Source organism: Phyllostomus discolor, chromosome 1 (genome assembly GCF_004126475.2).
Source record: "Phyllostomus discolor isolate MPI-MPIP mPhyDis1 chromosome 1, mPhyDis1.pri.v3, whole genome shotgun sequence".
Lineage (NCBI taxonomy): Eukaryota > Metazoa > Chordata > Mammalia > Chiroptera > Phyllostomidae > Phyllostomus > Phyllostomus discolor.
The window spans coordinates 205,381,825-205,526,003 of NC_040903.2; the positions used below are offsets into that span (position 1 = coordinate 205,381,825).

Consider the following 144,179-nt stretch of genomic DNA (forward strand, 5'->3'; position numbering starts at 1 on the left):
ATTGCTGTGAGAAGAGATTTGTTGATTTCCTGTGAACCAGAATGACTCAGAAGCCGAGCACATATGGGAACAGTTGAGCCTCTGGATCCACAAATCAGTTTTTCATTTCTGATAAGTTATTATTTTCCTACCTGCGTGTGATTCTCGCTCAGATAACAAACAATCTGTGCAGGATGGAAAATAAAAAAGGGACAATTTGGATCTATTGAGACAGTCTCTCCCAAGTGTCATGTGATGAACTCAGGGCTTTGAGAGAGCTGAAGCTGCATTAGCTTGTGGCAAGTGCGAATTCTCATCTTTCTATGTCAAGTTCTCATCTTTTGATAGCCTAGTGGACAATATGTAGTTAGAGTATTTATCGTGGCACTTGACCAACTCTGAAAGAAAACTCTAATACCCTGAGGGACAGCTTCCATTACCAAGATAATATCCAGTACCCATCTTGCCCTAAATGCAACCTCGAAAGATAAAGTCCTATTTAAATAATCAATTCTAATCACCCCACCCAGCAATGACTGGAAATGACTCCAAAGAAAAGAGGAACAGGATAATCAGCTTTGAAAGAAATCCCTTTTCATCTTAAATTAGAAAGTATGTCTTTCTTTCTTTCTTTTTTAAAAATTTTATTTTAATCATTGTTCCAGTACAGTTTTCTGTCTTTTACTTGCATCCCAGCCCACCCGCCCATCCCTCCTCACCTCCCTCCCATTTCTACCCCGCCTAGTTTTTGCCCATGTGTCCTTTATATTTGTTCCTGTAAACCCTTCCCATTCGCCCCTGAAATTCCCTCCTCTCTCCCCTCTGGTCTCTGTCAGCCTGTTCTCTATTTCAGTGTCTTGGCTATATTTTACTTGTTTGTTTGTTTTGATGTTTAGGTTCCTGTTAAAGGTGAGATCATATGGTATTTGTCTTTCACTGCCTGGCTTATTTCGCTTAGCATAATGCTTTCCAGTTGCATCCATGCTGTCACAAAGGGTAGGAGCTCCTTCTTTCTTTCTGCTGCATAGAATTCCATTGTGTAAATGTACCATAGTTTTTTGATCCACTCTTTTACTGATGGGCACCTAGGTTGCTTCCAGCACTTGGCTATTGTAAATTGTGCTGCTATTAACATTGGGGTGCATAAACACTTCAAAAATTTATATGGAACTATAAAGGACCCTAAATAGCTGCTCAATTTTGAGAAAGAAGAGTAAAGTAGGAGGGATCACAATACATAATACTAATTTGTATTACAAGGCCACTGTAATCAAAACAGCCTGGTATTGGCATAAAAACAGGCACATGGACCAACAAAACAGAACAGAGAGCCCAGAAATAAACCCAAGTCTCTATGGTCAATTCATATTTGACAAAGCGGGCAGCAACATAAAATGGAGTAAAAATAGCCTATTTACCAAATTAGAAAGTAGTTTTTTATCACTTTCATTATTTGTGTTTGGCCAGTACATACTATCAATGGACATGCATATCAGCACATACCACTCACTGAGCTTGTGGATGATAGCAAGTCCTCTACGCAAGACTGGTATTTGTTTAGCAAAGAGAAACAAAAAAGAAAAATAAATTAAGGAGCATTGCATTACTGAAAGTGATATATAATGTAGTTTAACATCTGTGATTACATTGTTAATGAAATCAGTTTTGCATTGAAAGGTGAGCAGGTTAAAGTATGTTCTCATTTTTGGACATAGGTCATAGTGCAAATTGACTCATGGTGTTAGAAGGTTTAACATGAGAAAAGAGTTTGGGAAGTTAACTCTTTATCCTGACATTGCAAAAAGCCAAACAAGTCTGCATTGGGAATGAAATAAACACTGCAAAAGATCTGGAAGAACTCCATTTTATGACGAGATGTGAATTACCTGTTTGTTATTCTTTTTTGATCAAGAAACTCGGTGGTAAAGGAATTCTACTTCACTATGGGGCTATGTAGAGAAAACGACAGCCAGAGCAACAACAAAGGAATAATCCCAGGTTATAACAATTCTAATCTTTTTCTTTTTCCTTTTTCAATGTTGTTCTATTACAGTTTTCCCAATGTTTCCCCAACTGCTCTCCCCTGACGCACCCCTGAGCTCCCACATTTAATCCCCACCCATGGGTCCATGCCCATGGGTCATTTATACCTGTTCCTTGACTAGACCCTTCCCCTTCTTTCTCCCCTTATATCCCCCCACCTCCTCTGGTTGCTGTCAGTTTGTTCCTTGTTTCCATGCCTCTGGTTCTATTTTACTCATTTGTTTGTTTTCCTCATTAAGTTTCTCTTATAGATGAGATCATATGGTATTTGTCTTGTGCTGCCTGGCTTATTTCACTAAGCATAATGCTCTCCAGTTCCATCCATGCCGTTGCAAAAGGTAGGTTCTTTTGAACTGGTGTTTCAGGATTCTTAGAGTATAGTCCCAGCAGGGGAATTGCTGTATCAAAAGGATCAGGTTCATTTTTAGTTTTTTTAGGAAATTCCATACTGTTTTCCACAGTGGATGCATCAGTCTGGTTCCCACCAACAGTGCACTAGGATTCTTTTTTCTCTTAATGACACTTTGCCCTCTATTCTTTCCATCGATCCTTATACAAACCACGTGGTTTTGGCAAAACCCACTGAGGGTCTTTTAGTGCTTCACAGAAAGACTATTTTTCCTAAGTTACATAGTTACATATGACTTCCATGTTGAAATAGTATCACTCCAAAGAGTATTCGAATCATAGTCAGGAAATACTGGTGGATCCGAATCTGTGTCTCCTTGAATTCTATGTCAACATATCCTACTGGCATGGCTTTTCCCGAAAGACTGCATCGATGTCTGGTTTTGGGTTCTGTGGTTTAGTATTAGGTCTTGGGGCAATATTCCTCCCTTCAAAATACAGTCACCTTTCGAATAGGGCTAATGTCTTCTCTGTCCCTCCAGGGCTGGCTTCCAGCACCCACAGGGCTCCTCTTGGCTTGATATCATCCACCTCCTTTTCTAATGTTCTGCTGGAAGGATGCATGAAGGACACACTCCCTGAGGCACTTGGGAAGTTTCATTGTATTTTTGTAATGTAGTTTCTTATGGAAGAAGCGAAACTTTTTCAAAAGGTAATGATGTTAAGTAAAGCACAAGATAAATTTGAGTAACTGTTTTTGATCATTATATTATAACTATTTCATTACATGATTTGCAGTGTCATTGTCGGTGCTTTCCTGTTCACCAGTGATGCGTGAGATTCTTTATTTACATGGGTTCTGTTTGGTCCGGCTTGCACAATGAGACCAAAATTCAATTGTTATTCTCTCCTCCTGGTTAATCAAATAAATTAGTGTTTTTGGCCTTGGTAATTCCATGGGGGGTGGGAGTAAGGGGAAGGTATTTACTTATTTTCTGTTGCAAACATCGGGTCACCTACTGGCCTGGTAGAGTTGACATACAAAATTAACCATCTCTGGGGTGAGAGGTAGCTATGGTCAGGGCTAAGGCCTTATAAAATGGTTTATATTAGCTTTCTTCTAGGTCACTTCTCTCTCGAAGACCCATGTTTATTGCTATGAAAAGTGATTTGTCTCAGATCAATTCAATTCACCACACATTTGCTCTGCCTCCTGTACAAGATGTTTAATGCAATGCTAAACTGTATGAGCAAATCAAGGAGTAAACACCTTACAATTTTATAATCTGGTATTGAGAGATATAGGTCTCTTAATTGCACTGAAAGGAAAAAATATAATGTGACACCAGGTGTAAAGTACTTCTAAGACAAAAGAAGGAAGAAATTACTTCTACTAAATCAAGGGATATATTAAGGTAAGGTCTGCATTGCCTGTGTTGTGAAGGAAAAAAAATGAGAGCTTAAAAATGATTAATTTTATATTTTAATAACTAATCCACTTTAAAATAAATTTGTACCCAAGTACAGAAAATTCCTTGTTGAGTCAAGTGGAATGGTGGCAGAAAGGGATCACCAACCCCGTCATGGATTTGGATTGGGACGTTTTGGGGCACTGAAATATTTTGATGGAGTCCTCAAAGAATTCCCTGAACAGGTGAGCCATAGTGAGGTGATTTCTCATCTCCCCCTCAGCTTCCACCAAAACGATATGGTCATTCAGAGGTCAAGGTACTCACTGAATGCCATTGACCAAGGAAAGAATGTAAATCCATGAGGAGTCTTAAAATATAAAAATTATTTATTCTCTATAAAGTGTTTTCTGTACTCTACAGAACTAATGTCATCCTCTGAAGTATTGGACCTGGAGCAATGACGGTATAAGGAGCATCTTGGCTGCAACATGCATCTGTGGCAAGTAAGAAAACATTTATCCAGGAAACATAATTTTATGATAGCTTCCATATTAAGTGGAAGATTCTTGTACAGACATTCTTTCTATTTTGAAGATTGTCGTAGAAAGTAAGAAGTGTAGCAGTCAACACTTCTGTAGTATCTAATAATTTATTTTTATTGATTCTGCCTCATAATTGTGATCCTTTGTGATTCATGGCCATGGAATATGTGTGCAAGATGGTGGCAGGGCGAGAGAGAGCAGATGGATTTTTATTCGGGTAATAAAGAAGGACAGGAATAAACGCATGATGGGTGTTCTTTACTGCAAATGAAGGGTAAGCGGGGAAGACATTTTTCTACTAGAATGTTAAACAATGACATGTGCCATTTACGAGGGGGGAACCAAAAAAAAGTGGGGTTTATTTTTTGAAATTGTGTATTTTTTCTTACACGTTTAAACTTTGGTCACCTTCAAAGTACTCTCCATTTGATGCAACACACCTATTGAGACATTTACTACACTGCTCAAAACAGTTTTTGAACTTGTGAATTTTGATGCCTTTTAGTGTTTCTGTCGTTTCTTATTTCACTTCTTCCACACTGGCAGAATGTTTCCCTTTGAGGACTTCTTTCAAACCAGGGAAACCAAAAAAAAGTTGCTGGGGGCAAGATCAGGTGAATGGGGAGGGTGGAGCATGGGGGTGATGCCATTTTTGGTCAGAAACTTCTGAGCACTCAGTGCAATGTGGGCAGGTGTGCTTGTAAATCACTCATTTTGAAATGAGCAAACATTTTGAAAGAATCTTCTAAAAAAAATTCACTGAGGCCGAATACAGCTTCTCAGGACAACACTAGTTGGCACAGTGCTGTCGATGGGTTCTTAGACCTTTCACCTAGGGAGGGAAGCCTGTACTGCTAGGACTCCACCCTCCAGAAGATAATTCCATTTGGGGGGTCCCCTCTCATATATAGTAGATATTGTATATTATATTCTGTGATAGGCACCCCAATATTAGGGGATACAATATTATTTACCACTTTTTATGGGGAAGAATCTGAAATTGGGACTAAATTAATAGCTTTTTCACTATATATATATATATATATATAGTAAGTGGTAGAGGTGAGATTCAAATGCAAGTTCAATCTTACTTCACAATTTCCAAAGCTCATATCCTTTTCCATATACATTGGTCTCAGAGAGTACAGCTAACACCCATCATATATTTTATCATTGAGATATATTTTGTGTTCATTCTCTCTTTGGATATATACTTTCTCTGTCCTGGCTTTGGGCTGAACTGATTTTCTCCTGATTCTTCTCTTGATTTTTCTTACTCATCTTTTCCATCTGTGCCAGTTATCAATGTATTGCTTTTTACTTCAAATCCACCTTTGCTTGCCCTGCTTTGTGAATTGATAGCTGGACCTGCCTACAGGCAGAAAATTAGGCACCGTCAATAGAAGGCCCTGGATGGACCCCATGAGGGTACAGCAGAGGAAAGGGCTCATTTTACTTAATATGGTGCTTTTTTTTCAATCCCACTAACTAAGCAATACTTGACACATAATGAACACTCAAAATAAATGGATGTATGTCATACAGGGGGATTGGAGCTGTTCCCTGGATCCTGAAGGGTAGACACATTTATTTCAAGAGCCACAAAGAAATCAACTGTATCTTCATATAAATAATAGCCCTGGCTGCTGTGGCTCAGTGGATTGAGCACTGGCCTGTGAACCAAAGAGTGGATGGTTCGATTCCCAGTCAGGGCACATGCCTGGTTTATGGGTCAGGTCCCCAGTAGGGGGTGTGTGAGAGGCAACTACACAGTGATGTTTCTCTCCTTCTCTTTCTCCCTTCTTTCACCTCCATTTAAAAATAAATAAATAAAGTATTTTCAAAAGAGAAATGAGAATTTAAAATATCTTTAAAAATATATAAATACATTATAATTTCATTATAATAGAGATATCTCAACAGGAAACCAGTTATTTGTATATGTAAGTAATTCCTTACAGTATAGTGTTTCTTGATAATATATTAAAACTTTCTAGAGAAGAAATCAGAGTAAGTCAGAGTGAATATTAAATGAACACATGTTGCAAAGCAATTCATCTTCCAGGTGAGGGGTTTGGTGGTGATACCTGTTCAGATCCTTTGAAGACTTAGATGTTATGTTTTAGTTCATAAAAACAATTGATCGGATCAACATTTACTGCCTGCCTTCTTAAATACCCAATTTTTGTCAAGTACCCTGCCCTTATTACTATGCTCTTTTTCTTGTAATAATACCATTGATGCTACACCTCTCATACAATAGTTTATGTATCTGCAGTGAATCAGGATGCAAGTTTCTGCTTCTCATTTTCAGTCTTAATCACCAGAAAATATATGGCTACTTGATAGAGAATACTGGAGTTTAATATGAATATCGTAATCTCAACCCTTCAGTGTTCTTTCATTTTCCTGTTTCCCTAACAAAGTCTATACCCATTCTCCAACAGACAGTAGAGCATTGTTGTGGTTTGCTTGATAGTCATATTGGATGGCATGTATTCCCTCTAAAGTTTCAGAAATTGGGCTAAATACTCAGGTGTATATATTTGACTACTGAAATCCAGATCAGTCTTAAAATACATGATATAGAAAACAAACAGCAACAAAAACTCTTTGGGAAAAAATATATGGTTAAAATCACTAGTAAAGTGAGAACGCACTCCCCAGGCCATATAGCGTTTCTTTCCTCTACTTTGCAGCACACCTTCCTTTTCAGCAGCAGAAATCTGCCTCCCCTGGTCAACGGGATGATTTCATTTTTAGAGAGCAGAGGAAGTCCTGTTGGATTTTAGAATCTGAAAAGTTATGTGAATTCCAAGTAGGAATTTATGCACCAGAACTGGCCAATGGTCCATCCAGTTGAACACCCCGCTTTCTGCTGTGCCTAATGATGAGCGTTTTAGGAGAAAGCATCAACTCACCAGGATTCACCTACCAGAGAAAGACAGCATTGCCAAAGAAACGTCTTCTTAATTCTGGTAGCTGATTAGTTTATTCCATGGTGCAAGAGACCTGATAACTATTTATCTCTCTACTACAGTTAGAGAGAAACTCCTGTTTTCCTTAAGAACACACTCCTAAATTTCTCATAAGCATCTAATCTTTAATTGAATCTCATTAACATTTTCTGAGCAATAGCTCACTGTGTAGAGTGGAGTAATCACATTCCACTTTTTAACTTTGCTTAAAAACTTCTAGTCAAATGTGCATAAAGTAGATGTATCTCTCTGCATTATGGGTTTCCTAATATAGTACCTCTTTAAAAAATAACCTACTGGAAGTAACCATAAAAAATACTCTGTAATTAGGAATAGAGTGTATTGTTTGGTTATTAAGATACAAGGAGAGAAAGTTCAATGCGTGACCTGTGAATATTTCAAGTGCCCTCAGGATTATTTACTTAAACCTTTCAAGAACCTCATATTTCTTTACTAGGAGAAAATTGCCACTGAGCTAGCTATATTAATATGAAATATGTTTAACAGTGTCCTTGCTTGGAAACTACTAACAACTGTGGACAGTGTATTTTATATTTTTTGACAACAGAGCTGCAAACCACATTATGCAACTCTGTGTAACACAAGTTGTTGGTGGAAGGACTTTAAGTAAACAATCTATGTCATCAAAAGACTCAGCGCATTGTCATCACCTATTAGAAGCAATGCGGGCAAAGTCAAAATCTTGCATTAGAACTCTGCTTCTTGGGTTAACTGCTACTCAGGCTTGGAGAACAGGCATTTATATTTGTTGGCAGACTAATTAAGGCAAAAGATATGCCAGAAGAGGTCTTCCCTCATCATTTTTTATACTTGCACTTATTCATGGCTATGCTTGGTTTAGTGGTGAGAGGGTCTAGAAGAAAACACTAAATTCCCCAGTGATTCTCTGATTTTGTTTTGCAAACACAGTAGAATTTATCACCTGTTTTGAGTGAGAAGCCATGAGCAATTTCCCTAGTACAGCATTCAGTCAAATGCTACAGGTTGTTATTCTAAATGGACACACGTCACGTCACCAATCAAACATTTTGTCTATAAATACATCCAGTGCAAGGAGAACCTATAAAAACCATATTATCTTCTGGAGGGTGGGACCCCTGTAGTACAGGCTTCCTCAGCTAGGTGAGTGTTCTTGGGACCCACCTGTATCATCAGCTGGCATTGTTGTGAGAGGCTGTGATTGGCTTCAGTGAATTTTTTTACAGACTCGTTCAAGGAATGTTTGCCCATATGAAGATGGGTGACTTATGAATGTACCTGACCACACCGCACTGTGTTTAGCAATTTTTAACCAAACTGGCATGACCCATGTGCCCCACCCTCCCTATTCACCTGATCTCAGTCCAAGTGACGGTTGGGAGCCATCCTGCTTGTTTCAGGAGTTGTAGCCTTTTGTCCCAGGGTGGAAAGTCCTTGGGGACATTAGCCACTTAAAAGAGAGGACATTACCTCCTGGCAGGAACGCAGCCCCTGCCTCCCTCGCCTCCCCCTGCTTGGCCCCGGGCAGCGGAGAGGTTAGCCAGTGAGTCACAAAGGGTCTGTTGATCAGCCCAACAACAAGTTTAGGACTAGTATTAAACACAGAACTCCTCATACGCATATTCTCATGTTCTTCAGTCCTGCTTCAAGGGGAAAAAATGAACTGTCACAAAAGAAAATAGTTTGTAGATAGCCTTTTTTGAAATCTCAGATTTACTAGGAGAAAAAAGTATTGCCAACTGCAATTAAATCCATTGAATTAACTTTATTTTGCTTTTATCTTTTGTCCATAGTTTTCTCATCTGCATCCTTTATTGTTCTCGCCCTCTGTGTTTTGCACACAAAGCACACCTTTTCTTTTCCAACCCAGTTACCCAACATCTATACAAAGGAGAAATCTTGTTTCTGAGACAATAGGAATTACCTTGAAATAATGGGGGCAATAATGCTAAAGGAGATAACCGCTGATATTTCAGGTTGATCATTTTAGGATTACACTTGCCATAGTTTACCAGTGGCATGTCAGCTCAAAAACATCAGGGATTTGGGGGGTCCTGATCACTGATCCCATCTTAGTATCTGAAATTTGCCTTTAGGTATTCAGTGAATATTCACAGAATATCTTTGAGTAAGTCTAAAATCCTCCAAACAATGCAGCAATAAAGATATTATTAAATTTTATCTCAATTTTGCTGCTTGGGAACTGCATCTCACATGGGTTTCATATTTTTCCAAAGTTATAGGAGAGCCTTCAGCCTGCTATTTGGCTCTGCTGAGCTATGCTTCTGGAAAATTACCTCCATTCGATCCAGTCTTATAAATGCACAGGTGTTTGTAATAGCATTTTGTACCAATAACTTATTCACAGTGAGGAAGTGAGCAAATAGATTAATTAGGGCTGGGGGAAAGGAGGCTATATAATAGGATCCAGAAATCAAACCCAAGTCTGATTATAGCTATATGTTTCCCTTTCATCCATACTGCTTGGCATGGGAAAAATGGGATGGTGTTGAGATGTAAATTCTGTATGTAACCTAATCTTAGTTTGCAGTACAACTGTGTGTATGTAATGTGGGCAGGTGAGCCTGAGTGTATGAGGGAAAGTGTGTTTGGGGACTGCATTGAGATACATACTTCACATTCTTTTCTCGTGGATAATTTCATCTGTTAGAATTATAGTAATTTATCCCCGTAGGAAAACTAGCTTAAATGCATACCTTTCATAGTGTATTTATTACTATTTATCAGATAAACTTGGTTTCTCACATATTTTTGCACATACACAACACGGCAAATATCTCTATTTCTTTTAATCACAATATAAGGTATTCAATGAACTTATTTCCAAGGGGAGATCCGTGTCTTATTGTATATGTACCAGAAACATTGTCAAGTCTCAGCGAGTGTGTGCTGAATTAAATTGTGGCAGATATAACAACTGCTTTAATTACGGAACAGTAACAGCTAACATTGAGCAAACGCTGTACGCCTGGTTCTGATCCAGGTGCTTCATATATAGATAGAACTCCATCTAATCCCCACTATAATTCCCGCCAAATCGATCCTATTTTTGTTAGTATTATTACCTTTCTTACTTTTCTGATGATGGAATTAGGGCATATACCCAAGATTGTACAGCTAGTCAGAACTGAGATTTGAAATAAGACTCAATTCTCATCAGTTTTTCTGGTGAAAAATGAGGCCCACCTCTTACCCCCCGTGTAGGGTATTAAGTGCCTCGTAATGAACGTAAGAGCAGTGATCTGTGCTATGCTGCTCATTAGTTCAAGAGCCAAAAGTAGGACCAGCTCTCAGGATGGCCAAGATAATGGTATCTATACTACTTCACTGAGCTCTTGCTCACTGCAGATGAAATTACATCTGTCTTGTTAAAAGTTGTATCCCAGGGCTTGGTAATATAGGACCTCTCATATGTCACATGCTAAATAAATATTTGTGTATTGCATTAGTGATTGGAAACAACAACAAAACATTTCCTTGAATTTCTATAATAATTTGTTCTTAAGGTGGAAAGGTAGCCATTACAGAGTTGCAAGGGGAAGGCCTCTGTTTCTATAAGAGCACATTCTTTATTGTTTTGTAAACTGATACTCATTCATGACTTGCATATATTATTTTGAATATCAAGTATTAATAATAAACTGAGCTAGGTTTTATAATGATGCTAATTCATATGTGTATCCTGAGCAACCCCCAGAGACTTGGTAAAATCTGAATTTAGACACCCCATGATTCATCACTTAGCTAGGCATCTGTGTCATGATAGCTGGTATTCAGCCACAAGTTGGTGAGAGATATTTGGAAATGTCAGAGCAAGCAAAGAAAATGTTATCTACAATTGGCAACTCATCCAGAGGTTTCAGTGAGGCTACCTCTTCCAAGATCTGCAAGGGGCATCGTGTCAAGTCCAAGCAATGTCTCAGCAATCAGACACACACGTCTGCATGTGACAGTGACCAATGACAGACGGTCTGTGGAGGCCTGCCCAGAAATGAGGCTGGGTTAGCAGAGACTGGGCGTTTTCTTCTGCTCTGTGCAGGGGGAGAATTTCTGTTTAGTTTCTCAGACAGATGTACTTCCTTGTAACACTGGTAAGTAGCCACAGTTGGGTCTGTTTGTTCCACATTCTTATTAATTTTTCTAAGGTGTGATCATTCCCATAGGCCATATTTGGAATACTAAGACACACAGTGCTAAATCTGGGAAGCCATGACTAAAGGCTAAATACGCCTTATTGCCATGTAAGAAATCATTATCAAGGCCTTAATGCTAGGATTTTCCTTTTTCTTTTTCACTTTGTTTTCTTTGGCTAACCATAAAAATAGGACAAGACAAAGAATCAGCTGCCATTCTAGCCAGAGCTCTGAGGTTACCCAGCTAGGTGCTCTCTGCCCTGTACGTGGGTTTATTCTTCAGTAATATGAGAAATGAAATGATCTCTACAGGTCAATTTTCTCTTCCATAATTCAATAGTAATTTCTTATTTGAAATATCATTCAGTTTCTCTCAAAAGGTTACCCAGCACAGTCAACACAATAATAGCATTATGGAAAAAGAAATCTATACTATCTAGAATCCCTTTTTTTTGGTGCTATGTGGATAAGTTCTTGGATTTAAGTGCTTTTATGTATTTTAAATATCTGCTATACAATAGATATCCTTCAAATGTTAGATCTCTTATCTGTTTCCTTCTTTCTCCCTCTCCTTTTCTTATGTAACTTCAGCACAGTGATGTAAATAAGTAAAAAGTATTAGCTCTCACTGGTGTAGCTCAGTGGATTGAGCGCGGGCTGTGAACCAAAGTGTCGCAGGTTCGATTCCCAGTCAGGGTACATGCCTGGGTTGCAGGCCATGACCCCCAGCAACCGCACATTGATGTTTCTCTCTCTCTCTCTATCTCCCTCTCTTCCTTCTCTAAATAAATAAATAAATAAAATCTTTTTTTAAAAAGTAAAAAGTATTAATTTTTTTAACATGTACTGTAAAATTAAGAACAATTTATTTGAAACTTCTTTATTAGGCTATAATGATTAGAATCACAGCTATGGATTATCCAATCATTAAAAAGGAAGAATATTTACAACAAAACCACATTTAGGTATAGCATACCAAAATTGCTGAAAGCTAAAGAGAAAATTCTAAAGCTGAGACACAGAGCCTTGAAAGAAGCAATAAGATGGATGGCTAGCTTTTTAGTAGAAATAAAATCATTGTTTTTAACCTTAATTACATGGCCAGATTAAAGCAAAAACAGAAATCACATGCTTTTTTATTGTTGACACTTTTAATGTTACTAATTTCCCTGATGTACCCCCCTCTACCCGCCTCCACCCAGCCTCCGCCACCCCCCTAGCCTTCACTGCATGGTTGTCTGTGTCCATGGGCTATGCAGGTATGCACGTATGTTCTTCGGCAAATCTCTTTTTACAACAAAAACACAGGTTAAAATGTAAAGAAAAAAAGACACACCATGAAAGCACTCTCAAAAGAAGCAATAAAAAGCTCCCCCAAACCTTTATATTTTCTATAAATACAAGATGAAATAAGCTTGGGCTTTAGCGTGTATTAAAAAATATAAATTTTATAAAAGTAAAATGGTCAGTATACTAGAATAATTTAACACACACACCCCCAAAATATAGGTGCCTAATAATGTAGACTCAATAATAAAAGCTAACACAACACTGATAGAAATAAAAGTAGAAATATATATATATATATATATATATATATATATATATTCACAATCATAATGAGAGATTTTTTAAACATCTTACTTTATTTTATTATTTTTTAAGATTTTATTTATTTATTTCTAGAGAGGAGAAGGGAGGGAGAAAGAGAGGGAGAGAAACATCAATGTATGGTTTCCTTTTTCATGCCCCGAATGGGGACCTGGCCTGCAACCCAGGCATGTGCCCTGACTGGGAATTGAACTAGTGACCCTTTGGTTCACAGGCTGGCACTCAATCTACTGAGCCACACCAGCCAGGGCTAAAACATCATACTTTAATACTAATAGATCAAGTGGACAAATATTCTGGAAGGATATACATAATAAACTAGGTAGACTTGGTTGACATATAGAACTCTGAATCCCCAAACTACACAACACATTTTTTTTCAAGTGCACATGAAACACAGTATTCATAGCATATTGGGCTATGAAGTAAGTCTCTAGAAATTTGAACAAACTGCTCATTCAACTTGACAAAAATCATTGGTCTTCAGTTTGAATGTAAATCAAAATTACAAGATGCAATAGCCTTTATCCACCACCAAGTTTATTTAGTTTTAGAAAAAGATACAAGACTTACAATACATCATGAACGGTAGGAGCAGAGCAGGAATCTCAGGCACAGTACACGTATCTCCCTCCATGTCTCCCGGGATATTCTTGGTCAAGAGAGATGGGGCAGCGTGTTTGGAACCACTTCAGCACAGAGAAGCTAGCGTCTTTGGAGGAGGATGTTTCTTCTAGTTGTATATTGAGCTGGTTACACAGTCCCCTCTCAGGTACAACCTTAATTCTCATTATTGTGAGTAGCTTCATCTCATTAATTACAGGTTACTCGATAAACATTCTTAACAATACTGTGCATGTGCTTAGTCAAAACAAAACACTTATTATGGATCCGTTTGCTCCTATAAATTTCTTGACATTATTATAAGAGGATTCTGGCAAGCATCAATATCAGTTCTTTCTGGGGCTAGAGAAAAGGATGCAGGTAAACTGTTAATGAACCTTCCATGTAGGAAACCATTAACACGAACATAATTAAAACACATGCAAATATTAGATAATTAAGCAGTGAATTTCTAACTAAGCCATGGTCTAAGAAAGAACCAAAAGAGGACAAAAAGAAAAACTTGTTGGATGTAGATAATGTTTGTTTAGAAAAAAATTTAGAACAATATTAGCAAATTAAACCCAATGAACATAGGAAGAAGAAAAAATGATATATAGCAAATTGCACAATAGAAATTATAAGTCAAACCAAATTTACTTCTTTGAAAATTAAAGTTGCTGGAAAAGCATCAATAAAATAAGTGTACACAAATTAACAGTTTGCAAAATTCCAAAATGGACATTATATCAAATTTTATACATTAAGCCCTGGCTGGCATAGCTCAGTGGATTGAGTGCAGGCTGTGAACCAAAGTGTCACAGGTTCGATTCCCAGTAAGGGCACATGCCTGGGTTGCAGGCCATGGCCCCCAGCAACCGCACATTGATGTCTCTCTCTCTCTCTCTTTCTCCTTCCCTTCCCTCTCTAAAAAATAAATAAATAAAATCTTTAAAAAAAAGCACTATCACCAAAGGCAGTAAAGACCATCTTTAAAAAAAAATTTATACATTAAAAATACTGCCGTGACATTATGAACATATGTATGCTATATGTTTAAAAATCTACAGAAAATGAACAAATTCCTTGAAATACTGTATCTACTAAACAATCAGATGTTTAATTAAAATACTTTCCACAAAGAACTCCAGGCCCAGAGGAATTCATTAGCAAGTTCTTCCTACATTTTAAGAAAGAACATTAATATTACACAAAATATTGCAAAGAATTAATAAAATGTGGATATAGTTCCCAAAGTGCTTTGTAAAGTCAAGAAAACTTTCATACCACTATAAAGAGATATCACAGGCCCATCTTTCCAACAAACGCAGATGAAAATTCCTAATAAAGTGTTAATAAAACCCAGTAGTGCACTTAAGGATAATACAGTGTGATTATTTCTGTATTTTTTCCCAAATGCAAGGTTTACCTAACATCTCAAACTCAACCAGTGCAATTCACTATTTTAAGAGAAAAGGGATAAAATTTTATGATATTGCTTATGTCAATAGAAAAATAAATACATTTAATAAAATTCAATAACTGTGGATGATAGAAAGAAAAAAAATCTACCTTAACAAAAATATTTGTGCATTCAAGAACATGAAATTAGCTTTATATAAATGGTAAATGTTGAAAAGTTTTCCTTTGTTATTAGACACAGAACAATTATCTTTAATTGCAACATAGTATCGAGATCCCAGCTATTGTAATGAAGTGAGACAAAACAAAATTAAATGTGTAAGGAGTGGGGAAAGAGTAGTGAAACTTTATTTGTATATGTATTTTTTACATACACACAGCTATATACGTAGAAAAGTTAATATGATTAGAAAAAAGATTGTTAGAAATATTTTGAGAATTCAACAAGGTTGTTGATAAATACATTTTAGTTTTATAAACTCATAAAGAGAGATTAGAAAATGGAATTGAAATACATTGTCATTTGCAATAGAATCAAAATAAAATACTCAATAATACATTTAATAAAAATTGTGTGAAGTCTGTACACAGAGATTTACATAATGTTCTTGAGTCTAATTGAAAAGACCTAAATAAAAGAAGTGATTTACTAGTCTCCACGAGAAAGTTCAAAATTGTATAGATGTCAATTTTCAATCAATCTATGCAATTCCAGTCAACATTTCAATGTAACAATTTCCCTTGACAAGCTGATTCTGGATGTTAATCAAAACACCTATGAGGCTGAAAGCTTTACTGAAAAAAGGTTTTATTGAGCCATATGCTAGCCAGGTCCCCGCACTTGCATTCCAAACCACCAGCAGCAGCTGAGCCAGATGAAGTAAGCCTACCTGGGGCTGAGGTAACTCCTCTATACAATGTGTTTGCAGAAGAAAGATGTAAGTGGTTTTGAAAGAATTTACATTAGCAATTGATAAAGGGGTGGAGGAAGGTGAAGCTGGTGAGCTCTGGAATAGGAGGACAGTCTGTAGGAAGGCATGCTTGCTGCTTCTGGATTCATTGTGGGTACAATGTGGAAAGTTCATGCTGAAGCAGGATACTTGGAGTCTTGTATCCCATAGCTGAGGTCAGCTATCCCATTTTAGATAAAAGCTGAACTAGCCATCTAGAAGTTGATGCAAAATCTCAGCATGCATTTAGCAATGTCAGGAATGTTTGCAACCTTTTGTTGATTTCTGGCCCAGCTGTGTTAACTGATTAACTTCTCCCCTTTATTTTGCATCTTCTGGCCTGCTGTGATTCAGTTTAGGCATCTCAGGATTTTTCTCTTGTCACAAAAATTATACGGAAATATCAATCACCACTCTAGAAAGAAAAAGTTAGAGAATTTACATACCAAGTATCAAGACTTGTAAAGTGACTGAAATTGAAGTGATAAGGTATTGATTGGCACATGGATAGAAATAGACCAATGGATCTCAATACAGATTTTAGGGAAACAAGCGACACACACACACACACACACACACACACACACACTTGATATGTGACAGAGGTGCCAGTTCATTTCAATTAAGAAAGAATGGGCTGTTTAATAAATTGTGCTGGATAGCCAAATAGTTGATAATTTACACCATTCACAAGTCAATTGCAGGTGGCTCTTTAACTTAAATGTGAAAGGTAAAACAGGAAGAACAAAAAGAAATACAAAGATGACACTCAGCTCCCAGAAGATGACATAAGATAATGTGTTTATGACTCTCAGGAGGTAAATCATTATTGAACTGGACATGAAAGAACTGACTAAGAAAATGATTGGAAAATTTGACTATTTTAAAATCAAGAACTTCTGTTTATCAAAGAACAAAAGTAAAAATATCAGATGACAAGCCGTAATGTAGGAGAACGTATTGTAATGCACGTATTTGTGTAAACATGTGCATTTATAAGTATCTGGTTAAAGTCATTAAGGAAAAGAAAAAGCTCAATTTAAAAAAAAATCTGGGAAAATGAGTAAAGGACTGAAGAGTGTATTAAAATAGGAAATTCGTATTTGGATGTGTTCAACTTCATTGGGTATTTGACAAAAGTAAATGAAAAGCACAAAGATATGTTATCACATAAACCCACTGTAATAAAATAGCAAAATAAAATACTCAAAAACACCATGTGTTGGTGAGAGTGTGGTACAACTGGAGCTGTCATAAAATGTTGCCCATCAGTAAACAAGTGGAGCAAGAAACTGTGGTACATTTACACAATGGAATACTATGCAGCAGGGAAAAAGAAACTCCTACCCTTTGTGACAGCATGGACGGAACTGGAGAGCATTATGCTAAGTGAAATAAGCCAGGCAGTGAAAGACAAACACCATATGATCTCACCTGTAAGTGCAACCTAATCAACAAAACAAATAAGCGAGCAAAATACAACCAGAGACATTGAAAAAAAGGACAAACTGACAGTAGCCAGAGAGAACTGGGGAGAGGGATAATGGGGAAAAATAGGGTAAGCATCTTCAAGGAACATGTATAAAAGACACATGGACAAAGCCAAAGTGAGTAGGATCTCAAGGGTGGGAGGTGGGGGTGGGTGGGGTGGGAGGTAGTGGTGGGGGGTTAATGGAGACCACTGTATTTGAAAAACAATAAAAAAAGTTGTCACCTGGTGCAACCATTTTGATAAGTTATATTGTTTTCTAAATTTCAGTATGTGCATATCAACAAGTATACTTATATATATATATATATATATATATATGTTCAATGTAAGTGTATAAATACATATATGTGCCAGTGGATATGTATAAAGCAGTATTATTCATCATAGACCAAAAGGAAAATAATGCAAATTATCATCAAGAATAGAAAAAGGCCCTGGTTTGCTTAGAACATTGTCCCATATGCCAAGGTTCAAGGGTACACACAAGAAGCAACCAATGAATGCATAAATCAGTGGAAAAACAAAACCACTCCCTTTCTCTCTTCAATCAATAAAAAAGAACAGAAAGGAAGATATAATTTATAGTATACCATCCTATATATGAATAATATCAAATAAAACTTAAACATCAATTTCAGACAAATTTGAGTAATGAAAACCAGACATGAGGAGTACATCCTCTGATATTTCTGTCTTGAAAAAAGAAAATGGAGTAAACTCCCCTGACTGGTGTAGCTCAGTACGTTGAATGCCAACCTGCACACCAAAGGGTTGCTGGTTCGATTTCCACTCAGGGCACATGCCCGGGTTGTGGGCCAGGTCCCCAGCAAGGGGAGCACAAGAGGCAGGCATACACTGATGTTTCTCTCTCTCTCTCTTTCTCCCTCCCTTCCACTCTCTCTAAAAATAAATAAACTCTTTAAAAAAATAAAAGAAAGTGGACTAAAGTAGTTGATGATTATAGACATCAGAGTAATGCTTATGTTCTGGGGAATGAGGTCTGGGCTAGGCCTGAGGCAGTCTTCTTGCCAAGCTGGTAATGTTCTACTTCTCAATCTGCTAGTAGTTACACAGATGTGTTTACTCTTCAATAATTATCAAACTGTGCTATTACGATTTCTGTACTGTTCTCTCTCTACGCTATATTTTAAAATAAAAACACAAAAGCAAATATCCTTCCTGGAGCACAGAGATCATGCTATGAAGAGCCATCAGAGTTGTTCTTTGTAAGCTGGAGGAGCAGTGATGATATCAGGCACTTCTCATCCCAAGGGAGCAGTTAAAAGTGGAAAATTGTCTAGTTGTGCTTCCGAGTTAATTTGTGGATAACAAGAGGATTGGAATTGAACTAATGTTCTGAAAAATTACGACAGTTTGGCAGACGAGAGTCAGCCTTAGGGAGGTTCAATGGCTTTGCCAAAAATTTAAATAAGATATTCAATCATTTTAGCTCTGGTTGTATAAGTAGTTCAGGGAGACTTAGGACATTTATACGGAGAAAAGGGTAGAAATAAACAATAAGTAAAAGAAATCACACTGCCACCAAGATAATGGCCTACAATCAAATTGGAGTTATATCCATCTTGCCTCCTGGGTGTAAGGATAGAACAGGAGGTAAAAACACACCTATTGACATTCATAAATTTAAATCAGAAACCAGTGGATATGTGATGGCCCTGACTATACTTGACTTTTAACCTACTCAGAAAAACAGGAAACACACACAGCCTCACTCTTACCTGAGTAGTCTCAACAAATGTTGTATAATAATCCTGCTTCACTAATTCATTCATCAGTTATATGACCCATTCACTTATTGACGTAGAGTTGAGAGCCAGAGAATGAATAACAGTAGGTCTTAAACTAGAGAGATGTCAGCAGTAAAGTTCATTTGCCCACACATGAATCTGTAGGAAATGAATCTAACACATTAGATTCTGAATCTGGACTCTCAATCCAACACGTGTCCTTTGATTCTTTAAGTCTTTTGATGATCTTCTTTCCATGAAATCGCAACACCAGGACTGGGTGATGGTCTAGAATGTAGTATTTTTGTGTGTGCAGTAACTTGATTTCAGACACTGATTCGGGGACTCAGTCATCCTATTTGATATGAGGGAGTTTGGGTCTTTTGTCACTTCTGTCCTTCTTCACAGTCCCTGGGAACATAACTCTTACTACGCTCTCTATCATTCAGCGGTAGCGACAAATTCCTTCCCAGCTCTTATCTCATCTTGCTCCCTGCCGAGGAGAAAGAAGAGCTGTCCTTGGATCTTGTGGGAGGACCCTCTAAAGCAGGTGCATCTTTCCACAGGGGAAAAGATGAATCAAGTGTTATTGATCCTGGCTTGGCGGGAAGGGACATTGAAAGTGCTGGATTGAGCCCTGGCTGGTGTAGCTCAGTGTACTGAGTGCGGGCTGCGAACCAAAGCATTGCAGGTTGGATTCCCAGTCAGGGCACATGCCTGGGTTGCAGGCCATGGCCCCCAGCAACCGCACAGTGATGTTTCTCTCTCTCTCTCTCTCTTTCTCCCTCTTTTCCCTCTTTAAAAATAAATTAATAAAACCTTAAAAAATACTTAAAAAAAAGAAAGTGCTGGATGGAAGAACTTCTCAAAAGCAGTGGTTTTGAGAGAGCCAGTCAGCAAAGAAAAGTGAGCATTGCAGGAGCCTGTTCACTAGAGGGCTTTAAGGAGCTAACGTGGAGAGGAGGCAAGACGGGTAGGAACTGAAGGAGAACAACGCAGGGAACCAGTAGTAGCCTATACCGTCTATTAAATGGAGTATGCTTGTTCAACATGCATAGTTTAGGAAACATGTGTTTTCATTGTAATTTTGAAATATTCATACATTTTTATATTAGGACTATCTTTTCCATTGAATTTGCTTCATGAATAATATGTATTAGGACATGTATATAACATACTTTATAAATATATCACAATATTTCTATAAATCCAAAGATAAAACATCAATATTTGGTGTTATATAAAATACATACATATGTATGTATGTGTGTGTGTATATATGTATATATATATACAATTGATACATGAAATAGATGGGTGGATGACTCTTCATCTGTTATGCTAAAAGATACAACATATTCATAGCAAAAAAGTGGAAATAGAAGTTAGGTGGAGGCAGGTTCATCAGAGGCAGTGAAAAGTGACAGTGAATCTGACAGTGATAAAAAGAGAAGGAAAATATGTCTAAAGGAAATACAAGAAATAACATGAAGCCATCCACTTAAGGGCAAACATGGTCCCCTGTGGACCTCTCAACCAGAATCCAGAACAATTTTGACATTCATACTGATAACCCTGAGAAGCAGGAAAACTATTTACTGCATTTGTTTTTTAAAAGCAGGCTCCCAGTGCTATAGTTCTGGGTTTATACGCATAGCTGGGTTTCACATATGTCAAGGAAATGTGCTTTATAAAGTGATTTTTAATATTTAAAAAAATGCACTTACCTATGTTGCTCTTTTAAAACCATCCCCTGGTAGAAGTTCATTGAGCTTTTCTATTTCAATAGAAGAAGATGCCTTTTGTTAAGGCAGTTTTGTTAATTGCACATTTAATGAATCTCCGCAGGAAACCCACCTTCAAAGATGCAGGATTATATTCCTTAAGGAAATTGTACTAATTGGACTAAGGCTTCTACTGATAGGTGTCCCCAGATGAACCTTTCCTGTTTCCACCAAAGCTCTAACCATGTGGAGACTTGGAGGAATTCAACGCGGGTTTGTGTCTCTCTGTTTAGAGATATTAATGTAATAGAAATTTATGAAATTGATGCATTGATACTTAGTATCAATTAAGGGAGACTTTATGAAGTATAAAAATAGCACTAATTCTATTTCTCAGTTTAAAATATTATAAACACTATTATAAACTATTATATTTTCTTAAGGGATGGCACTCTGAGGATATCTATTGGTTGGAGAAGCATAATTATTGGGCCAGTTAAATGACAGGCTTCATACACACTCATTAAATAAGCCTGTAACCAGGCAGATTACAATATTATCTGAAAAGAATGGAAATTGATCAACACATGTATTATTAATATAGCTATTTTGGAGCTTAGTTTAACATATAATTGCAACACTGTTAATGAAGATATAGGAAGTAACATCTAACACATTTTTATTAACTGGGGGAGCCGACCAGTAAGAGTTAGCAACATATATGGATTATGTAATGCACATATTAATAGCTTCTTTGGTCCATTATAACATGAGCAGTTACTCAAAATTGACATTATAAAGCAAAAATATTGGGAGTTACTTTAATGAAAATGACTAGCTTATAATTACCACATCTTTAATTATGACTCCTACCGTGTTTAACATTGATCTTTTTCCTTCAGCATATTAAACATACGGACTGAAAATGTCCTTAAACTAATAATTTCCTTGCTAATATTCTCCTCATATAAAAAGAAAAAAAATAGTGTATTCTAGCCAAGCCAATGTCCACAGATATTAAATTTCAATTAGTGGAGCCCTGAGGTGTGCATTTTCCCCTCAAGAAAAGTACTTATCTAGAGTTTCCGTCTGGGAAGATAAAAGTATTCTGAAAATAGTGGAGATGGCTGTACAGTAACGTGAGTGCACTGCATGACACTGAATTGTGCACTTAAAAGTTGATTTATATGCTTAAAAATGTAAATAAATAATACAACCTCCCCCCAAAAGTTCTTAAAGATAGTAAAAAAATCAGAGGTAGAACTGTTAAACTTACCCAACAATCCCATAAGGTGGTAATGACTGGGGAGTGAGCAGAGGCTAGGTAAGCATCCTCTGTGGTGCTTCTGGGATGCAGAACTGCTGGGGAGACGTCTTGTGAAATGCCGGTCAAGAAAGGAGGGCCATACTCCTTTCTGTAGGAACCCCCTGATTTTTAAGACCTGATAGTTACTGTTTACTCTGTGCTCACTTTTCTCCAACTTATTCACACAGTTTATTCCAAACAAAACTAAAACTGAACAGAGATACAAGGCTGTATCTATTCACAGGTAAATTTCAGGTTGGTTCCCTCTCTAGATACCTAAGGCAGCAGCTCTATGGGTGGGAACCGTGTGCGTGAACTTGGCAGGCAGAGTGAGCTGAGAGGCAGAGGCTACCCAGGAAGCACATGTTGTCAGTAGTTACAGCCAAAGTTTAAAGAGATGTCGAGAATGCTGATGCCAATAGCAACATGGCCTCAGCTCATATCTTTATAGTTTCGTGACAACTTAAATTATGTTATGATTACTTTATTAGAGTACTGCTTTGGGGTCTCCTATATTCACAGGGTATTTTATCATTCAGGTTTTATTTCTATCATTGTTTAGACACTACCAAACCATACACTTGAGATCCCCCTTTTTCTCATTTTGAATTTTACTTGCATATATAACAGCTGCTTAGCTCAGAGCAGCAAACAAACTATTAAGACTTTCCTGATAATAGAAGCCTCATGATTTTTATTTACATGTTTCAAAATCTAAAATATGCATACTCAGAACACACATGTTAAAGGCTTAATATTCTTCAACATTTATCACTGCCAGTAATTTGCCTTTTCATTTATTGTCTTATGCTTCAAGAGAAGTATTAGTGTCATGAGGAAGTTGGTAGGATGAGTTCCTTAGAAAGAGATTCTGGGAGGCAGACTGACTTAATTTATTTTGCCGGTTTTTTTTTTTTTTTTTTTTTTTTGAGCAATTCACCACTGAAGATGTTAGCAAGGCAGGACAGAACACAGGGAAAAGCTGACTTGGAACACAGTTGCAACGGAGATTTAGCTGATCCTATAAGCTCTGGAGCTGAGATGACCTTGCAGAGAGGTTGATCCCGGTGGGGGTGGAGTAGAGAGTGAGGAGAAGAGCGAGTAATCTTGGGTAAAGCGGTTCCTGTTGCCAACAGCAATTCCCAAGGATGGGTGCAGTGGTGAGCTAGCAGCATCTGACGTTCCCCACAACTAGGGCACAGCTGTGTCATACTTGACATTTTTCATCCACTGTCATACCCTGACAGTTTTTACTACAGGGTGCTTTGGTTTTATTTGCTTTGTTCGTTCCTGTATCTCTAAAACATAAAAGGTACCTAGCAGATAGCATGTACTCAATAAGTAACTGCTGAAAGAAGATAAATTATCAAAATATTGTAACTCACAGCTTATTAGATCTATAAAATCCTGACAAAATTAGCTATAAATTGCAGTGCACATAAAGAAGAAAAACTGTCCTGTGTTCTCTCTATTTAAATAAAGCACAGGTGTAATGTCATGTTCAATGTAAAACAGTCGCTGTTAGAGAGGGGTCAGTGATTTTTTCCCAGCATACACTGCTTTCAGTAGATAATGGAGAAATACTTCAGGAAATTGCAGCACTATGTCCAAGGAGCTCTCGTTATTAAAGGGGAAAAGAAGGGACTTACTGTATAGGTGAGGCTAATTGAAAATGTACAAATTTCAATAAATATCTCTAAATCTTGTCACTTTGGTAATAGATATGCCAGTTTATACTAACAAATTTCAAATAAAAGTGTTTTAGGGAGCTTGAGTTTATAAACCAATCAGATATTACATTTTTAACTAGTATCCTAATTCATTGGTTAGGGGAGTATGATGCCTTTAGTTTGAAAAGTCTTATTTCATGTATTTGAATTGAAAGCCTCAAAATATCTTTCTGTAAGCTCAATGATTTTAACCATTCTAATAAAGATGAAATCTGTTCATAAGCTATTTGAGTACTCATTTTTATAGATACATGTCAGAATTGGAGTGATAGACAAAAGAATATTATGGTTTCAGGGAAGCATAGAATGCATATGTGTGAAGTATTATATGCGTATCATTTATACAGGGACAAAAATATGAGGTTGGCCAGATTTCTCCTGGCAACAAAGTCGTATGAGAATAGAGCACCATTGATCAAAATATTCAGGAGAAAATTGTGTCAGCCATGGAATAGTCAGCCAAGCTTTCCTGCAACTATCAAACCTACAGAGAACTCTGCACCTGTTAAAAATCAGGGGACACTTTTCCCATGATCCCTTTTGAGTACATTGCTTAAAAAATAAACTAAAGCCAATGAAGGGACGTCTGGGAAAACTACACATACGACTCCTATTGGACCTTTTAAAAATGATTTAGTGTAAAACTAATACTAAAACAAATGTGGGATTAGGATGCAAAGCAGAATGTAATTGTAGATGCTCTGATGATGTAAAAATAACACAGAAATACTTAAGAGGAAAAGGGGTAAAGAAAGTAAGAGAGAGTAAGTTATGTATTTGCCTCTTCTTCACTAGCTGACAAGTGAAGTGATAGAGTCATAGTATTGAAAAGTACTTACAAGATAAATAGTGAGAATATGGGTCGATGAGGATGGGGAACTGAGGGAGGAGAAAGAAGAATGTTAATTTATCAGTTTTCATATGAGGTAAATATTAGGTTCTCTAAAGAAATAGAGAAATTAGTTTTTGTGCAGCAAATTTTTATAATATAATTGTATTGAATATAACTTTAAAAGCACAAAATCAACACAAACATTCCTATATACTGGTGGGCTTATGGGCCTGCTCACACAGCCATAGCAATGAAGGTTGACCACAAATAGAGGATTGTGTTAAAACTATAAAAAAGGAAATTTCAATAAAAAACCTGCCACCGAACTGATAAAAAATACATCTTCTATACAATAAATTTAAACTGATTTGGGTCCCATTAGAAGAAATGATTTATTAAGTGGGACACAAAATGAACCCTGAGTCTAGGTTATAAGTTTAGGATAGCAAAGAGACAAGACAGTGATTTAGGAAGTTTGAAAATCAAAGAAGCATATCAGGCCAACGCAAACACCAAGGAAGTCTGCAATTCAGTGTTGTCCCTGACTTTTGCACACCTCCGTACTAGATAACACGTAAGTGTTCATAAAGAAAATATTAAAGGTAAACTTCGTAATTCAGTCTTCAGTAACAGGAGATTTTACATCTCTCTTAGTCCATCAGACACTGTGAAAGTAAGAAAATAAAATGTAATAATAAAATAATTCATACTGATTTTAACTAATTCTAAATATAACTAATTCTGAAGACTGTAAAAATAGAAAATATTTTCCAGATATCCACAGAGAATCCATTAATTTTTAATCATATTAGCTTGTAACCAACTAATCATAATGTCAAATAAAATTTTGTAAATTACTTACAAAACCAGGAACAAACGGGTTTTCCTACAGAAATTAATATACTAATATACTCTATTAAACTACTCTTGATTAAAAGAAAAAATACAAGTATAAATAGTAGAAATTCAGGAGAATCAAAATAATAGATTAAAAATATGATTATTCAGAGCAAATGGGACCATGAAAAATTAGTTGTCTAAGGAAAATTTATGTTTTTAATGAGAAGGAAAATAAATATAATTGATTAATCATATTGATTAAAATATAAAGAAAAGAAATTAATAAAACTCTCCATACAACAAAAATTAGAATAAAAACCTAAAGAGGATATGAAGGAAGGAATTAATATAATAAATATAAGAGAAATTCATTCTTTTAAAAATCAATAGAGTTGTAAATAATTACAAATGCTCACTCTTCAAGTAAAAATAACAAAATAGAAACATAAAACTTAAATTAGAAAATATTTTGAAGTCCAAAATAATAAAAAATAAAGAGAAAAAAGTCCGGAGTCAATTAAGACAATAAGAAAGCTATATTATGCAACACAAATAAACTGGAAAATTGAGATAAAAATGGATACATTTTCAGAAAAATATATATTATTAAAATTGACAATATGAGGAATAAAAGAACTCTATAAAGAATGATTGCTACAGTGGAATAAAAAACATATTATACAATGATTAGAGAAAATAATTTAGGATATACAAACAAACTTAAGGGTTTCATGAAGAAGACAGTCTCTTTTCTGAAAACTGGAAACTGGGGGAGAAAGCATGAGGCTTTTATAGGATAAAGGATAAAGAACAGGAAGAAATAAAAAGAAAATATCTGACTGAGGCCATGTAATCAACCTGATTTGGGGTGAGAACGTCCAGAGTTGGCTTGATGCTTGGGGATTGGCTGACTGGATGTACTACATTTCTAGCCAATGGAACATCATCGCTATAGGGACAGAAAAGTCCCTTAAGTTTTGGTTTGCTGACATGGCTCCCTGGGCAGGAATGACTCCATCTTGGGCCTAGAAATTTGTTCCATCGGGTATCATAAAAGAACTGTTCTCAACAAAATACCACTACAGCCAATGTTTTTAGAGGGAGATTTTATTTAATATTTAAAGAGTGAAGATTTCTAGGCTATTTCAACTATTTCAAAGCATAAAATTAAAAAAAAACTTGCAAACTCCTTATATCTAGCAAGTATAACATTGATTCTAACATTTAGGGCACAAAAAGTAAAAGAAGTTTCATTTATTACTATTACTAAAAATTGTAAATGAAGTATAAAAATCCCATAGAATATGAAAATAAAAGCACATGACTAAGTACGGTTTATTTCAAGAATGCTAGTGTATATCCATGTTAGAAAATCTATTCAGAAACCAATGAAATGGCAAAGGTTAAAATGCAATAAACTTAATTGAAAAATAATTAGTCTATAAATAGGAATAGACAGATATTGGTTAACATGACAAAAATCAACTATCTCAAACTAAAACTAAGCATATGTTTAATGGAGACAGAAAACATTATGAAGTCCTACTTTACAAGGGTATGCTTAATGGAAACAAAAACCATGAAGTTCTACTAATGTCAAGAGTAAGAGGTGGATGGCTACACTGACAGCTAGTATTTAAAAGTTATGACGGGTATATCAGACAGGAAAAAGAAAAATGTATAAAAATTGAAAAGGATGAGACAACACTATATTTGCAGATGATATGATTATATAATAAGATAATTTAACTGTCAAGGGTATAAAATTAATATGCAGAATCTAATGGAATATATTTATTAAAACAAGTTGGAAGATACAATAAGGAAATCCATTTATAATACAGTAAGTAATTGAAAAATAAGGAAATATTTAGAAATAAATTTAATATGTATGGACTCTTTTACAAATTCTACTGAAGGCAAAATAACAAGAAAAAGAAAAGAAATAGGTAACAAATTCTGGCTTTAAAACACTCAAAATCATACAAACGGCAATGTTATTTTGTATAAAGAGATTCAAATAAAAATAATAACTTTGTTATATGGAAAAGCCAGCTCTGAAACTCAAATGAAAAATTAAAAGCCTACAACTTCTGATGTCTGCTCCAGTATGTAAAGAGCTTAGAAGGAACCAAAAATTAAAGAAAGAAGAGAGAAGGAAAGCATGCATATGGTGAGAAGAATCTTTACTTTTGTGTTTCAGACTCGCTATACCCTACAGATTTGCAACTGAAGATATTATTTTCAAAGGTCATTAAAATATTTGCTTGTTTTGCCCTGGCTGGCATAGCTCAGTGGATTGAGCATGGGCTGCGAACCAAAGTGTCGCAGGTTCGATTCCCAGTCAGGGTACATGCCTGGGTTGCAGGCCATGACCTCCAGCAACCACACATTGATGTTTCTCTCTCTCTCTCTAGCTCCCTTTCTTCCCTCTCTAAAAATAAATAAATAAAATCTTTTAAAAAATATTTGCTTGTTTTAGTTGTGGAGATCATCATAGTAACTTTCTAAAATTTGGAAAAAAGTGAAATTTATGAAACTTTATTGCTTGTTCTGAATACTTACATGGACTGCAATTAATACCATTGTATAATAACGGTTTATGTTTTTGGCCTAATTAGTTGATTTAGCTACTTCTTCTGGTAGTCCTGTCTTTCAAGATTATAAAATAGTAGCTCAAGCTAGCATATTATCCGTGACACTATCTTATGTTTTTTCCTGCTTAATGTACTGATCTGACTCTGTGATCAGTGATACATCATTCTACCCCCGCACACTTTTATATAACAGCATAGCTGTTTTTTCTACATTCAGAATTCAGTTTTTTGAATTTGTCCTCTACTTTGAATTACTGACTATCCTTTTAGGGGTTACTTATTTCAGAACATGAATAAAGAGATTGTAACTGTCTGAGTTTTTCTGAGGACAGATAAGACTTTTATAGGTTTTTGGAACTACATGATAAATCCTTGCGTATATACACGATGTTATCACACCACAGACAATGGAGAACAAGCGTTGATAAATCAGTACTTCCTTCAATGGACCCACAGCTTTCTCACTCAGGTTTGGATTTAATCCAAATTGATCTTTGCATACTTTTTATCAACTCAACTAGACAAGTTCATAGTAAACAAAGAGAAGCAAAGATATAATGAAGACGAAGGGGTTTCTCATGCCTGGCCTAACCTTGGGCAATGTCACTCTTAATAATGACAGATGGTGTTACTTGTTCTGAAGTCCTGTTTGCTGATGTTATACACAGCTAAAAACTGGGAGTTTTCATGAAAGACTGACAAGGCTACGCTAGGTCATCTCGCAAGATGGCCTTAACTTGCATTCCTGGTCACTAACAAAGGCCGTGTACTCTTGTCTCATTATAATTGTACTGTATTGCGTATAATCCAGTATCAAGGCATATTTCAAGTATATCTGAAGAGCAATAGGAAATTAGCACTAACCAAACCGTAAAAGATCACCATATCCACAAGAGGGAGAGTCACTGATAAGTACTTTTATCTGTATGAACTAAAACATAATTTTTAAAAATTTCAGTAACAGAAAGATCAAGAATTATAAAGTGGGATTCACAAAGGAAAATCTCAACAGGCCTGGCCAAACTTTCTAGCAGCCATTTACTTGGGTCCGTTGGTTTCTGGTTTGGGAAGTTAATGGGACGCAAGGAGGACAGCTGAGGCTGACTGAGCGCAGAAGGGGCATCCCCCCATCCTCCCTCGGTCAGGTGTCAGGTTTACAAAGGTCTCTTCTTGAGCCCTGGCTGGGACAGCTGTCAGATGTCAGTCATATCAAATGCCTTACTTACAGCATGTCAGAACTCAGGGATAATTTCTAATAAAGAACTATAATAATATAAATATGGCTAGATATATTTACATATAGCTATATATAACCGTATGTATAAATAATACATAACATAATAATGAACAAATGGAATGACAGAGCAGATGGATAGAATTCTCCAGATACTGCTATATACCCTTGTGTACCACTAGATAAGTTAATAGCGAAGTATACCTAAAACTTAAATTTTTTTATTCTTAGTTGAGCATTTTTTTCAACTCTATTCCTATTTCTAACAGTATGGTGATAACCAGAGGAAACGGGGTGTGGGTGGAGGTGGACAGGGCAGAAGGGGATGACTGGGGACAAAAAGAGACTTTGCCTTGGGTGACGGGAACACAATGCAGGATGTAGGCAATGTGCTGTTGTTGCACACGTTTGAAACCAGTATGGTTCTGTGAACCGATGTCACCCAGATAATCTCAATAGGAAAGTAATTGTAATACTAATAATAGTGATTGTTAGTATTTTAATGGTAATAACCTCAATGAAAAACAGTTATTGTAATACTAGTAATAGTGATTGCTAGTATTTTAATGGTAACACCAGAACTTGAATTTGGCAAATTCTTTAATATGCATTGTCTCATCAACAAACTTCTGAGGACTTAATGATTACCTGCTTCCACAAAAATCCCAATGATGCTGATTAAGAAAATGAAGATGGAAAAATGTATGTACAAAATATATAACATGTATATATCACATGTGAGAGGTATTATATACAAAGCTTTATGTAATTTTATCACATTTTCATAATAGTCCTGAATTTAAGTTTTTGCGTATTTTATGCATACAGGTAACACGGTACAGAGGAGAAAAGTAACTTATCCAACTCACACAACAAGAGATAAATTTGAATTTGATTCCACATTATTGTTAACTTTCTATCTGAGCAAGCACATAATCGGTCCAAGGTTGAACAGTTAGCGTTAGAATGTATCTTCAAAGACAGGATTCAGACTCTGTATCACTTGCATTTTCCACAGCATTGCACTTTAGAATTCTTCCAGAGTTCTTCAGCATATTGTATGAAGATAAACTATTTTTCAATTTCTGAAGCCTTGAAGTTCTGGGTGAGGTACACTTCTTTCCGGTATGGAAGTAGCGATAGTCTTACATCTGGGAATTTGGCAGCACTATTCAACATGAATGTCTACCTGATATAGTATGCAGATCTCCTTTAAAGATTTTTATCACTTGGTTAAGAATTTTTATTATATGTTATTGTGTATATTAGATGACTTGCAAATATAGTCTATCTTCTACCTATCTGCCTACCTGTTTATCTGTCTACCGATCATCAATTTCATTCTTTTGGGTTGACATAGGATAGTATAAGTATAGGCATATTTGCTCTATCCTCGTTAAAATAAATGGTATGAACAAACATCTGTTATCTTCTGTAGCATATGGTTATTTCCCTAAGAATTAATACTCAAATTGTTCATATATAATATTTTATAATTTATCTGTAAGAGGCAAATGCCCATTAAAATTTCTAAGCTCACAACTTAAATTATATTATTCAAGATGAAACAGTTACTAAATTTTGAGAAAGATACTGAAGGGTGAAAAAGTTACTAAGTTTTGAGAGAAAGGGTATATGCCAGGATCCCAGCCATAGGAGCTAAGTGATACTTATGTTTTGGTAAAGAAAAGTAAAAATAACCAAAAACATGGTAACATTGACATTGACAAAATTTTGCCAGGAAGTGAAATTTAGGTATAATCATAGGAAACCAACAAATTATTGCCCAATGAGCATCCACAACGAATAATCAGGTAAAGGCAGCCCAAGATATGGAAAGAAATACAGTTTTGAAATTGAAGAAGGATAAAAATTTTGTAAGCTCTTTATTGCGATTCAAAAATGATTTACATGAACATAAGATGGACCTAGAAGACAAAAATAAGTTTAACTTTTGATATGCTTAATTTATGATGATAAAAATGATTAAAAATACAGTTACAGATTTAGCTGTATTTTTAAAGGATGCATATTTTATCAGGGACAGCTAATTCACTCTTTCCATTGTGTTTGTCACGAATAGACATTTTATATCAAAGTGTGTATGATTTAACAAGGTGTAGTATGGTTTAACAAGCACCTTGCAGTGACTGCACCACAGAGGAAGCAGTTGAGTTTCTATTAAGAAATTGAGTGCAAATTGCCAGTTCCAAAAGTAGTCGTGGGGGTGTTAAATACAGCAAAGGGAACACAGTCAATACGATTGTAATAACTCTGCATGGTGTCAGTGAGTATAAGACTTATTGGGCTGATCACTTCATAAGGTATACACATGTCTAATCACTATATCTGAAACTAATGTAATATTGTATGTTAACTGTACTTGAAAAATAAATTTTAAAAAAGAAAGGAATGTTTGGGTTAGAAATGCCTCGATTAACTTTTTATCTTTTTTATGCTTCTTAGCAGAGTAATTCAACTCTGTAAGAATTGTCGACTATAATTTCAAATTTTAAAAATGTACTTCATTGCATTATTTGAATGATAAAATGAAGTAATACATGAAATGACTATGGCATAGTACCTGGAATATTAAAATTTTTCAAAAATGTTAATTATGTTATCAGCAACAATCTTAAAATAATTTTCCTAGTGAAAATTAATATCTCTACAAGTCACATTTTTCTTTTTCTTGCCTAACATATATTTCTTCTTTGAACTCTATTTCTTTTGGCTATAGCCTTTCAGTGACTCCCAGTAACTACAGCTTGGTGATGCTGACATACTCGTGCCTTTTTCCTTGTAGGTGGACCATGACACAGACCTCACAAATAGGTATATCCCTTCTTCTAGGCCATGGCCATTGTTTGAAGAATCTATGGAATAAGTTTAGCCCAAAGAGGTTCACTCAGAGAATTAATGGGAAAAGAAGCTCCCTGCCCCCCTCCCTCTGCTTGTTATGTCACTGATTTGGGAGACATAAGCATAAAGATTTTGGTGAGAATGAGCTAATAAAAAAAAAACCTACCTGAAAGCAATTCAACATGCATCTAGGTTTGCCCGATTTAAAAAAACAACAACAAGCAAACAAAAATCAAAACACAAAATAAACATAGCACATCTCACGCAATGTTTTGGACACACTAATGGTTAAAATTATTTATTGTTTATCTGAATTTCAAATAAAAGTGAACTTTACTTATCTGGCAATTTTAAATACAGGAAAACTAACCTGAGAGTTAGAGGTAGAAAAATAATCCAGTGACATCTGATTTGCATAACTTACATCACCAAAAGTCAAATGAAACTTGTATGTTAAATTGTGTGAGTCAAGAAATAATTTCTGTCACTGGCACCGTAAGGAGTTGTGCCTGAGATGGTGATCCAAAAAGTAAGTAAAAATAATCCTTTTACTTGAAATTGCTTGAAGCACTAATATAAATAGAAAACATAAGAGCTTGTACTCCTTGGTAAATAATGTAAAAGAATAGGAGGACTTACATAATATGTTAGAGTTGGCAAAAGTGGAATATGAGATCTCTTCTAGCTCTAAAATTTTTCTATGTTGAGACTGCATTCACAATAAAAAGATCAAGGTTATTTGGTGTGAGGAAGGATTAAGCAGTCTACAGAGAAGAGACTATAGCATTATATATATATATAAAAGGAGTCCAAACTAAAAATGTACTGCATATTTCATATCAAAATTCAATGAAAACACAGGATAATAATTAATGTCAATAATCATATTAAATGCAGAGAGAAAAGTGCTAAAGGAAAATATGTGGAAATAGTAATGAAACCATTTCCCATTATCCTGCCCACAATAATCCTTCCCTTCTCTGTCTATACTGCTTATTCACAGAATTATTTACCACTCATTACTGACCACTATGCAATGTTGTCTCATATTACAACATTCATCCACTCTTTCTTATCAGAGTTTAATTTCCATAAGGGCAGTATCAACAGGAAACTTTATAAAGTGAGAAATGTTCATTATCTTGATAGCAGTGACTGTGCAATGGCTATTTAAATATATCAACACTCATATTGAACGAGTTAAACATGTGTGGTGTATTGAACTTCAATTATACATGAAAGCATTTTAAAGATGTTGACTTGGCCTAAAGTTACTCGGTGACCCTCATCCCAGGCTGAGAACTGGAGGACAGCTGAATAAGTTAGGGTCCACCTGAGTGAGGGAGCAAGCGCTGCTGCAGTGGTTGCTTTCTTGAAAACGATAACCAATAAATAGTCCCAAACATAAGGCACCCTCTATGTGCGCTCCAGAATTAACGGGACCACATCAGGACATGGCAGAAGAAGCCTTCAGGCAGTAATAATTCTTATTGTCAGGTGAAGCAGTAGCTCATGAAGTAAGGGAAAAAACAGAGAGTGGTTTTGAGCTATTTATGAACTAGAAAGTGGACACTATCAAATGCTGTTGACAGATCACTAAAACTAGGGTAGGTAGAGTTGGAACTCATCCTTGGCATATTGTATTCTGAATAGGAGAAGACAAGATTGATCCTATATCTCACCTACTGCTGAGGATGAAATTATTTAATCTACTGCCAGACTTGGGTATGTTTGGCTTAGTGGTTGGATGGAAATTATAACTAATACCTTTGAAGGTGGGAAAGGTTTGGACAGAGGAAGGTTCAGAGGGAGAGACATTCCTTCTATGCCCTCAAACTTCTGGCGGAATGTTATTGTCAAAGCAGGCACCTGATTAGTGTTTGTTAACTCATTGTCACATCGATAGGAGCAAAGGTTTTCTATATGAGAATAGAGTATAATATTTCATATTACTTCTTTGGAAAAATTAAGGGTAAAAGATGTGATTAAAGTCTATGAGATTTTGAAGGATCTGAACTAAGTGAATGCAAAAGTTCTCATTAAATGTTTGATTATTAGTGTGCTGAGTGTCTCTTTAAACTTAAAAGAGAAAATTGTGAATGAATTAAGGTAATAAGATTAATGATAAAAAGGTTAATACTTTTGGATCAAAGGTGGCAGGATGAGCTGGATGTACAGGTAAGCTTGAAAAGAATTAGGGAAATTTAATACATAATAATCCAGTGTAGAAATTTAATATAATTTAATTCCATAAAGAGTTAGGGATAACTCTAGATCCATTTAATGTTAACAATATGGAACAAAACAATATCCTTTTATAAACTCCTTCTTATCCCCACCTTTAAGAACACGGTGATTTGAATTGTCAGAGGTTCTATCATTTCTCATGAATTTTCAATAAAGGATAACTATTTAGAATGAGAGTACAACTACTCAAAGACCTTGTAGCAAAGGATGTTTCTCCTCTGTTTAGATAGATTGCCTTTAGAATTAAAGAGACAGGTTTGGAGTGTACTTGACACCAAGACAAACCAGACTTTGAAGTGATTGAGTAAAGGATACTGCAGCCAAGTAATTTTCACGCACAAATATAGGATACAGATTGTCCTATGGCTGAATTGTTTGAATTCCATGTATAAAGGCATTTTATGAAGAAAAGAGAGAGCTAGTTTTTTGTTGAAGATGCTAAATTTGAGTCTAACTTATGTAATCAAAGTATATGCCTATAAAATTCAGTTTATGTTGACATTGTTGTATACTAAAAATATCTCATAATCTGTTGGACATAGTAGGGGGTCTGTCTGGAAAAAGTCCAACCATTGTTAGTATAGCAAGAACAGTTTGTGTGGCATTAATGTAACCTAGCAGCCAATGAGAGTGGACTGGAATGTGCATGTGTGAACAATGATGACTTCACTGTACTAGTCAGTGGGGGTGGTAGATGCTGTAGAGTGAGCATGTGTATTGTGTGGCCATCACATTCAAAATGACTGAGCAAGTAGAGCAGCAAACCTGTGCCAGATTTTGAATTAAGTTTTAATATTTCTCCACGGAAACTATTCAGATGATTAGGAAGCCCGCAGCTATGTGCAACTGGTGATTGACAGCTTCATCACTACAATGTGCCTGCTCATGCGTCACCGTCTTATGCAGAGTTTTTGGTGAACCATCAAGTCACTCAGGTGACTCAGCCTCCCTGCTACCCAGACTTGGTGCCCTGTGACTTCTGGTTTTTCCCAAAACTACAATCACCTTTGGTAGATAGAGAAGGGATTTCAGATCATCCATGAGATTCAGGAGAATATAACAGAGCAGCTGATGGCTATTGGGAAAACCATGTGAGGTCCCAAGATGGCTGCTTTGAAGGAGAGACGTTTCATTGTCCTATGTACAATGTTTGTTGTGTCTTGTACCTTCTTCAGTCCATGTCTCTATTTTTCATATTACATGGCTGGATATCTTCTGGACAGACTGTGTCATACTTTAATGAGCTGAAGATTCTCTTTAGACACAAATGATCCAATATCATATTAAATTGTCATTTCCAGCCAGTGACATTAAGTACCATTTCATATTTTTGCTTAGTATTTTATTTCAGTAAAATATAATATCTATATCTTTACCTCGTAAATGCTAAATAATGGTAGACCCTAGGTTCCAAATATCTTTAAAAGTGATTTATGTATACATTTTACATAGACAATTTAGAGTATGTAATTTTTTATATTAAATATGAAACAAGAATAGCTGAATAGTTATAAGCCATGTTTATATCAACCATCACTCTTGATAAAATCACTTTATGTCAGAATTGTTTTCTCCAAATCTACATTTGGAGTCCAAGTACTTTTATAAAAAACGAATTAAAATGCACAGACTTCAGTTGGCCTACAATTCCAAAAATATTTTCTAAGAATGTTATTTTTGAGCCAATACGTGTGAATAACTTCTCTTCTATAACAACTATCTACAGAAATAGGTTCTGGAAAAGAGGGCTAATTGCTAGTGTTTCATTTGACCTAACAGGACAGCCAATGTTTTCCACATTCCAGTGTCAATGTGCCAGCACCCCCTGGTGGGCATTGCTAAAAATAATATTTAATTCTACTAATAAGAAAGGTTAAAGGTGTTCACTTGCCTTCTTTATTGTGCTGGGATACATTTGCACCATGTAGAGCTGCATGTAAAAAAGTCTACATCTACATTAACTTATGTACACGTGTTTTTTATGTGTACAAAGTAACGTAAGTTCTTCATTATTTGTATTTGTTTGACACCTTTTTAAAAAGTTTTTGCTATGTATACTTGCAATTATAGACAAGGTTTTGTCTCCTATCTGGGGTAATTATAGTATAGAAAAAGCACCACTTTCTGCATGAGACTGATTTCATTTGAACTCCGATTGCCCCATCAGCATTCTGATGTAGAGCGAATTATTTCCCCCATCTGAATCTAATTTGTTTCCTCTGTAAAACAAGAGTAAACATGTGCACCAGTTATGACAAAGTAAAAATGATCAACTCCCTCCAAATTGTTTAGGCCATTTTTTTTCTCCTGGAGTTCTGTGACATCTGTGCTACACAACACAAAGATTTAAAATGCATGAACATGTACACATTTTTATTGCTGAACACCACGAATAATGTAAGGAATTCTAAGCATCAAAAAGCCTTATGGATTATGCTTTGGGCTGACATAAACACAAAGTAAACAACTGGATATTTGTCTTGACAGAAATAAATGATGTGCTTGGTCTCTATTATCCAAGGTTAGTTATTGAGAAATTGCAACAAGTGCTTATCCATTGATTAGTAGGACGTACAGAAGCTCTAAAAATAGCCAAATCAAGTGTTAGAGCTTATTAATGAAATCACATTAAACTTTATAGAGTTTATTTACATAAATGCTGTTTTGTGTGACAGTGTGTAGATGAGGAAGAAAATCCCTTTACAATTCATTCCCAAGACATTAGGCTATCTCTCTGCATATAACTAGTTCTGCAAATTTTGTCTGAATGAAGAGGCCATTTAAAAGGATAAAATAAAATGTTACTTTGATAAATGAAGAAATTTCAAAATATCGGGCTAGTTTCCTCATAGCAAGGTTTGCGTAGGATTGCTGAATGGCTGAACAGCAGAAATAGGATTGCGAGGCACTCTATACTCAGAGTGCAGTGGTGAAGGAGGAAATGAAAAGTCAACTGCGTTTGCATTTCTGCTCTGTGCTGTCTGCAAGCTGTCCGGGACCATTGTGTTGGTGACGGCACTTCAGAATTTCTTGGTTTCATGCTTTTAGAAGCACTCTGGTTTATGGTTCATTGAACAAAGTACATCCTCTCCGACCACAATGGTCTGTGGTAAAGCCTTTCTCCAGTGGAGTCTCCTGTTCATTTGCATTGGCTAATCCCTTTAATTTACCATCTGTTACGTGTTCTATTTACATATCTTTTAAAGCTTCTCTATTTTCCTCACTGCTGGATGGGAATTTCCTCTGGCTATCTACATTCTTTTTCTTTTTAGTGCCGCATATTACAGATTACCACGTTAGAGTTTCCAGTAAGTGTGCAGAGGTTATAATGCAGAGTCTCCCAAACACTTGTGGTCAAAGGACCACCTGGAGTGATGTGAAAATGCAGATTATTTGAATTTGTTCCAGAGACCTGAGTCAAAATTTTCCTTGGGAAGTGATTGGAAATCTATGTTTATAAGACACAACCAAATTTGTTCCTATGGTGATTTAAAGATGAGGTTTATTTAGTTGATTCAATTCCGAACAAATGTCCATAAAGAATGTGAGCACAGAGTTCAGTGGATACATTAAAAAATACTAAAGGTTAATATTGTTCATCCTTGGGAATGGAGTAACAGAATGAACTTTTCTTTCAAATTGTGGTAGATTTTAAAAAGAAATGACCAACAGATAACATAATAATTCACCTTTTAAATTGTATTTTATTTCTTATGAGAGAACACTTCTTGTTAGAGTGAGAAATCGCCAAGTTGTCAACAGCTCTGAATTTGTTAACTAGATATCCAGGTTTTATAAAAAAGGGTGAAAGATGTAAGATTCATCAGTTAGCAACTATGTTAGCTTTCTAAATTCTGGTGGCTCAAAATTATAAGATTTTTATCATCTCACAAATTACCTGCATCAGAAGTTCAGTGTATTTTAACTGGGTGCTTCACTCAGAGTCGTAGAAAGCTGGATCCAAGTCGTCAGGCATTGGACTACTCATCTGGAATCCTGACTTGGGAATCACACATTTCCCAGCTCCCTCAAGTTGTCTGCAAAATTTGCTTCCCTGCGGTCAGAGACTACGGTCCCTTTTGCCTTGCTGGCTATGAGCTAGGGAATGCTCTCAACTCTTAAAGGCTATGCACAAGTGCCTGCTCTGTGGTCTGTCTCAACAACAGAGAATTTCCTTCAGGCCCAATCCTTTTTGCACTTCAAATCTCTCTGATTCCCTTGTGCTACCATCCCAAGAAAACTACTTTTAAAGGGCTCTTGTGATTATATCACTCCCACCCACATAATCCCACTCGTTTAAAGGCAATCAATTTGGGACTTCACACCTGCGAAATTCTGTCACATCGTTATCCAGAGTAGTATTTGACATCTTGGGATGTCATCTTAAATTTCTGTCTACCACAAATGTTCATACAGTGAAGCATTTTTCCCGCATGCAATGATTTCAAAATATATCGCAAAGTTTGGCTCCAAATTCATACTGGACTTCCACAGTTTGTGCAAGAGTCAAAAGGAAGGGAACAATAGCTCCTAAGAATATCCAAGGACCAATGTATGATTTTAGATGAAGTGTTTCTACATTGACATCATAAAGTTTTCTGGTCAATAATCCCTTTGAGAATCTTATGGAAGATTGGAATCTATCCCCCACTTTCCCCAAATGTATACATACATTCCAGGGCTTTCTGGAATTCCAAATTTAGGGGTTTTGATGTAGGTACAAGAGAAAAAAATGAAATGAATCAATATCTGTGTGTGCCTCTGATAAATGATCAAAACAGAAGTTGTGCAGAAAAGAGTAATTGTAGAAGAATAAAAAAATAGAAGAAAAAAATGAAAATGGGAAGAAAATACAAAAGATAGGGATATTAATAGCCCTTTAAAGAGTGGTTTCAGTCACCAATTCATGATCTACTACCAGACATTGCATTTCACTGCTTCAGTACAGAATAGGATTTCAACATGAGATAGTTTAATATGTGTAGCTGGAAGGATGTTGGTAACATAGTATTTTGTCTGTTATAATATGATATAATGAGATATTTTGTTATTATATATCACAATGTCCTAGGGCTTTCAAGTCTAGTTTTGAGTTCATTTTTCTGTATATTAAAAAAAAAGCTCTGTAAAAAGACTGCATCAAAACCTAAATGGCCCATTTTGTAGTGCTTTTTGAGGGTTAGGAGAATGGCTTCCCGAGCACACGATATTAAAGCCTGGACAACCTCCGTTCAGACAACTATTCCATCATGTTTTGCCTGCATGACCTCAGGCAGTTTAAGTCTACTTTCTCTGTGCCTCACTCTTCTTATCCAAAAATTGAGATCTACTTTCAGAGCCTCCTGTGATAACTGAATGATTAAATGTCCAGTATGCTGTCTGGCTCATCGGAGGTGCTTTGAAAATGTGTCTTGTCTTTGATTTTCTCAAGAGGATGACAGCTAGTTAGTCCTGGAATTTTAATAATTTCCACAGAGCTTGCTCTGAGTTTGATGCATGATATATACAAACTTGCTAATTAAATATCTCAAAGTTGTATCCAACTAATGTACCAATAATAACTCACACCTTGTTTTGAAGGAGTTTCTTTAAATTCCTTTAAGAGCTAGGAAGAAGTAGAAAAGTTTATATGTGCGACTAGGTAAAGGAGAAAGAGGAAGCTGTGACAAAGAATTCAGGCTAGGGAAACTTGTGGGACGCTGGCAGTGGGCCACCTGGCTGGATTGGAAGGAAGGTCACTGAGGGCATGTAGAGGTAGCTCATCATTGAGCCCAGGGCCTTCCCTACTTGCTTTGGTCTAAATGCAATTACGTGTATGACTTACTCCTTTTCTCAGTTATACTTTGAATATTTTTAACAATTCCAAAGTGCATTTTTACTATGCCTTCTATTGTAAAAAAAGAAAAAAACAACAACAAAAATAAATAGGCGAAAGAAATGAAGCTATATCTTCAGAATCAGGGTTTAGAAAACGTTGAACAATTTAAAGTTAAGGCTGAATTCACTGGAGACACTATTTGTAGTTAAACATATATTTTAATCTAGCTCTCTTAGAGAACTTTCTTTTGGCAATAATGCAAATAATTTCCCTAAAACAAAAAAAAAATATTGGCATACAGAAGACTACTAGAATCTATCTGGTAGTCTCCAACAACTATGACACCCCTTGTGGTAGATATTATACCCAGCTAAATCTGTTATTCACAAATACTTTTGAAAAGAGGAAACAAATGACTGAATTAAGTCTGACTAACAAGACACCAGTTATTAAGGGAGAAAAATGAATTAAATCTTTCTTTGTTTGCAAACAGGTTTATGTATCCATTGGAAGAATCCCATTCTCTGCTGTCCCTACCTCACCAGTTCATGTGTAGCTGTGATTCAGCACACCCTCATGACCCAGAGGAATTAGGACACTTTGAAAAGTACCTGAACTAGACCTGAAAGACAGTTTATTCATCTGACAGAATCCCGGGATCTGATTTTGTTAGTAAAACACTTAGGTTCTAAGGGCTAAATTTTCTCATTATGACCAAATGAAATAAAATAAAACAGAATACCATGTGGAATAAAAGCAGGGTAATTTTGCTGGAGAAATAGATAAGATATCCCCAGCATATGGCTACTGGCTGTCACCTTTAAGGTTTTTTAAAGGAAGATTTTATTTCTTTCTTTCGAAACTCAAAGTGGTTAAGTTCAGGATGTGTGTTGATGAGTAACAGTGATTATCTTAGTTCATTGCTCTGCAAAAAAAAAAATGCATGCCTGGTGTGCAGAAAGTTTAAAATTAAATACAGACATCAGAAGGATAGGGCAAAAGGGATTTGTGAGGTGTTTTCACTGAGATGTTAAAAGAACTCCCATTAAGTTACATGTTGCAATAATTAAAACGTCGTTTTGCTTTGAATTGGTTTCAAAACTTAAGCAGATCCAGAGAAACTAGAGAGAGAATTAAGAACTAATTACATTAAAGTACTAAAGATCAATTTTTCATGGATTGGTAGCTTCATGTTATTGTTTCTTTAAAACAGTGAAGGTGAGTATTATAAGGAACCACCGAGGGATGATTGTCCAGGGCTCTGCATTACTCATCAGTATTATGTAGCTTTATAATAGACTTTGGGTTAACTTTATTTTAGTGATGCATGTGGTACCCACTCTGAAGTTTGCTGCCCTTCTTAGCAACAACAGCAATGACATGCCCAAAGAGATTTACTTACTTATTTCTTAAAATGTCAGTCTGGAATGCTGAAAGTCTGGATGTCAAACCAGTATTTTTTCCAGCTCTGAACTGATGGTATTCATATATGATCTGAACAATATAATGAAATCTACTCAGCGTTATTTTATTCTTTTCTTTCTTTTTCTAGAGAGTAACACTGGCATTGATTAGATCAACCATGCAGTGAACCCCATGCTTCCAAATGAACAGGACTTTCCGTCAATTTCCTTGTGCTTCCTGGTCAGTTCAGTGGCCTCTTGCATTCTCTCACACTGGGAACGGTGAGGGCATGAGTGGGAGCGGGCTCATCCCCACGTGGAGTGTCCGTTACCATTCATTTTGCGACATTATTTCATGGCTTTGTCATGCTACAGAATTCTTCTATCCTGTTGGTCTCAATGCTTCCCCTAAAAGATCTATCCTACTTGGTTACGTATGAAAGTAAGGGCAAAGGGTTTTCTAGAACGTGCTGTGGCAACCGTGAGAATGCATCCTGAAGGCTGTCAGACAAAATGTATGTGATGGACGGAGGGTACCAGCTGCATCTACATTGAACAAAAAATTCATTGTCACATTGAACAGAGTCATTTTATATGCTGATATTTTTATAAGGCAGAGAGGAAAGAATCGAAGTGTTTTCAGAATTTTTTTATAGAATCTCAGAATATTTACAGTATTTCATATCCGAACAAACCAAACTGGACCTAATGATGAGCGTGAGACTGAGAGCACTTGGTTCCATCTTCGAGTGCCAGGTCCCTGTTGTAACAGCAAATTTTAAATTATGAAAGTGTTTCTTCTCTACTTACTGGATTTTATTACACTGTATCTTTTAGGTTAAATAAACATACCTTTTAGTGTGTGTAATGAAGTATTGAATTTAAAGTGTGTATCTTAGTTTACAGAAAGGGAACAGATGAGTTGAGTTCTATTACATGTTCAGTTTACGACAGCTGTTACATGATGTGACTTTTCTTTTCGCTTATCTTCAGCTCATCAGCCAATCCTCACCAAACTGAAGGCAACAGAAGCCACTGAAATGAAGATGCAACCGTCCCTAACCTAATGCGCTGTACCGACACCCCTCTCTTCTTCATTCCGGAAGTGCTTCTTCAGGGTTATGCTGAAAACGTATGTTCTCCTGCTACATGCTATGTGAAATGGTTGGAAGAAGGAAAAAAAATAAACTTATTTTAAGAACAGAGCCCCATTTACAAATAAACTTCATAATTTTAACTCTCAACAGTTGTTTAAGTAAACTGACATACATATTAGATAATTCAAACTGACAAAGAGACTTTCTATTCTATTTGTTAATGGAAAGTTTAGTAAATTAAGTTCAATATTTGGTGGATATACATATAATTTTGGTATATCTTACTTTTGTATGATTTCTAATTATGTTGTGTTTAAATTATACAAAATTTAGTTATGGTTAAGTTATACTTGAATCAAATTTTAGTGGAATCCTGATGTCTACATGTTGAAACAAGGACATCAGAGTTTGAAATCCAAAGAATATAAATTATCCTTTTGTTATATGCAAATATAACACACACATATAAAACTTTTATAGATAACAAATGTTTATGATTGCTTATTACAAATGTCCTTGAATACTTATTTTGGAGAAATGTGCTTAAGAATGTGCTTCCAAAAAGAAAAATAAAGCCTAAACTTAATTAAAATGGGAACTGGGATGAAGCACAATAATTCAAAGAGATGTTTTGCGTATATTTTTTCCAAACAAATTATCTCTAGATTAAATTATCATTGCATATTTATTATATGCATGTAAATGCTAAATTAAAATTTGCTAAATCTTACCTATCTCACTGAATTAACTCAATTTCACAGAATTGTGGAAACAGTTCTGACTCTGTTTTAGTACTTTTCCAAGTGGTGTCTTTTCAGGCTGGGTCACTTCGCTTCGAAAAGAGACTGCAGAGGGTCACAGTGACCTCCCTAATTGCATACATCTTTAACTAGTACAATTACCTTCGGTATTTAACATTTATTTAGATATAGAGTTTGATACCCAGCATACACACACGTGTGAGTGTGCATGCCCGTGGTCTTTAGTTCCAAAGACAGTGCTACAACAGTGGGTTTGATCAATATGTGGCTGTGGCCGGGAGAGTGTATGCATCACTAACAATGCTTCCCACACTGAACATGCTGCATTTGTAGCTTTAGGAGCTATTTGAAAAGCCTGTTGTGATTTGCTCTTGTCTTTCTCTGATTGGTGGGAAATCTTCCCCCAGAAAGAGCAAATCTATATTAAGGCCAAGGCTACCTCTAATAAGAAATTCTGTCCTCTTACGATGTAGGGCCTGTGAGCTGCAGGAGATACAGAGACAGCTGGCAGAGCTGTTCTGTCACTGTTGATCCTGATGCACCACTTAGAGTGTAGCAGGATTTACTGGTAGAATGGATAACTCCATGCACACAAATGTTGCTGACGTATATCGCACGGGCAGACAGAAGTGGACATTGGTTGGAAGGGGAAAGAGAGCATGGTGCCCTCACTCTTTGTGGAAATGAAATATAGTAACAACTCACAATTCTTGAGTGATTAAACTATGTGTCCAGTGAACGCACAATAAACATCAGATGCAGTGTTGATGTCGTGTTGCATGGATTCCATTTTGGAGTCTCTCGAATTTCCTAGTCAATAGTGAGGGACAGTGAAAATGCTGCTATTTAGTAGGGAAATGACTTTTTGGGAATGACTTGAAGCTGCTTCCACCTTCTCAGCCCTCACAACTACACTGTGAAGATTTACATTTATAACAAGCATGGAGCCCTGGAGGGAGGGTTGTAGCTATGAAATTTACCTCTTAGCATATCTTTGGCAAGGAAATAAGTGACATTAGATTTCCCCCCAAACTCTCCTCACCTTTGAGAAAAATAATGTTCTTAATTCTACCAAAGCACTAGAAATGCTAGGACCAAGCCAAGAATCTGCCAAGAGGGAAAACTACCAGGTGTTTAAATGGCAAACATCCATGGGATACAGTTGAATGAATAAAGATGAATGGGGATGCAACATTTAGTTTGAAATGAATTCAAGTGAAAATTAAGCCAGACTATGACTGAAATATAATTTAATCTGTTCATTTTGCTCTAGTTAACCCCCCCCACACACAAATATGCGCTGAGAAAACAGGAACATGGTATAATATATATTGTAAAAACATATGGTAAGTATCCAAAGAGAAGTGTCAACCTCAAAACCAAGCAAACATAGTGCTCCCCCTGGACACAAATTAAACCCGGGAAGCCTGTTAAGTGCATAGCTAGGAAAAAAAATATGACATACATAATAGGAAATGGGAGAGATAAAGCAAACAGGGAAAGATAGAACATAAAGCTGCCAAACCCCACCAGACATTTTACCAGCGTGGGCCCCGTTCTTCCACAGATAGGTAATCACATTTGTAATGGAAAACTACAAACTAGGGATTGGCACGGTGAACGGACTCTTTAGTTTTCATTCCTTTGCCATTTGTAAGAAAACAAACTATTAATAGAAACATAATTGGAAGTGAGATGGGATAAAGGATGGTGGTCATGGCAGTAGAGACATTTTTCCTTTGTTCCTAGTGGAACCTTCAGGTGCTGTTTATCTTGGATTTTCTGAGAGTTCTAATTGCAAATATTGTCCTCTGTTTTAGACCGTGTGTCAGAGTTTAAGTTCAGTACAGTAGAAAAATCGGTTTATTTTATTCACTGAGAGATTGTATATTAGTTAGGGTTCTCCAGTGCAATAGCACCGGTAAGAGGTATGTGTTTGTGTATTATTTACATATACGTATGTAACCTAGATAAGATGTATATCTGTATATATTTAGAGGAGTAAAAAAAGAGAAAGAGAGAGAGAGAGAATGGGGGTTAGTTTTTGAATAATTGGTTTTGGCAAGAATTGATTTAAAGTCTTAAGTTGAAGGAAGGCTGATAGCAGAATCCCTTTCTCTTTAGGGGAACTCAATCTTTTCTTCGAAGGCTTCCAAAATTGTCTGGATGAAATCCACACACATAATGGAGAAAATCGATTTATTCGAAGTCTACCAATTTCAGTGTTATATCTAACATACTCCTTCACAGTAACATCTAGGCTGGTGTTTGACCAAATAACTGGGTACCGTAGCCCAACCAAAGGGATACATAAAGTTGACCATCATAGTTAGATAAGAATCAGATTTAACACTGTAAACGGGCATCACTTGGAAAACTAACCACCACTGTGATCTTGGCACACTAAGGCCAGAGCATAGAGGTAGAAAGAACAGGTTATTTGGCAGGAAGAATTAATATTTGGCAAATATCTATTTTCTCCTTGTGATTCTAAGTTTCCCAGACAGTTAGGTTGGGACAGGCTACTGATACTGGCCAATAGATTGTATGTTTGTCACCTCTAGACTGAAAGTATTAAGAGCTGGTGCATATTCTTCTGTTTTGCTATTACGAGATGGAGGATGGGGTGTCAGACCTGCAGTGGAAATTACATAAGAGAAAGGAAACCTGTATTTTTTATAAGCCACACAGACATCAGGAGTTTTCTGTTATGTCCTGGTTAACATAGCAGCATATATTTTGTATCAAAACTCATTCATCTCATTAAAAAAGAGATATCTTTTGTTGAAATTAAAATATATATATATATATATAAAGAAGAAAATTAAAATTAGATGAGCATCACTTATACCTTATAGCACTTTCTTCCGACATTTGGGTCAATGTACTAAATTAAAAATTCAGTTGTTCTTAACTGTGAATCACAACCAGACACACATATGCAATAAACACACACACACGTCTTGTCCTTACATTCAAAGACATAGCATACCGTGTTTGATTTCTTGTATTACAATTCTTCAAATGTAATTCAATTATCATGCGAGATATTCTTTTAAAAAGTATGGATATAAAATCTAATTATTTTACATTTACGTGGTTTCCAACATTATTCTAATTGTAAAATTATCTGAAGTAATCATGCACATCATGACAAGATTGTATGACAAGTCACCCTCTAAATAATCGGGATGTTACCAGAGCTTGGCTCATGTTAGCCAGTTTCCTAACTTTATCTGAATGATTGTGTGTATGTGTACTCCACAAATGGAAAACTGATAAATGAGTTCCACATGTTTATTACTATTTAATGGTTTTTAATATGTTTTATGACGGAATGGCTTAAAAGCAATGTTTTAAAGTTTAAGGTTATTCATATTCTTCTTAAAGACTGAAACGTGAGGATTTATTTCATATTAATAGCCAGGTTTCCTGCAGTTGTTAAGATCCACGTAACAATGTTTTGGTCATAATGGAGCAAATATATAATGGTGGTACCTTGAGGTGATAATACAGCTGAAAATTCGCTATCACCGGGTGACACTGCAGTCGCTGTAATGTCCCAGGGCAAGGCGTTACTCATGTGTTTCTGGAGATGCTGCTGTAAACAGACCTGCTCTGCTCCCTGTAGCGTAAAAGTAGAGCGTATACAACCCTGTAGAGTACATGCTACTTGCTAATGATAATACATCATTATGTTACTGACTTATGTATTTACTATATATTGATTCTATTCTAAGTTATTTTTGAAGGTAGTCTATCTATTAGTAAAAAAATGTTTGCTGTAAAACAGTGTGCCGTTATCCTGCCAGCAGCCTCAGGCACTTTCATGCTTACCATGTTTGGGATTGCATCGTTTTCCCTTGGGCTTGATTTCATTTCATGTTTGTTCATCGTGGCCCCTAGGCATACAGAATCCACTGCTAATGTTGCCAGTAAAAAGCCACTTAGAATAAGGACCTGGAAAGAAATTGAGTCATTAAAGACTACAAAGGTGGAAAATCAGCGATGGTTATGGCTCACCAATCAGGCATGGCCCATTCCACCACAGCTGTGATCTGGAAGAACAAGAGAACAACAATGAAAGTGCTCAAAGGATCTGCTTTGGTGAAAGCAACGAGACCAATGAACATTTTGGAAGGGACTATGTCAGACATGGAGAAATTTCTAACGGCCTGGATTAGGGACCAGACCCAGAAGCATGTCTCTGTCAGCACCATGATGATTGTGACCAAAGCAAAAAGCTTGTTTGCAAAGTTGAAAGAAAAGACTGGTCCCAACTGCAATGTCAAAGTTGCTGCTAGCTCTTGGTAATTGATTCAAGGATCATTATTCATTCATTACCTAATGTTAAAGTGAGTGGTGAGCCTGCAAGTGCTGATGTGAAGGCAGCTGAATAATTTTGGGAAATTATGTGCCAGAACAAATATTCAGTATTGATGAAACCTCTCTATCCTGGAAATGGATGCCTGAGAGAACTTTTACCCATAAGGAGGCCAAGTCAATGCTAACTTTAAAAACTCTCAGGACAGAATAACCGTCTTGCTTGGAGGTGATGTTGCAGCTACAAATGTGAAACCCTTTGTGATCTAGCGCAGAGAGAATCTCAAGGCCTCAAGCACATCGCCAAGTACACACCACCAGTGTACCACAAGAGCAATAAAAGCCATGGAGGCCCCGGGTCCTTTCCCAAGATGCTCTCCTGAACTGTTACATCAGTGAAATGAAGAAGTACTGTTTGGAGAATAACAAATCTTTCAAGACTTTGTTTGATGACTGTAGGGGGCAGAGGAGGTAGGTGGAGGTAGAAGATGTTTTGAGAGATAAATGGTAATGAATAAAAAACAATAAAATTTTTAAAAAAAATTGTTCATTTTTGACAAGGCTCCCATACATCTTCCTTTCATTGATGATTATTCCACTATTAAACTGGTGTTTCTACCTGTAAATATCATCTTTTTGATCCAGTGCATATGTCAAATAGTTACAGAAGCTTTTAAAGACTACTCCCTGAGAAGGACTTCTGCTCAGACTGTTGCTGAAACCAAGGAAGACACTGAGAAACACGGGTGCGGCTCTGGAGGGATTACAGCTTCTATCTCTACATCAAGAACCTTGCTTGGAAAAGGCTGATGTCACCGAGGAGTGTACGAATGGTATCTGGAAGAAGACACTTGAGAGTTTGGGCCAGGACTTAAAAAGATTCAACAAGGATGAGAAGTTTGCAAAAATCAATAAGGCCACTGTTGAGATGGCAAACAACTTCAACCCCGCGAGGATGAGGATGGCAATGAGGAACTTCTAGAAGTGGTGACTGAACAACTGACTAAGGACATGTAGTTAGAACTGGAACAGGAACAGGAACACACAGCTAGAGAAAACATAAAGGAATTGGAAAGTGAAGGAGGAGAGCAAAAAGAACCCCTAAGTAAACCCACAGTAAAGTATTTAGCAGAAGCTTTTGCAGACCTCAACACACTCTTTAAAAAGTTTGGAAACAGGGACCCCACCCCAGAAGGTTTCTATTAATAAAGTAGAATGTTCATGGTTAATTATCTGCTTACAAGGAAATCCGAGATGAATAAAAGGGACAAACAGAACAAACTATCCTGCACATACTTCGGAAAAGAGTGACACCTCCTTAAGAGGAGCCTCAGGCTGGTCCTGCAGGAGGTGTTCTGGAAGGAGGCATTGTTTCCATAGGAGGTGGCAGTCCCAGGTGTGTTGCTGACCCTGAAGACCCTCCAGTGGGACAAGGTGTGGAGTGGAAGATGGTGATACTGGTGATCCTGACCTTGTGTAGACCTAGGCTAATGCATGTTTGTATCTTAGTTTTTTAATGAGGTTTAAAAAGTAAAAAAAAAAAAAAGAAAGAAAAAATTAAAAATAGGAAAAAGCTGATTAAATATAAAGAAAATAGTTTTGCACAGCTGTACATGTGTTTGTGTTTTAAGCTGTGTTAATGCAGAGAGCTGAAAATTAAAAAAAATAAAGTTTAAAACAAAATATTTATAGTAGGCTAAGGTTAAATTTATTATTAAAGAAAGAATACATTTTGATATATCTTAGTATAGCCTAAAGGTACAGTTTTGTAAAGTCTCTAATAGTGTATGACAATGTCCCAGGCCACGCACACCGCTCATGCACTGACTCACCCAGAGCAATTTCTAGTTCTGCAAGCTCCACTCATGTCAACATGTGATACCAGTTTACCTTGTATATGACAAAATTGCACACAACTTGATTCACAGCTGATGGATTGTCATATCTGCTTCAGGTTTAATCATTTTGATTTCACATGTGTAGTATATGTCAAATGCGGTATATGTAGTATATGCAAGTTGGTTGCAAATATAATAACAGAATTATCATTTGATACATCTTATGTTTTTCTCTTATAGGGAGTAATTTAAGATTTGTTTACATTATAAAATTACTAAAATTAAAAAGCTCCCTTAATATTCTATACATCAGTAATTTTAGAATTTATTTATAGATAGATTACCAAAGTAATTTAAATGAACTATTTAAATTACTATTAACTATTAGGTAAACTATTAGGTAAAAAAATAATTTCAGCCGGACATATATTTGCCCCCCACATTGAATCTCCAGTATAATGAGCTCTGTTACTGTCACGTGGCTCCTACTCTCCCTTAGGCCTTGGATACGGCGTTTCAGCCTCCATCAGCCACGGAAGGAATCATCTTGCCCTTTCTGATTTTTAACTTTAAGTTGAAATAACCCGCTTATTCTGACGTTTCTCCTTCTATAGACTTCTTCTCACCCCCGAATGGGTATGACTTTGACTTAGGAACACATATACTAGAAGTCTCTTAATTATTTGATTCAGATGAAAAGCAGGGAGATTTCAGGTGAAACATTGGTGAACAGATTTCAAAATGACCACCAGGCAGACCTTTGGACCATAAATAATACTCACACCAAGAACTCGTGCCTCTAAATCTCAAGTGTCCTTTCTCAGAGCAACATGCGATGGCATCTCTTTAAAACTGCTGTGATTTGTGCAGTCACTGACACTAAAAATTTGATATACAGAATTTTGGGGAGTACTTTCATTTATCATTTCATTTTTTTCATTGCAGTGTATATTCAATATTAGATAGCCAATTTTGTACATAATTAGGTATCTACTGTCCCTGACTATCGACTAATAAAGCACAGGCATCTTACACTGTTACAAGTAAGGACACTTTGAAGGTCACTCCTTTAGCCTTGTGTCATGGAGATGCTGAGTATGTACACCCCTGTACAGGTGGTGAAAATACACGTATGTAATTTTCCAAGAATAGGCTATTGAAGTAACTTACATTTTACTAGGTGAGAGACATGAAACACTGTATAAGTAGATGAATAGATATGTAGCGAAGTGCATATAATATATATAGAGAGAGATGTTCAGTAAATGGACTCAGAAAAGAATACCTCATCTGTATGCCAGCTCTACCATTCTTAACTAATCTTTTTATAAAAATGGGACTGTAAAACTTATGAGATTATGGATGCAAACGTAATCTAATACTGCTAAATCAAATGGCACATCCTTGTTTAAATAACGCTAATGCAGTCTGGCACATCCTTTAAAACAAATGGACTCCCGGTTGTAGCAATAAGGGATTTGTCTATTCCTCTATCTTTTCTTAAGATAAAAAACTGAATTTAACCCACCCTTCTGAATAGTCGTTCTAATATTTTAATGCATCTTTTACGTGTATTTTTCTTTAAAGGGTTATATTCTTCTCTTGAAGCTTTAGAAGCATTATCAAAAGAGCTCTGAAACTGGAGAAGGAAAATCCAGGTTTGCGAGTCCCCATTCTAACACTTCTCAGCTGCCTGCTTTTGGGCAAGTCTATGACATTGAGTTTCCTCACCTCCCAATTTTGTTGTAAAGACAAAACAAGGCAATATATGTGATAGCTGCATGGGACTGTAAGCTCTATTCGAGTATGAATTGTTTTCATCATGTTCTTATAAAAATATTTTAATTGTGTAATATATTTTTAATTAACAAATTGTGAATTATATTACAATGTATACTAGCCTTTGGCCATTCTGTGTGGGTTTTTCTTTTCCCTAATCAACCAGTAACTGTCATGTGAGAGGTTGAGGGGGAAAAGAAACCTACATTTTTACAGTTAAGAGGTAAGAATTGTTTCAGGTCCTAGTGTCCTTGGCTTTTCACAGTATAATGTACTTTCTTTTAAGCTTTGCATCATGGAGAGTGTTATCGATCTTAACACATTGTTTTGCTTCTTATATGAAACTGATCTATGACATAAAGAGCTGCTTTGATAATAAAAAGAAACAAAGAAAAAAGAGACAAAGGAAGGAATGAAAAACAAAGAAAAGGTAAAGTGTCGAACCTTAAACCCTGATCCTTGACCCTATACTAGAAAAGAAACATAAAATAAGAATCAAGCAATGCTGTTGTTACTTCTGCCTGTGCACTGCTGTAAGGTCCAGCAAACGGAAGCATAGAAATGACCGACATATAAACAACCACAACACACACACATCTACACATTGCACAGGCCATGACTGAGAGAGAAAAACAACTCCCAAACAGATGTTTCTTTTTCCCCTTTTGAACAAACATTTTATTGAAATTCTTCACACCAGACTTTACTAATTAATCTGGAAGAAGGAGTGACGGGTGCTGCTGATGCTAATCACAGGAAACAGACAGCAAACTGCAGTCCATTTGTCCCGTCCCTGACAGCAGCATCTGGCTGCTTGGCAGGCTCTGTCAACCTTCGCGTTGACGTCCTAGGAGCTGCCTTGGGTCTGTCAGGTTCCTGGGTTGTTGCCGCTGGGCTGAGGCTCACCACAATCATTTTATTTCATTGTTGGTCACACCAGGTCTCGGAAAGTGTTCTCCCTTCTGTTTCTGCAATCACAGAAATAGTATAGACAAAGTCAACCCAACAGTATTTTTCTGTCATCCTGAAAAATCCACATAAGTGTTTTACTCTTTTTTTTTTAAGATTTTATTTATTTATTTTTAGAGAGGGAAGGGAGGGAGAAAGAGAGAGAAAGAAACATCAGTGTGCAGTTGCTGGGCGCCGTGGCCTGCAACCCAAGCATGTGCCCTGACTGGGAATCGAACCTGCGACACTTTGGTTCGCAGCCTGAGCTCAATCCACTGAGCTACGCCAGCCAGGTGGTGTTTTCCTCTTTAAGGTTGAATTGCATCTGAGATGTGCTTTGAATTCAGCCCAGAAGGAATGGCCAAATGGAGGAGAGTCAAACATTTCTTAAAGGAAATCAAGGAATTATTTAGAGGACCTTAGGAGCTTATCGTGACAACACTGATACAAAACCAAGCCAAGGAAGATTAGAAGGAAATGGAGGAAGTACCCCCAGGTTGAGTCTTATTGCTGGATGGTTTTGTTTAGAAAGAAAAGGAAAACCCAAAACAAATCAGACAATCAATCGAGAATTAAAAATCTAGTACAGAGGAGAAATGGGAACACAGAGGGATTTCTCTTCTCAATTTCAAACTTTATGAATTATAATTACATTTAATGTAATTGTGTAATCATGGAATACGCCAAGTGGAAAGCTTTGTGTCTCAAGTTAGGCTGCAAGATATTAGTAGCAATCATCTTGAGAGGCTTGTGTTTGTTGTGTATTTTATATCATATATTTAATTTCCATAACTTATTTAATGATTACAGCCCTGCTGGGGCTTTCTGGTAAGAAAAACAGCATGATTTAAAGGAAAACCAGTTACTTAAAATCTGAATATTCTTACTTCAAAATGTGGAAATGCTTATAAAAGAGATTATTTTAGCCTTTTTAACAGTAAAATGCATATGTTTTACATTATAAAATATTTAAACTGAATAGAAAAAATCAAAATAAAGTATCCACATAATCTTGTCATCACACAGTCGTCTCTGAAGAGATGTCCCTATTAGAGAGCTTGACAGTCCTTTCTATGCATCTGCATGGCTGTGTTTTACATAAATAACTTTAAAAAACATACATTGGATCGTGTTTTGTGTGTTCTAAGGCTTATTTTATATTGAACAATATGTTCTGGACACATTTTAATGTCAATTCATATACTTCATTATTTTAATGGTTACATCATATTTCATATTATGAAGATTTTACTTATTTTCTTTGTTTTTTAAGCATTTTATTTTATTTTATTTTAAGATTTTATTTATTTATTTTTAGAGGGGGAAGGGAGGGAGAAAGAGAGAGAGAGATATCAATGTGTGGTTGCTGGGAGCCGTGGCCTGCAACCCAGGCATGTGCCCTGACTGGGAATCAAACCTGCGATGCTTTGGTTCGCAGCCCATGCTCAATCCACTGAGCTATGCCAGCCAGGGCATATTATGAAGATTTTAAAATATATAATATAAAATTCCCCTTTTGATGAGCATTTAGGTTATCTCCAATGTGTCATAATTATGAGACCATATTATAATAAATCTTTTATTTATATATTTTTACATGTGAAAACAGTAATGAAGATAGTATCGTAGAGGTGAAAACTCTGCATTTAAGAATAGAGCCATTTAAATGTTGGGTGTATATACCAAATTGGCTCATTAACTTTTGCTAATATACAGTCATCAACAGTGAAGGGGAATTCTCATTCTCCAACACCATTTTTCAACTCTTTAAAAGTTTTATCCATCTAATGCACTATCTCCCTTTGGTTTTTAATATGCATTTCTCTGATAAATCTTATATGCATTTTCTGTTGGAGCATATATAATTTCTGAGTTATATATGTATTATATATTCTGTACATTATTTATTAAATACAGTACAGATGTTTTTCAAAGTGTAATTTATATTGTATTTATTTTAATAGCATTAACACAATGAAAATTTAAATTTGACAAGTTCAAATTTGTAGGCGTGTCTTTCATGGCTTTTGGTTTTGGCTCTTTCTAGGTAAAATTTACATAATTCAAAGTGACCAAAACTTTTATTTGATATTTTTAAAATATTTTGGTTTTTAGTTCTTTAAACTATTACATGTTTATTGTTGTGTGTGACATGGAATACGATCATAACCCAATTTTTTTCTTTCATTATAGACAATTTCCCACTAATTATTGACTAAGCAATCATTTTCAAAATTATTTAAAATTCTCCATTCTCTTAAATCCCTTTAAACATGGTGATTGTTTTATTTCATTCTAGTTCATTTGTTGGTTTTCATATTGCTCCACCCAAAAATGATAAATACTATAATTTTGTAATGGTACCTGGAGTTCAAATGATTTAAATAAAATATTGTTCTTTCATAATTAACTATTCATTTAACTTTGTATTAAATTAAAATGAAAAGAAAAATAACTAGCTTGTAAAATACCCTATATTTTTAAACCTTTGAACAAATCCGCTGTCTTGAGAGTAGTGCCATGTTTTTAACCAAGATGGGGAAACTAGAGATGGTATAGTAGATACGGAAAAACTCAAATCAGATACAGAAAAACTTAGTGATCCTTTCTTTATCACTAAGCTGAGTAATGTCTACCATGCCCAGAGAAGTAGGGTTACGTCCTGAGTTAGCCTGTTGGCTTTCCGGCATTTTCTGTTCAAGTGGACAGATTTCCTCAATTATTATATTTAAAGCTAAGTACACGAAACAGTTTATTGTTTTTTTTGTGAGTGATTTACAAATTACCTCTACAGTCAGAAAACTACTGTCATTCCATCAGTGATGGAATTTTTTATAGGATCACTCTTGGCTGAGAAGAAACTTTAGTGGATGTTGACCACGCCAGAGAGAGATCCAGAATACATTCTCACTTGCCCCTCTTCATTAATAGTGAAACGAGCACACAGACCATTTAGAACAATTGCCTTATGTTTTTTAGTGTACTCTTTTGCAATAATATGTATGTATTGGGGTGATTTTGTTATATTAGTCAAAACTAAGTAGGACTAGTCATGGCAGGGAGAATTGCATTCTTGTTTGTTTGTTTTTTTTTCATTCATTGATGCATTCTTTTGAAACACATTAACTGAACATCTAACAGGAGTGATAATGTATTCAGGCAGTTGCAAGAATGAACAGACACCTGAGCAAATCAAATCTTCAGGGAGAAGAAAAACTCATAATTAGGTCACTACTGAGTAGTATGTTTCTTAGGGACTAGGAGGAACTTGGGATGCTTAAACTTTCAACATAAGTGTCTGCTCTAAAACCCAAGGGAAATCCTAAAAAAAATTACAGGATATGAAGAGATCTGCTCAGAGGACATAGGGCATTTTCTATACCTAGCACGATAATTTTATGTATTTTAGAAGTACATTTAAAGATAAGCAGTTTGGTATGCCTCTGTGTACGTTGCAGTAAAAATAACTTCAAATGTAGTGACTTAAACACACATATTTATTATCTTACAATTCCAGATTTCAGGAGTGTAAAATGGGGCTTATTTGGCCAAAATCATGTCTTCTGGTGGATCTGAGGCAGAATCTGTTTTCCTTCCTTTTCCAGCTTCTAGAAGCTGCTTGTGTTCCTTGGAGCAGGGCTCCTTCCTCCATCCCCAAGGTCAGCAATTGTATCATTCTGACCAGAGCTTTCATCCTCACCCCTCCTCTCCCCATCTGCTTCTTTCATCATGCCTCCTTCTCTAATTCCCACCTTTTTGCCTTTTTCTGTCCTGCCCAGGACCCTGGTGATTACATTGGGTTCCCTTGCCTAATCCAGAATAATCTCCCCATTCAAATCTCAAAATCCTTAATTTACATCTGCAAAGTCCCTTTAGCCATGTAAATTAACATATTCCCAGATTCTGAGGATTGAGGGTTTGGACATCTCCGGAGGGCCAGTATTCTGCCTGCCAAACCCACCTACTTTGTTGTTACAGCACCCAAGGCCAGATTCAGTGGTTTGCAATCCAGAACAGTAATGGAAACAGTGGATTCTCAAAAGTGTGCTCAATATCCCCAAAGACTGTCCCAGAAGTACTGAGGAGGATTGTTTAAAAGTGGGCCAGTGAATCTACCTTTTTTACCCAAATAATTTAGATGCAAAATAAGTATCTAAATCCACTATTTTAATGTTTCATTTACATAAGAATAGATATTAGTCCTCTTCTCTTTCAAAAATGTGTCTACAATTTGTATTCCCAGTTTAAAGCAGAAGAGTTTAGGAGGCAGTGTGGTTTTTAAAAAGCCTGGGCTTTGGGACTAGACTTCGGTTTGAATTTGGGGTCTCCTTCTTTTGGGCCATAATCCTTCTCAGCTCCATGCATTCACACTTAAGATTGATAGACTCCCTTTTCCTCGACAGTAGTTTCCACAAACACAATATGGGGCGCTATGATCGCTCAATAGACTAATATAATGGTAAAATACGAAATTTATATAATGAATAATGTGGGGCTAGAACATGATAGGTATACCAAAAAAAGTTTCTTATCAAAACAGCATATGCGTATATCCATAAAAGAATAATTTCCGCACTAACTTATACTCTCCTTAATATTTCTTTCACCTTTCCCAGACTTCTGTATTTCTGACTTCCCCTGAGTCAGCACCGAGCTGTGGGGATTATTTCAACCCCTCCTTCCCGTCCAGATGTCCTTTCTCTCCACATTCTTCCTCCAACAACTTCCGGATGCAACCTCTGCTGCCTGTTGACTTTTGTTCAGGGTTTTTGATTGAGGGTTTGTGGCATGTTAATCTGTAAAATGCATTTCTCTGTGGATTTTTCCAGTCAGCCCCTCTTTCATCTGGACCTCCTTTAGCCTTCAAAGGCGCCATTCAGGGCCAAATCTGAGGTTTAAGGGCTGGAATAAATCACATTGGGAGGCCCCTTCCTTCCTGGTTAAAGGGAGAAAATAGAGGTGATAAGACATGAAGGGAAGGGGTCCCTCAGCTTGAGAAGCATGACGGCAAAAGCAGCGATGTTCCAGGTGCCTGGCTCCTGGACTCTTTATAATCTGGGAGATGCTTGTATGTATTTGCTGTTGGATTCCCTGAAATTCGGAACTGTGACATTGTCAAATATTTCAGTAAATAACCAATTATTATAGTAGGTTTTCTAATTGTATTTCTAGAAAACTCTCAGTACTTTTCATATTTTTCCTGTAAAACATTTTATAGTAAATTCTAAATTATTAGCACTACTAAAAAAGTGACATACACTTTGTGGAGGCATGAGATGAGCTTGTTTTTATCAAGAGTAACTGAATTATATTAGCACTGAAGAAGAGACTCAACCACAGTGCAAGGATAAATCCAGCAAAATAAATAAAACATCTGGTCAAACAGCTGTATTTTGATACATGTAATCCATGAAATTCAGTTGACTAATTTTTATGAATGATTTTTCTTCCTCTGCTTAAAAATATTGATCACAACTCTGTTTGCTTCAGAAAAGATATTTTCTATTTTCTATGGAATCTAGTGCATATGGATTTCAACTTCTGGGTCTGATGGAGGGAATGAGGCTAAGGACACGCCAGCAGGTGGGTCGCTCCAGTGCTCTGCTGATGGTTTCAGGTATCAGATATATCACAGAAAATGAACTCACCCTATACTTTTTATAAAAAACTTAATAATTCATTTGAATGATACCTAGTCAAAGTTAACCTCTCTGTTGCTCTAAAAATAAGTAATCAAAACGAACTTCTAAAAAATTAGGCTACCCTCATTCCCTTAAATATTGCCCAGTTAGAATTAGTAGATGCTCTTATTGGTCAGCATTGATAACATGTCAATTTTACATTGTCTAATTAACTATCAATTTCTTCTATCATTATATAGAGCTGAAATACTCACAAAGCAATACCAATCATTTTAAACTTCGTTCCTCAGTGTCTTGCTTTGTGGAAATATGAAACAAATTGTTAGTTTCTTCTTAAAAGAAGGCACCTCTTACATATTCTTCCTAAGACCTTTCTAAAAACTGAAAACAGAGCTATTAAACAAATGTAAGCAGATATTAAAATATACGAGCTCCTTTCTCCCCCCCCATCTTTCTAAAATGTAAGGGAGTTAAGGCATTTCCTTAAAAAAAAACAATAAATTTTCTCCTCATCTGATATAATTTTGCTTCCTCTGAACTTATTAAATATTAAGCACCTTGCTTATGTCCAAGGTAGTATGGGAGACACACACACAAAGTCATAAACAATTCTCTTGCTCTTGGAAAAATACAAAGTAACAACAAACTGACTACTTTCCTTCCTTCTGGTAGGCATTGACTGCTGTGAAATCACTGGGTAATCATCCCTAGAACAGGCACAAGGAGCTCATTTCAGACAGAAGAGAGGGGAGTCACTGTTCCTCTTTTCTTACATGTGACACCTCCGAGGGCTGTCACATCCTGTAATTTGCTATTTTCTTGAAACTAATTTTAATCCTGCGCTCCCAGACAAGGTTAGGAAAGATTCACTTTGCTAGCGAATATGAGCAAGAGGGTATGATGTGAGTGATGTCAGTTAGAGGGGAAAAAAAGGGTTTAGAGAAAAAGAAAAAGGGCCTTTAAGGGAAAAACTGTCTCTCCCTTTGTGTTTCACTAAACTGAAACAGGCAGAAATAAGGGGGATGGGTATTTGCCATATCCTTTCCCGCTAGAGCTGAAACAAAGGCAGTGCATGAAGCACCATCCTCACGTCGGAGGAGAAACATATTAAAGAGGAAGTTGGGACCATCGGCCGAGCTGCAGCTGGTTCACTGATTTGGAGTGAAGGTAGCAGATGTGGGCAGCTCCGCTGGACTGGCGAGGGGCTGAAGGGTAGCGAACTGCAGAGTGACAGGCCTCAGGGGAGGGGGCTGAGCAAGAGGAAGGTCTGACAACAAAGATATCAGGGAGAAGACATCTGCATCTCATATGTTTCTGTGTTCTCGGTGCTGCTGCCTTCGAGAGGGATGCGTGCACTTGAAGTGGGAGAGTCGCATGTAATTTTATTTCAGACTGCAGGATAGGGTATCCATGAATTTGAGTTTGCACAGATGTCAAGGGTCTATTGTACTAAGTTCTATGCCTATCTTTCAAACAGCTTTGATAGGTAGGGACACTCACCCATCAAATAGATTTCTCAGTCTTATTAAAATGCAACCTGTCATTCTTATTACTTTGTAAGATTTATGCAGACACATGCATTTACACTTTTTTTCTGCCACAATCTCAACTGTAGGACACAGAAACGAATTTGCCAACACTTTCTGAGTGAAAAAAATGAATACGAAATGCATTGCTCATAACACAATAATGAAAAGGAAGTGTGAAGGGAAAGGCGGAATAGGAAAGGATGTTGTAACCGCAGCTGACAAAGAAAAAGATTAAAATGTTGGAAGAGTCACAGCATACTCCAGATTTGATATCTAAGTGATGAATCCTGCGTTTCCAAGTAGAGGGAACTGTCTTTGTACGAGCAGCAAATAACTGGGCTTTTGGCGATTTTGTTGAACAAATCACTGGGAACGGAGAAATCAGAGGCATGCAAAATCATCTCACAGTTGTTCTGCAAAGTTCAGTGCACAGAGTGGGGTGAAAGCTGTGCCTGGCAAGGAATGAGAGAAATTCAGCAGGTTAAAAAAAGCCCGTCACCCACTGCTCCTTATTAACTAAGTATTACAATATTGGCAGTGGCACCTGAGTTGTACTCAGGGTGAGGAAGAGGAAACTGAAGCTTGGCAAATGAAAGCAACGATCATGATGAAAATATAAATGCACATGCAGAGATACACACACACACACAAACAAGCAGATATACTCAGTATGTAATTTTTTTCATTTGTTTCTCTTCAGGCAAAACAAAGTGTGGACTTCCCAGCTAATTACCCTTATCCTGACTCCCAGATTGTTGACCGTTTCACAATAACTTGCAGGTGACTTTTCATCCTTTTCAGTTGTGCTCTGTGTTTAAACTGAAAAGGCAGATAGCCCGTTTGTATCAAATTATGCATGACAGTTTGGGGAGTGTGTTAGATGCTTCTCTGAGAGGCATAAAAAAACTAAAGTGATTGTATTTCATTACCAACACCACTTCCACTTCCGGAGGAAAGGGGCTTTTGTATTTTTTTAAAGGTAATTATTTATTTTACCTTGTGAAAGCTTCAGAGAAATTTGCCACAGAAAAGTTTAAAGAGATTGTAAAAAGTATACCTCCCAAATGTGCTATCTGTCCCTTAAATGTAGAGAAATGGAAAAGCAAAGGACAAAACAAAACGAAACAAGGAAAACTGCAGTATGTGAAACAACTTTAGTCATTCTGCAAATGATAGAACTGTTTTTTCTCCACAATCAGTGGGTCTTTTTGAATGCCCTGTGAGGTGATAGGTAGTGGGATTAACTAGTGTCATTGGGACCTTCTTTGGGAGTTGAATACATTCCAGTTGACTCTTGAACAACATGGCAGTTGGGGGCACCAAACCCCATACAGTTGGAAATCCATGCGTAACTTTTGACTCCAAAAAATACATAACTGTGGTTTTCCTTTGGTAGCCATGGGGAATTGGTTCCAGGCCCCACAGGTACCAAAATCCACAGATGTTCAAGTCCCCTATATAAAATGGTATGGCACAATGCATACAGTGGTCAATCTGTGGATTCCCAACCTCAGATCAAAAGTACTGTTTTCAGTTAGCAGTTGGTTGAATCTGAGGATGCAAAATATATGGGAAGCCATGTATTTATGGAAAAATATCAGTATATTAAGTGGACTGCTCAGTTCAAACCCACATTGTTGAAGGGCCGACTGTACTACCTTGTTTATGGGCATGCAGACTTTGACCAGGTTGGTGAGAGAGCTCTCAGTTCATGGATAGCTTAGGCTACGTGGTAATATATATATGGGGCCTCCACCACAGACAGAACTTTGTTTCAAAAGGAAAATGTATGTGCCTAAGAGAGAATGGTTTTGCCCCATAATCTTAAAAACTTTACGGAGCCTTTATTCAGCATTTGTATCTCTTATAGAATGTAGGCTGGTTTGTAAAGGTCAAGGACAGGAGCTGCTTGTACTTTGGCTAAGACCTACTCCAGATGCTTTTCTGGCCCTGAGTGACACCCGTAGTTGACATTATTTTGGTTACCTGGTAAATGTGACAACTGGCCACCCCAAAATGGTACCTGTTGGCTTCGAAATCAAGAGGTTGTTACATACCAAGAAGGACTGCAAGATGTAGCTCTGTGCCTAATGAGTTCTCTACCTCCCAGTTGATGTTCTAATGTCCCAGATCAACTGATCCTCAGAATTTCAGAGACAGCAGGTTCCATTATATTCATGAATTTTATTTGTCACCCTCCTGAATGTATTTAAAACTTCTGCTTCTTCTTGCTCTCTAAATCCATTTCTATGATGTGGACCTGTAGTCAGTTCTAGGGATTATAAAATGGGAAGATTCTCTTCCACCTAAAATCTTAGAGCAAGAAGGCTGAGACAATCCTGAGGCAAAACAATGAAAGCATACGTTTCTTCAAAATGACAGCAAAGTAGATGTAGAGAAAAGAGCACACCTCAGATCAATAAGTGCATGGCAGCTATCGAGGTTTTACTTATTTGCAGCATCAGCTACAATTGAAGTCTTTATTTGATTATGTTCATTGATAGTCCCCTGCTTGTGTCCAAAACCTACTTCAGCCCTAGCTGAGTTGCATAGCCAGCAGAGATGTGACCAGAATCACTGTCTTTGCAAAGTTCACATCTTTGATAATAGCAGTAATGTCTGTGGTTCCACTAGGAATGCGATTATTCTTCTTTATGTTGACATGTGAAGGAAGTTCCACAGACTTCTATCTGGTCTTTCTTATCAAAACAGCCTCTGCCCCAGGAAGCTCAAGTAGAAGCCTTGTGGTAGCCAAGGACATATTTCAACTATTCATTCAAAACTGGGAAAGTGGCATGTGACATTTTTGAAGTCTTACAGGGTCCATTACTATATAGACAAATATTAATAAGTACCATTAATTTTTACTCCTTATAAGCTGTATTCTGGACCACAATGGTTTTCTACGTACCCAGGAGTTAATAGAAGCTCCGAGCCATAGGCAGGAAAAAAATTCCACAGTTTTATGAATATTTCCCCAACTTCTTCCTTATAGAAGGTTTACAGAACTACCACTATTTCCAATTATAGCAGTTACATTTTCATCAGGTTTCTTCTTCATTTAAGGGTCTGTGATTCCATGGAGTAATTTAAGAATAGAAATTGCATGAGGTGTCACAAGTCTCTACAATAGTTGGATATGGAAATCAAGTAAATTCTCATTGAAGTTCTCATATATTTTTGCTCTACAGCTCTTGTGATCACTCATGCACTGTCAAATAGCTCTGTAGCTCCCACCATTCACATTACTACGGTACCCTCATATCTCTGCTGGCCCGACCCTCAGCTTACCCTAAAAGCTTTACCACTCTGTAGCTTCTGCAACTTCATTGTCCTCTCATTCTTATTGTGGCAAGGAGACCATTTCAACTGCTCCTTCTTTCTCCAGCTACTACAATAATTTTTAGAAATGCTTGCACTGTCCTCACCAATGTGTTTCATAAGGACTTGCTGTAGAGGGCACCTTCTTGGTCTTTCATAGGATCAAAATTTGATTGAGTGAATGACAGACAAACAATGAAATTTCACTCATTATTCGCATCTGGCACAATCTTTTGATTTCTTCCTCTATTATCTTTCAAATGGTTTTTGTCACTTTATTGATGTCACAGAGTACTTTGGAGTCCAGGTTTTAGCTGCTAAACGAACCAACCCATCAGATCTAGAATTTCAGTTAAGTGCACCCACATCACAAAAGTCAACTTGATCTAAAAATGACATTCTTTCCTCCCGCATCAAGTGCTCTTAGGCTCTATTTATCAATGTTCACCAGAATATTTCAAATTAAATTAACAGAGTCCCTAATTGTTTTGTTACGTATACTTTTGTTTTCAGGATAAACTGGGAGCTGTTTCTACTTACAGAAATAGAGATGAAGTAGTAGCAGTGGCGAGGAGTGGTCATGAGGAAGAGTCTATTCTTATTGGAGCGTGACTCCATCAGTTGAAGAAGTAGGAACATCTTCAAGGAAGGCTGGAGAGTTCTGAGTGACAAAGCCATCTGTCTGGTGATGACTGAACATGGATGTTTCCACACTCCCTGCCTTGTGCCTTGCCACTCCATCTCCATTTCAGGACCCCACCCTTTTCTGAGCAATGTCTTAATTTTCACAAAAGATGGCAAGAGAGACTTTGACCCATTTTATAATGCAACAACACACAGTCTTGAACTTTGCACTTAGATTTTCATTATCTTAGTTGTGTGGCTGCTAAAAATTAGAATTACTCTATCATAGCCTTGAAAAAAATCCCAGGTTTTAGTTATTATTATCTTACCAAGTATCATGGCTTAGAGAATGTCATTGTCTTTCTCAGCCTGCAGAGTGCACATAGCAGCCAATCTTCAAAGTTTCTTGTCCTTCTTACTTTTTTATATAAGCAGTGACTCACCTTCCCCAAAACCAACACCCAGTGAGTGCTTAATTCCAGGCTATTACGAGTGAGAAGGAAACTTTCTGTTGCACCTAATACCTCTTTCCTGAATAGTGAATAAATGTTCACTTAGCCAGATAACAGATACCAGATTACCTAATTTCCCTGCAGGTTTCTTGCCTGCAACCCGCGTCCTGTGCCAATCTCTATACCAGTCAGGGGCCAGTAATGCAGAAATCAAAAACAGACCCCTGCTAATTTTAACAGGGAAAGGCTTTTTGAAGTAGGTCACAGAATCCCTGGGAAGAACATACCTCAAATACCGAGAAAGAAACCGGAGAAGCTAGATATTGGGTGACAAACTCATCCTGGTTTGCCTGGATGCTCCCAGTTTCTGCCTCGAAAGTCCCACATCCTTCAAAACCCTCTGTTCTGGGCAGACTGTGCCAAGCAGTCACCCCAGCTCCAGGACTGAAATATCAACTCAGGTCACGCCTCAGGAACTGCCTGGTTGTTTGCACTGTCACCATTCCTGGTTCTCGGAAACTGCCACTGATTCCACGGAGACCACTGTCTCTCGAAATTAGCCCACTGCCAAATTCTAAATAGCCCACCAAAGCTGTGTTAGCTACTAACTCAGATCCAATATTTATGCCCAGGTCATCTGTTTTGGTCTCTTGCCTGACCCACTAACACACAAAGGCCAGCGTTTGGCAGATTTTTAGCCTCTCCTGTTGGAGGTAGAGGTCTTGGTTTCCATTAGAACTTTCATGAGGCTTGGTAGGCAAAGACAAAGAGGGGAAAATTCCATTATGACTGTAAGTAAACAATACGATGGGTTAAGGAGGGGAAATAAAAAAGCTGCTTGGCCTGCTCAACCCAGATTACTGACACCGTAAGCCGAGTACTTTGGCAGCTAATGGTGCCGTTACTTTCACGAAGCTTTGTATACACCTTTAAGAGAAAGTGGCACGCAAGACTAAAATTAAATTGGAAATAAGGTGCCTCGTGTCATTTTTCTGTAACATTGAATTTAAATTTCTGAGGTGTTGGAGGCAATCCTGTAAAACAGACAATCAGCTTGAAACACTCCTTTCTCAGTTCCACGAGGACTGCCTGCCACCTGCTGTGTGTGTGTTTTTTTCTCTTCCTTGACATTCCGTTGTCACATGGTTCTAGGAGCCTGAAAAGGCAAAAATAAAAGCTATTGAAAGCCTTTTTTATTTTTTCCGGACTTCTAATGACCTTCCATGGAGTTGTTAAGCTACTGGTCGGGCTGAATAAATTTCAGGTTATGAAAAATAACCTCCCCAAATGACTTAGCTTTCTTTTACTTCTGAAACTGAAATATAACAGTAGCTTTGATGTACACATATCCTCAAAAGCTCAGATAGAAACACTTGTGTTCAATCTCCATATATTCCATTTTAGGAATTTTTTCATATTGTTGACTTAAGGGAAAAATGGGGTTAAACATAACTTAACAAAAATGGAATACATGGTTACAAGAAAAATCTACAGCCACATCTATCTCTATTTATATATCTATATACTTGAATAAAATTGCATTAAGATACAGCATAACACTTATTAAGTTTTAACAAAATAATCTTTGAAATCCAAATGAATATTAATACAGCAAAGATGACCTAATGACTTTAAAACCTTCTACGTGGTATTTTTATGATAAGAGTCTGATAACCCCAGCTCAATACTTTCAACTATAGAATCCAGGTGAGAAAAAAGATTGTTCTATAATATTTTTAAATGTTCATGTAGCTGTTTATTAGACCTTTTAGTTGTTATTGTCACTGTGTGATTTCTTGCTAACCTCAAGTTTACATCTGAGAGATGTAGGTGAAATTTTGTTATAAATTGGCTCCAGCCTTTGCTTGGGAAGGCCAAAGGTGTTTAAAAATAGCTGTTTTTAGGTGTTTCCTGCACAGATCTCCAGAAAGATGTACATTAAATCACCCATTCATTTTGTGCCTTATGAGGTGAAATAGTGGAGAGAAGTGTAAAACATCACATATAAGAGGCAGCCATTAATGACTCAACAGCTCAGGTCATGCTTCCTTTACTTCAAATTCTGAGAGATTTAGTGTCGACTATACCATGCCCTATTTTGGAAGAGCTGCACCTACTCAGGTTGAATCTAAGCTTTCAAATATCAAAGTATAACTCACCAACTGGCAAATGTCCTTCTCAATAAACCGATTAATATGTTGTATTATATGATCACATCAGCTCTCACTGGAGTGTTTACCCTTGTTTTAACTAAGAAATCAGCATAGCTCCCAGAGGTGGCAAAAATATTAATAAAGAAGGCAAAAAATGATATGCTGAATTTTTTCCACCATTAATTCTAAGAACAGATTTCAATGCATTTTGTGTCTTAATTTTTTTAAGATTTATTGATTTATTTTTAGAGAGAGAGGAAGAGAGGGAGAGAGAAACATTAATATGTGGTTGCCTCTTATGTACCCCCTATTGGGGACCTCAGCCCAGGCTTGTGCCCTGACTGGGAATTGAACTGGGGACCCTTTGGTTCACAGTCCAAAACTCAATCCACTGAGCCACACAAACCAGGGTTCGATGAATTTTTAAAGCACTCAACATGAGAGTGGTGGAATGTCTACTAGACTTAATATTTTAGGTCAATCTTGTTGACTATTTTTGTTTGCTGAGAAAATACAGATCCATTTTACGTTCATATATACGAGTGGGAAAAATATACAAAAATACAAAATGTAGGTATGAAAGGCAGTGGCTGGGGTCTGTTTTAGTTTAGCAAGCTTAGCTTAAGAAAGAGGTAAACTCAGAGAAGGTGAGAATTTGCTCATAAGCTTCAGTTCTTGAGGTCAGAATAATAATAGGGATTAACTTTCTCTCCATGAATTTACAGTTTGATACCTTAATTTTAATGACATGTTCTTCTTGGGGCATCTTGTAGACTGAAGTGTGTAAGCCTGCCTACCCCACATTTTTCAAAATTCCCGGTGAAATATCAAAATGACTGCATAAAAAGAGACATTGAGAGCAAGGCTGGAAGCTAGGAAAAGATGACATCTCTATGCTGGAAAGCCTGAATCAATTTGGGAAAGATATAGTTCAGAGGATATTGTGGTAGAAAAGTCAGCAAACACATGAGTTACAATATGAGAAGAAATAGATTCCAGAGCTTGGAGTGAGTGAGCAGGACAAGGCTGGAAATACAGAGACAGAAGAGAAGGTGATTTTCAACCTTGGCTGCACATGAAATCACCTGAGGAGGTTTTCTAAAACACTCATGTTTAAACTTCATACCCAAACAAGTAAATGATAGTCTTAGCGGAGGAGAGAGGTGAGTTTATAGCATGTTTTCTGTATAAACTTTCCAGGTACTTCTCTCTTTATAGTCTTGGAAGCAAACGACACACATACCTGTGTTTCCTGGGAAATACAAGGCTGTCACCACACAAAGCCCAGCTGTCACTCTCACGCTCAGCTTGTACTTGATGTTGGTGGCAAAGTAAAGCTGAAGTCACTGCTATAATAGTATGCCTGTAAGGGAAGGCGGGGAGGTCAGGCAAGGCTGGGCATCGACCTCTCAAGTATTTCTTATAAAACTGGTGTCTTTGGAACAAGTACTTGAGGAGGAAAAAGAAAGTGACAAAATATTAAATATATCAGGCAAAATAATGAGTATAAATGGATTAAAAGTTCTCATAATAAAACTTGTATAAGGATGCATAACAATAATGCCATGCTATTTATAGAAATAAGACAGAATTATAGGCAAATGAAATAATTGTACAAGGAAATCTATAGGCAAAAGATAACATAAAATACTACATCACTAATCACTGATAGTTGTAATGCATGAGGCAGATGAAAACATAACATCGCTATCACTAGGTGTTGCAATGCAATGTCAACGCCAGGTACAATGAAATTCAAAATAAATAGATACTGAAAGACACAATGATTAGTAATTTTAAACTGATAAAGGGTGGAATATACAAAGAACTGTTAAAACACAGGGACATCCTGAATAAATTCACTTCATTACAAAACAAGCCATAAGAAAAACAAAGAGACCCTCTCATTTGACTGAAATATAAAATAATAGTGATTTAAATACTTCTGCCACTCTTTATAGTCTTGACAGATTTTTTTAAAAGAAAACACAAATTCCAGATATCTGCAATTAATTTGACTGTTGTATTCATTAATCTAACACCCCAGACTTATGTGTTTACAAAGCAAACAACATTGATCAGAACAAAAAGCGTAAACTTGGTTGTTGAAGTGGATACTTCACGTGCAAAATCTTAGTGAGTTATATACTTAAGACAGTAGAATTAAGTAATTTTTCAAAAAAAACGCATTCTGTTGTCTTGAACTTATGTTTTCCAAACAACTTATACCTTAAAATTTGTATTTTAAATATAAAAATGCAAAACTTTAAATACATTAATTCACTATCTACTTGTAAAACTGTAAAAATCCATCACTACAGAACTAGACAATGTAAGTCATATACATCATTTAATGACTGATAAAATGCATACAGTCATCAGGACAAAAAGTATTTAACCTAAATTTTCAAAATATTTAAAATAGGGTATTTAAGAGTATTTTTCAAAACCTTCTGTTTTGACCTTTCTAATGATCATTCATGATAAAAAACAATTATAAGGGAATTATTTTATAAAGAAAAATGATAAAAGAATAGTTGCAAGTAGTTGGACACCTAAGAAACGGCTTTCTAGTCAGTTGCCTCCTGGGGAAAGCCATGGGTGGTAAGTGTCAGCGTTGTCCGTGTGTGGTCTCAGGAGGACTGGAAGCCTCTCAGAGATCTTGATAATCACCAGGCTCCCAGAGCCATATAACATCTTGGTGGTAAATAAGCCTCTAGGGCATGTAGGTGAATAGTCTGAAAGAAGTAATGCGTAACTTAACCTTCTATGAGGAAACTATAGCCAAGAATTTCCTGAAACCATGGGGCCATTGGAAATGCTGACGGAAGGAGGGAGCATGGTGTCAAAAACACTGAGCCTAAGAAGACACAGAAGACTTGGATATCACGCTCTACTGGGAAGCCGCAGCAGGGACCACAGCCGTCAGTACATGATGCGAGCTCAGGTGCTCCAAGACCAGCCAGGAGGAGTCCTCCTTCCACTCCTGCCAGCACAGGGCCTCCAACAGAATAAGCACAAGGCAGCAGAGGCTAGAAAGAACATAGGATAAAATAATATCGTACAGTGCAATATGTTTTCACAAGTATCTGCACTCAGTACCACAATCGAGGTAGAGAATATTTCCAGCCCCAAGAAATGTGCCTTGTACCATTTTTAGTGTTTATATAGTTTTCACTAACATAAAGACTAGGCCAGTTCAGCAGTGCAGAAGGAAAAGAAGACACAAGAATGATAAAGAAGAGAGACACTAGAAAATAGAAGGCGTATAGTTTATTAAAGGGCAGCCTGTTGATAATGTAAACTCTTTTAATAGTGGAGACAACTGTACTTGAACAACAATAAAAGTTTTTTTATAAATATAATCTTTTTTATTATGTTTGAATGTGAAGCCTATTGGTTCAACTCTTTCTGACATAACACTGAAGCACCGTGCTCTTTGGTAAGGCAGCAACACTACGCAGTAGTCCTTGAGTTAGAGCCCTCCCTTCCATTTTACCTCAAATGCCGTCACCATCACTGAAACCCAGTGAACTCCTAGAGTGGCAGAGTGGAAACTGAGGGTCGAGATTCATGATTGTCTGTGTATCAGTTCCTACTGTAGTGTCCCGGTCATCACTCCAGCTGCTTTCTTCAGTACCCCAAGTGACCTTAAGGAACCAGTTCAATTCACAAGGAGCTTGCTTCATACCTGTGCTATAGGATGTTCGAGTACTAGAAAGATTTGATTCCTTTGGTGTCAGGAAAAAAAAATGTAAGAGGATTTAAGTTACAAACATTATAATAATAGAAGCAAGAATGCATGACATCTTTGCAACGACCTCTTGAAAACTGGTGAAGAATCGGTCTGCCTACCTCATTCATACGATTTTATCAGTCTCCATCGGTGTGTTGCTTTGTTTGTTTTGATTTTCCACTTTTAGATTTTCCCTTTACTAGTATTATTTTAAATTTCAACTCTGATAAACAAAAAATGGTCCCTAGAGATACAAGTGTTATTTTTAAGAACAAATAATATCTGGCACTTAAATCAAGGTCATGTTAGATATAGTTGTATCTGCTTAGTCCAGAAAGAGACCTTTTTTGCCCCACCTCCCATTTTAAAAGAAAGCTCTTAAGGCAAATGTTGGAGGACGTCATAGAGAAGACGTCACTGCCAGTTGGCCGGCAAGCTGGAGGGGAGCAATTGGACAGCCTGAGGCTCCCCCCGCTTCCCCTGTCCTTGGGATGTGCGTTCTGCCCTCAGTTTTCACAGCCAGCAGTTCCAAGGACACAGGCTTGAGAGAGGAAAGTTTTGCTGAGACCATCTGGACTGTGTACATGACGAACCTGGTCAGGATTTCTACATAGAATTTTAAGATTCTGATGTGGAGATGTGAAGATCTACTCATCTTGTGGCTAAGATTAACTTCCTGTGCTGGTCCCCTTGTCTCCTAATCCTGTTACCTACTCACCTGGATGGTCTTCTTCTCGCTCCGATCCCTCCCTTCTGTGTACCAGGGACAGTTTCTGAACCAATAGCGCATTTGGAATTATAATTTGTTATCATGTTTATTTTCATAATCAATTAATGTCAAAATATATGATGAGATTTTTTTCCAGGGGACAGTATTTTGATTTAGCAAAAGTGATTTTTTTCTATAAATCTATTTCAAAAGCACAAGATTTTATAATTGTTAAGAATTAAATTATCCACCCAAATAGTTTTATATCCCATCAAATTAATTTTAGTGATAGGTACAGATATAAAAATCTCACAAGAATTATGTAAGTGGGCAACTATAAAATATTTTAATTTTTGTGTGAAAGAATGAGTTATACTTTCATCAATTTATAACATCAATTTATTTGTTTATTTACTTATATATTAAATTCTTACTCTGAGAGAGATAATGTTGGTGTAAAGGCAAAATAACACGTAATTTTTGTTTTTGCTGTACCCTTGGAAATGCAGGGAAGGCAAAATGATGTCCTACTCAGTTAAACAGCAACACATGAGATCAGTTAAACTCAATATGACACACGGATTGGGAGAAGGGAAGTCGCAATTAAGACTCTAATAAACCTTACACAGTGCAATAAGCGTCAGGGAGAAAGTTATAAGGATTGGAATACACTCAAAATGTTACATATGGAGGAGAATGGGTTTGAGCTGCGTCTTAAAAACATATCACTTTGATAAGTATCAGAATTGTCATTTTTAAGTAAAATATAGGATTCAAAGTTTTCTAACGAAAACTGTGCATCAACATGTGTTCCCTAATATACCATGTAGTTAGTATATGGCAGTCATTATCCTCATTTTGTGAGAAAGGAAGTTAGGGCTCATTGAGGGCAATTACATCGCCTAAGCTCCAGCTGCTGGCTTGTACCAGGGTCAGTTCTGGCCTTTAAGGAAAAGCCTCCTCCTCTTGTAGTTATGGCCATCGTGGTATCCTGGGGTGACCTAGTGAAAGAAGAGATGGGTCTGGACTGCAGAACTCTATATTTTATTGACCTACAATTTTACACTTAGAGTCTGATATAAGCAATTGGTAGGCAAAGGGGTGTCTTTCAGAAGATTGACTATCTTTATATGAGGCACATTTACACCCTGGACCACTTTTCTTTCTCACCACTCACTTCCTCTGCTTCTGAGGTCCAGAATCCCCTCTCAGCTTTGCGCAGTGAGGACCCCCTTTGGGCTTCCAGGCTTGTCCTGTGAGGGTTCTCTCAGAAGTTCATGGACCTTTAATAGGCTGAAGCATAGATCACTGGTCAGACAGTCCCGTGGACTTCCGATGTTGCTGTATCTCCTCAGTTGTATAGGTGGCAATATCTGGTGTCATCAATAAGAACATAGAGTCCCTTATGTAATAAAGAATAATAGTCTACGAAATAGTTGTTGGGGGTTGCATCCTTAATCCTTCCTCACTTTCTGTGTGACCTTGAGTTAGGTTCTTAACCTCTCTGTGTCTCAGTTTCTAAATCAGTACCTATCTGAAAGGTTTACTATACAGAGTACATGTTACCATAAATTTGTGGTATCTTTTACAGCTTCTACTGCACACTAAATGCTCAATAACTAGTAATTGTTTTTACCTGTACTATTAACAAGTATATGAAGCCCTGGACAGGTAGCTCAGTTGGTTAGAGTGTTGTTCTAATAAGCCAGGTTTGCAGGTTCAATCTCCAGTCAGGGCATATACAAGAATCGATGAAAGAATGCATAAATGAGTGGAACAACAAATCAATGCTTCTCTCTCTCCCTTTCTCTCTGTCTTCAAAATCAATAAAAAATAAGTATGTGAAGATTAAAAGGAAAGCTAAATGTCTAAGAAATATAAGATGATTTATATTATTCATCATAAGACAGGGAGGAATAGTGATCCTAGCTAAGAAACACTTGCACTCTAATAATCTCTAGAAAATATTACTAATTCCGATAGCTGCCTTTTAATGAGTGATTATACAATGCCAAGCACAGACTAAGCTTTTTATAGAGAACATACAAAAAATGGTTATCTCTGTGTGGCGCTGCTATGAATATTTTTTTTCTTGCATCACAGTTGTATTTTAGAATGAATATGCATTTGTTTAAAGGACAGTTTACACAGAGTCATTCTAACCAGCGAGGGATACACGACACTTGCGAGCTGTAGCTCATATTGCCCTTTCCTCTGTGTCACAGTACTGAATACCTGTTGTGTTTTCAGCCCCAGATGTTATCATTCAATGATGTTTAAAAGGACCTCTCTTCATAAATTCCGTAAAGTACATAAAGGTCCTTTCATAAGAGATGCAGCTCTGTGTTACTCCCTATAATGGGTGTGAATGTACACATCTGTTTTTGCTGGGAAACTGAACGTTTTTCAAAGATGTGTGAATTCATAATTTATTATGTGGATGAACGATGCTTGTACATGATATTCTTTTTCTCTCTAAACTTTACTGAAGGACAAAAAATAAATCCCAGCTCAAATCATTGTTGAGTACTAGAATATAAAATTATGGCATTTTTCAATGGGGCTTATTGTATGGGAAAAAGATGGAAATAGAAATATATTCATGGGAAGTTAAACAACATAAGACAGAGATGAAACAGTTTCCGACCTGGAAGTGTCCTGGTCTCGGTGGTCATGGATAGGTGGGGTGGAGTGGGGGGTATAAAATTAAGATACAAGTTGAGAAAATCAGATGTTCTTATTACAAACAAGGCATGGAAAATGAGTTATAAAATGAAACCTGGAGTCAGACTATCAGTTTACTCACCATCAGAATACAGGACCAATATCCCACTTGAAATAATTTTCACTGCTAGACTCTCCTATAGATTCTTTTGTATGTATCTGTGCAGCAAAAGGCAGCTGAAGTCTCTAAAACTATAAATAAAGAGGCAGGAAATTTGAAGTCAGTGATACTTATTATTTATCTAGGCTATAGCTGAAGAAATAAAAATGAAATAAAAATAACATATGCTTCTGCATTTTAAGTAATTTCTCATATCATTAATCTGTAAAAGTTCTGGTTCATTAAAAAGCTCATCAGTTCACTGTAGTAGAAAGCAAAATCAATTTAATGTACTAAATCCTAGAAAATATACTTAATATGAAATATATTTTGATGCATATTATTTGTAAAATTTTATTAAATATATATTATACAAATAGAGTTATATATATAATTTTTAGTATATGTAAAGATAAATGAATAAGTATGAATGCATATATGTACATGTATATGTATATATTTATATATGCATATATACATAAGATTGTACACATAATAATAATTTAAATGCAGCAGGTTATTATGTACAATATGTGAGTTCTAATTTTAAAAAGAATGAAAATATCTTGAATTTAGTTTTCAGCTCAAATGGCACATTTTGACAGAGGAGTTTAGTAAACATTCTATTACAGCCCTATCCTGTCATTCTTTGCCAATTTACCTCACCTAATTTTCTTCAAAGTGCCAATCACTACCTAAAAGGTTTTTTTCTTCATTTATATGTTTACTTGTTTATTCTCTAACTCCAACAAAAATGTGAGCTTCCTGATAATCTTTTACTGTAAAAAATCATCAGATCCCAGAGCGGCTCTGGAAACCCAGTCTCACTGTATAAATCCGTGTTCAATTAATACATAATAATCAGTGATTGAATATCAATGTATAAGCCATAATTTTTTTTTTAAGATTTTATTTATTTTTAGAGAGGGAAGGGAGAGAGAGAGAGAGAGAGAGAGAGAGAGAAACATCAATGTGGGGTTGCTGGGGGTTATGGCCTGCAACCCAGGAATGTACCCTGGCTGGGAATCGAACCTGGGACACTTTAGTTCCCAGCCCGCGCTCAATCCACTGAGCTACGCCAGCCAGGGCCAGCCATAATTTTCAAGTCTGTGTTCTAATTCCTATTTTGTCATCCTTTTAATCCATAGGTATATCAGAGAATTCTTAATTACCCAATATACTTATCATTAAGGAAAATAGTAATGAGAATACTGCACTACCTGAATTATTCCCCACCTCATCATAAGGGATGAGATAAGTATTGTATGCCATTCATTTTAAACACAATGATACCCTGGCCAGTGTGGCTCATTTGGTGGGTTCATCATTCTGTAAAGGGAGGGTCACCGGTTTGATTCTGGGTGGAGACACATGCTTGGGTTGCAGGTTCAGTCCTGGTTGGGGTGCATTCGAGGCAGCCAATCGATATTTCTTTCTGACATTGATATTTCTCTCCCTTCCCCTATTTCTAAAATAAGTAAGTAAATAAATAACACAACAAGAGGAATTTTAAATAGATCCAGCCCAGAAACCTTAATATGTGCCTTGTGGAGCATGGGGACAGTGGACCAAGAAACATGAAAGATGAGAGGCTGGCTGAAGCCTGTCTGTGTTGGTGGGGAGAAAATTGTGGTTTGAGATGTAAGTGAGCTCTTATTTATAAAGCATCCCAGGTCCTGCTTTGGATATAACTAATTTGGTATGTTCAAAGAAGATCCTCAGGATTGTAGAGCTTAAAAAAAGAGTGAAGACAAGGAGGCTGGGTTCATAGAAGATGAGGTGAGACTTGCAGAGATTTTGGCTTTTATACTGAGTGGAGAGGTAGCGATGAAAGGACTTTGAGCCAATGAGTGGCCTTATCAATTTTTTTTGAAATAGATCACCCTTGGCTTCTATGTTGAGAATAAGAAGTAGGAGAAAGGAGTGGAGGGGAAAGACTAGTATAAGAAATAGTTCTGGAGATATTTATGGTATGTGGTCAAAGATAGCAAGCACTATCATCTTTCCCCTTGGATTATTACAAATATGTCCTGCTTCTTTTAATTGGCCTTTCTATTCTCTTCTCTCAAACCAATGAGGTTGGGAACAGCACAAAACAGGAGAAAGAATGAAGGCAGTCACAGAGATTTAGGTCAAGGAATCAGCCCAAGAAGGACCTCATGAATAGTGGAAAAGAACTTCAGTATAAGAGAAGTCGGATTATTTGAATTATGAAATTGAATGTGGGTGAATCAATAACTGAACTGAGACTGTTCTTATGAGTATAATTGACCAGATGCCTTTTATTTCCAAAGAGACAACATAAGATATAAAACCCAACCAATATTTCATCTAAGGGCAGGGGAAAACCTAGCTTCTCTAGGGTTTAAACAGGAGTGAGGAGGGAAAAAAAAAGTGTTTGTTGTTCCCCTACTCATTTTTCTTATGAACAGACTCACTAAAAGGGGTTGTTCATATCCCCTGTTTTGTGGTGCTGTTTTTTTTTCTTCAAAAAAATAATGCTGCACGATGTCTAAGCTGGAAAATTAAAAGTTCTAGGAAACCCTTTAGTATAAAGCCTTATTTTCCCCTGTGTTTTCCAAAATCTGAACGTAAGTCCTGGGCTTATTATTATTAGATAAATAAAGTGAAATGAGTAAGATCTTTGGAAATAGATAAAGAACATTGGATTATCTTTCTGCTTTGCCAGTTCTAAGCAGATCACTTACTGTCTTAGCTACATGCTTTTATTACCTGTAAATGGCAGTTCATATTTCTGTTACAGATATTTTTGAGGGGAAGAGTCCAAGATATGATATATGTTAACTGCCCAGTTCAGTAACTGAGAATGAAGTAGGTGACTAACAGACATTATTCATTTAATATTAAATATAAACAGAAATTATTACTTTTTCTTTCTTTTTCACTTGGACCTTCATCACATTTTCTTGAGATAATTCTATGTCTCATTTTCTGGAAAATTATCATCACTGGTGTATGAAAGGTCCATATGTTCAAAAGTATTTCTTGTATATGTTTTTATAAAATGTCTCTTTTTCAGTGGTACATATTATTTTAACTTACACATATGGTACTATATTGTGGTTTTAATGTATCCCTTACTTTTTTCTCTGCATTGTTTTTTTTTTTTCTTTAGATCCATCCATGTCACTATACGAGGACTGTTTAGTACTTGGGTGAATTATTTTCTATGGTATGCATCGACAACAATTTACTAATATGCTTTCCCAGTAATAGACAATTACATTGCTTCTGACATTACATCTCCAAAAATTAATCTGTGGTCAACCTCTACACACACATCCTCAGAAGAACCTATGTGAAACTTTCTTAGGGATATATGCCCAGGTGTAAACAACTATATATTAAAATTGACCTAATCTTTTTCCATAGTTGTCTGGAATGACTGTACCCAACAGTAATGCAGGAATGTTGTGTTTTTTTTTACTCTCATGTTTTCTTTAAGTATATTTCATTGATTATACTATTACAGTTGTCTCAATTTTCGCCCTTTGCCTTCCTTCCACCAGGCAATCTCCCCTTAGTTCATGTGCATGAGTCATGAATATAAGTTCTTCGGCTTCTCCATTTCCTATACTATTCTTAATATCCCCTTGTCTATTTTATACCTATCAATCATGCTTCTGGATCCCTGTACCTTTTCCCCCATTCTTCCCCATCCCCCTCCAAATTATCTCCATATCTATGATTCCTATTCTGGTCATTTGTTTAGTTCGTTTTTATTTTTGTTTTTTTTAGATTCAGTTGTTGATAGTTTTGAATTTGTTGTCATTTTTAATATTCATTGTTTTGATTTTTTTTTAAAATAAGTCCCTTTAACATTTCATGTGATAATGGCTTGGTGATTATGAATTCCTTTAGCTTTTTACCTTGTCTGGGAAATACTTTATCTGCCCTTCAATTTGAAATCATAGCTTTGATGGTTAGAGTAATTTTGGTCCTAGGTCCTTACTTTTCATTACTTTGAATACTTTTTGCCAGTCTCTTCTTGTCTGCAAAGTTTCTTTTGAGACATCAGCTGAAAGTCTCATGGAAACTCCTTTATAGGCAACTCTTTGCCTTTCTCTTGCTGCTTTTAAGATTCTCTCTTTATCTTTAACCTTTAGCATTTTAATTATGATGTACCTTGGTGTGGTCCTCCTTGGGCCCACTTGTTTGGGACTCTGTGCTTCCTGAATTGTGTGTCTATTTCCTTCACCAAATTAGGAAAATATTCTTTCATTATTTTTTCAAATAATTTTTCAATTTCTTGCTCTTCCTCTTCTACTTCTGGCATCTCTATGATTTGGATGTTGGCACATTTGGAAATGTCCCAGGGTACTCTTATACTGACCTCATTTTTTTTTGAATTCTTGTTTCTTCTTTCTGTTGTGGTTGAATGTTTCTTCCTTATGTTCCAAATCATTGATTTGAATCCTGGCTTCCTTCCCTTCACTGTCAATTCCGTGTGAATTTTTCTTTATTTCACTTAGTGTACACTTCATTTCTTCCCTTATGTTTTTGCCTTACTTGATGAATTCTCTGATCATCCTGATGAGCAGTCTTTGGAACTCTACACTTGATAGGCTGGCTATCTCTGTTTCATTTAGTTCTTCTTCTATTTCTATTTTTGTTCTTTCACTTGGGCCATATTTCTCTGTCTCCTCAATTTGGCAGCCTCCCTGTGTTTGTTTCTGTGTAGTAGGTAGAGCTGCTTTGACTCTCTGTCTTAGTGCACCTGTTAAGTTGTATGTGGTGGAACCTTAGGTATTCACCAAGGCAGGGCTCTCTGTGGTGGGCGGAGTCAGAAAGGGAGCAATGTCCCTGCCTGGTTTCTGGAGGTTTGCCTGGCACTTGCCCCCTTTCTAGTCACTTCACCCACTTCCTGTATGTAAGAAGCTCCCTTCTAGCTCTTGCCCTGGTGGTCATTCCCAGAGTTGGTAGGTTTGTGTGTGTTCTAAATCCAGGTGAGTCTATTATATGGACTCTCCTGAGAAACCAGCAGTTTCCTCCACCACCGTATCCCACACTGGTTTTGTGAGACTTCATCTTCCTGGCACTGGGACCCTGGGCTATGCAGTCTGGCCTGGGGCTAAGACTGTTTGCTCCCACAGTATCCCTCCCGATTTTTATCCAACATGAGTGAGTATGGGACTGCCTGCTCCACTGCCACTGCCACATTTCTGTGCCCACCGTGTCCTCTCCAACCCGACTCTGCATGTCCTCCCCTCCTGACTGTCTGGATGAATATAGCTTCTTTAAATCCTTGGCTGTCAGACTTCCACAGAGTTCAATTTTCTGGCAGTTCTGGATGTTTTCTGTTTTGAGGTTAGTTGTAATTCTTCTCGTGGTTGCACGAGGAGGTGAATCCTGTCTGCCTATGCCTCCATCTTGACTGGCAGTCAGCAGGGTTTTTATATTTCCACAAGCCCTTCAACTTGACTTACCCAGATTTCTAAACTTTGAGAGCTTAAGAAGTCTAAAGAGGTATTTTCTTCTTGTGTTAATTTACATTTCTCTGTTAAATAATATGATTTAGAATCTATTGTTTTTCTGATGGTTGCTGTTTTATGTATTACTTTAACATAAGCTTTTCTTCTTTGGGGTGTTAGTTTTTCTTGTTGATGAAGATTTGCAAAAGTTCTTTGTATATTTATATAGTCATCCCTTAATGTTTTTTAATTGATGTAAAAAACAGTATATAACATTATATAAGCTTCAGATGTACAACATTATAATTTGACATATGTATACACTACAAAGTCTGGTTATAGATTTTTGAAATTGAAAATATTTCTCCCATCAATCAAGGGGACATGGTGTATATCATTATGATAAAGAACATGAACTCTTCATTTAATTATCCAGATGACACTGGACAGTTATTTAAATCTTTTTGTTGTTGCTGCTGTTGTTTTTGATTCATCAACAAAACAGGCATAATAATAAAAGGTTTCTGGCACACAGTTACTATTTTTAGATGTTAGCTATTATCATGTTTCTTGCCTTTATTTATGGTGTCCTTTGTTTAAGAGAAATCCTTTATTTTGCACTGTAATTGAATGCTGCATAGTTCAATGTTTTGCTTAGAAAGCCTTTCTCCACTCCTGTATCACATAGGTCACATGGTATACTTTCTTCTATTAAATGTATCATTTGATTCTTTACTTGGGGACTTTTAATCTACTAAATCTATCAGGATTTCACCACTGAGTGCAATATTAGATAAGGATCCAGTTTTCTTTTTTTCAGGCTGAGTCACTTTTGACAATCTCAGCTGCTAAGCCCTATTGATTTGTGGGGCCACCAGACCTTTATCTTCTAAAATGTAAGAAAGCAAACAAAACTGTAAACTTGGAGTAGGACAGTAGCTTTTATGTTAGTTTTGAAATGGAGAATAAAACTTAAAAATAATCATGGAAAAGTCTCTGAGTTTATGGGCTAAGCCTCTTCTAGAAATCAAGGTTTTTGTGACCTGCATTTCCTGGTTCTTTTATTTCAAATAATCATTTGACCCCAATAAAGTAATCCTGTCTCTTTTCAAAGGAGGCTTGATTAAATGTCAAGTAAGTAGATGTATTTGGTTGTGGGATTGCTATTGAGATACTGTGCTTTATTTTTTAAGCTTTTTCTTCCTTCTTTTTATTCTAGCCCCAATATAATCTCATTCAGTTATTGATGGATATTAATGGGATTTTATTCTATGAAGGAAAGATAAAGAGTGTCTCATTCACAATCACTATAATTATCATTTAAGGTATAATTTTCATTAGGGTTAGAGGAAGAACAGAATGGGAAGCAAAGTAATGAGGGGTTAAAAGGGACATGAGCTTTGAAAACAGATGCCTTTGGGATGTGAATCTTGGCTCCTTGATTCTCAATTTACTTATCTGCTCTGATTCTCAATTTGCTCATCTCTAGTGCTTATATTCATCTTGTCATTTAAATGAATGAACATATCTCCAAAGTTCTAGGCAGATGGTTGATAATATAATAGTCAATATATGTAAATCCCCTTTTTTCTTTCCTAAATATAAAATTAGAAAGTCAATTTATAATAAAAAATGCAGTTTTCTTTATAAAACTAAAGTTTTAACTGCCTTCCACTTTCTTTGTTTTATAGACTTGCACCATTTATATTTTTAAGTCATCAAGAAGGGAAAAACTGATTCACATGAAGTCTTTGCACATCTCCTAATGCGAGACTAGCTGAATCCAAGAACAGAAATACTCGAATTGTGTATTGAATACTAAACAAGCTTTCACACATTGGCTTCTTTGGTGCCAGGTAATTAGAATTTGTAATTTGGTCTTAATTAAATTACAGACTACCCAAAGGCCTTGAGCAGTGGCTTTTTGGCTGCCTCCACCCTATTTGGAGGGGAAAAAATCAGACTGTAACAATATACCTACTTAATTCTCCTTCATATGCCTAACTCTACCCAACCCTATTAGACATATACAAGCTTACATTGCATATAATGTCAATATACATCAAATGTGTCAATTACAATCAGAGCTCTTGGCAAATATCAAGCTTTTTTTTTTTTTTAACTACAGCAACAAAGGTTGTGGCTGGACAGCATCAATTGTACCATTGACCTCCCAACAACTTCAGCTCGATTTTCAAAAGTCTTTCAGGTAGTACTTTTTTGTTTTGGCTTTTGTCTATTCTTACTTCCTTCCATCTTTTCTTCCCTGGTTTTTGATGCTTTTTAGTTTGATTGGAGTGTTTCTGATCAGCATAAAAACAACCCATAAGGTTTTCTATCTTGTAATGTTAGTTAATGGAATTATTGTTGCCTGTAGATTCTAAAAGGGGACTCTTTAATTTATTGGGTAAAGTTAAAGTTAAAATAAAAATAAAGAGAGAGAGAAAATTTATATTTCCATTTAAACTTCCTGAGTCAGTTAAAAAAGCAGTGGACTCCTGTTTGGTTGTCTGAAAAGGAAATTAACTCTAATGATAGTTAACTGTGTAACTCTGCATTTACCAGTTTCCTTATCTATAATGTGAGGATAGCAACAACTGCCTACCTCACAAGATACAGATAAAACTAAACTAAAAGTGCAGGAAAGGGAAAAGCCCATTTCGTTTTTAGGAATGACAAACCAAAACAGATTTTACATTCCTTGCCTTTGTTAAAAATGGCTTCACATATATTATTAGCTCATTAAATCCTTCTTATTGTCCACGGTGATTAATAGATTATTATTATTCCCTAATAATCCAGGTCTTATAAATTAAAGGTAAGTTTAGATTTTTAATTAAAATTAGCACAAGTGATGTATTCTGAGTTGCTAAAGGTTACACAAGTTATACTAGTATGCTATGTTCAATAATGGCTAGAATAAGAAGATAGGAATTTACACCTTTTAAGTTAAGTTTTGGAAATTATATACAAGAATAATTATTTTGTAAAGGTAAAATAATTAATTACCTATACAAGAATGAAAGCAACTCAAATATTTTCATGTTTATACTCAGATTAAAGAATTAAGTATTATGACTAAAACATATGAGATTGTTTACCTCTTTTCAATTTTAAAAAAAGAAATATATCTAAATTGTTAGTGTTTTACTCATTCAAAAATAATCAAATATTTATTCAAAACCATCAGCTGTACATTATTTTTTAAATTCTTATTTAATGATGGACTGTAATTGTTTTATTAAAAAAATAGTGTCTATCTTTGTGGCTCATTGCATTGATAATAAACAGTGTTCCTCTGTCAAATGTACAGTTTCTGGCTATGGCTGGTGGGAAATATATTCAGTATCTTATATCAGTTCTAATACCTGTATTTTAAACATATTTCTCAGCACCTAAAATTTCAATGCTGTGCATTGTTTCTCTGAATTTTGTAATTTACCATTGTTGTCTTCTGAAATTTGTTATTATATATAATTACATTTGGTTTAAATCTAGTTTCATGTTTTTGATTATAGTTCTTCTTTTTAAAGATTTTATTTATTTACTTTTTAGAGAGAGGGGAAGGAAAGGAAGAAGAGAGGGAGAGAAACATCAATGTGTGGTTGCCTCTCATTTGCCCCCCACTGGGGACGTGGCCTGCAACCCAGGCATATGCTCTGACTGGGAATCAAACTAGAAACTTTGGTTCACAGGCCCATAGTCAATCCACTGAGCTAAACCAGCCAGGGTTTGATTGTAGTTCTTTAAGATAAACTTCATTTCAGACTTTAAGGCATTTACAAAAATAAATAAGGTGTATACACAGTTACAAATTTATAAAGCCCTTGACTATTTTAAGACCATTGGGGCAAAATAAAGATGCATATTATAATTCCTAGAGTAATCACAAAAAAACGATAACAGCATAACTAGAAAATTAATATAGTAGGGCCCTGGCTGGCATAGCTCGGTAGATTGAGTGTGGGCTGCGAACCAAAATGTCGCAGGTTCGATTCCCAGTCAGGGTACATGCCTGGGTTGCAGGCCATGACCCCCAGCAACTGAACATTGATGTGTCTCTCTCTCTCTCTTTCTGCCTCCCTTCCCTCTAAAAATAAATAAATAAAATCTTAAAAAAAAGAAAATTAATATAGTGGAATACCAAAAGCAGGTGATTAACAAAAAAAGACAGGAAATGTAAGACATGAAACACAACAAGAAAAATAAAATGAGAGAAATGGAAAACCAATAATAAGGAGGAAGACCTAAATAAACCACATTCATAATTGTTTCAGAAAGAAATTCTCAAACTGGGTTTGACAAAAAACAAGGCCAAACTTTATGCTATTTACAAGAAATGTAATTTAGATATATACAAGTGAAAGGACTAGAAGTAAAAGAATGGGAAATGATATACAGAGGTGTGTCTAGAAAGTATCCAGCCACACAATATGTAAGAGACATTTATTGAAGAAGCTACAAGGTACAAGAAACAGTGTACATAGGACAATGATGTCTCAGGCCCCTTCTAAGTAGGCACCTTGGGACCACACACAGTTCTACCAATTACCATCAGCTGTTCTATGGTATCTTCCTGAATCTCATCTACAGTCTGAAATCTCTTCCCTTTCAAAGGTGATTTTAGTTTTGGGAAATGCCAGAAGTCACAGGGTGCCAAATCTGGGCTGTAGTGAGGCTGAGTCACCTGGGCGATTTGATGTTTCACCAAAAATCTCTGTACAAGACATGATGCATAAGTTGGCATGCTGTCATGATGAAGCTGCCAGTCACCAGTTGCCCATAGCTGTGGACTCCTGAATTATCAGAATAGTTTTCATGGGGAAAGTTCAAGCTTAATGCAAAGCCTGATGCAGACTCCTTGCTCTGCTCACTCAGTCATTTTGCATGTGATGGTCACACAGTACACATGCTCACTCAAAAGCATCTACTGCCCCACCCCCACTGACTAGTACACTGACTAATACAGTGAAATTGTCATTGTTCACACATGTGCGTTTCAGCCCCTCCCCTAGACTGCCAGGAACATTGCTGTTGTACCAACTGTTCTCATTATGTTAACAATGGCTGGATTTTTTCCAGACAAATCCCATAAAATCCAAAGAACAGTAGACCTGAGAAAGTTATAATAACTATGTTAATATTAGAGAAAATTGACTTCAAGACAAGAAGCATTACAGGAGAAAAGGTGGATTCTTCATAATGATAAAAGAATCAATATTTCTTGAAAGTTTAACAATTATAAATGTATATAAGCTGTATAAAAAAAGCCTAAAAAATAATAAAGCCAGAATTGTCAGAAATAAAAAGAAATATATACAAATTCACAATTATATTTGGAGACTGCCTGTCCTCACTCAGTAATTAATAGGTTAAGTAGAAAAAGAATCTACATTTATAAAAAATGTGAATGGCACTATCAGCTTCTTTAACCTAATCTGCATTTGAGATCACTGCATGCAGTAACTGCAGAAAAAACATTTCTGTCAAGCTCCTATAAAAAGTTCACCAAGATAGACCATTTGATGATCTATAAAATGTCTTAATAGATTCCAAAAGATTAAAATGCTACAGTATGTTTTTAACAACAAAATTATCTTAGAAAACATAAACTATGAAATATTTTGAGATGGACCAAATATGTAGGAATTAACTTATTTTTGAGCAACTTATGGTCAATTAGCAAATATTTTTGAACTGCATAATCATCAGCATTAGAAGAATGCAGCTGAAACAGTGTATTAGAAAGACATGTATGGCTTTAATATCTTGTGTTATACAGAATAATAATAATCTAAAGCTGAAGATATAAACTCTTCATCTTTGGAAGCTAAAATTAAAAGAACAAATTAAACTCAAGCAAAAAGAGGAAAAGAATTAAGAGCTGAAATAAATGAAATAAAAAATAGGAAGAAAAAATCAATGAAGTTTTTTTTGAAAAAATTTAAAATATTTGTATAAGATTATAGTTACACTATTCCAGAAAGGAGGAGAATACAAAATGCCAATACTATAGATGAAGAAAAGAACACAACTGATAATTTATAGTCATTAAAAACTAATAAATAAATATTACAAACAGATTTGTACTGATGAATTTGACAAGCAAAATGAAATGAAAGATTGCAGGAAAATACAATTACCAGAATTCACACAGGAAGGAGTAGAAGACATCAAGAACTCTTACATTAGTTTCCTATCGCTGAGGACAAATTACCATAAACTCAGTGACTTCAAACAACAAATTTAGCCTTGGCTGGTGTGGCTCAGTGGATTGGATGCCAGCCTGTGAACTAAAGGGTCACTAGTTCAATTCCCAGTCAGGGCACATGCTTAGGTTGCAGGCCAGGTCCCCACTTAGGGGTACATGAGAGGCAAACCATACACTGATGCTTCTCTCCCTCTCTTTCTCCCTCCCTTCCCCTCTGTCTAAAAATAAATAAAACAAAATCTTAAAAAAGCAACAACCAATTTATTCTCTTTTATTTCTGGAGGTCAGAAGTTCAAAATGGGTCCACGTGGACCCATTTCTATCAGACTATCTGTCTTCTGGAGGCTCTCGGGCCGAAACCCTTTCCTGTGCTTTCAGTGTTCTAGGGAGCACGTGAGTTCCTTGGCTCACGGCCTCTTCGTCTATTCAATGCCAGCAATAGCCAGTTGAGTCTGTCCCAATCGTATCAACTCTGATCCAGGCTTTTGTGGTCGCCTCATCTGACTGTAAAGACCCATGAGATTACATTCAGTCTAAAGGCATAATCTAGGGTAATCTTCCTAATTTAAAGTCCTCTGATTAATAAATGCTATCTAATTCTCCTTGGAAATGTGAAGTAAAATATTCACTGATTCCAGGGATTAGAATGCGTATATCTTTGAGCTCAGATTTTAATAAACAAATTAAATTAAACCTCAAAGTATCCTAAAACCAAATGTTTTCATTGGTAAGCCTATTGAACATTCACAGGAGAACTAATCTTAATCTTACAAAAAAAAAAAAAAAGTCAGTCAGAACAAAGTAATCCTTTTCAACTCATTTATGATGTCAGTGTTTTTTCTAATACCAAGATTAGATCAAGGCATTACAAGAAAAGATTACTATACACCAATATCTTTCATAAACAGAAACATGTAAATCCTTACTAAATTCTTAGCAAATCATATCCAACACTACATTAAAGGCATCATAACCAAAGGGAATTCATCCTGGAAATTCAAGTTTGTTTAAGATTTTAAAAAATCAATCAATGTTTATTACAAAATTAACAGTCTAAAACTATTGTAAGGCCAAATGTATATGAAACTAAAAAAAACTGCATACATTTGGTAACATGGAGAATATAGGAAAATGTAGATTGGAATCCATGCTCTGGCAAACATATTAGTGTATCCTCTAGGCCAGTCACTTTCTTCTCTGTGTTTCTGTTTCTCTCGTGATGTGAAAAAATTAAATCACAGTTTTCAAGTTCTCTCCCTATTTTGATACTTTTGTTTATGCCATCTTGACATCCATGCCACTAAATTTTCCTTCATTTTATTTAAAAGTTTTATTTATTTATTTATTTATTTACTTACTTACTTGTTTATTTATTATTGCCCTCAGTATGATAAATGACAAATTATTGAGAGTGTTAAGATCTTGTTTTACTTTGTCTTCATTGGTGCCAGTTAGAGTCAATACTTACGGACAAGCCTTGTTATTCTGCATACATGCTGGGGCTGCAGCCTGTACCCACAACAGCAATGGTTGTCAAGGAGTATTTGACCTAAACCACTGTCCCATGGGGAGACAGATGCAATTCGAATTTTAAGATGCATGATTTTTGTAATCCTTTCACAAGAGAATTCATAGGGATTAAGGAAACCTCACAGATGTTTGGAAAAATTAATGTTAACTTTTGAATATTTGGACACCAAATTATCATAAGCCCTAAACTGTCAACATCTCCTCTTAACAGATGCTATCACATGGTGGCAAGGGATGGAGTAGACAAAACCCACTCTCTCAGCATGATAAGACAACGGGCAGTGCCCTCTGTCCAGCAGGGCCATGTCTTGGAACGCTACTGATAAACCCATTTAAGGCCATTGAATTAAAAAAAAAAATAGAACCAGCATATAGTTGGCCTGATTACCATTGGAAAAGCTAAAACTGATTTGCAGCTTTGTTAATATATGCTTAAAAAAAAACCTTGCAAACAAAGGAAAAGGAACCTGTTATTTGATGCCACGTAAATGCAAAAATGTAGTAACTCATGGAGGTACAACATTTTATATTGATCAGGACTGCCTTGCAGCCGATGTCGCTGAAGTAATATCCAGTCTTGTAAGCGGACATCATTTCTCTTTGGATTGTTTTAATTCATGCAATAAGTCATGGTAATCATTCATGTATTTCTTCTTACTTTCTTCTCTCCCTCTGCCCATATAAATCTACCTCTTATATAAAACAAGCTCAAATTCTCATTAAGCTGTAAAACTTTCCCAAGTAATTATTCTGAGTTCGAGTAATCTCTCTCTAAGCTTTTAATGATGTTAATAGCCTATGCAGGGGTGTCCAACCTTTTGGTGTCTCAGCACCGCACAGGAAGAAGAGTTGTCTTGGGCCACACATTAAATAATTGTTACATGTAATCACACACACACACACACAAATCTCATAATGTTTTAAGTAAATTTATGATTTTGTGTTGGGCCACATCGTAGCCATCCTGGGCCTCACATGGCCCACGGGCCATGGGTTCAACACCCCTGGCCTATAGTTTAACTACTTATGATACGTTCCCTTGCTTAACTCCTTCTGTTTCGTGAGGGTCTATTTTATTTTCCTAAGCAGATTTTAAATTTCTGGCATGCTAATTAACCTCATACTAATGTTGGTTGGCTGACATGTTATTCATATGTCTTTACTATTATACTGAGAGGTTGAGGACTTGGAAGGTAACAATAAATGACATTTCACTGTGCATCTTATATGACTTCAGATGAATAACTGTGGCTAGAGAAGTTGGTTACTTAGAAAGTTTATGAAGATCCTCCAATATTTGCATATTTTTTTAATATTACTAATTCTGAAACATTTTTTTCTAACTAAAAGACAGCCTAAGATGACAACTAAGAGGCTGGTTACTAGAATCGGGTGCTGATGTTCAAATATAGTTTCTTCTTTTACTGCCTGGGTGACCAAAGGCAAATAACATCTGTCTGCCCAAATTCTTCATCTGTAAAATGAGGAGAAAAATACCACTTCCCTTAGGAAGATTTTATGAGGATTAAACAAATTGAAATAAATAAAGCACTTAGAAAACTACCTAGATACCAGCAAAAAACAAACAAATAGCTACACAGTGGTACCTCGGTACTTGTTAATTCATTCCAGAACTCATGGTGAGTGCCAACACCAATGAGTACTGAACAATGGAGCATTTTATCTTATATGGCTGTGTTGTGACTCGCACAAGTTCTAGCAAGTGCAATGAGACCGAGCAAGTGCAGAGTGCTGAAACATTTTTTCTCATCAAAATGCCACGAGTACAGGGTTTAATGAGCTCTGAAGCCGACAAGTACTGAGGTATTACAGTAATTGCCATATACTATATTGGGATTTGAAACACGAAATATTCTCATGGTTTTCAGAAGCATGAAAATCATGCAATGCAAAAATTGGGGCTTTGGTTTTTACATGAATCCTGTGGAACCTTGCAAACATCTTCTATAGCTGTGACTATCTGCGTCTCATCTCCAGCTGTCAGCTGGTAAGGGTGCTCCAGGTGGAGGTGATTCTGCTCTTGTCCCCGTACAGCTTTCTTCATTTACCAGTTCCTTTATTCTTACACAAGTTGCATGGGGTGTTGTTGCTCTCACTGCTTCAAGACGGTTCCTATTTATGAGAATTTTACTGCTCAGCCTGCAAATCTTTATAAATGTCTTTTTAACAATCTCTGTTTCCTGTGTTATTTTACTGGAACATTTCACTTCATTCTCCAGAGAAGGTAATTTATTTTTGTTTTACAGTGATGCTTTCCTGTCCTGCTGGGTGTCTCACTCCTTCCCTTATGGCATAATTTCCTGTGCTTGAACTTTAAATAGTTCCTCTGACACATGTGCCCTGTGTACTTTCTGTGGATGCCCATCCCATCGTGACATTTGCTCTAGTTAAATCATTCCATCATTCAACAAATACTTATTAAATAGTGTTATATGCCAGGACATGTGCTTGGGGTGTTGGATACGGTGGTGAGCAAGAGGCAGTCCCTGCCTTTTCAGTTTAGTGTGGAGGGGAAGGAAACAGATAAAAAAATAAATGCATACATAAATGTGCATTTAAAGAAAAAAATGCAAGACCATAGGAAACTATAATGGGGAGCTCTAATTTAGATAGAATTTTGTGTGGTCAATGCAGAATGTTTTAAGACAGTCTTTGGTTTGAGGTATCTCTGAGGTATCTCTGTGATGTCAGGGGCAATTGGATATCATTCTGAAGATTTTGAAGAGAATACTTACTACCACATAATTTAATGAAATGACTTTGAGAGAAGGTTCAGAGTGAGGACAAAGCCCAGAGTTTAGTCCTGAGGGATTCTGATATGACAAGGTTGGATGGAGAAAGAAGAGGCACTCAAGGAGACGAAAATTAAAAAAATAGATGTATTCATATCTGAGGAGTACCTTGTTCTACAAGTCATACAAGAAGCTCTCCCAGGATGGAGCTGATTATCAAGTATCTTGTATTATCTGAGAAAACTGGGTGAGCAAAGAGAGAAAGGGTATGTATAGTACTTGCGAGATCACTGTTGACATTTGCAAGAAGTTTTAATGGAGAAATGGAGGTGGACTCTAAATAGGAGAGAAGAAAAGAGAGTTGGGGGGAAGAAGCAAAAACTGGGTTTAGAGAAGTGTGGGAGAGAACCTTCCTATCTCCTCTTCCTCCTTAGATATCGATCCCCTAAATTTCACACATCCCATGGATGTTCAACATATAAATTACATTCTCCATTGCCTTTTTCAGCATTGTAACTAACATCTGGGCCTTGGGTTTTAAAAGGACATGTTGGGTGGGTATGACGTCTTCATATAAAAGCACTCACTGATGTCTTCCTCCTTTGTCTTGTCTTCCTTCCTGTCCCCCGGAATGAAGCCCAGCGGCTGTAGCTTCAGCTGCTAATTTTGGCCACCTGATGAGGGTTACATCCTGTTATGTCACTGCAGTCAATTAGAAGAACCTGGTTCCTTGACAAGTTCACTGAACTGTAATACTAGTCCTGGATCATCAGTTTTTAGATTTCATTACAAAGGACATTAATAGGTTCCACTTCTGGGAATTTATCCAAAGAAACCTGAAGCACTAAGTCAAAGGAATATAAGCACCCCTGTGTTCACTGCAGCGCCGTTTACAATCACCAAGTTATGGAAGGAGCCCAGGTGTCCATTGTGTGACACAATGGAAGGCTGCTCTGCTGTAAAAAAGAACATGTTACCCTCTAGAACAGCATGAAGAACATTATGTTAAGTGCAATAAACCACTCAAAGAAAAAACCAAATGTCATACAATTTTACTATGTGGAATCTAATGAACAAGCTGAATTAAGAAGCAAAGTAGAGACAGATAGCAGGCTGGCAGCTATGGAGGTAAGGTTTTGACCGAAGAGGGTAAAGGACTCATGGCCGTGGCAGTGTGGCCATTGTGGGAGGGAGGGGGATATAAGTGGGATGAAGGGTCATGGAAAAAATACAATAAAAATACATTTAAAAATATAACAATAGACCCTGGCTGGGTAGCTTATTTGGTTAGAGGATTGTCTCTGTACACCAAGGTTGTGGGTTTCGTTCCAGTCAGGGCACACGCAAGAATCAACCTCTGAATGCATAAATGAGTGGAACAAAAACTCATTGTTTCTCTCTCTCTCCCTCCCTCTCTCTCTCTCTCTCTCTCTCAAATCAATCAATCAATAATAATAAAAGATAGTAATAAATGTATATCTGGTAAAACACTCTTATATGGGTTTTCTGTTCTAGAAACCTCCATTAAATTGTAACTGAGAGAGGATGCCTGGCTGTAAAGAGGAGCAAAGGAGTTGTTCAATAAAGTTTTAAACTGTTTGAAATGCAGGGCTAAGGCACAAAGGAAGAATTAAGAGATAAAGAGGAGCCGTGGCTGGTGTAACACAGAGGATTGAGTGCCAGCCTGTGAACCAAAGGGTTGCCCATTCGATTCCCAGTCAGGACACTGTCCTGCGTTGTGGGCCAGGTCCCCAGTGGCAGGCGCACACAAGGCGACCACACATCGATGTTTCTCTCCCTCTCTTTCTCCCTCCCTTCCCCTTTCTTCAAAAATAAATATATAAAATATTTTTAGAAACAGAGATAAAGGGGAGCATATTCATTAATAGGTGACAGATGATGATGACAGATGAATAGACGGATAACAGATTGATAGGTACGTAGATGGATAGGGAGATGAATAGACAAACAGGTGGACACTGGGATCCAGAAAATGGATGGATGGATTATTTTAGAAAGAGACAGATACAATTTCTTAAGGGTAATAAAAGAAAGGGATATTTTGGTTTCGAAACAAGCAGGTTTCTAAATTTGATGGTTAGAACATGAGGGAGTTCGACTGATAATCTATCCTTTTAATGAAGGTGCTCAGCTGGTTGGTGTAGAGAAAGAAAATTTTGGTGAGAGTGAAGGACATGAAATTGTTACTGCAAGTCCATTCTTAAACATAAGTACAGATGCAAGACTTTCAAGGACGGGAGGGGGAATGGGAATACTCAATGACAACCACTGTTTTAACTGCCTGGTCTACGAATTTCCAGTGGGATTATCTGTTAAAAGATTCTCCACTGTTTGTGATATATTTTTCATGAGAAAATTGGTCGTTTAAAGGAAAGTCTGAATTCCTTGAAGATCATTACCCCAAGAAACAAGAGACTTTCCTCTCATACTTGCTGGTACCTTTACTTTCCAAACAATATGAATGGGTCAGTTGCTTCCTGTGACAGCAGGGATCAAAAGGATACATTGATCTGCTTTTGTTTATTTCTTACGTCCCATTACATGTCCATAAAGTCCATGCTATATTTTGAATGACGACTGGAATGCCAGTAGAATTGCATTTCTTCAGATGAAATTAATCATGTTGTTCCAAATATAAAACCATGGAAAAATTAGAAAATAAACGATATTCAGAAATGAGGAAAGTATCATATAATCTCTCTATGTGATCTTTGATAATGAAAAAAATGTAATAAATACCTCGGCTGCCTTTCAGTTGGTAACACTACATTACAGGAAGTGGCTCATCGGCTGAGGCAGTGGCTCCTGTTTCCTGTGAACTGAACCATTCCTTAGGCCTCAAACATATTCTCTGTGTATACTGTTCCTGAATTATTCTCAATAACGTCAGAACCCTCTGCAATATTAAGAGTTTGACTCATAAGAAGGGTGAGGGAAAATGAAATAGGTTGGTCATAATGTTCTCTTTAAGCCAATAATTAATATAAATTGTGAACAGGTGCTTTAATTTTTAGAGTTGAGTTCAATTTACTCTCAGTAGGAGAATGTTTCCAACTACTGAAGTTAAAAAATATTATGTAGCAGAGTAAGGAAAAATATTCTAATAAGTTGTCACTTACAGAAGACTCTTTGGCACCTACACCATTTTCAATGCCAGAATTTTAGAAGAAAAACTAAAATAATGTGAAGGTTTCATATTTCAAAAGATTTTACTCTGGAGTTTTCAGTCTAGCTGGGTTTAGTTTTTCCAGGTAGTGCTAGAGTGGTCTTCACGTTGCAGGTCTTGAAAATAATTGTATCAGTTTAGTCAAAGGTGATAAGCTCCAGATAATTAAGTGAGCCAATTCATCCTAATAAGAGACTCTTTAATAAGATGCCAAATAATATGGGATTATGAAGCATATAGATTTTGTTAAACAGTTACCATCATGAGGAAGCAAATACTAGCAAACATGACTTGTCTCTTGTGGCAAAATTATGGTTTTCTGAGCAAAAAAAGGACATTTTAAAAAATAGTGAGTAGTTATGTCTTTACAGTTTTGGCAAGCCGTTGGGCCAAAGTCTATTTATGCTAATGTCTCTGTATCAACCCTTACCCTCTCCTCTTGACCTATTAGATCTGACAGCCCACCAGCTTTCCAGACCATTCCCACGCATTGAGCATTTTTTTTTATATATACAAAACACTGCCTATGTCCCGGGGACTGTGCAAAATTAGACAGCAATACTACATAAAATGACAGATGCCTCATTAACAATAATTGCTCCAGAATTTCAAAGGACAAATTGATTTTCTTGAGTGGAAATAGTCAGGGAAGTCTCTTCATTAACTCATTTAACAACCAATATTGAGGACCTATTATACCTCAAGCACTATACTAAATCTTGAGGTAACATAACAGGACAAGATGGGCAATTGGGAAGAATTTTCCATTGCTTTTTATTACAGAGATCTTGCAAATCAATAGACCTGGTGCATAGTGGCCTGGCCCTATGTTCGGATTTGATATTGATTGAATAAATTAATGAATGTCTGATAGTCAGTCGTGTTGAAACTGATCCCACAGCCATGATTTTTATTTAAGCCTAAGGATGTGGTCCAATATTTGGATCTTTGAAAAGAAATACATGACCTGTGTAAAGTAAGTAGTCAGTACCTGTCATTTAAATGGAACTCATTTTTGTGTCCTTCTTTTTTCATAATAAACGCAATAGAAATAGCCTGTATGTATTAAACATTATGAACTTGGTTAAAGATAAAAGGAAGGGAGTACTTGAAAATATACTGTGGAAGTATAAAGTGTGATGAAAATGTCCAGTGATCACATAATTTCCGTTCTGTAGTCTTCCTGCAACTCATTGCCTGGCCCCCAGACCTCCAGCCTTTTGTGCTGCTTTTCCCCGACATACTGTCTGCACTTCAGTTGCCGGGATGATTTAAATCCTTCTGTACACCCTGTTCTTGTCATACGGTGCTTTTTTCCATGTTATTATCTCTGCTTGGAGATTATATGAATTGATAAAAATGATTATGAGAGACAGTGGCATCTACTCGAGCCAAAGAGAAATATGTAAAAAGATACAGATAAAACAGAATTATCGAGGAAGATGCAAAGCACATTCAAAGCTACTCTTTTTGCAAAAGTTCTTCAGAATACACCAGAGATCTGGCCACTAAGGGAGCCATTGCTTCTGCCCTGCGAGGAGAGCTACAGCGTGGGAAGCTGATGCCACAGCTGCTGGCCCAGAGGCACATTGCCTCTGATGTGATCTGGGCCTGCACCATGAGATTCAAGCTCTGCTTCTGTCCCGTAAGCAGTTCAGTGGCAAAGTAGCAAATAGGGCATCTGATAGGCAGAACCTACATCTCAGCTGGAACCCCAGCTCCAACGGAATCTGAGAATTACAGTTCTCAGATTCTCCGACATGGCACCTTTGTAAGTCTTTGGACTGCATGTTAGTGAGCCAATTTATAATATATATTTTGACCTTGAGTTTCAGTCCTTGCTTCTCCACATCACACCTGCAGATTTACTCATTTGTTTATTCATTCATTGTCCAGTCATTCATTAAACCACTATTTACTGAGCACATAATATATTTCTGGCTACACTGAGGAACTTTCATAATGCAGTACAGGGCTTTCTCAGTTACCACTTAGACTGTGAATGTTTCTTTCAGAGATTCTAGAACAGATTATTGTAAACACCTGTTTAATTATTTGCCTCCCATTGCTCTATAGAATCAGCCAGAGTCATTCAGGAAAACAGATATCACTCATTATTTCAAGTTGAAAATAGAAATATAGTGAATTAGGAGCTTATACAATGTTGAAATGTCCAGGGCAATATAAGCCAAGGAAGATGCAGCTAAAGTCACAGAGTCATGAAAACTGGAAGTGCAAGAGTTGTAGGCAAGACTCCGAGGATGACCTCAACTGCCTGTAGCACAGATTCGGGGAACTGGCAGGCACTTGCAGGCAAGCATCTGTAAAGCTCAGGAATCCCAGGGGAGTTGCCCCTGTAGTTCTTAGCTTCCTATAGCTTTGGTTCGGGAGTTCACAGGCTTTGCATGAGCCTCCACATGTCTTACATCTTTCCTGAACTGCAACCAGAGAATAAGGAATTCTGTTTTCGTCCATCTTTCAAACGTTGCTCAAGAACCAATTATTGTTAGCATAATTACAATAACACTGGAAAAAAGCACTGGAAAATAAATTGCTGACTTTCCCCTTAAGTACTTTTTCCCAGTGTTATTGTAAGGATGAATAGATAAATGTAAGGAAAAACAAATATCATTTTGAAGTGATAACAAATGACATAGTATGTCCCACAATAACATAGTATGGCCTGCCCATTTGTTAACACAAATATCCCCTTTTACCAGATTAAACTTGCAAACCAATAACAATATTACTCCTCCTATTATTATGATGAAACTATCCTTATATTTTTTCTGAAAAAGTGCTCATTCTTTTTCCCCAAATATTGTCTATTTTTGGAGATGGCCATTCCTTTTCTAACACAACCTTCCCTAATGACCTGCAATAATACTTTAAAGTTACAAATGCAATTATAATTAAATAATAAGTTTCATTATAAATTTAAATATAATGAACAAAACCTGCTTGAAAGTAGAGATCACTGATTAATGTAGCATATACATACATAATACCATATATATACAACAAATCAAGAAAAAATATTTGTATTTTTGTTTTCCTTGTTTCTGCAATGGATCCTTGGGTTGTAGTTGCTATTACTTCCTTCTTCACTATCTGCTCTCTGTTGACTTTTCTATAAGCCAGCACCTCTACTGGTTGTGGTCATTACCTGATCAATTGATTCAAAACTTCTGAAAAATTCTGAGTCCTTACTGATTCCCCTGGTATTAAGTTACTATCATTTTCAATCGACATGTACTACTTGTGATCAAAGTATTAAAAGGCATCCTAGGGAGTTCCCTCGTATCCAAATACAATTGTGTGTCCCTTTATCAGGATCAGTCCACCTTCAGGTCCACGGACCCTAGGGTAGTCGGGTAGCTAACTTAAGCTCCAAGTCATTAGAACTATTATTTTTTCTCTTGCAGAAGTTTACTTTTGTGCACTAAAAATTCTATCATAATAGAATCCAAAGTTGAGAACACAGGTAGCAAAACCTTTTGGTTTCTGGGTCTCTGTGTTAGGTAATGGACCACCTAGAGAATCCTGGATAATTTTCCTCTGTCGATATTTTTAATTTAATTACACCTTCAAATTCTCTTTTGCCATATAAAGTAGCAGTCACAGACTCTGGGTTTACGTTGACATATTTGGAAGCCTGCCACAACAGGTTAGCACTAAGAGATGGTAGTACCCAGCCTTGGTGAGAAGAAGGACATGCTTTTGAGCCCATGGCAAGTTTTTACCTTTGCTACCAATATAACTTTGTAAGCGTGTAGCGTAAGCATGGGGTGGGTGTGGGGGATAGCAGCAGTGAAGGAAGTACTGATGTACACATCAGTGGAATGAGTTCTCTGAACCACCATTTACACAGTGAATGGCTATTGGGATGACTTTTTGCAGGAAATTAAAACAGGACACGAGATTCTCACACTCAATACAGGGTGTCCACTTATGTGCATTTCCCCTAGAACATCTTTTGATGAGCATTTCAACTTGTTCTTGACACTTCACTGATCTTCCAGACAAACATTATTCACTAGTAGGAATCAAAGTAGAAACCATCTCTGGCAATTTCTCTTTTCAAAGTGAGGAAATATCTAATTATGTTGTTTAAATTCTCCCACTGGTTTCTCTTTAACAGTATATGGTTATTAAGTTGAGTAGACCTTTTGGAAGATAATAGAATATCATCTTTAGTTTTTATTAGTTATATTTTTTCTTTTATTAGTCAACTTATCATAAGGAACTCTCCAAGATTACATTAGATATGGATTAAAAGTATGGCAATTTCTCCTGTCTTAGAACCATAAGAGTCTGAGGAAATTATTAATGTAACTTATTTGTACTTCAGACTCTGATGGAACATATTATTATTATATATATTATTTATACTTTATCGATAGCTAAAAGTATAAATAATATATATATAACATGTATATTATTATATATAGTATATATATTAATAATATATCAATCAATAATATATATAATATAATATTGATTGATTCAGTTGCTGTAACTATATCTATAGTGTATTGGACCAGGCAACACTCCATTCATGATGGGCAGCTCAGTCCTCATAATTGTTTAGTGTTTCCTAAACATTCAGTCCTAACCAGTGCCAGCAGTAAGCCAGTTGTTGTTTATGAAAGGTTCTTGCTGTATACTTATCCTCAGGAGAAGTAGAGTGCGCTGTGCCCCCTACTGTGGCTTGAGAGAAATGCCTATCACTGCTGGAAACGTTTGACCATCAGTAAATCAGTTGGATTGTAAAGTCTAAATAAAACTCATTTGTATTGATTGGTCTTGAACCTGCTTCAGTCTTCTTCTGCTTTTCATACTGTGATTTGTTACTCAGAACACCAAAAGGTAGCATATTTGGTCATTGAACATACACTAAAAGCATCAAGTGTTGTTATAGAGTTTGGAAAATGCAACATTTTGTCCTTGATTTTGAAGACTATATCTTTGCTGTTTTTTCATTTATTATTATTTTTTTAAGATTCAGTTGTTGATACAGAGAATATTTTTTATAATTTTTTAAAAGATTTTATTTATTTATTTTTTAGAGAGGGAAGGGAGGGAGAAAAAGAGAGAGAAACATCAATGTGCGGTTACTGGGGGTCATGGCCTGCAACCCAGGCATGTATCCTGACTGGGAATTGAACCTGCGACACTTTGGTTCGCAGCCCGTGCTCAATCCACTGAGCTACGCCAGCCAGAGCTAATACAAAGAATATTTTGTTGGTTGCCAGATGGGAGGTGAGTTGAAGGGTTGGGTGAGAAAGGTAAAGGATTAAGAAGTTCAAATTGGTAGTTATAAAAATAGTCATGGGGAGGTAAAGTACAGCATAGGAAATATAGTCTATAATATTCTAATGATTACGTATGGTGTCAGATGAGTATGGAATTTATTGGGATAATCTGTGTTGTTAGCCTTTAGTATGTACACCCAAGAATGAATGAATAAATGAATAAATGATTGCCTAGGTCAGTATGCTCATAGTGAGACTTAACCTTTAAATATTCTTGGAGGCAAACAGAGTTGCTTTTTCAGGTTATCCTTATAGAAACTCCTCTACAGCTTTTGAGTCAGTGATTTATCCTAGTGTTTACCAGTGTAAATGACTCAAGTTCATGACAGCTCGGAGCCTATGAGAAAACCAAGACGATGTGACTGTCATTTTGACATTTTTTCAGCATCTGTGAATCCAAGGCACCTGGGTCAGTAGTGGAGTTGCAATCTCATTCTCTACATTCACCTTAATCGAAGAACTCGATTGCTGTTACCTTATCATGTTTTGACAGGTTGAAATGAACTTTGACCAAAAATTCTAGGTTGCATTTAACAGCATAGCTAACTTTATCATGTCAGCAAATGTCTACAAATTTCTGGAATTTGGGAACCTGTTATTTATCAGTTCCTTATTTAACTATTTATTCTGTCTTCCATTTTGCTTCTTTAATACATACTACAAGAATTCTCTTGTGTTAAAAAAAGCTCATTTCCTGGGAGATGGCTTTTTTTTTTCTATTTATTTGTTTGTTCAATAAATATGTGCTGAGAATCTGCTATGTGTCAGGCATTACTATAAGCAGTTATGAAAATTGAGCTTTCTTCTGTCAGAAAGCTTATATTCTAGTAAGAAGCAATTACACATAAATAAATGAATAATTAGAATGTTAAAAATAACATGCCAGATAACTACACATTCTATGAAGAGATTTATATTTAGATAATGGGATAGGAAGTAGCCTTATACTGGCTACTGAGAAAAATCTCTATAGGGAAATGCATTTTTTGCAAGGAATCTGAATGAAATAATGTAAGAAGAAATCTATGTTAAGATGAGGGGAAAGCGCATTCAGACAGGCTGACCAGGTAGTTCAGGGGTTAGCACACTTTTTCTGTAAAGGACCAAATGCCTTAGGCTTCATGGGCCAGGCAGCATCCGTCATAACTTTGCTGCGTGGCACAAAATTATCCACATAAAAAAGACAAAAAGAAATGGCGTTGCTTTGTTCCAATACAACTTTATTTGCACAATGAGGTGATAGGCTGGACTTGGCTCTAAGAACGAAATTTTGCCAACCCCTGAGCTAGTACAAGGGCCCTAATGTGTGAACACACTGGACATGTTAATCAGACCCCAAAGAAGAGCAGCATGATTGTGTAGGTTAGGTGAAAAGCGCTATGAAATATAAAGTGGGAGTTGCAGCAGTGGTGGGGTCTTACAGAAAAGAATCAGAGAGATTAGGTCATGTTTAAGTTAATAATAACTAGTGAACTTGACTACAGATTCTTGTTGTACATGTATTCATAACTCATTTTGTGTATTCAGTCTGCTCATCCAATCTGATTTGGGGCTTGAGCAGCTTTTGTGTACCAGGGCTAGTTTTCACGTCTGTTTCAGGAAGGGTTTTTCTTTACAAAAGTTTAAGCGCTCTCTGGCTGCTTAACAAAGAAGAGATTATAAAGTGACATGAAAGGAAACAGGGTGATGGTTAAGGTTATTCTAGTAGTAGAAGAAGATGATGGTGACTTCGATGTGGGTGATGTTAGTGATTATGAGGGTCTGGAATAAGTTTTAGGGGGTAGATTCAACAGAATAGTATGGAGCGCCCAATATGGGAAGTGAGGAAATAAGAAAACTCTTAAGATCATGTATTAATATCGTAACCAATGTGGTAGAATGATAGTGTTAGACTGTGAGGAGAGGGAAGTCTGAGGATCAAACACCTTTGAAATCACTGATAATCAAGAGATACAGGTTAAGAATAAAATCCTAAGAACACAAATATGCGAAGGGAAGGGACAATAGATGGAATCCAGATAAGAGATGAAGAAGACATGCCAGAAATGCCACAAAAAAACCCAGAGCAGTATGTTGTCCCATGCCAATGGGAGGAGAAAACTTCAAGAAGGGCAGTGTTACCTGACAAAGAGACCTTTGGCACCTGATCATCTCTCGCTTTAAATTTCAGGGGAGTGCTGGACTTCTGTGCTAGAGAGGTATGCTGAAGTTGGCTGCAAGAACTGACTGTTAACTTGTTCAGAATTTAGTGAGCTATTACTAAAATTAAAAAACTAAATTTTATAAGTTCACAATGAAATATACTTCATTACAAACAAAAATAATAAATATTCAAAACTTTAAAAAAATTACTTCTGACCCATTTCATTTTAATGAACCACATGATACCTAGAACCAAAAAAAGGTTTCTAGTTTCATGGATGATTTAGTCTTTCCTCTTAAAGCTCTCATACTTATATCCTTGGAGTCTTACTTCAAGTCACCAAATTTATTTTAATACCTAGAATAGTCAAGAAAATAGCATTAATGTATCATAAAAGGAACAATTAAGAGGGAATGGATAGTGAGGTGACAAATGAAAGACTCCCTTCATTAGACCTAAAATGTATGGTCATTGTAGGGTTTTACTCCTACCTCTGATCATATTTATCTACCTCACAACCCCTCCTATATCTTAACTGAGTGCATCTGTGGGGAATGAAGATGTTCTTTTCTTTTCAAAAGTCCTTTAGTGAGAAAAGTATTGCTTTGGGAATCGAGAAAGACAGGACTTGAATCCTGGCCCTACCATTAACTAAGTCAGAGACAGTTCCAGGATTTTTTTTCATAGCACTTACATATTAGTTCTAGTTATTTAATCTATTTAATGTTACAATCTTTATTCCCTAATAGAATATAAGGTCCATGAGACTGGGGTCATTTATCTTTTTTTATCAAAAACCAAGCTTGTAAAAAAGCTTGGCACATAGTATGCAATCAGTAACTGTGAGATTGCAAGTGAATTAATTAGTTAGCCCATCTTCAATAGTGGCTATTGAAGTCCTAAACAATAGTTGCTATTATTGGCATTTTTATTATGGTCTTATTTTTTGAGATAGGATCTTTGAATTCCTCAGCAGTCCTCTGTTTCAAATAGAGTGCCAGTGGAAAACGTCTCCAAGATGCTTCTCTTCTCTCTACTTATAAAAAATTAGTCCTGATGGCACCGTCTTACCCTCTAACAGATCCAATTAGTCTAGCTAATTGTTTGAACGGTCCACTTTCAACTGCTTCTACAATTAAGCTCCATTAGATGTTTGGGCCTCGATTTTTATTTTCCTGGAGTTTGCTTTGAAGTCCCTTGTATAACTTCAGGACAAACTTGTACTCATTTACTCCCCTTTCCGTCCGTCCCTTCCTGTCTTCCAGCATTCCTTCCTTCCATCATTTTTTCCATTCTCATGTCCTGCCCTTCGGCCTTTCTGCCTTCAGCCAGCCCCCAGCTAGGCACTGATCTAAGTTCTAGAGGTTGGACAGCAAACAACACAGAAAAAAAACCCTGCACTGGTAGAACTTTCCTTCAAGGATGTAAGAGAGGCAATAAATAAATGAACAAATAAGCAAGGAATCCATGAAGCTCTATGAATGAAGCACATTCTAGGCAGTGGGGAGAGCAAGTACAAATGCCCTGAGATAGCCCTATGCTTGGCATATTTATGATGAACAAGGATGTCAGCTCAGTAAGTGAGGGAGCTGTTGGGAATGACATTTGGAAAGTAGCCAGCAGTCAGACCATACACAGCTCCTGTGTTTTGCTCTAATTAAATAGTACAGTAATGAAGAGTTTTGACAAAATGTTGGCTTAGCATGATTTATACATTGACAGGATTGCTCTGGTCACCGTGTGAACCTCAGACTGTAGCAAGTCAGAAGGTGGAAGTGGGGAAACCAGGCAGGAGGGACTATAATTGTCCAGCTGACGGTGGTTTGTAATGTGAAATAATCATAAAGGGAGTGAGCCATGGAGACAGATACTCAATGTAAAGTCAACAGTGTGCTTGTCATTTAGTTATGGGGTATGAGAGAAAAACAAGTCAAGGATATTTCTACAGGTTGTTTTCAGAGCAACATGGTAAATGGCAGTGCTATTTACTTAGGAAGGGAAGAATAATTTTGGATAATGAAATCATGAGTTCAGTATTGACACATTAAGTTTCAGATATATCATGGATTTGCAGCTCTGTGTGAACTGCAGATGAGGGGAAGGATCGGGATGTGGCTGTGGATTTAAGAGTCACCTGCATTGGGATGATGATGTTAAAACCCATGGGATTGACTAAAGGTACAAAGGATCTAAGAATAGTTGGGAAAACTCCAAAATATTGATGTGGGGGGTACTCCCCAAATGGATAAGAAAGTGATCCTGAAGAAAAGTGTCCAAGACAAGAAGCCACTGAGACTGGAGAAAAACCAAGTGTTTTTCTGTCTTGGTACGGAAATAAAAGTGGAAGGTGAATGCATGAGAAGAGGTTGCTTAAGGGTTTTCCTTCTCACCACATTCTGTGTAGCCGTGCTGTCTGTACCCCTCCTTCTCACCACACAATCATGACGTCTAATTGACCTTATGGTAGATTCCATGTTCACTACCAAAATGAGCTGTTGACAGAGGCCCAATCATCTGACAACTTCATCTGACATAGCTTCTTGTCACACCCCGTATTTGAACATTAGATATAATATTGGACAACTGGATATATTACCTGTTACCTTTTCTGTAAGTTGAGAATCGTATTTATTTATTTTTGTAACAAATCCTATGTTCGCCCCGTGAGATGATGCATTTCAAAGCTCTCGAACATTATAAAGTATGATGTTAAAGCCAAAATTCTTAGCTATTATTTGTAATAGAAGTCAATGGTAGTGAGGAAAGACAAAGAAAAGGAAATGATAAAGTCTGGCTCATTTCCTTTTTGATTTAGAATGAATCACTGAGTGTATTTAGTTTCTGTTCCTTTTTTAAAAAAAAAAACATGAGTTTTCAACTTTGCTACTCATAAGTTTAAGTCTTATAAAGTGTTTCCTGCTGAAATGCCATGCTGACTGGAATTCAGCAGCAAATAAATATTGCTGTCCTCACTAATTTGAAACAGTATGAGTTTTAAACCTCTAGCTGTGGGAGATTTATTAAGATTACAGTTTTCATCACCATCCCTTTAGTCCATCAAGATAGGTCAAACCTGTATAATTTCTTAAAAACTAACAGCAATTTCTATTCTTCTCAGACTATGCCTTTTGAGCCAGCAATATTGTTAGGAGCACAAGCTTGAAGTAAATGAAACACATACCTAGATATCCCTGTAAGTATGTTCAACTGAGCCTGGTTTTGGGATGGAATAAAAAATGTTGACTATTTCATTTAATTATAACTCTATACACACTAAATATTTCTTGGTAAAGAGGCGTACTTACTACACATCAAATTATCTTGTATGCTTTCTTTTTAAAGTGTTCTCTTACAGGAAGTAAGTTAAAATTAAAACGTACAATCCTGTCACTCACTCTGAAGTGGTGAATATTGGTAAGGCACTCTTTTTAACTATTGTACTTGCCTAAGTATCATTCCAATGAATCGCCCAATTACTATATTTATTGATTTAGAGTAATTGGCTTCTGGTAAATGATTAAACAGTCAGTAACATGAATCATCATGCTCTGAGTTCACCAATACTCCTACAAAATGTGTTTCAGAGAAATACTTTAATATCTATGATAGGTAATGCATAGAAATACTTTGAGAAAAATTCTAAAATGTTGCAAGGAATGTTATTTATGCAAGAACAGGCAGCATTTGCAATGATCCCTCTCTTATTAGATGGATTTAAAATAACACTCAAGTGAACGTTGGTACCTTGCCTAATAGACCAGTCATAATCATGAAATTTTGAGAATAAATTGGATCATTATATAACAAATCCAAATTTAAATGCATTGATTGAGTCTTTTTTCTAAGATCTTGAAGTAAATAGTTTTATAAGGCAAAAAAAAAAATCTCCTTTGGCCCTGGCTGGTGTGGTTCAGTAGACTGGGCACTGACCTGTAAACCAAAGGGGTCACAGGTTCAATTCCCAGTCGGGGCACATGCCTGGATTGTGGACCAGGTCCCCAGTGGAGGGCACAAGAGAGGCAACTGCACATTGCTGTTTCTTTCCCTCTCTTTCTCCCTCCCATCCCCTCTGTCTAAAATGAAATAAATAAAATCTTTTAAAAAATCTTCTTTGAAGCTAACGATAAATTAAATAATCCAGTAATCCTTGATATACATAAATCTGCAGTAAATATTCAGTGAGTAAGTATCTATTATATAATTCTACATTTTCAGATTAGACTTATTTACTTTAAGTGATATATGCATATTTATGCATGGGACGGAGCAGTAGATTTCAAGAAAATTACCTCATGTACTTTGTGAAAGGTAATACTTTATTTGTACTAATAAGACTTGGGGGAAAATTATTCATTCATCAAGTTTACTTTATACCCATGTGTTCCTTCCCTCTGGAAAAACTTGTTTTTTTTTTATTATTATTATAATACTTGAGATAGCTTAGGAGAGAAGAAAAAGCACTGATCTATTTTGTCACTTATGATACTAAACAAATCACTTAAATTTTTAATAAATTCTTTGCTGCCTCTGGAAAATGATTAAAATGGTTCAAAATCCATGTGATCAAATCCACCCACTTATTATACTTTTGCTTACTTTCACAAATTGCTCCATAAATTCAAGATAGGAATGTCATAACACAGTTTTTTTCTAAGTAATTGCCAAAGCATCTCTATACCTTATAAGCAGAAACATCTAACTGCCACCTTTTTTTGCTCTGTACTTCCTTTAACTGTTCAAGAGCTCTGGGTGTTTACTTGGTCAGAGCTACTTCTGAGGCCAGGCAGGCAGCAAAGCAGAGAGTAGATCCATCCCCACTCTTTCTCACTGTCACGAAGAATCAATGCCTTGTCTCATGGACCTTGTCCACCCTTTGGTGGTACCAGGTCTAGAGTACTGTTCACTCGCTGTGGAATCCACAGACATAGCTCTGAATCAACCCTCTCTCCCCTTACTCTCTTCACGTTCCCAAGGTGTCAGCATTACTTTTCTCCACTGTGGCCCCTTAAGGTGTTGTACTGTGCCTGGGTTATGAGCTCAGTTTTCTTCTTTATTCAACATACTTCAGGATCCTCTCACTGAGCCTTGCTTGAGCTCATCCTGCTTTAATCCAGCAATGTGTCCTGGAAAGCAACAGCCAGCACCTTTGATTTTAGGAGTTCCTGCACTTTGGGGCCAGTTCAGCTATCTCTAAGGTAGGGATCTCAGGCAAACTTATCAAAAATTCCCACAATCAAATTGCAGGATACTAACTTCGTGTCTATACTGTTACTGGTGAATATTACCTGCACTAAAAGATGTATTTCAAGAAACCCTTAGGTACCACCATGTCCAAGGAAGATGTGGCTTTTAAGTAATCTGCTCAGTAGGTATTTCATTAGACTCTTTTCCTACACAAGTGTGATGAGAATGTTTTACATCAGAACACTGAATTCTAAAACGTGAGATTTACAGAGATAATGAAATTTCTTGGCAGACACATATTCCCAAGTAGCATGGTTCACATAAAGAAATGAGTCCTTTAGTTGATAGCCCTACTTATCTGCAGCTGTGAAGACAGAATCTACGCAAGAGCAATGGTTGTGACCATTGAAGAAATGAGTATACAGTGAATTTTATTCATGTTCTTATTTTTAGCATTTTAATTGTATTATATTTTGATTTTTTATTCAATAAGATGTGTTTGTAAATTTCAAATAGATTATTTAAAATAATTGTTATCTGAGTATACTGTTTGCTTATTCTTAAATACAAAAAGTACCAGATTATTTTAATAAAACATTAAAACATTTTGAACCCAAACAAATCAGGACCGTCAGTACGCTAACAAATGGCCTTTACAATAAACAACTGAGAGTTATTTCTTTTCTGTCATGGAGAGGACACTACAATAGAATTATATTTTAATATTATATTTGAAATGTATGACTCAGTTATAAAATACATGTGGTTGAGAGATACTTCTGAGAATAACAGAATAAATAGAATACTAGATATTTCCCTACTTTACATATATGTCTTTGCTGCATCACTGTATTGGAATGTCTCTCAAGGTTCTATACCTTTATTCTACTTTTCTTGTCTGCAACCTTTTTCACTCTTATTAGATTAATTGTTATTTTTGTACAAAATATGCCCATTACTCTAGTTCTGTATGAAAGTGTACCTACCAATCCTCCTTTAATCCTCTCACTCCATGAACCCTTCAATTCTAGCAATTAAATGAGATTAATTTCTACATACAGACTACATGTCTCTTAAGATGAGGCGAAAGTGGTCCAAGGCGTCCCAAGAGGCTATTTTTTGAGTATGGTATGTGTGTGTGAGTAAATAATTCAAATGATTAGCTGTATCTCTTAAGTTTTCTTAAAAATGATTCATCTTCCTTTGTTGGCTTTCTCTTTTTGTCAAAAGGTTAAAATGTGTTCTGGTTCCTAACACTTCCTTCTTTTATCAGTTAGCTAGCATAAAATGTTGCATTAGTGTAAAGCACTAAACAAAAGGATTAAAGTTGAATGCACCTTCCACCATGCAAAAGCTCATAACTTTAGTAAGGATTTTCCTTTAGTCTCATCATCTTGATGTTCCCACTGCCTCATTATATGATGTCACACAGTTGGATGTCACCTCCTCCTTAGTGGATGTTACTACGTTAAATTGTGAAAATTTATATTAAATATCCTGGCTTATGGTGAATGTTTGATGAATCTTAGCTGAATATACATAGTTGTTGGTGACCCCATAGTACATAAATAAAGTTGGCTGCATTTGAAAATAAATTGTAGTGTGATTTTTGATAGGTTTCTAATCATCATGCTGAATTGTGGGTTAACTCAAACAATAATTTACTTATCAACTATTCCTCAAGTGTCTAGTATTTGTAACATTGTGCAAAGTACCCTGGCAAAGGGGGCTCAGACTGGAAAAGTAACCATTAAACCTCATTCCCTCCAATTGGGTCAGCTTTTCTTCTTTGTGCCAAGAGTGTTTGTGCTTAGTTTTGTTTTCGTAACCATCTGAGCTCAAAGAATGTATTTCTTTGCTTTCTGCTGCTTTTGCCATGCCACACATTCTCAGTAAGTATCAATTAAAACGGGAGATGAATAAAGCAAGAAAAGTTTAAGGGAATTCCTGACTTAGGATGGATGTGAGTGCATGCCTGGCAGTGTGGCTGTGCCTCCAGATCATTTTCCTAAAATGCCTGAAATTCTTCGCATTTTGGCACCTAGGTCTGTCATGCACAACTGAGCATCTTCTTTAACATAAAGTCACCCGAGAGATCATCGAAAGCTATTATTCTTCTCATATCAATATAAACTAAAGATTTTGTACATGTTTACTTCCCCCAAGTAATTTGATTTTTCACCAAATAGTTCCACTATCGACTAAGCTTTTGGAAAATGTTTATTTTATAGATTATATGCAGTGGAATATATGTTTATATCAGTATTTCATGGAATATATTCCACAGAACAGTTGGTTTGGAAAGCACCGCATGCTCTCCTTCTCTGAGATCATGGTCTCCAGTAATATTTAAAAAAACCCACAAAACCCTGCTCAATACTGAAACAAAAATCACGTTTAATATACTTTAACTCACCATTTTCTAAACTCATTTGATCATGGAACATGTTCCTGTTGCCTTTTGGGTTCTTTAAGAACTTTACTCTGTAACTCATAGTTTAAGAAAATTGGCTTCGACTCCACCATATAAACCATAATGCATAGAAGTCTTGTTCAGAGGAAGGCCTTTTGCTGGTTAAATTACAACTATACTAAATCAGAGAGGACTAAGGAGCTAATAATTCATTCACATTGATATTTCGTTGGCATGTAAACAAATCAATTTACATGGCAATAAAATGCTACTCATATGATTAATCTCATCTCTCATTTTTGTGTTATTTTAATTGGCCAAACTATTAATCAATTATTGGGAAACCAATCCCATCTTGGGGAAAATTTGTGCATGTATTTCATTTTTAATGCTCTCATAAAAGTAGACCCTAAGTACATCTATCAAAAATACATTCCTTTATCTTCTTAGTATTCACCTTCAATATACATTTTGAATTAGCATTCTCTCCTACTGCTTATATTGCCTAACATTTTAAGGAATTGACAATTTTTTTTTAAATACATTAAATTTAAACACATTTTTTTTCAATGTGTAAATTAATTCCAGTTCTTAACCATGTTTCTTAATCATTTTTTCCCTTTAGCCATATATATATTTGCAAAATTTTAAAGGTTTTCTTGAAGTACAGTTATTAATGTCTTCATTTACTAGTAAAAGTTATTCTCTTCCAAATTCATGAATTCCCAGGATCAAAAGAGCTTGGTGGCACTTGCATTGTTTCGTTTATTGTGTCTTGAGGTGGCCCATCACTTACACTGGGCTCCACACCCTTCGTGCTGGGGTCATCCGTTCTCTCTTCTAATTTGAGTTCCCCAGCTCTTCTTTTACCCCCTCATTTGTTAAAATAAAAACACCACCATTTAAAAATACTTAGATAAGTATTGGATGCATTTTTTCTTTACTCTTGTCTGAATTAATTGTATACTACGCTGTAAATTCTTTCTAGACCATATTCAGCTGAAACCACTGGAGAATTAATACTTGTTAACAAGGAAACTATGGTAGTGATTTTACTCAAAAAAATGTCCCAGAGCTGTGGTGAATACTTTGAAATAATATTGATGTAAACATGGGACCCAAAAGTAACCTGTCCAATAGGAAATAGCTAGAACAGGCAGAGCCCCACTTGGAACCCCTGTTTCTCTACCACAAAACTTTATTTTAGAGATAAAATTCTCAGGATGGCTGAGCTTGGTCCTAACCCACTCACGTGCTTCCTGGCATGCTTTTCTGTTTCCCTAACCCTTAACAGAAAACAAAAGAGATGTTCTCAACTTAATCTGCATCTGAAATACTATGTGTACCTTTTTAATCATTTTGGTGAATAACAATAGACACAGTTTATTGATTTGTGCTTTTGCTTAACACATATTGAGGGATTGATTAATATGGACCAGACACTATTCTATATCGGTGATACACCGCAAAAAGCAATACAAAGATGGTTCTTGATTTTATTTTAAAGGGATCAGAGACCTACAATAAACTCATAATCAATTTACAGGTTTTGAAAAGTGATATGAAGCCGTTATACTAGAGAGTCATATGTGAGGGTGACATTTAAGCAGAGGCCTGAAGAATGAGAATGAGCTGGTTGTGCAGACTTGTGGAAAACAGTCCAATCAGAAGGAAGGACAGGTGCAAAGCCTTAAGTCAGGAGCCATCTTGGCTGCTGAAAAGGCATAAAGAAAACCAACATCTTGGATTACAGTGTGCAAAAACAAAAGTGATAACCCATAAGATGAAAAACAACACTCCAGATTTTATAGGATCTGGTAGACTATATTAAAAGGTTATTTCGTATGTAATGGATTCCCTGAATGCTTTTAAGCAGAAAAATGATGTGATTTGATTTATATTTTATAAATATTAATATGAGTGTAAAGTAGAAAGCTGATTCTGGGGACTATGAAATAAACAATGGTTTCAGCCGAATATGTCATTTGTCATATTTCTTAAAATGGAATGGGCTCATCACCAGTTCACTGGTGAATTTGCTCAGCAAAACTCCCATGAGCAATCCTCCAGCCCCTCAGATCTTATGTTGCGACAATAGAGGATTGCAGATGCTACTTCCATACGATGGTGGAGGCTCGGTCAACCTGGGTCCCTAAATGGCATATGCAGAAAAGGCCCTTGAAAACCTATGGGAGGCATGTAACATGAGTATGAAATGCATACCAGATGGATTAAACCACTGCAGTGTTGGGGTAGTTTGCAACCACAACATAATCAAACTTGTATGAGTAATAGAGAGAGCAAGACGTGAAGAGGAAAACAAGATAGATACTGTAATAGTGTACATAAGATGCAATGTTATTTTGAATTACTGGTGGTTGCAGTCTATAGAGGTCAAATGAAAATGGATTTGAATGACTTTTGTATGTAAAGCAGACAAAACTAGTGGGTGGATTGGGTTTTCTCAGTGCCTTCTACATGGCATTTGCTCATTTCATGAGTTGTGTCTTGGAATCTGAAACCCACTTTCAGGTTTCTCTGTTACCCCTCTGTTGCAAGAGCTGAAAGGCTGGAAACTCCATTCCAGACTCTTGTCAGCAGGCTGCCGGTGTACGTCCTGCAAATGCAGAGCTCACGTGAAACGTTCCATAGGAAGAGAGAAGGGGAGAACTAGCTTGGCTTCGACAGGGTGGCATGAGGGCCTTGAAACATGCCGGACAGGATATTTTGCCAGTGCATTTCAGGTGTCAGAGGGGAATCTACTTTCCTGGTGCCGAAAGCCTGTCTGGAGCAGTCAGGAATTGCTGCACTTCATTCTCTCTGAAGAGCTAGCAGGTGTTTACCTATTTAGACTCCAGCTCACCTAACGGCTTCATAAGCCCCTCATTCTTGGTATTAAATCTCTTCTTGATAGAAATGCTTAGAGTGGTTTTTATGTTTTCCACACAAACTAGTAATTATCAAGTATAATACAGCATTCCATCTTGCTTTCTAACAAATCATCTCAGAAATCAGAGGAAACTGAGGCTCACAAAGCAAAGGGTAAGGGTATTGCCTAAGATCCTTTCATTACACTTGGTGTAACAGACCCATAAACCCAGTTCATAACTTGTGGTTCATAACTTGTGCTCTTTCTATTTTAGCATGCCCCTCTAAATCTTAATATTCTCCTGTATGAAGTGAAATTTTTAATAATTCCCTTGTAAACTTAGTGCCTGTGATTGACACACTCACAATTTATGCATTCTTCCTTGGCAATGAAATGTCTGCTTATAAAGAAAATGACACCTACTGGTGCATCTCAGCACAGTTTCACTTCAGCGGCTTTCCCATCTGATTGTCATTTAGCATAAAGCCACCAAATCAGATTTCATAACTTGAAACTTCACGAACCTGCTGGTTTAGTTTACAGGTAAATGATACTCTGCAGAACTGCTGTTGGGAATTCAGTAACACCACGGTGGGGAATGAGAGAATGGACATTTTTGAAGAATTGGGGTAAAAAGCTTTGAAGAACTATTCTCGAGTCAAATGCCTTTCATCACAGAGAGAGAAACATTAAAGAAATGCCTAAGGTAAACAAAATGATACAGCTGTAGATTTTTTTTTAATTTTATTTTTACAAATATATTTCGCTTAAATGTCCTGGGAACAGAATTTTTTAAACTTATCAAAATAAATTAACTCTACACTTTCTTCTTCATATTCAAGAATGTTCTTTCATTTCAGATGAGCTTTAGGTATAAATAGAACAAGCAACCGCTTACTTAGAAATAGTTGGTGAGGAAAGGTGAAGAGAAGTAGACACACATGCACATAGGCAGGCACCAGGAGTAAACTGGATACATGAAGACATACATAAGCTTCTATAGAGTAAAATACACCAAGTTTTAGGTTTGGGGTGGGAAGTATGTTTGCATTGCATTCTTCCAAATGAACTGTGAGATGCTAAAAGTCAAGGGACATTATCCAAGTATAGTTCTATTATCCATAGCATATCCAGTGTTTTCGTCTACTCAGGCTGCCGTAACCCATTCCCCGAATGGGGTGGCTTAACACAGTCTATTTTCTCCAGCTCTGGGGGCTGAGCACACAAGAGCAAGCTGCCACACACCCACCTTCTCCACATGTCCCACATGGCCTCTCCTCTGTACGTACATAGCTTTGTCGTCTCTTCTTCCTCTTATAAGAACACCAGTTCCATTGACTTAGAGCTCCATTTTTATGGCTTTATTTAACTTTTATTGACCAAGGCTCCATCTCCAAATACTGTCATCGTGGGAGTTACAGCTTCAACTTTTTAATTAGAGGGGACACAATTTGGTCCAAACATGTGCGTAGGGAAACCTCAATAAATATGTGTAGAAATAAATTTGAGACTACTAAGTTACAGGTGGAAATGATGATTTATGTAACCATATTAATTTCTAAGAAACCATTACAAACTGTCTCCCTAAAATATAGGCAGGAGAATTAATTTCAAAGTCAGAGGAAGAAATACATCTTCAACTATAACATCAGAGGAATCAGAAAGAAAATGTCACTTTTATTCTTTAATAGTAGCTTAGTCAATATTGTTCTTATATTTACATTCAATGCATTTGTGAATGAGACCAGTATTTAATTTTTATCTTCTGCTGGGTACATTCTCACTATTTATTTAAAATATAAATAAATAAATAAATAAAACACAATAACATTGACATTCAATGTCCCTGATATCTGGAGACTAGAGGTATTTCTAAGCTTAAAAGAGAAAGAAACAAAGAAAGAATAAATGTATGGATCAGTCTATGTCAAAATTAAAATGTTCCATCAATTATTGCCAATTGTAAAAGCTGCACAACATACTAAGGAAAAACAGTTGACAACAAATGTAATATCTGAAATGCAGAAAATTAACTGGGAAGCACGCAGAAAAAATATTCCTTCTTACTAATAATCAAGAAGATAAAATTCATATGCTATTCCTTTCCTAAAATAGTAATTCAAAATGCAGGCAGCTTCTCAGTAAAAACAGATGCTTTCACATGTTGCTAGAAGGGATGTAAATAAAAACTATGACTTTGGTTACTCTGGTTACTGTCAGTTTGTTCTTAATGTAACCAGAGGAGAGGTGGGCGGGGATAATGGGGGAAAAGGGGGAAAAGGTTGTCAGGAACATGTATAAAGGACCCATGGACAAAGCCAAAGGGGGGTGGTAAGATCAAGGGTGGGAGGTGGGAATGACTGGGGTGGGGGGAAGTGGAGACAACTATACTTAAACAGCAATTAAAAAAAAAGGAAAGAAGGTAAAAAAAAATGAAAAATAAAATAAAATGGGGGAAGTGGAGACAACTGTACTTGAACAGCAATTAAAAAAAAGGAAAGAAGGTAAAAAAATAAAGTGACTTTATTTTAAAAAACATGATGACTGTATATACTGGAGACTCACAGTTTTATCTCCACTGGTCTGGTTTTGTTACCTCTGAGAAGAAATTACAAGTAAAAATACTGTGTGGTAGGCTGAATAAAATAACCTACAAAGATATCATGTCCCACTTCCTGGAACTTGTAAATGTTCCCTTATGTGGAAAACACCTTTTAGATGTGATGGAGAATCCTAAGATTGGGATATTATCCTGAAATATCCAGGTGGGTCCTCCATAGTTTCACAAGTGTCTTTATAAGAGAGGGCAAGGGGAGATTGAACACACTGACACACGTACACACCCACGGGAAGACGACGTGGAACTGGAGCAGAGAGTTGAAGGTGTCGTCCTTGAAGACTGCAGACGACAGGAACGAGGCGACAAGCCGAGGGACGCTAGGAGGCAGCAGGAGCTGGGAGGGGTGCGGTGCGGATTGTCTGATAGGGCCTCTGGAGGGCGCTCGCCGCCCTGCCTGCACTTTGACTTGGGCCAGTGGTATTGATTTTGAACTTTTGACCCCCAGAGCGGTGACCGCATACATTTTTGTTGTTTGATTCAGCAAGTGTGTGTTACATTTTTACAGTAGATGCAGAAAGGAGTACATGCAGATTAAAAAAATATTCGTTATAGCGTTGTTTTCAAAAATCAAGCAGTTAAAATTCCAAAATGATGGAAATGGTTGAATTAGTTACAGCACATTTATTTAAGTGGGTATTGCACTTTAAGAGAACTGTTTCAATTCATGTTAGATAACAGAAATTTTACACAATTTGTAATCAAATGAGCAAAAGTTATATAACAATAATTACAATTACAAAGTGAAAAGATCTTTTATTTTGATTTGCAACCCTTAATAGGATGGAAATCAATCACTGCCTCGCGTGACTCTCTCTGGCATAATTCTGAAGTTAGTGCAGAGGTAAAGGAAAGTGTGTGAGTCTGCAGATCTCCGAGAAAGGGAAGTACAAATGCAAAGCAAGTGACACTGTCACTTCACCTACCACTAGGAGCAGCCAAGAAGGACAACTCACATAAGCACTGAATGGAGCACACTTTACTTACATAGAGAAGAGACGGAGCAAGATCAGCTTCCAGAGTGAGCGCTGGTCCCCACACCGTGCGGGTCTCCTCCCACAGCCACGGCAGGGAGGTGGGCTGCAGGCACTCCACTTGACTGCAGGTGAAGAACCATACAGATTGCCTCCCTGCACTACAGATATTGCAAAAGGGCCGGTCACGTGACACATAACACATACACTCTTAACCAGAAAAAGAGTCCAAACCAGGCCCAGAATGTGGGAACATTCTCCCAAACAAGATGATGTGCACAGCACAGGCTGCGAGGGCTCCTTATCATCTTGCAAAAAAAGGTTCCCTCCACCCTCCTCAGCCTTAGGTACTGATATGCATACTGATATATTTAGGCAGAATATACTGACGTCTGCAATTACTTTGAAATGATTTCAACATCTGGCAGACATAAACAGATGAGCAGCAAGACATTTGATGGAATTTGAGTAACAGGTATATAGATGTTCAACGTAAAGTTTTTACAACTTTTCTGTGTGCTCGAAATGCTTTATAATTAAACATTAAGTGAGAAAAGTAGGAAACATAATTTTTACCACAAGCTTATTTATGTATATTAAAATTATACACCTACAAAACAACATTACATGCTATGCTGCAATTTTAAAGGATCTGTGTAAAGTAGATCAGAGCCGGTGCTTTCTGAGGGATAGAAGCAATGGAGGTGACTGGAGATCAGAAAGGAAAAATGTGAATTTCTTTATAAAGGGTCATGGCCAAGGGCAAATGAACTGAGTGTGATTAGATCACCTCTTTGAACATGAGGTCCAACATAACAAATATTATTTTGACAGCCAGTGAGGGATAATGCTGCACAAGGCAGTCATCCCATTCTTTTTCCATATTCTGTAACCAAGTCACAACTAGGGAAGGATGGTTGGTCTACCTTAGTCTGGCTTCAAATGACTAACTGTATTTTGTTACTAATTCTACATTCCAAGAGCTGGCTCTCCCCATAATGGTCCATTTCTGACTCTACACAACAAACATTGAGATCTCTATTGTGAGCCCCATATTAAATAGCACTACAGAAAGAAATACAGTTCCTCCTCCGATAAAGTCAGAACACCAACATTTGTAGTCCTGGATTTGCTGTGTGGTTTTGGTGCAACCACTTTAACGCCTGGTTCTTTTTTTATTATTTTTTAAAAGATTTTATTTATTTATTTTCAGAGAGGGAAGGGAGGGAGATAGAGAGAGAGAGAGAGAAACATCAATGTGTGGCTGCTGGGGGCCGTGGCCTGCAACCCAGGCATGTACCCTGACTGGGAATCGAACCTGCGACACTTTGGTTTGCAGCCCGTGCTCAATCCACTGAGCTACGCCAGCCAGGGTAACACCTGGTTCTTAATGTAAACATCCTCCTGTATAGAACAGAAGGGTCAGGTTGAATACTTAAATTCCTTTTACCATCTGCATCATTTTCTAGAGCAGCATCATTTTCTGGGGAGTAAGTGCAAATGTTTCTAACTCAGGCTGTTTCTATTCCAGTTCTTCAAAGTGCTCATGTGGTAACTAGGGACAAGTTCCTCGGCCTCCCACAGCCTGTTTCCTCATCTGTGCAATGGAACAAAAGGCCTTCAGGCAGGACAGTTGTGAGGATGAAATGGTCATCTGGTAAAACACTCAGTAGTCGCTTTGTCATATGATTTGTCTTCAACAAGTGTTTCTGCTTATAACAATTTCAATCTTACTTTTTCTCTGTGAGTAGTTTTCCCAGATCATCAAAAACTCATATTAGCCTTTTAACTTACATCCGATGTGAACAGGCCTTGGAGAAATCAATAAACACTTGGTATCAGCAGTTCATTAGGTATAATTTCCCTCCCGCTTCATATAAGTGGGACCCTTGTTCCGATGCACCTGATGGATGCTGAACTCCCAGAGAGAAGCTGCTCAGCTTCCAGCCGACTGGAAGGCTCTGCACGTCCAGCTGCAAATGTATCAACCCAACAAGCATTTGTCTAACAACGAGCTCAAAGCATTTGTTCGTAGTCACTGTGGCCAAAGGCCCGCAATGGTCTTTCTGCCAAAACTAACTTATTCTGACCCAAACTCCTACCCCAGTCCTCCCACACATTCTTCTCTCTTAATTTTTTTTTCTTGAACACTTTTCTTCATTTCATTTTAAAGCGCAAGAACCATTTTATCCATGGTGATGTATGTGTCTACCCTGGTGTTGGGAGAGTGCTGACTTAAAACTGACAAGTAGGCACAGGAAACCAAGATTGTTTTTTGTTATATTTTGGATTCTGTTACGAAGGAGCTATGTAGACCTTCATCTATCACTCATCCTCAGTGGGTGTAACAATCTCTATCTTCATCTTCGAACAGCACAGCCTTTGTGATCATGCTCTGAAAACAGAGGCTTTGTTTCTCAGCTGACAGTTTCGTGCAAAATATAAGGGCCATGTTTATATTCATTCCTTGCTGCCCTTGCAGCTTTCTAAGGCACAATTAATAAAGGCACCGGCACTCTGGGATCTGATATAATTTACTGTGAAACCACTATCCGTTTTTGATATGCCCTGCTTGCTCATTTGCAAGTCCACTTAAAGTCCACTATCCAGCCGTGGGGTCAGGCAATTATTCTGAAGGCCATTGTGAATTCTCTGCTGTGGTTGTTCTCTATGTGAATTAAGAGGGTGGCCCGAGGCCATATACATATCCTTCTTAACAATGAACAATTAGGCAGAGAAGGGTTGAGTATTAATGATGTGATTTTAAGGACCTAAGACAGCCCTTCTGGTTTTTTTCTGTATACCATAAGTGATTCTCTAAATGCTGATATCCCAAATTAATTTAAAAGTTAGAAAAAAGCATTTGATTCTATGGTTGGGCAGTTTTATTGGAGAGGAAGTGCCTGTGAGTTTCCGAAGACCATTAAGCTAAGCCAGTGCTTGCACTGGTGTGGACAGTATCACCTCATCACCCCCATCACCACGACCACATCGTAACCTCCCTGGAAACTTAGGGTGTGACTTCACTTGGAAATAGATTCATTAAGGATAAAACTAGTTAAGATGAGATCATACTGGAACAAGGTGGGCCCTTAATCCAATACGACTGGTGTCCCTTTAGGTCGAGAAAGGACGCAGAGGCATACAGAGTCAATGTCATATGACAACAGAGTCCAGCTTGGAGTGGTGTATCTGCCATGCAAAGAATGCCAAGTATTCCCGGCAACACCAGAATCTAAGGAAAAACTGCCTTCTAGAGCCTTCAGTGAGGACAGAGCCCTGCTGACACTTTGTTTGGGACTTGTAGTCTCCAGAAATCTGGGACAGTAAGTGCATTGTTGTTTGAATGCATCCATTTTATGGTCATTTGTCATGGCAGCCCTAGTATACTAACAGAGCTCTATTGCATGCTGGAATTTTGATACCATAAGGGCACCAAACCCTAGGGTGAAGGACACTAGAAAAGGGGATGGAAATTGTAAAAAAATAGATCTTCATCTGATTACTTATTAGCTTACCAAAACTTTGAAGAACTGGAAAGATTCTAATTGTAAATTCTAAGAATGAGATCTCTGCTTTCCTCCCCCTTCCATTTCGATCATCGGTGCTTTTTTTCAATTCTCATTTGAATTCCACAGCCTTCATCCCTGCACTGTGGAGGTCATTATGTGTCATATTTTAAAACTACATTATTTTTATCTCTGTAATTCTTTGAGCTACCAAATACAATTATTCCTGTGGTCTCATTGATCAGTAAAATCCTCCAAACATAAGAATATTCTTTGTTCAGTCACTGACTATAAATGTGAATAGAAAACTAGAATTATTGTGTACGTGACATTTTGAAGAAACCATTTAATGGCCATTTTCCCGTAGATAGTTTTAAGTAGCGTACAAAAATAAAGCTCTATCTGCTTAGTCTTTGAAATATTCAGATATGCACAGCAGATAAGCTCTTCTCTGTGCTGAGTTTTGTCTCATCCTTGATTTCCTGCAGCCACACATGATATTCAGCCACACAGGAAATAGGATTGAACTCAGGAATAATGTGCTATTTCAGTGGTCAGTCATGGATACAGTCAGACGGGGTGAGCATCAGAGATGAGAAACAGCCAAAGAATAGAGTTCTAGAGTTTCATTATTACATATTTGTAAGTATATTTCTCATAAGGCACACAAGTTGCATTGTATTTGCTAACACATTCTAACAATCCTTTAGTGGAAAACCCAGCACGTTTCTATGTATGTGAAAACTTGCTTTATTCTTTCCATCTTACTCCAGGTTTACTATGTAGGTTATTTTGTTTGTTTTTTCATTTTCCTTTCTATTTATTTCAGTTGATTTTCTATCCTTTTACCTATTCACTTCTTTTCCTGATATTTCATTGAGAATAGATTTCTTTTCCATTATAAGAAAACAAGGTGCCATCTTTCCCCTTAATCAAAATATTTCACTTTTTCCCCTGCTGTTGTCTCCCATCTCATTAAAATGGAAACTTTAATATATTTACTCTTCCTATCCTCCTCTGCAGATCCTAGGTATTGAAATGATTTGAACTAAATGAACTGCTGTCTGAACTTTAAAAAATGGTAATTACATATGAATCACATATGATTCACCACGCATATATGTTCGGGCTCCATCAAGGTTTCCAATTATAGTGCCTCTACTCTTTAGCCTCTCCTATAGTGAGCTTTTTGCTCCTACTTATAGTTTGTATAATTAGATATCATTATAAATACTTTCTGCAGGTTAGATATGTAGGTTGTACATTGCATGAATGTTTGCATGTGTTGTATCATCTTTTTGCACCCTGACAAGTGCATGACACCTTGGCCTGGCATGGGATTCTGGAGAAATAGTTCTTTTTGCTCAGACTCTCTCTACAGATTTTAAATTCTTACTGTTTTGTTTTGTTTTTATGTATTGAAACTTGGAAATTTTATAAAGGTTGGCATAGAGATTTGTTCTTTCTTATATCCCCACTGAAACTTGGAAAAATCTTCAAATCTACATGTTTCATTTTTGGTATAGACTTTTTCATATTTGTTTGGTTAAATCAATCTTATTTTTCTATTTCTATTTCTGTTTCTGTTTTAATTTATTGTAGGTCTCTTTCATGCATCTTTTTTTTTGTCTTTTGCCTTTCACTTCACTATTTCTATCTTCTTTTGAATCTTGATTTGTTTTAAGCTTTTTCTTATATTTGATATCCAGAATACTAATATAAATCCAATGACCACTTTCCATCCAATTTATCCATTTAATTCTATAGTTTACAAATAATATGATTTTAGCTTAGAATGACTTTTTGATATTGTAATGGAACTGCTTTAAATTGTTTTCATTTTGATATTCTCTTTCTTGTTGCTGTTTGTGTTTGCATTTGTCTCCTTTAACAGTTTGTTTGTTTGTTTATGTATTATTTCACCAGGAGCAGGTTCATCTTTAGTTTTGCAGAATCATCATCTCTCTGGCTGCTGAATTTCCTAGGCATCATTTAAATGTCCTTTCCCTTTCTCCTTGAGGCTCGCCCATGGTTGCTACAATTCAGAAGAACAGAGAAGACTCTGGGATGAGCAACAGAGAGCCTTGAGTTTCCCATTCTCTCCTGAGACACTAGGAAGGGCTTGTTTCTCAACTTGAAGCAACACTGTTGTCAACATTGTTCTACCTGACAATTTTCCCACAGCTTCTGAAGGCAGGGGGTGACAGTGGCTCATTTCTCCACAGGACAGTTGTTCCTTTCCTATGAGAGTTCTTGAAAGTCAAGATGTTAAACTCCTTATCTTGCTTCAAGGTTCTCTGACAGCAGCCCTCAGACTCGCTGCCTGTACACAGGGGAACAGTCCTTCATTAGCTGTCTGGTGTGAACAGTAGCCATTCTCCTGTCCTTGTCCACAATCTCCAAGCCCTGCACGCCCACTGCTCCTAGCATTTACTAGGCTTGGAAAAGAGAACTGATGGTCGAATGGGCATTGGGAAGTAGTCAAGTACTTATCTTTTAGAATTCTTGCTAATTTTCTGTAACAAGTATGTCTGACACTGAAACTACTCTAATTTACCACTCGGCTTACGCTTCTTACATAACAGCCTAATTACTAGTGCAAATAGGTTTATTTCCTCGTGCTACCTGGTTGGCTTTCTGAGGGCAGAGATGATCTCATTCTCATTTTGTATTTATCATAGTCAAGTGATAATTGCCAGTGCAATCCAAATGTTTAATAAATACTCTTTAATTTTCTAAGATCATAAAAATGTTCGAAAAAGGCATGCATCCAAAGTTAAGTAGTGCTTGAAAAAATGGAAGTTATTTCCATATTATTTGAATGTTTTAGAGTGAGCATGTTTTACTTTAACTTTACAAGACAAAATGTAAAACTTCTGAAGAAAGTCTTTCAAGTTAAGTTCACTGGATTCTTATACATTCAACACTCTAGACCTTGAGTTATAGGGAAAATGTGTAGAATGAAGAAAAGAAAGAGGAAGGAAGAAAGGAGTAAAGGGAGGGAAGGAAAGAGGAAAGGATAAAAATGCTACAGGATAAATTATTTTACTCTGTTTTGGTTTATGATAAGACCACAGACAAGGAATTCAGTTTTATAATATTTGCATTACCCAATTGTGAAAGTATATTTAAATAAGATGTCTTCTAATTTAATTATTTGGACAGTTGCTGAAAAGGATGATTTTATTTGTCCACATGGAAATATCAGTAAAATCTGCATCTATAATGCTTTCATAAAATGAGACAATGGTCCCCCTGAAGCAACTCTAATAGGTGTCTCAGGTAACTATTAACCATCTCTAATTGACTGCCTCTTAATTTATGACAGTTTTATTATTCAAGATCTGCATATGTTATAAACAATGCAGACCAGTTTTACATTACATGTCCTAGTTCCATGCCATCAGTTTGAAGAGGCAAAGCCCAATACTGAAAAACAAATCATGCTAAGTGAAATAAGCCAGGTGGTAAAAGAAAAATACCATATGATCTCATCTATAAGTGGAACCTAATCAGCAAACAAACAAGCAAACAGAATATAACCAGAGACACCGAAACGAAGAACAAGCTGAGAGTAACCAGAGAGGCAGGGGGAGGGGGAATAACGGGAAAGAAGGGGAAGGGCCATCAAGGAACAGGTATAAAGGACCTGCGGGCAAAGCCAAAGGGGGGTAGGATTGAGGATGGGAGGTGAGGGAGTGTGGGGAGGGGAAGAGTGGTGGGGGGAAATGGAGACAATTGCACTTGAACAACAATAAAAAAGTAAACACAGATACACAGAAATTAGAGCAAGATTGGGATACTTTGTGTTTTGAATTAAAATGTATACATTTTGCTGATGTTTAAAAAATAAGGCTTTGAATGGAAGGAAGCGCCTTCTTTCAGTTAATGAATCTGTCAGAACATGTAGGCACTCTGTGCTAAGGACCTCGTACAAAGGTAGTTACTTGTCTCTTTATGGGAGGGCAGTGGAGACAAGTGAACACATTTTCTTTTCCTCTGTCGACTTAATGTTTGGCTGTACCTCCTACACATGACTAGGCTTTATTCACAAGATTTTGAAGTTTGGTTTAAACAGTGTCTACAAGGCTTTATCCCTGTCCATGCTAGATCTTATCCAAGGTCCCATCTGCAGGAAATCATGCCAAGATAGAAGTACCATAAAATGTTTATTTTCCCCATTCTTAGAAGAGAGAAAATACCACAGTGATTATGAATTCCTCTCATATCTCCATGACATTTAGTCTAATCGCACAGAATGAAGAAGGTGTAGGAACAATGAGAATGTAAACCTTTGTCTCCTTTCAATGATCCCGGTGGTACATATTTGGCTGAAGTTTATATATTAGAAACTCTTTTTTTTTATCTTCTTGGCTTTTTTACTAATGTTTAAAACACTAAGATTTCTATCATTAAGGTAATCTTTATGCTTTAATTTAGAAATTAGCTGAGAAATCTCAAGGGCCCTAGTTCTTTCATACTTAACTGCAAATTTGTTAGCCTTTTCTTTCTTTTTTTTTTTTAAAGATTTTATTATTTATTTTTAGAGAGGGAAGGGAGGGAGACAGAGAAAGAGAGAGAGAGAGAAACATCAATGTGCGGTTGCTGGGGGTTATGGCATGTACCCTGGCTGGGAATTGAACCTGGGACACTTTGGTTCCCAGCCCGTGCTCAATCCACTGAGCTACGCCAGCCAGGGCTTGTTAGCCTTTTCCATTAGCACAGCTGTCAGTAAGCTTCAAGTGATATTTATATATATACATGCACACCTGTACGTGTATATATAACATGCATATTTATACACACACATACATATGTGTACATATAAATTATTCATATATATTTGTGGTCTGTGTGTTAACTATTTTTGTGTTTGTGTGAGCATGGGGAAGGGAATTGGGGACTAATGGCTGGGGCTGAAAGAAATGTGCAAATCATGGCAAGCACGGGAGGAGGTCATCCAAAGGATATGACCACTGGTTGACCTTCAAGTTAGACCTGGGCAGATTTCTGGTCAAGTGGCAGGCATAGGTAGACATGCTTTGTTTCCTCATGCAGCCATAGAAATAATGACAACCAGATCTCAAACTAGTAACGCCCAGAACTGTCAGGAAATCAAGCTGTATGAAAGTCCGACAACCAGGGATTTAAAGAAGCCACATTCATCCACATGCATAGGAGGGGAGAGTTGTGGAGAAGGGCAGACAAATGTTGTGGCTCGGGGAGGTGGCAGCAGCAGCGGTGGCAGAATGGATGTTCACACATTCACATATGGTGTGTAAAAATTGGGATGGATAACTTGGAAGCAAGTCATCTCAACCCTAGGCCAGACTGCACAACCCAGAGTTCCATCACTGTGAAGATAAATCCCCTTTTACCTCTGGCTGTAAAACACAGTGAGGGTTGGTACAGCAAAAGAAACCACTGGATTTTCATTGCTTAAAAGTCCTACATAGACTTAGAACATATGCAAACCCACCCACTCTGGTGAAAGCAAAGAATTTACATGCGTGACCCATGGATAGCTAAGGCGGGGGATTGCTGGATGGAAGGGGATTACTGGGCAGAAGGGGGCAAATGGGGAATAACTGGGGCAACTGTAACATCATCAGCAATGAAATATACATAATAAAAGTTAGACCTGGTCAAATGGAGGCTCCTTACCCCTCCCCTGTCCTTGGATTTTATGTTCTGTTTTGAAATGTATCAGAAAGTATTCCTCCCATGTGATCAATTAGCAATTACCATGTTATATATAAAAAAGGACCATCAAAATTATCCAATACTCCAAGAATTTTAATTTAATTATAAAGTAATGAGGTAATCTAGTGTACATATATTCAAAACCAAAAAAGTTGAAAAATTTCTTTTACATGTTTATTTTACATGATCCCTTCAAATCTAGCTGTCCCAGTATTCAGTTTATCAACAAACAGCAAGTTTGAAAACCTGGACCTAAAATTAGAATCTATAGAAATAATGGGGGTTTTGCAAAGTCTTCAACAACGTTAGCTCTGTCATTTTCTGACAAGAAAAAGCACTGTGTTGACAACCTGGGATTTCTTTACTATTCGACAATAAAGCAGTAGTAAACTGTTTTCAAAATCTCAAAGTATAAGAGAAAGTAAATATATATCATTAAAAGGATTGATTATTAAGCAAATTGTTGTTTCTTAGTTTTTTCCAGAGATATACAAATATTCTATGATTACTTCAGTTAGCAATATTCTCTTCAAAGCCCTGATTGTTTGTGGTGTAGCACTTTTTGATGATAATAGTATGTAAATAGCACAGGATTTTTGATAGACGACAGTCTCGCTACATATGGGGTCTAGAGGAAGAAAACAGCCAGAGCTAATTTTTAACACATAACTTAGTCTGAGTGTCTGAAACATTTTTAATGTGTAATGAGATAATAAGAGTTACTAATAGTTTTTTTGGCACTAGAATAAAAGTAGAAACAATAAACAAGTTTAAATAAGTTGAGATGGGATGCAGTAAAATAAAACAAAACATAGACAGTTTATTTCAGTTTCCTATTAGTCCTTAAGTTGTCCTTTATCTACTCTGAACCAATTGTCACAGGGACTTGTTAAACTATGGAACGTAAGGCAGAGATAAGCATAGAATTGCTGCCTAGGGAGACCTGCAAAAGGGAAAGAGCACTCCCGTTTTCCCTAAAGGTTTAGATGTCATTGCAATTGCTGGAGGTCCCTCCCTCTCCCCCCTTCCCTCATGCTTCCTTTCTTCCCTTCCCCCTTACCTCCTTTCTTCCTCCCTGCTTCCTTCCTGCCCTTCCTTCTTTCCTTCCTTCTTGTTTCATTAGTCCAGAATCCTAAAAAAAATCTATGGCTTTATTTATTTTTACCTCTTATTTAGAATAATATAAGGAATCTTATTTTAATGTTGGTGGCCATACCATAGAAATCTTATAAACATTCAAATGACTTCATAAAGATATAGAAAGAGAATTATAAATCTTTCAGATAGTGTGGCCTGTTCCTTTTATTATTCTTTTTAGAAGCATCCTCACCCATTTTTATCACTGTTAAGGCCTAGAAAAATTATACTATTCCTATGAAATATTGTGTTCACTTCTCTCAAGCTAAGAGCGATTTCTCCTCTTATTTAGGAGGCTATTCAAATATTTTTAAAGCTTTTATCTTTCACTCTTTTTTTCTTTGTTTTTATCATTATGTCTGTGCTTTCCTTACTACTCCAACTAAATTATGGTTTACAGATTTAAATGCAATCAAGTGAGAGGCTAAAAGTGTGTGAGCATCCAGAAGACAATAAGGATGGTGAGAACTTAAAAGGGTAGGGTCAGCCTAAATCAAAGTGTATTAAAATGCTGGCCTAGACCAACAAAACAATGCCAACTCTTGGTAATGTCCTACAAGCTAGTAAAACAGATCACATGACTATCTGCTAGTAGCCTAATATACTGCTGAAACTTATTTTAAATATAGCCACACATGAGGATGCTAAACAAATAATACGTTAATTCTCTGAATTAGCAAAATATTAATTGTCACAGGTATTTCTCTATCTCTCCCTTCATTCTACCTTATATCTTCTCTCTCTCTCTCTCTCTCTCTCTCTCTTTCACACACACACACACACACACACACACTCTCTCTCTCTAAGCCTGGGTCCATTTCTTTCTTTCTTTTTCACCCTGGGTCCATACATTTTTTTACATTTTATTTTTATTGTTGATATTATTACAAATGTCCTCATTTCCCCCTCTTTTCCCCCTATGTCCAGCCCCCACTTTCTTTCCCTCTGGCCATCACCACACTGTTGTCTGTGTCAATGGGCTTATGCACACAGGCATTCACAGGACTGTCACCCCAAGTTGACTGTTATTTTCTTCAAGATGGTGATAAGGGAGAATATCAACATGTTGTAACATTTTTGTTCCCTGTGTAGTTTCTGCTATAGAGAAGACATTCCATAAACATTTGCTTATTGACTAAAAAACATGAAGCATTGGAATTCACGTATCTACTATCAGGAAGGAGAACAGTCAATAGTATTATTTTTGTGGACTTCAACAAAATTCCTATCAAGATTTTAATGACATATTTCACAGAACTGGAACAAATATTTCAAAAATATATATGGAACCACAAAAGGCCCTACCTAGAAACAGAAATTCTGAGAAAGAAGAACAAAGTTGGGGGAATCATGCTACTTAATATCAAACTATAGTATAAGGCCACAGTAATCATAACAGCATGGTACTAGCAAAACACAGGGCACATAGGTTAATGGAACAGAACAGAGGTCCAAGAAATAAACCCACACCTTTATAGTCAATTAATATTCAACAGAGAGAGCAAGCACATCAAAGGACTAACGAAAGTTTATTCAATAAATGATGTTGGGAAAATTGGACAGATATGTGCAGAAAAATGAAACTAGACCACCATATTACAACACAAGAATAAATTCAAAATGAATTAGACTTAAATGTTAGACCTGAAACCACACGAACCTAGAAAAAAATCATAGGAAGTAAAATCTCAAAAATTGTTTGCAGCAATATTTTATCTGATAATCTCTTCAGGCAAAGTAAACAAAAGAAAAAAAAATAAGCAAATGGGACTACATCAAATTGAAAATTTTTTACACAGAAAAAGAAACCATCAACGAAATGAAAAGACAACCCATGGAAATGGAGAAAATATTCACTGATACATCTGATAAGGAGTTAATATCTAAAATGTATAAATACAATTGTTTTTTTAATTACTTTTCATGGAATCCAATATGATACACATGTATTTTCATACCATAATGCTCGTAACAGTACTCTTGGAAAAGAGATGTGTATGATGAATGCAGCAGTATCCTCTGATTTTTCTTGTATGTTATTATTTTTTCTTTTAGTGTATTTTTGGATACATTGAAACACTTGAAAAGATGTGTTGATCATTGCAGTAGCAAAACCGAAAGCACCTAAACCCTGAGATTATGTGTTTATGGTGGTCGTGTCACCAATATATTAACAATGTTATTAATATACATATTTACCTGTGATCAAATCAATGGGACATTTTTCATCTTTTATAGAATTATTAGTTTTGCTTTTCAAGAGATGGCAACATGTATTTTTAGTCTTCTTTGACTGTATTCACTCTTCCATGATTCTCTCCAGAATAGAGCTCTTTATATGGTTACTTCTAAATAGATCAATATTACAGGGAAAAATGAGTTAATACAGTAGTGATACATTTCTGAAGGAAAAATATAAAGAAAGCAGCAGTTGTAATTAAATATAACAAATTATTATTAATTTATACTTCATACCAAGTTATTTCCTGAAGGGCATTTAAAGGTTGCCTAAGCTAAATGGCATAATTATAGGCTTTGATTTTATACATACTTAAGAGAGATGTAAAAACAAAAATATCTTTTGCAAAATTATGAAAATGGCAACAATTTTTGTTTTTGTCCTTCAAGAGAGATAAAATTCTGCAGAATATAATGCTCAGTTTTCTGGAAGTGAGTGTAATTTCCGGTCTGTATAAACATGGGCAGCAATAAACATGGAAGAGTAAGGTATACAAGATGGAGACAGGGAGAGCGTGCAGAATATCCAATAATTTCCAATGTCTTTGTGCCTGGAATCCAAGAGAGGTTTCTTTCTCTATTTGCTATTTTTCTGCCCAAGCCTGTTTTTTTTTTCTTTATTGGGGTGACATTGGTTAATAAAATGTAATGGGATTGGGGTATACAGTTCTATAATATATCATTTGTGTATTGTGTTCATCACCCCCAGTCAAGCTCCTTCCATCACGGTTTATCCTCCCTTTGTCTTCTACTACTTCCCTCAGTCCCCTTTCCCTCTGTAATCACCATACTGTGGTCTGTGTCTATGGATTTTTTTATTATTACTTAATCCCTTCACCTCTTGCACCAAGACCCCAACCACTTCCACTCAGAGAGCTATCAGCTTGTTTTCTGTATCTATGAGTCTGTTTCTACACTGTGTGTTAGTTTACTTTGCTCATTAGATTCCACATATGAGTGACATCAAATGATGCTTATCTTTATCTGACTGGCTTATTTCACTTAGCATAATGCTCTCCAGCTGCGTTCATGCTGTTGCGAAGGGTAAGATTTCCCTCTCTTTTATGGTCAAGTAGTATTCCATTGTATAAATGTGCCACAGTTTTTTTTTATCCACTCATCTACTGATGGACTCCTGGGCTGCTTCCGTATCTTGGCTATTGTAAATAATGCTGCAATCAGCATAAGGATGCATATGTATTTTTTAAATTATTGTTTCAGGTTTTTTCGGATGTATTCCTAGAAGTAGAATTCCTGGGTCATTAGGCAATTCATTTTAAATATTTTCAAGAAACACCATACCGCTTTCCACAGTAGATGTACCAGTCTGCATTCCCACCAACAGTGCATGAGGGTTCACTTTGCTCCACATTCTCACCAGCACTTGTTTGTTGATTTTTTGATGGTAGTCATTCTAAAAGGTATGAAGTAATATCTCACTGTGGTTTTAATTTGCATTTTTTAATCTGATGATTAGTGACATTGAGCATCTATTCATATGTCTATTAGCCATCAGTATGTCCTCTTCAGAGAAAGGTCCATTGAGGTCCTTTGCCCATTTTTTATTGGATTGTTTCTTTTTCAGTGTTGAGTATATAAATTCTCTATAAAGTTTGGATACTAACCCTTTAGATATTAAGGAGATATTTCAGAAAAAAATGCTATGAGCAATGTCCAAGAGTTTACCACCTACATTTTCTTCTGGGATTTTTTATGGTTTCAAGTCTAACATTTAAGTCTTTAATTTATTTGGAATGTATTCTTGTATATGACAAAAAAGATTATCTAGTTTCATTTTTTGCATATATCCAATAAACAGAATATCAGGATATGTTTTAAAATGTATTATTTAAAAGGTTCAAATGCTCATCAAAACCATAAAATGTATTTGATGTTTTTAAAGGCTAAGATTTATTACATCATGTCAGATTCATCACAAGGAGAGGAAAAAATGAATTTCTATTCTCTTATTATGGAGGTTATAGATATTTTCATATACATAACTTCACTTCAGCCTCACTAGGATCTCGGGAGGTGGGCAAAACAGACAATTTTGAGTCAAGAAACTGAGACTTAAAAATGCTAATGACTTCCCTATAATCAAGAAGTAATAAAAGGGGTTGAAACTCAGAACTTCGATGTATCTCCTTGATGCAAGGAAACCATGCTAAAAATGTGGTTGTGTGTCCCTGTCTGGATGAACAAGTCTTAAAGTTCAGTTTCAGGGCAGTTCTTAAAAAGTGGGAAGATTTAGTTGCAGTGGTTTATCTTAGTTGATACGGTTTGTTCATCCATAAAAATCATTAAAGCAGAAGAAATAAAGGCTTGGAATATAAAACAGAAAGTGGGCATCTCCTTGATTCAGCACAAATACAAGCTCTGGGCACTGAGAAAACAGAGTGGCAAACAGCCAGCAAGAACTGCCAACTGCAATTCTTCGTGAGTAGAATGAGATGCAGAAGGCTGCTCACACCCCGTGTGGATATTGCACCGTGGAACATTCTAACATCCAGGCCTTCTCTGAATGTCCTGTCCACTGAGAGTTTAAAGTTACCTGAGCAAGGTTAGAACAGTTTGTTTTTTAATGGAGGAGAAAACATTCTTCTTGTATATCTCAAGACCCAAAAGTGTAAGGATAAATACAAATACAAAACAAGTGAAAAAGCTGAGATGTTTAAAATCTCAACACACAGAGAAGGAAAGTCAAGAAGAATATTGCTAAAATTTTTGCCAAAGGATATTTATGAGGTTTCTGTCACATTGGTCTCCTGTTATGTGATTGCCTGAAGAATACAAGTTTTGAGTAGCAGGTAAAACCAATAAGAGGTCTTTGGTAACAACCAATTATATTATTTCAAACTGGACAATAACTTCTCAAATATATTTTGGGGGGATAGCTTTATTAGAGAATAAATTGAATTTAAATAGATTTACTAGGAGGCATCTTTAAAACTGAGTTTCTCTTCTCATTATTATTACAACTAATATTTTTAATAACTAAGAGCACCCAATATAGATAAAAATATACTGAATACACTCAATATGACATTTTCTCTTCTGGAGGTAGAAAACAACTTAGGGAAAGTGAGTGGGAAGAATGACAAATATATATATATATATATATATACACACACACACACACATATATTTATATATACAAACAAAGTTATAACTACAAACAGCATTAATTTGAGTACCTTTTTTCATATTTTAGTTTATTGGTTGCCTAAAACAATTATGATAATAAATGAAAAACAACTATTCTATAAGTTGACAGTTATATGCTCATTAAAGTACTAAAAATATTTTATTAAAATAATTTAACCTGCTGTTTTCTTTATTGCAGTCAACTCTAACTAATGGTGTTGGAACAAAGCACTGGAAGGCTTAAAAATATATTAACTTAATTGAATTAAATGCAAATGAATTTATTTAGTCTTAGAGCAATAGAACAGACTTGTTGATGCTATTTAGTTTGTAAGGGAATATTCTCACCAACACACCTATCTGCCCTGGAAAGCATTTTTCCTAATGAACGTGCTTAAATTAATTGTTTGAATTCATTGAACTAAAATGCACACCATTTGTAATTATTGAGCATTTTTAAACCATGGTTTTTAAATAAAAAAAATAGGCAATGATACATTAAATCTAACTTCCTTTAAAAATTTACCATTGTTAAAATGGTATGTTGTATATACTTAGGGACTAATAACATCAGCTAACTTCTAAATAGCACTCAATGTTAATATTACTAAATACCCAATTCTTTGCTCCATCAGTGCAATTGAGTTCCTTCGATCCTAATTTATCTATTTTTCTTTCTCTTCTGTACCTTCTTCTTTCTTTTCTTTCCTCAATTACTGAAGTAGACCTTTGTGTGAAGGGCTCACACAAAATTCGATTTTATAAAATTAAAGATAAAGAAAGTATACTCTGCTTTTGAAGAGTATGATGTATACAAAGAAATAATTACACTATGATCTGATAAATGCTATAAAGATATTTAGTGCAAAGAAAGATCTAGGAAGGGGTAATGATTCCTGTGGATAAGGACGTAGCAGAAAGATCCTTCTCAAGAAGTGGTATTTTGTATGAAACTCGTAGTGTCAGTAGATATTGCTTTTATTTTTAAGCTTAAAGGGGAGGTGGGAGGAAAGACAATTCTAGACAGAAGAGAAAAATACATTATGTAAAAAACCAACATAAAAAATAACAAATTTCTTGAAAATGGTGATTGATCAGCTATAAATTTAGTGACATATTTTTCCCCAGGATGGTACAAACTATGATCTCTTCAAGATACTCACATTTAAAAACAAAAGAATATGTTCTCCCATTCCAAAATTTATAAAATCTTATGCAATTCAACACATAAAAAAAGAAAAAAAACAAAACAAAACAGACATGCAATCCAATTAAAAAAATGGGCAAAGGACCTGAATGAAACTTCTCCAAAGAGGACATACAGATGGCCAATAGCCATATTAAAAGATGCTCAATGCCACTCATCATCAGAGAAATGCAAATTAAAACCACAATGAGATATCATCTTATACCTGTCAGATGATATGGCTATCAAGAATAAATCAACAAACAATAAGTGTTGTAAGGATGCTGAAAAATGAAAAACCTCATGCACCATTGGTGGGAATGAGATTTGTGCAGCCACTATAGAAAGCAGTCTGGAGAAACCTCAAAAAATTAAAAATGGATTGCCTTATGATGCATCAATTTCACTTCTGGGAATTTATTCGAAGAAACTCAAAACTCTAGTTTAAAAGAACATAAGCACCCCTATGTTCATTGCAATGTTACTTACAATCACCAAAGTATGGAAGCAGCCCAAGTGTCCATCAGTAGATGAGTGGATAAAATAACTATAGATCATTCACATGATGGAATACTACTTGGCCATAAAAAGAAGAAATGTTTACCCTTTCAACAGCATGTGTATGCCTGGAGAACATTATGCTAAGTAAAATAAGTGAGTCAGAGAAAGGTAAGTACCATACAATTTCCATCATATGTGGAATCTAATGAACAAACTGAACTAACAAGCAAAACAGAGACAGACTCATAGACAGACAGCAGGCTGACAGCTGTGGGGAGGGGCAGGCTAAGAGGTGGAGAGATTGAGCAAAAGGTAAAAGAATTCATGGATATGCACAAAAATGTGGTGATTGTGGGGGGAAGGAAGTACAAGGGGAATAAACGGCAGTGGAAAAAATATAATAAAAAATAAAAACAATAGAAACCCTAGGGAATGTCTTACGCAGTTTGTGTTGTTCAACAAATTATCTTAGACTGTGTTCTCAAACAACAGGAATGTATTTCTCAGAGCCCTGCAAGCTGGGAGAGCAGCGGTCAGGGGACCAGCATGGCTGGGTCCTGATCAGAGCCCTTTCCTGCTGTGCACATGAGCATCTTCTTGCTGTGTCTTCACATGACAGAGAGAGAATCATTTCTCTGGTGTCTCTTATATTAAAGCCACTTCTCCCATCTTGAGGGCCCCACCCTCATAACCTCATTACTTTAAACCCTTCACCTCTAAATATCATGACATTAGCAAATCAGTGCTTCAATTTATGGATTTTGAAGAAACACAAACATTACAGCCAAAGCAGGGGAGTAGCTGCAAGTTTCTACACACAGGAGAGAGGATCACACTGCATGTGTGCATACACTATTATTTTACTGGGTTTTAAATTATGCATGGAAATGACTGGCACAAAAATGATATAAATATTTAAATTAGGCAAAAATGTTATATTTCAAATCTTTATCTGCTACCCCACTCAACATCAAAGGTAAATTATTTACATTTTGGAACAGGAGTTGGTAAACTAAGGATACTCACAGCCAAAACTGGGTTGCTGTTTTGTCTTGTAAATAAAGGTTTATTGGAACATAGTCATGCCCACTTATGTGTGTAAGTATGTATGTATATATGTAGGTATGTACGTATTGTCCATGGCTACTTTCGTGTAACAACACCAGGGTTGATTTGTAGAGGCAGATTATCTAGCCCATTAAAGCCTAAAATATTTACTATTTGTCTCTTCATAGAAAAAACTTGCCAATTACTGCTTTAAATAATCAGAAGCAATATTCCCACATAAAATTTTCGGGTTTGCCTCACTTTCCTCTGTTGGGACGTCAAACAGTGAGGCATAAAAAGAGATACATACATGAAAAACATATGTAATTATAGTGTATGCATAGGTCCCTCTGTATATTTGTAAATACCGCATGGTTATCTTGCTGCACACACTATCTCTATGCATTGTAAATGTTCATTGTTGACTATCCTGTACCTACCAATGTCAAAGAAGTATGTGTCTATCCGTTTTACTTTTTATCCATCTCAAAGGTTTTCTGCTTTGCATTCTCCCATTTGCCTAACCTATCACTGATGAATTCCATGTAACCCCTAATGTCTCTCCCTTTAATTCTCATGCATAAAATAAGTGGTAAAACTGCCATTTTCCAGAGCATTCTCTCGATCCATTGAGATTTCATTTTCTAGTGATTGTTGACAGTTTGGCTTAAATAAACTCATACAAATTCTCTACAGGTTTGGATGTTTCTTACGTTGACATTACATTTATAATTTTAAGAATTTTTCACATCATCATTGTGTCTTTCATTCATGTGCACACACCTCAATCATTCTACCGTGTTGGGAATATTTCCTGAACCTCCACTACTTACTATGGAGAGATTAGCAGCCTGCTCTTGGTTCTGCTTGCCTTCTTCTTTATACCTTCCAGTCTCTACCTGCTATACATCATGTTATCTACATATATTATTGTATGTTCTTGTGGCAGTTCAATTCTTTTAATTTTGGCCATAAGGTGATTCTGAGAATAAAACATTATTATAACTATGTAAATAACTTAAATTACTATATTTGAAGTTTCAACTTATTTAAATGTGTAGAAAGAAAAAATGTCTTTATATATATGTCACTCAGAGAAAGATCAGGTTTATATGGGTTCTTGTGCTTTAGCAATTCAAAACCATTCCACAATTTATTTTGCTTTTCATTTTATTGTTCTAAATTGCTTTTCTTGTTTTTCTTCTCAGCGTATGCCCTTAGTTTATTATTAAGAATCTCTGTCATTGCAATTATAGTATCCACTGCATGAAATTAGCTTTTTTGAATTAGGATGCATAGCTAGAGAACCTCAATAGGTTCTTTAATTGATTTCTTGCTCTTTCATTTTTGTAATTCTGTAGTTGTTTTGCTTTCTATCAATGAAGCTCAAGACTATTTTTTCCCACCAAATGATATTTTTTACAAGTAGCATTTTTGGTTTATCCCTACCTAAAAATCTTTATCTGCAAAAGTGACTACTCCCTTGGCTTAAATGTATTTCCAGTTTCCAATTTTTTCTAGTGTCCATTTTCATGACATAATACATGATTCCATTATAATTCACTTCTTTTGTAAGTAAACTGTCTTAATGTTTTTCTTCAAGTTTTCATTCTAGATAGTGTCAGTTCATAGAGCTCTCCCATGTGTACTGGTCTGTCTGAATTCTCTTGATTTGCTGCTCTTCAACGAGTCCTTTGCATCTGATGATGTTTTGACTCACTTCAGTGCTTATAACATTTTACTTTTTACTCTCTTGATTATTGCCTTACCTTTATTTTTTTTCTTCCTCACCTTTTGAAACTCCTATTGTTACCATAGGTAGTTAGCAATCATTACTAAGAATGGGAGCAAAGGGAATCAGGCACTGAGTTTACTAAACTGGGGAGCAGGAGCCTGTTAGCTTCACCAGGAAACAAGAGCTTTACACACTGCAGGGAATTACAGCATTTCTTCACCAAGGGGATTAACACTCCACCCTCTCCAGTACTGGATTGTCAGGGGCACAGGGGAAGGTGCTTGACCATAGTCTGCCAGTCTAACTAGGGGGCGCGGACCTATCAAACACCCTTACAAGTTTGGAAGTTGATTGGCTATTTCGTAAAAGCATCTGGTCCTTTACAAGCCTAAAATATATAATCTCAGGGGAACAAAGAAGCGTTTTCTCCCTCTCTCTCTGTCTCTCTCATTTGCTCATGACTAGTACTTGCCCAATTTATTTTCATGCTTTCTCACCCAGGAGTATGTGACCATGTGGGCCTAGCAGCTACTGGGGCCTGCAATGAATGGGGTGGGGCTCTGATAGGACTAATCTATCTATCTATCTATCTATCATCTCTCTCTCTCATAACCTGCACTTTTACCGTGCATTTGAATATCTTTTCTCCATAGCCATGTGGCCTTAGCAGCCACATGGTCTATGGACATGGGGATTCCACACATGGGCTCCAGGGAGGGGCCTTAATACCACAGCACACCAATGGACTGCTGGTGGAAACACATACTAAGCTAGCTGTATGCTGGGCCGGACTGGAATTTCATATGAAGCAGAAACTCTAGACGCTGAATTTTGTCTTAGCTTTGTTGAGAATAAGATTAGACTTCTACCATGGTGGGACATACAGGGATGAGACCTTAGTAAGTCAAGTGGGAATCCCTTTAATTTTACATCGTCAGTAAAGTAGACCACAGACCACCGTCATCCGGTGTGGGTCTCACGAAATTCTTTTCTTGTTGACACTGCCAAGAACTATATTTTCTGCTGATAACAAAACCAATACAAAATAAAATTGAAAGGAAAAAAATCACTGGAGCTTGCGAGGATAGAAAACAGCGAAGGCTTCTTCCAAATGCTGGAATGAGGCAAAGCGACCGCAGAGTCCCAGCTGGTAAGGGAGATCAAAGATTTAGTTATGTTTATTGTTGTCGGTCCATGTCCCAGGTTATCAGGACTCTCAAGGGTGGAGTTAAGGGAAACTCAGTAGGAGGACTGGTGCCCGAACTGAGCTCCCATCAGCATCTCCGGGAATGTCTGTGCTTTGCATGCAAACACTCACGCCCACTCTTCTCAGCAGCCACTTCCGCTGCTGAAAGTCAAGGCTGGGGAAGCACCCTCATCTCCACCACAGAGATCTTCCCCATGCTGCAGGGCTTCCCGAGCTCTCTTTTGCCTGTGGATATTCTGCCTCACACTTCCTGCTTTCCGGAAACCTGGTACCTGCTTCTGATCGCCAATGAACCTATCATTCCCACACCTTCCCAAAGCGATCAAGTTCCCCTCATGGTGGTGCATTAGTTAGCACGTGGTCAGACATTTCATTGTCAGCTAGTAAAATAATACATGGGCATGTTCTTCCCTCTTTAACCAGAAGCCTGCAAATAGTTTTTCTGAAATTCATTATATTCAAATCTTATAAACAGACTATTTCGGTATTATTTAAAAAAGCATTTACTGACTTCTTATATGATATACACATGCAATTAAAACATTAAGTGTAATACACAGGATTATATAGGTTGAAAGGCTGAGAAAATAATGTTCAAAGTTGGTACCCTGCAAAAAGAAAATGCTTCAACTGGATTTGGAAAGAGAGGTTTATCAGACAGATGAGGCAATGACGAGGTAAATGAAGGGACAGGGAGCCATATGTGCAAAGCTGGTGAGGTGTGAAATGTGAAATGTTATGGAAGCAGTAATAATGTACAAAAGTGTTCAGCTCTGTCTTTAGTATTTGGCAAAAATTTGTTGCTCCATGTTGGCTTGGGGCTTTGGACCAAGAAACTCTGAAAGACTCACATCAATGTCCTTTCTGTCATACCTGAACTTGTAAATGATTAATAATGCTTTGATTGCCATGTCTCAGTTCATAATAATCAGACTAAGGACATCAGTAATACAATCAAAACAATACACGTGGTTTAGAGTTAATATCTAAATGGTCATATTCAAATATATATATTTATATTTTGTATATAACTAGGAGTTCTCTTTAGGAACAATTTTGACCAAAATGATATGATTTGAAATACAAATATGTTTTTATCATTGTAAAAATTACGTGCTTCAACAATGGAATATTGTAGGTTAACTACAAATGTAACTGACTAGATAGATTGATAAATATTATAAATACTGAGAAGTTACCCCAAACACAATAACTTTTGGAAGATAAATATATTTTTGTTGTTAATTATGTTTAAATAATTTTAAATTATAGCAAAGATTGATGGAGATTAGGCTGTATCAAAATTCTGATCCCCATGTAAGTGTTTATTATTTTAGCATTTGTACTATTAAATGTAACCTTTAACTGTCTAGTTATTTAAACACAGTGACTTCAAGAATTTTTAAGGAAAATAATGGAGAATTCTTCCTATACTGAGAGGATGAATTAACACTTTATCAATGTTGTCACCTAAAATTTTTACAAGAACTCCAATATCAAATCTAACACTTAATATTAATCATATTTTAGCCGAAAGCATACAGAATATAAAAATATTATAAAATGCAAATATATATGTATGTATGTGTATATATCTATATAAATAAGAATAGAAAGAGAAAGGTGTGATTAGCATATAAATGTGTTACAAAGTCACTAAAAATAGGCAGTGGCACCCCAGTTGCAATTAAAGTGCATTTCTTGTTCACATACAGATTCACGGGTGGCCTTCTTTGCTGATGGCTCAGGTCTACATAGTAGTTCTGTTGCCCAGACTTTCCTTTTGTCATCTTCCCTGTTTCCCTAGAGACACGTGATTATCTGCTTTTCTTTGGAGAAAGGAGAGAGAGAACATGGTTGGGGGTGAGGAAACACACTTATTTCTTAAGTTCTTGACCTGGAAGTAATCCGCTCAAGAACTTTTATCCTGTTGTGCATAAAATGGTGATGTTTTAAAATACACTACCTCTTTATAACATTATCAAATATTTATAAAGGCATAGAAAACAAGGGTGTTTTCTTAGCTTGAGCGCTTTGTGGTCTAATGATGTTATGGACTACACGTGGGTTTCCTTTCCAAATTTATGTGTTGAAACCCTACCCTCAATGTGATGGTATTAGGAGGTGAGGTCTCTGGGAGGCAATTAGGTTTAGATGAGTGTAAAACTCCATGATAAGTTTAGTGTTGTTATAAAAAGAGAGAAGATTTATACTTGTTATCTTCATGATGTAAATGTACAATGAAAAGATGGCTATCTGCAAACCCAGAATTAGGAATAGAGTCAGCTGACACCTTGATCTTGGAATTCCCAGCCTGCAAAACTGCAAAAAAAGAAAAAAAACCTTCCTGTTGTTTAAGGTACCCAATCGATAGTATTTTGCTACAGCAGGTAGAGCTGACCAAGGCAGACTGGTACTGAGAATCAGAATGCTGTTCTGATTAATGCCAGAAAATGTGGAACCTCTGGAACCGGGTAATGGGTCAACATGGAAAAGGTCTTGAAGTGCATGCTGGAAATATCTGATACTGGCCCTGGCTGGTGTGGCCCAGTAGATTGAGTGCCAGCTAGCGAATCAAAGAATCTCCAGTTCAATTCCCAGTCAGGGCACATGCCTGGGTTGTGGGACCAGGTCCCCAGTTGGGGGCGTAAAAGAAACAATCACACATTGATGTTTCACTCCTTGTCATTCTCCCTCCCTTCTCCTCTCTTTAAAAATAAATAAATAAATCTTAAAAAAAGAAATACCCAATATTACTCTGAAGGGAATTTTAAAGGGAATTCTGGTGAAGACTCAGAATGAAAAAAGAAAAGGTGCAAAGAAAGCTTCAGTTTCAGAGGGTGGGATACCTAACATAAATAATCGTGTGAGGAATAGTCACGTGGTCTTAACCATCCTGATGTCTCAGGCAGAAATGAGGGACATGTTGTTGGACAACAAGTTAAAGGTACTCTTTGTTCTGAAATGATAAGAACACCCTGACTGATGTAGCTCACTAGCTGGGGCATCGCCCTACACACCAAACATCACCAGTTTGATTCCCAGTCAGGGTACAAGCCTGGGTTGTGGGCCAGGTCCCCATTTGGGGGCATGCAAGAGGCAAGCAAATGATGTTTCTCTCATACACCAATTTTTCTCTGACTCTTTCTACCTCCCTTACCCAATCTCTAAAAATAAATAAATGAAATTTTTTTAAAATATATAAAAAATGACAAGAACTTGGCTGAATTGTGTTTGTGCCTAGTGTTTTGGGAAAGGTAGAACTTGTGAACAATAAAATATTTAGTTGTGATTTCCACACAAAGCATTGAAGGAATGGCTTTGTTCCACCTGACTGCTTACAGTAAAATGCAAGAGAGTAATGAAGGGAAGCAGAAATTGGTTGGGAAAAGAAACCAGAACTTAAACATTGAGAGGATTCTCTGCTGATCCATATGGTAAAAAGTGAGAAAGTGCATCCTGAATAGAGTAGTAGGAGTGTGGTCCAGCAACCATGAATGTTACCATGGAGCTTATCAGCCACCCCAGCAGGAAAACTATCATTTTGAACTGAAGGCAAAGAGGATGGGATGAAATAAAGGAAGCTTTCAGATTTCTTAAATTTTACAGAGCAGTATTATAAAGCCATCTGTTTGCAAACTTGCACCATTCTTCAAGAAAACTGAAAAATGGCTCAAAGGCAATTTAGAAATCATTAGGACTGCCACCAAAGTTTCAATAAACCAGGCAGCCTTCAATAGAAGCTGTGGAAATCCAAGCTTGGAGCCATTGGGGTGTGATCTCCACACAGGGGTCCTGAGGAAATGTCTCCCACCCAGCAAGGCCCCCACATGGACCAGGATACCTGCAGAAGGTTGGTAATGATCCGGCAAGCTATTGAAGTGATGTTGCCACTTCAGGGGACCTAAAGGGCGTGCCATAGATCCAAAGAGGATTACTCTGAGATGGAAGATTTCACGAGATTTGCTTTGCTATGATTCAGACCTGTTTTAGACTTGTCACTTTCCCTTTTTCTCCTATTTCTCCTTTTGTAATGAAATGCCTGTCTTATGTTTGTCCACTATTGTATCTTATAACTCATACTTGTTTGGTTTCACAGGTTTATAGCTGGAGAGAAATTTTTCCTCAGAATGAATCCTACTTCAAGTCTCACCCACACCTAACTTAGATGACATTTAGATGAGACTTAAGACTTTAAAGCTGATACTAGAATGAGTTAAGATCTGGGGGATGACTGGGATGAAATTAATATATTTCACATGTGAGAAGAATGCAAATTTTAGGAATCTGGGTCAGAATGTCATGGACTTCATATTTGTGCACCAGCCCCCCCTCCAAATCCACCTGTTGACACTCTAAACCCTAGGGAATAATATCAAGAAGTTGGGGCTGTGGAGTTCATCAGATTTAGATGATGTTTCAAGGATGGCCTCCCCATGATAGAATTAGCGTCCTTATAAGAGAAAGAGGGTTCAATCTCTCTGCCATGTGAGATTAAAGTGAGAGGCAGCTATCTGCAAACCATAAAGAGGGTTTCATGAGGAACTTAATCAGCCAGTTCCTGACCTTGACTCCCCAGTCTCCAGAACTGCGAGAAATAAATAGCTCTTGTTTAAGCTATCCACTCTATGGTGTTTGTTATAGCAGCTGGAACAGACTACAAGTGAATTCAACTTTCTTCCTGCTTTATTACTTGCTGCGAGATAACTAACTATTGAATTTCCTAGAGCCAACAAGAGAGTGATTCAAATGAAAGGAGTATTTTTACAATGGAAAATCAATACGAAAGTGCCATGTAATTGTTACTGGCTATGAATGATTTAGTGATCACTAGCACACAACATTTTGTGCATATTCTTCAACTGAACATTCAGAAAAATATTTATAGAACAGCTTATATGTAACAGAATTAATGACCAAAGTAGAAAGCTGAGTGACTACTTTCAATGTTATTTTTTTTTCTATAGCTAAAGAACTGTATGACATTCAGGAGAGATTGGTTTGTGATTGTTCTATTCTCACACAAGGTTTTTAAAAAGGAATGGAGAGCAAATTTGTCTTTGTTGTTGAAGAGGGTTCTTGAATGTAAATTGTATGTTGTAAATTGTATTTCCAGCTCTTGATATTATTTATTGCTAATGGCTAATTAAAGATCAAGTAGTTTCTTTCAAGTAACCAGGGTGGATATAATTTTAGAGTGTATGTTTTCCTCGATTTCTGTCAAAAAGCTGCTGCTATCAATGTGTTGCAAAGATCCTGTAATACATGTACATGGTGTGAATGCAGAGTCAGGTAGAACCTTAATGCACTGTTTATTTGTTTTTAAATTAACTACCTCCATTGTCATATTTCTGACCCATTGTATCAGAATCGCTTTCCTTAAAATTTTGTAGGAATCATTGGAACTTGTTTAAAAAAACAGACTTTAAACAAGCCCTGGGTAGGTAGCTTAGTTGGTTAGAGCATCATTCTGATGCACCAAGGCTATGGGTTTGATCCCTGGTCACGGCAATACAAGAATTAACCAACAAATGCATAAATAAGTTGAACAACATAAATTGATCTCTCTCGTTCTCTTTCTCAAATCAATATTTTTTTAAAAAAACTGGACATTAAAACAAGACAAGAAAGGCTAGATGAAGATAATTATATTTGGAATGTACCTGAAAATTATTAAAAGGTGTTTTGTCACACAGTGTGCTAAGCTTCATCTTAGGACCACATCAATGAAAAGTCTCAACATCATCAATCATGCCTTCCAGTCTAGAAGCAGAATGAGTGATAAATCTCTACCTTTGTTAGTCCTCTCCCAGAGAAAGGTGGTTTTATAGCTTGGCCACATTAATACCTTATGATGGAGAAGTCAAAACAAAATCTGACTCTTGTTCCAACCTCAAAGTGAACCGAAAGTCTATTTAATATCGCAAGTGTGTAGCACAGTGACTACAGGAAACATTTAACATTTATGTACTTAACATTTTGATGCAACTATTATAATTAATTTTGATAAAATTTCAGCTTTCTTTTAGTCAACTAGAAAATTATTCTATCCATGATACTGACACTTGACTTTTGATTTGGCTTACACTGAGTATTGATGTTAACACCTAACCTTTCTTATTAGGCTAAAATACATATTGGTTGCAGCTGTCTTTACAAAGGAAGCTCTGATTATAGGAAAAAAGAAAAATAAAGTATTATTATGAAAGTAGACAGACTAAAACATAGAGAGCCTGGTAGGTTACACAAGAGTTTGGAATTAATCTTCTGCATAATGGTAAAGTTAAATGGTTTAATGTAGAAGAGAAATAAGTTTAGATATACCTTTCAAAAAATCCATTCACATTTATTCCTTTGTTAATAAGAAACATGTATTTCTTTTTTTAAAGAGAATATAGTTTTTTATTATTATTATTTTTATAAAGATTTTTTAAAGATTTTATTTATTTATTTTTAGAGAGGGAAGGGAGGGAGAAAGAGAGAGAGAGAGAAACATCAATGTGCAGTTGCTGGGGGCCATGGCCTGCAACCCAGGCATGTGCCCTGACTGGGAATCGAACCTGCGATGCTTTGGTTCGCAGCCTGTGCTCAATCCACTGAGCTACGCCAACCAGGGCCAGAAACATGTATTCCTACTGTGTTGCTTAGAACTTGAATACTTTTGGAAAGACTGTCTCAGGTTTTGGGCAAAATTCTACAATGGAAGAAAATAATTCAAAACATTTTATGTAAAAGTTCAAAAATATCGCATGCTATTGAGTTCTAGATTTATAATATTACTCTGGAGGCTGTATTTTTTTTCTAATCAATGCCACTGAACAGAGTTCAACTAGATAGTTGAAGGTAGAAATGGATTCAGGAAATTTTGTCCCTAATAAGATTTCCATTTCAAGATACATTGTTTGGGTACATTTAAGCCTTTTGGCCTGAAAGGGAAATGAATCACATGTTATGATTTGTTCAAATGCTCACAGTAGACACCATTTGTTGTCTTATAAAAAAAAGAATATCAATTTGAGAAGTTTGAAATCACAGATTTCAGAAGATAACCATAGTACGCTGAATTCAAGGATTTCTGTGATGAAAACGGGCACAGTAGGAAATAAGAAGAAAAGAAGCGAAAAGGTAGGGAGATAGAAGAAAACAGTACTCCTCAGAAAAGGCAAAAAGTGGCAATGAAATGATTAATCCATTTTCTTAAGAACTTATTTTTATCTCCTAATGCATTGCATGATATGTCTCCAAGTTTCTCTATAGCCTCAAAAAACCTCCTGACATTGTTCTTTTCTCATGGAGGTGGGTCGGTGGGTCTTTCCTCCTTCACTTGCTGAGCCGTGCAGCCTGCACACCACTGCCTGTGTCCGTGGTTGTAAGATGTTTCCATGAGCGATGGGCACTGGCACTGCCTCTGATTGGGTGGGTTTGCTCCTATCACGTCACTAGCTTGAAATTCAGTTGTCTTTTGTCGGGATTGTCTGCATTATTATGATGATTACTCTACTCATCTGCTCCTTTGTTGTAATAGACTGTTTATATAATGAAATATTTATTTTTGTGTATATATAGACAAAACTGGGAATGTTCTCCCCGAATCTGGTATTTCCTCAAATGTAATTATAAAGTATTAGTTTGACAGCATTGTATATGAAGTTACATTTTTCACTACCATTTAGTCATTAGTAAAACTGTACTATTCTTTTTAATTAGGCTACTTTGGACTCATTTAACATTTTAAAGTATGGCTTCAGGTTTGACTTGAAAACAATAATAGTATCATCCCCAAACTTAACATACTTCACCACAAAAAAATATATGAAATGCACAAGAAACCTATTAAATAGTTCTTACAATGTTAAATAAAGTTTAATATGATCTAATATAAACTGTTCGCCAATCTGATCAAAACCAAAACTAGACTAATAGCACTGGTAGTTATTCTTGTTGGACCTAGAAATAAGTTTAAATATCCTTTGTAGCTTTGTGATTTAAATAAACTATTTACAACACATCCCTGCTGAAAAGAGTGCATGTCTCCGAATCAAGATATGAGACACATGGTCTCAGTTGCCAGCAAGCGACAGAGTTTTGGACATTCCACACCTCTGAACGATGGCCTCACCCAGCTTCACATCTGCTTTCGGTAAAGGTCTTGTAGTCTTGTAGGACATGACAGCTGTTTTGCAGAGGAGAGAAATCTGGACAAAATAGAATTATCTGTAATTCTGATGCAAATTGTGTTTAGAAGCTCCACTCTTACTGCATGTATAATCGCTAAGAGAATATTTTCCAAAAGCGTTATGTCTTTATGTGTTAGTCTTCGAAATCTCTGGTCTCAGTGACCTCACGGGTTGATGGCAGCGTTTTACAAGTGAATGGATAATTACAATACTGCGTGGCAATAGACGTGACAGAGCTATATGCAAGGTACCATGGGAAAAGAAAGAAGAAAGAGATTCCCAGTCTACATTTGAAGTTTCAGTAAGTAATTTCTGGCAAAGATCATTTACAACCTATCCACGGCAAAAAATAG

The 144,179-nt window shown here is 36.6% G+C and overlaps 1 long non-coding RNA gene across 1 annotated transcript; it reads left to right on the forward strand.

The window, feature by feature from the left end:
• Positions 1-11,501: 11,501 nt before the first annotated feature.
• LOC118497681 lies at positions 11,502-105,860 on the forward strand. The gene is made up of 3 exons (XR_004900202.1): positions 11,502-11,564; positions 60,493-60,572; positions 105,659-105,860. It is a non-coding gene; the product is annotated as an uncharacterized LOC118497681 (long non-coding RNA).
• Positions 105,861-144,179: the final 38,319 nt, after the last annotated feature.